The following is a 142,908-nucleotide window of genomic DNA, read 5'->3' on the forward strand; positions in this document are numbered from 1 at the left end:
CAGGTCATAATCTCGTGGTTTATGCGTTTATGGGTTCGAGCCCCACGTCGGGCTCTGTGCTGATAGCTCAGAGCCTGGAGCCTGCTTTGGATTCTGTGTCTCCCTCTCTTTCTTCCCCTCCCCCCTCACGCTCCGTCTCTCCTTCAAAAATAAACATAAAAAAATTTTTTTAAAAAATCAACAGCTAAGATTTCGATAAGGATTGCAATCAATCTGTAGATCAATTGGGGGAGTAGTGACAATATTATATTTTCTAATATACGAACATAGGATGTCTTTCCATTTATTTCAATCTTTAATTTCTTTCAGTGATGTCTTTCATCTTCAGCATGCAAGTATTTCTTTTTAAAAAAATTTTTTTTAACATTTACTTATTTTTTAGAGACAGAGCATGAGCAGGGGAGGGGCAGAGAGAGAGGGAGACACAGAATCTGAAGCAGGATCCAGGCTCTGAGGCATCAGCACAGAGCCTGATGCGGGCCTCGAACTCACGAACCACGAGAGCATGACCTGAGCTGAAGTCGGACACTTAACCGACTGAGCCACCCAGATGCCCCTAAACGTGCAAGTATTTCTTAAAGCACAGTTTTGCTAGCAACAAAATACCTCAAGTTTTGTTTATCTTCTCTTTCATTTTTTTTAAATGGATTTCTTTCTGAATAAGGAGATATGATTTAAAAAAATGTTTTTAATGTTTATTTATTTTTGAGAGAGAGAGAGAGAGCATGCACTTGAGCGCACATGCAGGGGAGGGGCAGAGAGAGAGAGGGAGACATAGAATCCAAAACGGCTCCAGGCTCTGAGCTGTCAGCACAGAGTCAGGTGCGGGGGGGGGGGGGGGGGGGGAGACGGGACTTGAACTCACTAGTTATGAGATAATGACCTGAGCTGAAGTCATACGCTTAATGGACTGAGCCACCCAGGCGCCCCTCTTCTCTTTCAATTTTTAAGGATAGTTTTGCTGGATGTTGAATGCTTGATTGACAGTCTTTTTCTTTTAGTGTTTTCAATATCTTGTCTCACTGCCTTCTGACCTCAGTGGTTCCTAAGGAGAAATCAACTGTGAGCTTGTTGAGTATCCCTTGTACCTGAAGAGTACACTGAAGAGAATCACTTCTCTCTAGCTGTTTTCAAGATTCTTGCTTTGTCTGTGACATTCAGCAGTCTGATGATGATGTGTCTAGGTGTGGATCTCTGAGTTGATCCTACTTAGACAGTTCCCACTGATTGTTTTTCTCCTGTGTAGGGACCATGGTTCCTTATTTTGTTATGCCCAGAATTCGTGATCCCCAGAGACCACCAGGGAGCCGTGTCTGATGCAAAAGCAAAGAGCCTTTATTCAAGCTAGCTCGAGCTCAATCCACGCAGCGGTGAGATACGGGAGAGAGAGAGAGAGAGCTTCAAAAGCACAAAGGTTTTATAGGGGTCTAGGGGCAGTTGGTGAGGTAATGGCTGTGGCCTCAGCCGATTGGCTGGGGAAGGGTCGTGGCCTCAGCCGATTGGCTGGGGATGGGTCGTGGCCTCAGCCGATTGGCTGGGGATGGGTCAGAGTCCTGTTATGCAGGCAGGTCGCTGGGCATGTTTTGATAGGGAAGTTTGAACGGGTGAGCAGGAGGTTACTCAAGGGGTGGAGGCGTGGTCTGAGGTTTCTGCGATTTTCCCGGAAAGGGGCATGTCGGGGACATAGTCACTCAAGGTGGAGGACACAGAACAAGATGGAGTCGGCCGGCGTAGGTCCGCCCTTTCAATTTCTTTTCACGTCTCATAATTTTTTGGTGAAAAATGGGACACTTTCCATACTATCACGTGGTGACTCTGCAAGTCAGGTTCTCTCTATCCCCACAGTTTGTCGTTGTGACTATTTGTTGCTACTATTTGTTTTAGTGACTTTTCTGAATTAATTCTCTGAAGTCTGTATTCTTTTGCAGGCGGGACTGAAATAAATCTCTGTTCAGTTACCTTAGTGGTCATCAAATGGTTAGGCAGAGATTTCCTTAAGTGCCTGGAATGGGTAAGTCTCCCAGTCTTTGTTAGGGGCAGTCTGTGCTTGCAAGGGGTGGGGGGCACGCTCCCTCCGGCCAAGCCCTGAATAACTCCGCCTTGGCCTTCACTTCCTGCTTGTGCAGGGCCTGGAGGGTAGCCAGAGGTGAGAGTTTAGGACCTTCCCAGATATTGCCTATGCATCTGCACAGCCCTGGATGCGCGCATCGTACACATACACACGGCCTTCCAGATTCCCAGGAATATGTCAGATTTTCACAGCCCTCTGTGGACAGTCCATTCTCCAGTTTGTCCTTTTGGTTAGCTCACGGAAGCCTATTGTTTTCTGCCAAATGTTATTTACCACCTCAGGCTGCCCCAAGGTTAAACAATTGCCTCTGAATGGTTTTGACAAATGGCCCCAGGGGAAAAACTTTTTGCACTGGGTGAGCTCCTGGTCAGGTCAAATAAAGATAGCCTTGCAAGTGAGGTATTCCAGGGAACCACCCGACAGGCCAAATAATGACAGTTCTCTGGGAATGAGGCTTTGAAGGAGCTACAACCCTATTTGTCACCTCTGGTGGCAAATCCAGGCTGCTGGATTCTAAGTCTGCCATGGAGTTGGTGAGGGGCTGGGGGGTGGGAAGGGGATAACTCAAGTTAAAATGCCACAAAGGTCACTATTCTGAACAAGGTTAAGCCCTGTTCCTTAAATAAATGCTCCCTCGATTGATGCACGCTTTTGATTAATTCCAAGAATTCTGAAAACATTGATTCTGACCATTTTTGCCCATTTTGTCATTGCTTTTATAGAAGAAAGAATTTTCCGGGTGCCTGAGTGGCTCAGTTGGTTAAGCATCCAACTTCAGCTCGGGTCATGACCTCACGGTTCATGGGTTCGAGCCCCACATTGGGCTTTCTGCTGACAGCTCAGAGCTTGGAACCCATTTCCGATTCTGGGTCTCCCTCTCTCTCTGCCCCTCCCCAGCTCGCACTCTGTCTCTCTCCGTCCCTTAAAAATAAATAAGCATTAACAAAAAAAAAAATTTTTTTTAATGGAAACATTTTTTCAAAAGAAAAGAATTTTCAGAAGTCTGACACTACAATTTTTACTTTTCTAAACCTTTTGCAGATATCACCTAATATATTTTTGGCCACAACTACAAGGCAGGTATTGTTACTGTCATTACTATTATCTGACAGATGAGGAATCTGAGGCGCAGAGGGGTGACGTGACTTGCTCAAGGTCACAGAGCCAAAAAACTGGAGAAGCCAGGATTCATATGTAGAGATGAACTCCAAGGCTGGCATGACCTCTAGGCTCTTTGGTCTCCCCAGGCTTGAAAAAGGAGCACTGGAATCAGAGAGTCTGAATCCAAGTCCCAGCTTTGCTGTTATCCCATTGTGTGACCCTGGGTGCACCAGTGCCTTGCCCTCTGCCTCAGTTTCCCCATATATGAAATTGAGCAGTTGGCTGTTATCTCCTATTCCTGCTCAAGATTTTGAATTTGTTCAGAACCTGGAGTGCCCACCAGACACTCCCCCATAAAGTTATGACCCTTGGATGGGGGCCAGGTCTGCCCCCCCCCCCCCCAGAGACTGTTCCTTGCACCAGAGCTCATCCCTGGTGGGTCAGCTGTCACACACAGCTCTGGCCCAGCCCAGTTGCCCGGAGGCTTTAGGTGACTCCAGAGTAGGCTTTGTCTGCTGGGGCTATCACTGATGATAGGACCCCTTATCAGCTGTATTGTGGAGCTAGGTCACTAATTCTCCTTCTGGCTCCTAGTCTGAGCCTCCCAAGGCCAAGGAGGGCCAGGCTTGGAAGGGGTGGCCCTTGCCTCACCCCACTATTCCCCTTCTTCTCCTCCCACCTCAACCACCATCCCCACCAAAGCCTGTAGGAACTAGACTCTGAGTTTCAGGCCACAGGATAAAGAGCTTTTTTTAAAAAGATTTTTTTTTTTTTGTCCAAGTCTTTTCCTAATATTTGGTTTCAGGTGACCCTTCTGACCTCAACTCTCACTTCTCCCTTCCCTTCCAAAGCTCTGGACACACACATGGTAGGCACACCCCTACCTCGGGGCCTTTGCACCCGCTGTTCCACCTGTCTGGGACTTCCACCTGGCTCTCTTCCTCACCTCCTTCAGGTCTTGGCTCAAATGGCCCTTGTCAGTGAGACCTCCCATGTCCTCCCTAGGTAAAACATGCCTGCCTCACTCCTACCACCCCTTTCTCCTCCTCATTTCACTTGTTTCCTTAGGACAGACAATTTTGTTACATAAGCCAATAAATTGCTTTCTTTGCCCAAACCGGTTTGAGTTGCGTTTTCCTTCCTTTGCATACCAAGCATCCTAAGCATTGCATCCCCTAGGGAGACTTAACGGCAAAACCCTCTGAAGCCAGGGGCCCCTCCCTTAGCTCCCCCAAAGGACTTGACACAGAGCTGGGTGCATGGGAGGCCCTGACCCAAAGAAGGACAACCTGCCTTGAAATGCAGTGCCACAGGGATTCTCCAAGATGACGGCTGTGTGCAGGACGACAGCTAGGCCGTGGGCAAAGGGAAAATATTGATTCAGATGAGCTGGCCTGGGCCTCATCCTTCCCATTCTCGCCAACCTGGATTTGACCCAGCAATTGGGAAACATATTTTTTTCTTTTTCTTTTTTTTTTTTTTCCCTTTGTTCAAGTCTGGCCAGGGCCGGCCTTTTCTACCAGGCTTGTGAGCAAGGTGGAAAATATGGTGGTTCTGGACAGGCTGAGGTTTGCGTGCTGGAGGCTGGACTCCCTGGCAGTCAGTCTCCCCGACTGCCATACCCGTGACACCTGCTCACCAGGCCACTCACCACAGTGAGTTGTTCTGGCCTGGCCGGCTGGGCAGCCACGGAGCGCCCCACAGAGCAGAGGGACCAGGAGACGGCATTCAGAAGTCGGCTGACCCAACCCGCCTGGGGAGATGGGCTGATGAGGCCAGAGAGGGAAGGAGACCTGCCTAAGGTCACACAGGCATTCGACAGAATCACTGGGCTTGTGAGACCAGACCGACCTGGGTCTTAACCCAGTTTAGGCTCCCTGGGCAAGCGCCACCACCTTTGTGAGCCTTGGTCTCTCATCGGAGGTTATTTTTTTTTTTTTTTAATTTTTTTTTTTTTATTTTTGGGACAGAGACAGACAGAGCATGAACGGGGGAGGGGCAGAGAGAGAGGGAGACACAGAATCGGAAACAGGCTCCAGGCTCTGAGCCATCAGCCCAGAGCCCGACGCGGGGCTCGAACTCACGGAGCGCGAGATCGTGACCTGGCTGAAGTCGGACGCTTAACCGACTGCGCCACCCAGGCGCCCCTCTCTCATCGGAGGTTATAATGGTCTCTCCCTCTCCTGTATCGAGTTGTGGGGTGGATGACAGGAAGAGACACACAACATGGGGCCTGGTCCACACCGGGTGGGGGGCCCTCATCTACACACTTGACACCACCAGCTTGTGTCGTCTTCGCAACAACCCTGGGAGGCCAGACGGTTAGTGACCCCATTTTACAGATGAGGACACTGATCCCAGGAGAGTTGAGAAGCCCTGGACTTGCCAGGATGAGAATCTGGGCCTGGAATCTCTGGGCCAACATGGGCCGTAGAGAAAAGAACACCCTCCCGCTGTCTGATTCTGGCCCTGTTCATTGTCTTTGAGCTATTCTGTACCTCTTTGGTAAGTAACTGATAGGTACGCGAACTCCATCTTTTAGAATCCCCCCCCCACCCCCCCACCCCCGCTTTTGTGGAGAAACTAGCTTTGTCTCCGTTTTTTCCAGATGAATTTGTGCCTTTTTCACTTTTTCTTCGAACCGGTCATAACATCTGTCTGATTCCCCCATTTAACAAGGCAAATAAAATCTTTAACATGTGTTCGCGTCTAGATTTGTAAGAGAATCAATCATGATTTTGCCTTGCTCTGAAAAATGACCCCTTAACAGGGTCGTCGGAATCGATGCCAGATCCTTCTGGCAGTGGTCCTGTAACTCAGCCTCCCCATCGCCCCTTGCTTACCTCCAGTGCTCAGGACTCAGCAATTCTATGTGTGTTTTCTAGATGATCCTCATACGGGATGCCACGTATCACCGTTCAGTGCACACACGAGGAAACGAGGGTTTAGAGGCCGAGCAACTTAGCCCAGGTGACACAGCTAAAGCCAGCACTCTCTTCCTCTGAAGCTGTGCGTGGATGTGTGTGTCCTGCCTCCTTGACTAGGTTGTGAATCCGGCTGCAGGTGGCGTCCAAAGAATGCATTTGGAAATGGCCTAGTCGGGGAGGGGGGGTCCAGGTGGTGCTGTGGTTAACGAGCAGGTTCCAGAGGCCCTGGTAGGTTGCCCAACCTCAACGGAGTGAAGCTACATTGTTAACAGTTGGTGGTGTCTTTGACCCCTCCAAATCCTGAAGAATGATCCAGGCCTATGGAGTGGCCCGCCCATTTCCACCCCTTCCCATATCTCCCCACCGAGAAACGTGCCCAAAGTCAAACCACTTGTAAGTGATAGAAAGGCCTTGAACTTCAGAAGGCTGACGTTGCAACGCTGCGGTCTTCAACACCTGGACATAAACCCAAGTTTGTGCTTCTCAGCCGTGTGACCCTGGGCCAGTTATTTAACCCCTGTGAGCTCCTCAACCTCTCACGAAGTCGTTCAGAAAATGGAACCCGGAGAACATAAGCCCAGTGCCAGACACATGGTAAATCCTCCGTAAATAGAAGCTGCTTTCCAAGGCCCCATTAGCTCGAATAAGGAGCCACTGCTTGGGAGCCCCTGCCATGTGCCAGGCGCTGTGGGAGGCACTTGAGCGACATCATCTCCAGGAATCTTCTTGACAACCCTGCCGGACACACCATTATAATCCTTATTTAACAATTTGATAAGTCACCTGCCCCAAGTTGCACAGAGACTAAGCGCTGGACGGAGACGTAAACCCAGGTTGCCTGCCTCCAAGCCCTAGACGCTTTTCCACTCTAGGCATGTGTTCATTTGTGAAATGTTTATTCGTTTTTGAGAGACAGCGCGACGCGTGACTGAGTCCAAGCATGGGAGAGGCAGGGAGAGAGAGGGGGAGACCCCGAATCCAAAGCAGGCGCCAGGCTCTGAGCTGTCAGCACGGGGCCTGATGCGGGGCTCGAACTCACGAACCATGTGATCATGACCTGAGCTGAAGTCAGATGCTTAACTGACTGAGCCACCCAGGTGCCCCTTGTTCATTCATTCAATAATTCAACAAGTATTTATCGGGAACCTACAATATATGCCAAGCACTGTTGTAGTAGCTAGAGGGGCAGCAATGAGCCGAACAGACACAACCCCAGTGCTCACGAAGCTGATGTCCTAGTTAGGGGAGCAACAGGCAAAACTTTTGGCTTTTCAAGGTGAGGCTGGTCACCCATGCCACCTGCCAGGCCAGGTGGGGCAAGTGTCTGATGCAATTTTGGGGCCAGGGCTAGACTTGGCTGAAGTGGGGGGCAGGGGAAAGGATCAGCACTAAGTCATTGAAAAGATGGGTATATGAAGATGTCTGCTGAGGGAAGCGGAGGATTCTGGAAGGAGAATGGTCTCAGAAGGGGCAGAGCAGACCCTCTGGGACCACTGGGACTGGAGTTTCCTGAGGACTGTCTCCCCTTGGGGTCAACAACACACAGAGTTACAAGCAGGTATTTCCATGAGTGATGATTCTGACTGCACTGAGGACACAGCCTGCTGTGGGGTCCCCAGTCTAGGTCTCCCCTGAACCTTCCAGTACAGGACAAGGGAGATCTGCACCTCACCCTGCACGGCTGCCCCGGGTGGGCACTTGGTGGGCCCGGGCGCCCTCTTGTGGCTTCTCTTGTCTCTGCAGGGACCCCTTGCGTCCCTGCGTTTGGAGGGGCTTCCCATGCTTAGACCATTTCTCTGTCCCCAGCCTATACCTTTTTCCCTATTCCCAGCCTTACCAGCCTCCAGCCAAAGTCTGAAAAACTCAGTCACGGCTCTCTCACCTTTTCCTGCATAGATATCAGAACCCAGAGCTTGGGTGCCTGCAAGCCCCTTCGATCCTATCCTGGGACACAGCCACGTGGCGATGTATAGACATACCATCTGGTTCAAATCCTGACCGCATCACTTAGGGGCAGTTGTACAACCTGTGTGTGCCATAGCTTTCTCACTTTAAAAATGAGATTAATGGGGCGCCTGGGTGGCTCAGTCGGTTGGGCGTCCGACTTTGGCTCAGGGCGTGATCTCGCGGTTCGTGAGTTCGAGCCCCGCATCGAGTTCTGCGCTGACAGCTTGGAGCCTGGAGCCTGCTTCGGATTCTGTGTCTCCCTCTCCCTCTGCCCCTTCCCCGCTCATGCTCTGTCTCTCAAAAATGAATAAACGTTAAAAAAATTTTTTAACGAGATTAAATAAGACAATACTGGACAACTTGTCTGTTAAAGCCTCTCTCCTATCCCCATCCTGCCTGCCATTTTTCAGAATGACTTGCCAGCAACATTCCGGGTTAGATTCAGCCAATGGGAGGCAGCAGAAGCACCTTATTAATTCTCCAGTAGCAGCGGATTCAGTTTCAGTTCAGTTTTGCAGCCACCTTTGCAGATTTTTCTCTGAATACTGCCTCAGGACAAGAGGCAGCGGTGCTCTCCTGCACTTCCTGCAACTTCCAGACTCTCTGAAAGCTGGAGGCAACTTTCCCTAATCTTTATATTCCAACCCTTCCAGCGGGTTCCAATACTGAATATTATTAATCTGGGAGGGCTTCTTGGAGGAGGTGAGGGTGTTGGAATGATGCTAGGCCACAAAAGCAGAAGGCTTCCAGTGTTGAATAATTCCACCTCAGTGCCCATTTGGGCCCTGCCCTTCAGCTCACCTCTTCACAGTTTCCAGGGAGACAGTTTCCAGGGAGCTTGGAATCCTCATATTGATGTCACTTGGTAACCAGGAGCTGGTGGCTGCAGCCACCTCTCATGTTCTTTCCATCATCCTGGGCCCTCATCTCTGACATGGGCTCTGCACGGCCCAGGTAGCGGGGGCCCAGCTGGGGAAGCACCTTCTCCCTGCTTCCCTTCTCAGCCAATCACAGGCCTCACAGGGACCACCGAGACTCTTGTTGATGGCGGTAAGTCCACAGAAAGTGCCAGATGGACCAGGGGCGGGGCACCCTCAACCTCCAGACCCAGAGGATCCTCCCGTTTGTTCTCATCCATGGAGTACCCTGGGGTTCAGCGTGGATGGAACATAGTCCTGGCCCGAAGGGCTCCCAGCCTAGTGCAAGAGACAGAGCATACCTCATTGTTGTAACACGCAGATATTAGCATCTGTTACATGCTGCCGGCTGGGCCACAGACTAGCAAAGGTGTGGCTCATCCTTGCGTGGGGAGGATAGCAGATGCCGTGGTATCCAACTCACTCCTTAGCAGTCATCTCTAAGCACCAAAGGCTACTTCCTCTAAACTCTGCAGTTCTCTACCTGAAGGCTTTTCATGCCCCCAGAAGCAGCCCTCAACCACAGGGAGTGAGTGAAAAAAAAATCAACTTAATTCTCTCACCCTCCGTTGGGACAAGTCTAGGATGTGTGTCTCCCAGAGAGGCTGGACGGGACGGAGCTCAGGTGCCCAGAGGTAAAGGGCTCCAACACCTAACACCTCCTGGCCACTTCCCAGTCTCTTATCCCCACCCTTTTGCTGCTATTTCCTGGAAGCAGCTCCCAAATAAGCCATTCAAATCCCTGTCTCAGGTTGGCTTCTGAGGGAACCCAGACTGGCACAGGGAGGATGATTTATCACAGGGAAACAAAGTTCTGCGAAACTCGCGTTATACCTAATCGTATGCAAAACAGTGGCTGACCCAAGGGATGGGTAGGGGAGCTGTCTGCCCGGGTACAAGCAATGAGGGGGGCTGTTGTCTGTAAAAAAGTTAAAAGCAGTAATTTAGCTGACCAAAGGCCCGTCTGCTTTTTTTTTTTTTTCCAACGTTTATTTATTTTTTTTGGGACAGAGAGAGACAGAGCATGAACGGGGGAGGGGCCGAGAGAGAGAGAGACACAGAATCGGAAACAGGCTCCAGGCTCTGAGCCATCAGCCCAGAGCCCGACGCGGGGCTCGAACTCACGGACCGCGAGATCGTGACCTGGCTGAAGTCGGACGCTTAACCGACTGCGCCACCCAGGTGCCCCCGGTCTGCTTTTTATTATCACTATAAACCGGCCATTATAATAAGCTTCAATGATAAAATTCTCCTCCCCCGTGAGACTGATGGCTCTTGCTGTCCCATGTCCCCTCCTTGGCACCCCACTGATGCCAACTACACTGAGGACAGAGAAATTGATTGTGGGCAGAGGAGATGGGGGAAGGCCTCATGCAGGAGGCAGCATCGATGCCCTAAGCACACAGCACTACCTGCATTTCACACCTCCATGCTTTGCATATGCCATTCCCGTTTACTGGGACGCCTTTTGTGCCTCAGTTCTCTCCCAATCGTCCATTATGATGCAGGGCAGTTGGGTATCTCCTCCTCCAAGAAGCCCTCCCTGACCCCCAGCCTGAATTAGATTGCCTCCTCTGGGCTTGCACAGACCTCCAAGTGCCCCTATGTCATGGCAGTCTTCACACTGGGTTACCTTTGTGAGTTTTTTTTTTTTATCACCAGACCGTGGGCTCCAAAGTGTCAGGAACTACAGCCTGTTCATCTGGGGCCTGGCTCACAGTTGACACTTAGGAATGGGTCTGCCCCTGGGGCACCTCTGTGCCGTCCGCAGTCTGCATCCCCATCCATGGCAACACAGCCTATGGAGGTTTAGTGAACGAATGAATGGGTGCATGGGTGGAATTTTCAATAACCGGGGAAGACATTTATTTTTTTTTTTATTAAAAAAAAATTTTTTTTAACGTTTATTTATTTTTGAGACAGAGAGAGACACAGCATGAACGGGGGAGGGGCCGAGAGAGAGGGAGACACAGAATCGGAAACAGGCTCCAGGCTCTGAGCCATCAGCCCAGAGCCCGACGCGGGGCTCGAACTCGCGGACTGCGAGATCGTGACCTGAGCTGAAGTCGGACGCTTAACCGACTGAGCCACCCAGGTGCCCCCTGGGGAAGACATTTAAAGCAGAAGAGACAGAGCAAGTAAAAGCAGGGAGGCTTGAAAAGTGCAGAGCTTCTCAGTGGAAGGGGTAAACGGTCTTAGGCCGCAGGCAACATAGCTCAGGAGTCCATCAGCTTCAGCACCACCCACGGTGCGGTCAACATTCCTGCAATCTACCTCAGACACTTAGCTGGAATCCCTGCCGACGGGGTTCGAGAATCTAGGTGTCCCAGAGAAATCCTGGGAACAAAAACATGTGGAGTGACATGGGGCCAGCTAACAAAGTGAGGGGTGAACTGCAAAAAGGTGAGACCGGCCCCATTAAGTTGAGCCCACACCAATAATTCATTCACGTAGCATTCATTCATGCATTCATTCATTCAATTAGTGTGTATTGAGCCAGGAAGGCACTCAGATATACCTGTGCACAAGACAGATATGATCTCTGCTCCCTTTTTCACGGTCTAGTGGGAAGAGAGTCATGAAATTAACAAGCAAGCAAATAAATACCTGATATAAGGTCAGGTTATGATTAACGCTTTGCAGGAAAGAAAGGGTAAGGAAGGGATTAAAGAACAGAAGACATGGGGTGCCTGGGTGGTTCAGTCTGTGTAGTTTCTGACTCTAGATTTTGGCTCAGGTCATGATCTCATGGTTCGTGGGATTGAGCCCTGCGTGGGGCCCGGCACGGACAATGCGCAGCCTGCTTGGGGTTCTCTGTCTCCTCTCTCTCTGCCCCTCCCTCACTCGCACGCACACGTGCACCCTCCTGCTGTCTCTCAAAATAAATAAACAAACGTAAAAAAAAAAATAGAAGAGGTTATCTTGGATGTAGCATCAGGGAAGCCAGGGAAGTGAGAGAAAGAGTCACTTAAAATGAAGGAGCAAACCACCCAGATGTTTGAGGAAAGAACATTCCGGGCAGAGAGAGCAGCACATGCAAAGACCTGGAGAACAGAACGTGTGGGAGAGGAAACCTGGTTAGGTAGCTACTGCAGTAGTCCAAGTATGGGATGCTAGAAGATCAGATCGGGGTGGAGACCGTGGAGGCGGTAGGAAGTGGTCAGATTCAGAATACATTTTGAGGGTAAAGTTGACTAGCTTTGCTTTTGAATCAGATGTGGGTGTGAGAGGATGGAAGTCAACGTTATTGCAGCCAAGAGTGCAGGGGATGAGAAGAGAGTTGGAGGGGATGATGTCAGAGAGAGGTAAGGGGTGTGTGTGTGGGGGGGGGGTGGCGCAGACCATATGCAGGTTTCCAGAGACCATAGGGAGGACATGACTCTCCCTGAGTGTGTTAGGAGCCCTGGGAGAGTTTTAAGCAGAGGAGGAATGTGACTTGGTGTGTGTCCTAACAGAATCTCCAGTTGCAGAGTGTAGAACAGACTTTGGGAGACAAGAGATGAACTCGGGCAGTTCAGAGGTTGGTGCAGACATCCAAGTCAGAGGTGATGGTGACTTGCTATAGGGTGCTGACTGGAATGGGAAAACTGAATTTACTTCAGCAAAAACAGTAAGCGGATTTTGAGAATCTTGTTGAAGAAATAGCAGGTGGCAAAAATCATAGAGGCGCAACTGCATCTTCTTGGAGGAAGCGGCTTCAATTCTCTGGGCTGTTTTTGTCATCTGCAAAACGGGGACGATAATGGAACACACCTCGCAGAGTTGTCGATAGGGTGATGTAGAGGTTTGGGCACAGGATCCAGCACACAATAAACATTTAATAAACTTTGTCCTGGGAGCCAGACTGCTGGGTTCCGGTACCATCTCTGCCCCTCATCGTCTGGCTGAGTCATCTCGGGTCAAAATCACCCCTCTGTAAAACGGAGCTACCGTTAACGCTAACTGTATAGGGTTGGGTCGTGACGCTTAAATTAATGAATACACGTAAGGCATTTAGAATAATGGCGCACGTAGCAAGCATTGCATAAGTGCCAACTATTATTATTAATATATTTTAGTCATATTTCATAAACTCTTCCTCCACCAGCACATGCCCACCCTATTCTGAGGATGGGAAGTCTGTGGCTCAGAACAAGGTAGCCTCTCCTCGAGGACCTAACCTAGGATCCTGCGTGTGTGGCGATCTCTCCAACTCCCCGGAGAAAGGAGATTCCTGTTTTAAAGGACCCCGCCCCGCCCCGCCCCGCCCCGCCCCGCCCCGCCCCGCCCCGCCCCGCCCCGCCCCGCCCCCGCCCCGCCTGCGAGCTGCGTGGCGGAACGTTTAAGCGCTGCGCTCGGGTTTCCAGTCGGCGCGCTGGCGCAACGGGTCAGGCGCTTGGAGTTACTTCCGGCGGCCGTGTTCGGCCCTCGGGCGTCTCCATTTTGGCCGCAGGTGGGGCTAGGCCTGGGCGGGCGGGGCAGCGGAGCGGAGCCCTCCGCGCTCTCAGGGCCGAGTCGGCTCACGGCACTCCTTCCCTTCCTTCCTCCCTCCGCCTGCAGAAGCCGGGGGAGCGCATGGCGGGCTTGGAGGTACTGTTCGCGTCGGCGGCGCCGGCCATCACTTGCGCGCAGGACGCTCTCGTCTGTTTCTTGCACTGGGAGGTGGTGACGCACGGCTACTACGGCTTGGGAGTCGGCGACCAGGTACTCCAGAGAGGCAGCCCGGGGTCAGGGTGGTGGTGGTATGGTGGTGGATCCAAGGTCCGGAGTTCTGGTCCAGAGCGCCTGGCCCTCCCCCCGCCGGAGTCCGGGCCTTGGGGCTCCTGGAACCTTCGGTATAGACAGCGGGTCGAGGAGCTCCTCTGCTATCCCAGCCCAGCGCCCCTCAACACAGCTGGGCCAACATGATTTTGGAACCCAAGGACCAGAAGCTCGCTTCAGCATAGCCTGGCAGTCTCCCAGGCCAGGATCGTGTGGACCTGACGCCGAGACAGGGACGTAGCTCCCCTGAGCACTCCTCACCTGCCTGAACTCCGCCAAGCTCCTTCCCTCATAGCGGCGGGGGTGGGGGGGGGGTGCTGTTCCCAATATTGCACTCGAACCTCCACCAGATATCTGAGTCCGAGCACGTTTATGGGGGCCCAGAGAACATACACACCCTTATCGTTTTACTGAAGGGTCCCGTGCAGTCTGCTCACCGCTGTCATCCCCAGCTCAGGTTCTGGGAAACAGCCCCCCCCCCCCCCACAGGTACACACCTGCACCCTGCATGTGAGGGCCAGGTAAGGTTACCTCCTCAACAGCTGCCCTACAGGGTCAGCCCCTCCTGCTCGCAGGTCCTCTGACTGCCTCTCCGAGCTGGGGGCCTTGCCCTCACACCCAAAGAGCCCCGGGATTGCTGGGCCCAAGCTCCTGCATAATTCTTTGCTGGAGCCTTTGTTCATCTTCTCTGCCCCTGCTTTGTGGCTTTCACCCTCCACATCAGCTTCCTGGTGAGAACTGGGCTTGGCCCCCTTCCTGCCCCTTCAGTTCTCTTCTACTTCGGCAGAGAAAATATCCTCCCAGCCTCACTCCCCACATACACGTAGGATTCCAAGCCTGCCCCTTCCTGTCACCGTTCTTCTCACCCTCGGAACCTGCATCAGCTCTGGGGAGCGGGGCACCTCACCCCTTGCATCTCTTATGGTGAGATTTTTAACCTTCTTCTCATCTTTCACTGTTTCAGTTCTCAAACTCCCTAATCCTGAGTGTCTCAGGTATACACTTAGCATCTCGGGTTTTCCTGTCCTGACACAGAGCTTCAGGGATCCTTCCTTAAATGCAGTTTGCACATCCTGAGCACCGAGAGGCAGGCACTCCCTTCCACTCCCTGCTGCCCCATTCCACCGTCATGAGCAGTGAGCCAGACCGCTGCCCCATCTCACACTTCACACCCACCACCGGGAGTCAGATTAGAAGTACAAGAACTGTCATGGATGTCTGGCTTTTCTTATCCTCCTAGACTTCAAGTATCCCACGGGGACCCCAGATACACACTTAGCAGCTCCATCCCTACCCCCTTCCAGGCTCACACACACTTCGTCCCTCATGTGGCATCTAGGACTGGAGATACGGCTGGAAAAGAAGGGGCAGCCTCACACACACACACACACACACACACACACACACACACACTTCGAAGCAGAAACCATGTTTTCCTCCCAGATAGCTCAGTTCTGGGCCTTTCGGTCCATCTTGCACTTCACTTCCCTTGCCTTTCAGCATTCAGGCCTTGGGACCGGGTAGAGATGGCGCCCCGAAGTGTCAGTCTCCCCCCTTCTGGTGCATAGCGGCCCCAAGAGAAGCTGTTGCCTCACTTGCCTCACGTCACCTTTCTGATCTTGAATGGCTCTTCCACTTGCCCAGTCATGTCACCTCAGCGTGGCCTGGGAAGTCCAGGCAGCTGCTGTACAGGATGGTGCCGAATGCAGTGGGATTGGAGAGCAGAGGGGGAGGAACACTTATTTGGTCTGGTCCTGTCCTTGGGGCTCCTCTGTGGGCCTTCTGTTTCCCTGACCCCTTGCCCTGTCCTTCAGCTCTAACAGGTCTGCCCTGCTCTCTGCCCCTCCTCATGGACCTCACCTGGTTTACTTCCAGCTAGCTACTTCTGGTCTGACAGTCAGAATCTGTCCCCCCAGAACAGGAACTTGTTACAGAGGGCCTGTGCGACTCCCTTCTCCCCATTTCACAGGGACGTATCAACACAGCACATCAGCTCCCAGCATCGTCCCTTCACACACCCGTCCACAGCTCTGAATTGCTTTGACAGCTTAGGGACATCAGTTCCTATAGGTCATTGCCTCCTTCGGCATCCTCCCCTTGCCGAATTTTCAGGTGAACTGTGCAGAAAGAATGCGATCTCATTCTAATACTGGTTTAAAGAACAGAAAAGGTCCTTCACTGATTCCTAAAGGTCCATCTAATTCCACTGTGTTCATGGTGCCACGTGTTGAGTTCATACAGGCCAGAAAAAGCTGCCAGCCCCAGATATCTTACGGAAGGCCAGGGAGGGTGGGGAGGAAGGTTTGAAAGGCACTGCCCACTGTCCATGTGTCCCCCGCCCCAGTGCTAAGTCCTGCGTGCCTTCTGGGGATGGGTGTTTGTATTGCACACTGGTGTGTCTGCTTCTGTGCCCTTTGTCACAAGTGCTGCTAAAGCTCACATTGCACTTCCCCTTCTCTAACTGCTGCTTGAGTCAGCGTCCCCTGGAGCAGAAGGCCTGTAGAGAGGCATCTTTCCTATCAGTTTATTTAAAAGACGGTTTAATTGTCTGCCTTGAGACCAGCAGACTCAGCTGAGACCAACAGTGTTTGCCATGCCTGGAGGATGTTCATGTTGTCTCTCCAGCCACCTCCTGCTCCCCACCCTTCTAAGGGTGATAAGAGAGAGGAAGGTCCTGGAAGTATGTGCCTGATCGTTTAGCATATTGACAGTTAAATACAAAGTTGTCTGCTTTTCTCTTTGGTTTTATCTGCTCTTGTTCAGGGAAATTGCACATGTAAAACTTGGTTAGAGTGAGGCCATTGGCTTCAATAAAAATTGTTTGAATTTGGAGCACTTCCTCGAAGTGAGTGCCGCTCCTCCTAAGAGCTTTACAGAGGTGTCAGGTGGGTCAGGTAGCAAGGGGTTAGAGATGGCCATAGGTAGAAGTCAGAGAATCTTGTTTCCTGTTGGAGGAATCTAAAGATTTTGACCATAGACAGAAAATGCCCAAGATGATGTTTGTGTTTCTTTGGGTGGATTTTAGCCCAGAGACCCTGGGATGAACTCATGGTCACTGAAGAATGCTTAGGATTTTGCCTAAGTGGACAACTATCTTTACTTTCTAGGGGCCAGTCTGGTGGACCTGGCTGGGAAAAATCTCCAGCCATAGACCAAGCAACCAGGAGCACTGAAGCCGAAACCCAGCTGTGCACCTGACTTACTGTGACCTTGGGCCCTTCCCAGCCCCTCTCAGCCCTTAAATTTTTCACCTGAGGGTGTTAAACTGTATAACCATATACTTTGGCTACTTTCCAGCTGCAGCTTTCTGGGGGGCCCGATACTGATGTCAGTGCCTAGAAGACAGTTGAATGCCATGTTTGGCCTGATTATCACCAGGGCCAGTCCCTCTTGGTCCCACCTGTTTTTCCCATTATCAGGGCAGCCCTTGGGCTGGTACCATCAGTTCCCCGGCAGTGAGAGTCACAGGAGAGTGAGCCTAATGAATTATCTATACTCCGAGGAAGAATTCTGGTGGGTTAAACGCCGTATGTGGTGGATATAAACATAAATTCAGAGGCCTCTGACAGAACAAAAACGAGGCATGTTGTCAAATTCTTGGCTTCCAAAGTAAACCTTAAATCCACGGCACTAAACCTATTAACAGGAAATCTACACGGTTGGATGTGGGGGATTGTTTCTCTTCATCACTCAGTGGACTGTTTTGATTCGTTTCACTTGCGGTTTTTGTCACTCTCGTTTCTTTGCTTCAGGCCTGTGAGTTTCCTTGTCATCCAGCCAGATTTTAAACCGTGCCAGTTGCAACATCTTAAATTGTATTGGGGACCACTTCCCCCTTTGGATTCCTGAGTACTAAGGGTGACCAAAGAGGAGAGGCCCACAATTCTCGGCCTTTGACCTCCCATTGTCCTTGGTGTGTGTAAGGGCTGCGGTGCCCATTTTTGTGTTTTGCTGTTGTTTTTCATCTTTGGTCCAGCTTCTCCCAACATACTCTCCTGAGTACAGAGCTTCCCAGTCAGTCCACTTGCTTGTGTTTAGCCACATAAATAGGTATCCATGAAAAAAGTATATAGAGTGTTTTTGTGTGTTTTAAAAATTTTTTACATGAGTGATACCTAGCTGTAAATCACATTTTTTTCTTAATTTTTAAGAACAGTTTAAGTTGTATTTTTGACTAATATCTGTATGATGCTACAATTTGATCTAGTTTGTTTCTTGTAACTCCTATATAGTATTCCACTGTGAGCATATCTTTTCATTTCACCTCCACTTTGGTGGAGGTTGTCATCATGACAAGGTTGTGACGAAGATCCCTTGTCATGACCCCTGTGCTTTTGTGCACAGGGTTTCTTCCAGGAAGAGAGGTTTGGGGTCATAGGGTGTCAGCTTACCTAATCGCACCAAATACTGCCAGGTTGCTTTCCAGAGGGGTTGTAGGAATGTAAAGGGCCACCAGCGGTGTCTGAAGGTTCACATTCTCCCCACACCCACATGAACACCCGGCCAAAAAAAAAAAAAAAAAAAAGAAAGAAAAATGGATAATACCCGTCTGATGGTTGTAACCTGGAATCTCATTATTTCCACCTGTCCTTCTCTGGATGCTAGTCAAGTTTTTAACAGCCCTTTATGTACTGTTATCTGCCGTTATCTTTTGCTTGTTCATATCTTTGGCCAAGTTTTCAAGTGGGTTCCTAATTTTTATTGTTCATTTTCCAGGCATTCCCTTAACGTGCTAGTTATTAATCCTTTTTCATTTGTAGCCATGGCAGAGCAGCTGCCTGTTAGTGTTGCAGTGTCTGTTGTTGAGCAGAAGCTTTAAATTTGGAACAGTCTCAAAGACAGTACTTTTTCTCATTTATGGATCTCAAGAAATCTTTCCCCACCTGTAAATCACTCTATTACTGTAGAAATAGTTTAGGGGTGCCTGAGTGGCTCAGTTTGGTTAAGTGTCTGGCTTTTGATTTTGGCTCAGGTCCTGATTTCACGGTTTCTGAGATCGAGCCCCGGGTCGGGCTCTGCACTGACAGTATGGAGCCTGCTTGGGATTCTCTCTCTCTCAGCCCCTTCCCGCTGCTCGCCATGTGCATATATATGAGTGAGCACTCTCTTCCTCTCGAAATAAACATTTAAGGAAAAAGAAAGCTTGGGGACACCTGGGTGGTTCAGTAGGTTAGGCATCCAACTCTTGATTTCAGCTCAGGTCATGATCTCACAACTCATGAGCTCGAGCCCCATGTTAGGCTCTGTGCTGACAGCGCGGGGCCTGCTTGGGGTTCTCTGTCTCCCTCTCTCTGTCTGCCCCTCCCCTACTTGTGCTGTCTTTGTCTCAAAAATAAGTAAACTTAAAAAAAAAGAAAAACTTGATCTTTAAAAAAATAGTGTAGAAACTGCTTCTCAAACTTTAATGTGTAAAAGGAAAGTCCTAGAGTTATTTGAAAAGAAAAAGAAGACATCACAACTCACAGTGATGCATTTTTACACACACCAGCTTGGCAAAAATTTTTAAATTGGACAGTGACGGGGTTGCTGACCACGTGGAATACAAGAACTCCTATGTTGTTGGTGGAAGTGTAAAATCAGTACCTCTTTGGAAAACAGTTTGACTTTATGTCATAAATTAGAAGTTCTTTCCTCATACGCACTCTGTGGAAGTTCACTACGTGCGTGCTAGGACGTGTGTACACAGATGTTCACAGCAGCCGCATTTATAACAGCCAACCTGTACACAGTCCAAATATGCATCCCCACCGAATGCGTACCTTGCGGCGTGTTCATGCAGCGCCACACTGTATGTAGCTGTGAACTTCACGGCAGCGGGGTGCTGTATAATGGATCGTGTGTGGTTAAACACTCTGAAACAGATGAACCTCAACAGTATCAAACGACCACCACAGTAGCCTGGACGAGAGTGCACTAGAATCTTTATTTTTAGGTAACGTTTTGGTGCTCCTGTTACAGATGGTCCAGGTTCTGAGCTTTGAAAACTGCTGCCTTAGAATTTCATAGTATCCCTTCAGGAGATTGGCCTGATTCTTGGGGAGGGAGGTGGAGAGGACATTATTAGTAAACCCGAGGCGATGGATTCTGGACAGGTTCCAGTACTGTGTCACAAAGGCAGGCAGCTACAAGGCAGAAAGCGCTAGAGCAGGAGCCCAGAGATAGATCCCAGACCTCTGACTTGGGCCTTTTGTTTCTATTGACCTCCATGTCCTTAATGTGTGAAATGAGGGAGTGGGATTAGATTATCTGTGAAGTCCTTCCTCGCTCTGTGCTCTGAGGTCGTCATCTCCTCTCAACCCTGGTGTCTTCTCAGCCGGGTCCCAATGATAAGAAATCAGAACTGCTCCCAGCCGAATGGAACAGCAATAAAGACCTGTATGTCCTCCGGTATGAGTCGAAGGATGGGTCCAGAAAGCTCCTTGTGAAGGCTGTCACCGTGGAGAACAGCGTGATCATCAATGTGCTGGTGAGTCTCCGGGACATGTTGGTATCTGCTGGTGGGAGCACACGTTGTGATCACCTTTGTGTAGCTCATTTAACAGTACAGATCAAAGGCCTTAAATGTTTGTGAGGCCTTTATCCAAGGGATCCTACTTTTGGAACTGAGGCAAGAATCCTCAATATAAAAAAGCTTTGTGTTCAAAGATATTCACCTTCCGGTTTTTTCAAGGGAGGGACTTTTCCATCACTGGGGAATGATTATGTAAATTAGGATAAATCCTTTCACTGACAACAGGAGGAAAAATGCTTATTGTAGGCCCAGAGGACTACTTTTCTTTGGATAAGCCTAGCTCTCTGCTATCCTGGAGCCCTTACGTTTCTTATTTCCAGGGATGGAAAAAACTTCCCTTCCACTGTGGGCCACCTCACCCGCACCCTCCTCTCTGCCTTTAGCCCCTGCTAACTCCCTCCCGTTTTTCCCTTCCTCAAAAAGTGCAGTCCTGACTACCTACTCTCACCTGCCAGAAAAATCTAAATTATGCCTCTCTACTTCATCATTTTATTTCCTTGCCTGGTACCTACCACAGTTTGTAATTAGGTATTTAGTGTTTGTATTCTGCCACTGGACTGTGCACCACAGGGGCAGTGAACTCTTGTTAAGTTTGTCCTGGTTGTCTCTGCGTGCTCATAGAAAAGTACCATGCAGTCTACATACATTCCCATGTAAATATATACTTTATTTGTTTTAACTACGAGGTAGTCTCTAATAACCATAACGTATTTATCCCTTTCTGTTTTGATGAACATTTAGATCTTGTATCAGACAGAGTTCTTAGTAAAAAAATAACAAAATTGCCTTAGGTTAGTTTAAACAGATTGGGTTTATTAAAAGAGGTGGAATAGTTCACTGAATTATTGGAAAGGCTAGAGAAACAGGTTCAAGGCTAGGCTTTCAAGACAGTCCCTCAAAACCAGGCCGTAGAAACCACTGCTGCTGCTGCCGCCCCAGGCATTAGGTGCCGGCTGATGCTACAGGCCCTCGGCACCTTCTCGTGAGCCACTGGTGTCTCTGTGCCTCCCCTCTTTAGCAAGATGTCTGCCCCTGGCTTTTCCATGTTGCTGCCTCCAAGTCAGAGATGTGCATCCATTTGGCACCTCAATTACATGCCTGTGCCCAAGCTACAAAAGAGCCTGGGAAGTAGGTTTATTGGGCTCTGCCCTAGAAAGGCAATATTCCTAAATCAGAGAAGCCCCTCTGCATTGGAAGTATTTCGCGTATTACAGACATTCCTGGTATGTTTCTTTGCTCATGTATATTTCCTTAAACTGAGTATTTAATTGTTGTTCTCCACCCACCCACCCACCCACCCATTAGCCCAGAAATCTCCCCAGTCTTTCATTTTCTGTTTTCATTTTTCTAGGAATGTGGCTCACAGCAGGTATCAGATTTGACACTGAACTTGGATGATTATGTCGATTCAGAACACCTGGGTGACTTCCACAGGTACTTCTAAGTGATGGCTTTTCCCTGGGAAAAAGACGAGAGAAACAATGGAATAGGGCAGAGAAGTCGAGAGAGTCAAGAAAGGTTAATAGAATGGTCTTTGTCTCCTGGGCACAGTCACTTCTCAGTTCTCTTTTCTGTTTTTAATTTATTTTAAGAGAAGATTCACATGGGAAGTGCCACGTGAAGTAAAGTGATGTAATCAAGCATCCACAAGTGCTACAGTGGCCACAGGGGAGCGGTGGGGTCAGTCAGAAGAGGCTCCTGGAAGAAAGGTGTACCTAATTCGATCTCCGCTTCCAACTTTGTTTTCTTTTGAATGGACTTTATTTTTTAGCGCAGTTTTAGGCTCACAGTGAATGAGCGCAAAGAGTTGCCATGAACACCTTCCCCTCCAACCACCCCCACACGGCCTCCTTCACCGTCAGCGTCCTGCACCAAAGTGCTCCATTTGTTATAGTGGAAGAACCTCCATCAATACACATCCTCACCTGGACTCCATAGTTGACCTGCAGGTTCACTACGGGGAATGTTGGAGTATGTTTGCTTCTCTAAGAAACTGCCGCGCTGTCTTCCATGGTGGCAGTACCATTTCACATTCCCACCAGCAACGTATGAGAATCCCTGTTGCTCCACAGCCTTGTAAGCGTTTGGTGGTGTCGGTTTTGCAGATTTGGCCATTCTGATAAGTGTATGGTGGTATCTTGTTGTAATTTACAGTTCCCAAGTGACACATGATGCCGAGCATCTTTCCATATGCTTTCTTGCCGTCTGCACATCTTCTTTGGTGAGGTGTTCATTTGGGTCTTTGGCCCATTTTTTCATTGGTCTGTTCTCTTACTGTTGAGTTATAAGAGTGCTTTGTATATTTGGGGTACAGTCTTTTATCATATGTGAGTTTTGCAAATATCTTCTCCTGGTCTGGCTTATTTTCTCATTCTCCTAACGTTTTATTTTGAAATTTGCTACCCCACAGAAAGGATGGTTTGTAAAAATATTACAGTGAACGCTCGCATACCTGTCATCTCTGTTGACCAGTTTTTAACGTGTCGCCACATTTGCTTAGTTTTGCTGTGTGCTGTTCTGTCCTTGAACCACCTGAGAATTATTTCCACACTTTGTGAGCCTTCACCCCTAAGCTCAAGCAGTATCTCCGTATTCATCAAGGGCACCTCCTATATAGCCTTAACACAGTTATCACACTCAGGAAATGAAACGTAGATATATGACTGTCCTTTAATACACAGTCTGTTGATATTTCTGCGGTCATCCTGGCAGTATCCTTTTTAACTAGTCTTTTGGCTCTTTGGGGGTTTTTTCTTACCCAACCAAACATCACATATTGCATTTATTTTCCTGGCTCTTTAATTACTTTTAATCCAGAACAGTTTCCTACATGTTTATTTTCCATGGTTTTGGTATTTTTGAAGACTTGAGGTCAGTTGTTGTGTAGGAGGTTCAGATTGTTTCCTCGTGGTCAGGTTTATTAGGTTATTTCCTCCTCATTTGATTCCGGTTGAACATTTTTGACAAGAGCACCCCATAGGTGAGGCTGTGCTCTCAGGGTGTTTGCATCAGGCATAGACGTCTGTCTTGTTGACTTGGTTCATTTTGATGACTTGGTTAGGACAGCGTCTGCCAGCTCTTTCTATAGTGAAGGCATCTGTTTTCCTTTGTGTTTCATAAGCGATCTGCGGGATTATGCTAGCAGACCATACTGTCTTTTACCCGGTAGTTTTGGCATCTGTGGATGATTCTCACCTGAGTCAGTTACTACAGTGATGCTTGTAAGGCAGTAATTTTCTACTCCAATTATTCTAACTACATTTATCAGCATTTTTTATAAAAAAGAGTTTTCTATTCTCCCTGTCCCCTTTATTTTTATTTCTTTTAAATACCAGTGTAGACAATGGATTCTTTTTTATTCTAAGTTATGGTCCATTTCTATCATTCTTTGGATGCTTCAGTTGTTCCAGAGTTGACCAGTGGGAACCCTTTCAAGCTGCCTCTTTGTCCTTTTGACATGTCCCCATCATTCTTAGAGCGTTTCACACTTTCTGGCACAATAAAATATTCCCGCCTTCCCTTGTAATTTCCTTGCCCCTGCCTTGTAATCAGCCGGTTTTCTAGGGAGCCATGATTTCTGTTAGTGGGGAATCGTATTTAACAACCAAAATCTGGGCCCTGAATGTGCTCATTAATACAAGGATACTATTGCTTCCAGGCCCTGTAGATGAATAGAGCTTGAAAGCTTTTTCCTTAAAGTCTTTTCTTAAATTTTAAACTGATGCTTTTGTTTTTAATCTAACACCAAGAGATTCTTAACTCTCTTATTCCGTACTTGTATCTCCTTCTGTGGCGTGGACCCTGATTTCCAACAGCATCAGCATATTTACTCATTTGTTTGATCCTGAAGTACACACATAGTTTCTGAACTGCGACGTCAGTGCCAACGAAGAACAAATCAACCAAGTAAAGTTCCAAGTATAATTTCTTTCCAATTCTTTTGTCCTTCAACTGTGTCCCACTGAGAATGTTATAGTCAGAGTATTGTGTTCAAAATGTACTTAGATTAATGCTGCTTTCTCCATAAGTGTAATAACATTGTCTGTTACATAGGCCCAATTATTTCCACTTTATTCCATTTTAGGGAATTTGTTGCCATCCTCATCAGCCTCCTTAGTTAGAGGAAGCCCGGCATCACCGCAAATTCACAGTCACCAGAACTGCCTAGAAACCCTGTTGTGTTTTTTTTTTTTAGTGTTTATTTACACACACACACACACACACACACACATTGACCGGGGGAGGGACAGAGAGACAGAGGGAGACACAGAATCAGAAGCAGGCTCCAGGCCCTGAGCTGTCAGCACAGAGCCCAACACGAGCTGTCACGAACTGTGAGATCATGACCTGAGCCGAAGTCGGACGCTTAACCAAGCCACCCAGGCATTCCTGTGTTGTATTTTATTATATCTAACCCCCTCCACTCCTCTCAGACTTCCAAATCACCTGCCTCCATCATTGTCTCTGCCCCCTTCCATGTGGCCTTTACGTGAGGAGATGCCTACTTCTGTTCCTGCTTACCACCTTTCAGTCGATTTCCCACCCAGTAGTCGGACCAGCCTTTTAAAACAGATAATAAGATTGTGGCTAAAACGCTTGCTTGAAATCCTTCAGTGGTACCATTTCATTCATGTTAGGATGGCTACTGTCAAAAAAAAAAAAAAAACAGAACACAAGTGTTGGCCAGGATGTGGAGCAATTGGAATGCTTGTGCACCATTGGTGGAAACATAAAATGGTGCAGCCACTATGGAAAACAGTGTTGTGGTTCCTCACAAAATTAAGTTACCATCGGGTCCAGCAATTCTACTTCTGGGTATAACCAGTAACATTGAAGGCAGGGTCCAGAATAGATATTTGCACACACATGTTCATAGAAGCATTTATCATACCAGCAGAAGTTGGAAGCCATGTAGGTATCTGTGAATACCTAGAACAGATGCATGGATAAACAAAATGTAGCGTATACATACAGTGTGGTCGGTGACTACATTTGTTCAGCTTTAAGAAGGAAGGAGAAGCTGGACACATGCTGCAACGTGGAATAACCTCGAGGGCCTTATGCTGAGCAAAATAAGCCACCCACAAGCAGACAGACACTTAGTATGATTCCGCTTAGATGAGGTGCCTGTAGTAGTCAAATTCGTAGAGACAGAAAGTCAAATCGTGGCTGCCAGGGGCTGGGAACGTGGAGAATGGGGAGTTACTGTTTAATGGGGACAGAGTTTCAGTTTTGCAAGATTTCTGAAGACGGACAGTGGAGGCGATTGCACAATAACCTGAATACACCACTGAACTGTATGCTTAAAGATGGTGGTTACGAGGGTAAATTTTGTATGTATTTTCTCGCAGTTAAAAATTCTTGTTAATCTGAAAGATACCTGAAACCCTTCAGCGAATGTCGGTTGCTCTTAGAATAAAGAACAAACTCCTTGAGGAGGCCTAAAGCGTAACCCCGTCCTGGACCACTTCGCCCCTAGTTCCTGTGTCTCAGCCTCCATGCCCTGCTTCCTCTCCCTTCTGCAGAGCTCTTCCCTGTGCCTAGAATACTCTCCCCAGCTCCCCATGCAGCCAACTCCTGTTCTCCCTTCAGTTCCCATTGAAGAGTTCTTCAGAGAAACCTCTCCTGCTCCCCACCACGTTTGAGCTTTCGAAACACCCTTTTCAGCATTTACTAAGTGGGTGTTCTATGATCAGGGTCGCTCTCCCCCACCGGCTGTGATCCCCTTGAGGGCAGGGCCCGGGTCTGTTTCGCGTATAGTGGACTGTGGCATGGAAGAGAGAGGCGAGGCCAGCCCAGAGCTGCTGTTGTGGGCGCTGCCCACTCCGTGACCCCCACGCTCGTAACGTGGGTAAGGGAAGGACTGGGAGTCTTCCTCTTGATTCTTCAATCTGGAATTCTATCGTGGGAGAAGGTGGAAGAACCCAGGTACCGTACGAGGCTGCGCATGCTCATTGCAGCTTTTAGCCCTGAGCGGTGCTGAGAGAAAAAGTGACCGTGTCTCCATTTCTTTTTTGTGAATACGTTTTTGTTGTTGGGGCTTTGTGTTGGGGGAGTATTTTGTTTTTTGTTTACTGTGAAATGAGGGACCAACAGTACTACCTCACGGCGTTGTGAGAACGAAACAAGATGTCGGCACAGAGTGTTCGGTGCTGGGTGCAGCAGCTCTTAGACATGCAAAGGGGAAAAATCTGATCACCGGAATCATCTCCATGGAAACTGAGGCTCTGTGAGCTGGCGTGTGGATCTGCCTCTTAATCATAAGGCTCTCTCCCTCTCTGCTCTGTCTTTCTTACTGCCGGCGACACTGAAGTGCCTGCTTCTAGTCACCTTCCCCCACCAGGCCCTCCTCTTTCGGTCTTCATGACATGTCTTGTCCACTCTGGGTGGGGACTTGTGCCCCTTGGTGAGCAATCTCTGATTTGCTAAGGGGTGTGAACCTGTTCCTTACTGCCAAGCCTCTTCTCTTTCCACTGCTTCAGGATGACAGGCCACAGGCTGTCTTTTGCTGCTACCAAAATGGCAGTGCTACTAAGGCTTAGAAATTGTGCAGAACTTCTTCGGTACTTGGCAGTTTTTAAATCAGACCTGAGCTCCACAGGTAAACACACACCCTCCAGAGGGAGATCGTAGGCCTTCCGGCCGGCCGTATCACACACAACCTCATCTGAAAGGAAAGGGGACTTAGATTTATCCCTTCCACCCAGCTTGCTCAGGGAAGCAGCAAGGTCCCCATAATTGTAGGTTTTGAGCAAAACCCTGATCTTTATAGGGATGTAGAGACCACAGACCCACAGATCTCCCAAGGCCTTGTAGGTGTTAAGACTTTTGAGCCACGGAACTCTTCTTCAAGCACAGTGTTCTTTAGGATTGACATATTAAACTAGTTAAAGTAAAATTGCTCCGATGGAAAGGGTAGGGGCAGGAAATGAAGATCCCTGGGTCCCATCCACTTGGCTTTCTGTCTTGCTCTCCTTGCTTGGGCCCCCTTCTGTGCGAGAGAAAACTCGAAATTGCTGGTCTAGTTTAATATTCTCTGTTCTTCTTATGGTTATAAATATTAATTAAACCTTTTATTTTGAGATAATTATAGTCTTGTAAGAAATAATACAGACATTTTTTCATATCCTTTATACGTTTTACCTCAGTGATAACGTTGTACAAAACCTTACTGGATACTACAGCCAGGATGTTGACATTGATATAAAGATACAAAGCCTTTCTATCACCGTAATGGTCCCTTTTGATGCCCTTTGTGGCCACCCCACTCCCTCCCTATCCCTAACTCCCTGGCAACCGCCATTTATTCTCCGTTTCTAAAATTTTCTCATTTTCAAAAATGTCCTATACATGGAATCATACAGTATGTAAGCTTATGGGATTGGCTCTTCTCAGCATGGTGCTCTTGTCATCCCTCTGAGTTGTTGCATGCATTGATAGCGTGTTCTGTGTAAAGCTGAGTGGCACTTCACCGCATGGGCGTGCAACAGTTTGTGTAACTATTCACTCCTTGAAGGATATCTCATTGTTTCCGTTGTTGCACTATTACAAATGAAGGTACTAAGGATGTTCCCGTGCAGGCTTCTGTGTGGACGTGATTCTCCCTTCTCTGTGATAAATGCTCAAGAGCACGATAGTAGTTGCATGTTTAGTTTTTTAAGAAACTGCCGAATGATTTTCTACGGTGTCTGTACCATTTTATGTGTCCACTGCCGGTATGTGAGTAATAAGGTTTCCCCGCACCTTCACCAGCATCCGGTGTGGTCACTCTTTCATTTTAGTTATTCTGACACGTAGTGATATCTCATCGTGGTTTTACTTTATATTTCCCTAATGGTTAACAATGAGCATCTTTCCGTGTGTATCTGCCGTCTGTGTGTCGTCTTTGGCAAAATGTCTGTTCGTGTCTTTTGCCCATTTTGTTTGGATTGGTTGGGTGGGTTTTTTTGTTTTGATTTTTTTTAACTGTTGCTCATTTGAGAGTTTTTATATTTTTTAGATGCAAGTCCTTTCCGAGATGGTAGCTTATAAATGTTTTCTACCAGCCTGTAGTTTGTTTCTTCATTCTCTTAACAGGGCCTTTCACAAAGCAGACCTTTTTAATTTTGATAATACTTATTTTATCAATTTTATGGGCCGTGTTTTTGGTGTCGAGAATGCTTTGCAAACTACCTCTAGCTCCCCAAGATTTTCTGTGTTTTTTTTTTTAATGATTTTATAACAACATCTTTTATTTGTTTTTTTACTTTTTTTTCCTTTTCTTTTTTTTTTTTTTTTTGAGAGACAGAGGGAGGCAGATCGTGAGTCAGGGAGAAGCAGAGAGAGAGAGGGAGACGCAGAATCCGAAGCAGGCTCCAGGCTCCGAGCTGTCAGCACAGAGCCCGACGCGGGGCTCAAACTCACGGACCATGAGATCATGACCTGAGCCGAAGTCGGATGCTCAACTGACTGAGCCACCCAGGCATCCCTCCTATGTTTTTTTCTAAACATTTTATAGTTTCATGTTTTAGAATTAAGTCTGCGGTCGGTTTTGAGTTAATTTTTGTATAAGGTATGAAGTTCAGACGGGCTCATTTTCTTGTCTGTGGATGTCCAGTTACTCCAGCACCATTTGTTCTTCCTTCACTGGATTTGCTTTTACAGCTTTTTTCGAGAAGCGATCGTCTCTGTTTATGTGGGTCTATTTTGGGGTTTTCTATTTTTTCCCATTGATCTTTGTGTGTGTCCCTCTGCCAGTATCAAACAGTTTTGATTAATGTAGCTACATAGTAGACCTTAACATTGAGTAGAAATGATTTCTCTCACCGACTTTTTCTTGTCAAGATAGTCTTAGCTATTCCGGGGTCTGTGCCTTTCTGTACAGACTTTAGAATAAGCTTGTTTATGTCTATAGAAACCTTGCTGTGATTTTGATAGGGGTGGCATTAAACCTATAATGAGGAAAATCGACATTTTTACCATGAACATGGTGTATCTCCATTATTTAGGTCCTACTTGATTTCTTTCATCATCATTTTGTAATTTTCAGCAGATAGATCTTATTAAACATGCTTTTGCTATTTCTTCTCTGCAGGAGAGGAGTGATTGTAAATGGCGTTCTGCTCTTAGTTTGATTTTCAAATATTTGTTATTGGTATATAGAAATGCAGTTCATTTTTGTAGATCATTTATATGCAGTCACCTTGGTGAACTCAGTGTTCTTGGAGTTTTTTTGAGGATTTCTTGGTAACGTCAAGATAGACTATCATGTCATGTGCAAATAGGGGCAGTTTTATTCTTTGCTTTATTCTGTGCTTTTTCTTATTTATTTATTGCCTTATTGCAATATGTTATTTAAGAGTGGTGAAAGAGAACATCCTTGCCATATTCCCAGTCTCGGAGGCAAAGTGTTCAGTCTTTCATTATTATTATTATTATTATTATTATTATTATTTTTATTTTTATTTTTAATTCTACCTTTATTTACTAGATCTGTAATAAATACTTCTGAAAACTCATGTAGTTAATGTATATAAAGGACTTAGTACCTGCCACATAGTAAATGATCGGTAAATATTAGTTGTTACATCATTATTACTCCACTCATATGACCAGCCTTCTTCCAAAACTCAGTATTTAAGGTCCAGAGAACATACTGCCTAGGGATATATACCTATAGGTGTATATCCATATAGGAATGGAATCCATATCTGCCTATTCAGTGGCTTCCCAGTAAAAGAGAAACTTAATTTGTAAGAGTTTTTTTTTTTTTTTTTACCTGTATTCCCATTCCAGTAAGCCAAAAGGGGATAGAAAGCCATAGTGTAGCTTTTCTTCCCTCCTTCCCTAAGTCTCTCCCTCCCACTTAGCTTCAGAAATACCCTCCAATCAACTCAAGTCTAGTATGTTGTTAACTGTAGGTTTTCGTAGGTATTTAAAAAAAATTTTTTTTAATGTTTATTTATTTTTGAGAGAGAGAGCGTGAGCAGGGAAGATGCAGAGAGAGAGACAAAATGTGAGGGTGGGGGGGCAGAGGGAGAGAGGGAGACACAGAAACCAATGCAGGCTCCCGGCTCTGAGCTGTCAGCACAGTGCCCAGCGTGGGGCTTGAACTCACGAACCATGACATCAAGACCTGAGCCAAAGTCGGATGCTTAACCGACTGAGCCACCCAGGCACCCCATAGGTATTTTTTATGAAGCTCAAGAGGTTCCTCTCTTTTCCTAGTTTGTTGAAAGTTTTTCTCATGAGTGGATTTACATGTTGGATTTTGTCCAGTGCATTTTCTGCTTCAATTGATAGGATCGTGCGATTTGTCTTAGCTTACTGATATGGTAGGGATTCCTGAATACTGAACCATCCTTGCATACCAACAGTAAATCCTTGGCATATGATTCTTTTTATATATTTTTAATTCAACTTGTTAGTGTTTTCTTGAGCATTTGTGCATCCCAGTTCATGGGAAATACAGGTCTGTAGTTTTTGTTTTTTGTACTCTCTTTGGTTTTGATATGAGGCAATACTGGCCTCATAAAATGAGTTGGGAAATATTTCTTCATCTTATGTTTTCTGGAAATAACTGTAAATTGGTGTTAATTCTTCTTTAAACGTTTGGTGGCATTCTCCACTGAAATCATCTGGGTCTGGAGATTTGTTTTGGGTGCTTAAGTATGAATTTTGTTACTAGAATAGAACTATTTAGATTATCTATTTTATTTTGGTGGAGTGGTTAGATTGTGGTTTTTGATGACTTGGTCTGCTCTGAGTTGTTGAAGTAAGTTGTTTTTAGTTCTCTTATGACCCTTTCAGTGGCAACAGATGTGTTTTAATAGCCCATGTCGCTCTCGATATTGGTGATTTGTGTCTTCTCTCTTTTTGTGTTTGCCAATTTTGCTAGAAGTTTGTCAATTTTATTCATTCTTTGGATGAACTAGTTTTTTTATTGATTTTTCTCTATCATTTTCCTGTTTTCTCTTTCATTGATTTTTATTCTTTATTATTTCCTTACTTCGGCTTGCTTCAGGCTTAATTTGCTCTTTTTCTGTGTTCTTGAGGTCAGAATTGTGATTATCGATTTCTTTCCTCTTTTCCAGTGTTTTTAGTGCTAAGAAGTTTTTTTAAAAATTTTTTGTTAATGTTTATTTACTTTTTGAGAGAGAGAGACACACACACACACACACACACACACACACACACACACACAGAGCGTGAGCAGGGGAGGGGCAGAGAGAGAGAGACACAGAATCTGAAGCAGGCTCCAGGCTCCAAGCTGGGGCTCAAATTCACAAACCGCGAGCTCATGACCTGAGCCGAAGTTGGATGCTTAACTGACTGAGCCGCCCAGGCGCCCCCCCTTTTTTTTTTTTTAAGTTTTTTTATTTTGAGAGAGAGCAAGAACACACGTGAGCAGAAGAGGGTCAGAGAGAGAGGGGAAGAGAGAAGATCCCTAGCAGCCTCTACGCTGTCAGTGTGGAGCCCAACATGAGGGGCTCGATCTCATGAACCCTGAGTTCATGACCAGAGCAAAATCAAGAGTAGGACACTTAACCACCCAACTGCCCCAATAGGTTGTATTTTTATTTTTATTAAGTGCTTTATAGTTTTTTTTCATGTCTTCCTCTTTGATCTGTGGATTATCTAGAATCATATTGCTTAATTTCCATGTATTACAGGTTTCTTTCCGTTTTGATGTTTAGTGTGAATCTGTATGGTCAGAGAACATACTCTTTATGACTTTAGTTTTTTAAAGTTTGTAAGATTTGTTTTTTGATCCAGGATATGGTTCATTTTAAAACATCGAATTTTTAGAAACTCTGGAGCACTGCCCACTCGTCACTACCTCTATCTGCCTCAGCACCTCAGCTACAACTTACAATTCTTGTCTGTCACAGGCAGAGAAAAGAGACCCAGAGCAGCCTTCCAAGAACCCCTGAGTTAATGACAGGACTGGACCTTGAGCCCTCAGAGCCCTCCCTACCTGGACCAGGAGCCTGGTTCATACTCCCCGAGGAGGCTTGGTCGTCCGTGACCCTTCCCATGACACATGATGAACACACAATGAGGCTGAGGGTGGGGTTGGGCAGGTAAAGAGGAGTAGCCAGTCCAGGCCCTGCGCCCTTACACCCTCACCTTTCTAATGGGGTGGTAAACGAGGAGGGGCAACTCAGATGCCTGAGAAGCTTAGGCCCAAACCTCGGAAACAACACCGGGCTGTTGCCCCCCTCACACAGGTCCGCCGGGCGGCCCGTTCCCACCCTTATAAACAGCCCAAGCGCAAAGCTAAGAGCCGTCGGGGCCGCCATTGCCGCCGACGTCGCCGCTGCCAGAATAGTGTGTGTGGGGTTGCCGGCCAGGTGCAAGCAGCTGATAGCTCGTCTCCTTCCTGCAGGACCTACAAGAACAGCGAGGAACTTCGGTCTCGCATCGTGTCTGGGATCATCACACCTATCCATGAGCACTGGGACAAGGCTAGTGTGAGCAGTCCCCACCGGGAGTTTCCCCCTGCCACTGCCAGAGAGGTGGACCCCCTTCGGATTCACCCACAGCACCCACACACGAGCCGGCAGCCTCCCTGGTAAGTACGGAGCCCCTATCGGGCAGCCCATGCTTCCGCAGGGCTCTGGCCTTTAACCCTCCTGCCACCTGACTCCCTCTCTGACCTCCATGCATCTTCAACAAATTGTCAGAGTCTTGGCAGATGGAGAAAGAAAGTGGAGACGTCAATGGAGCAGTGAGTTCTTGTACTGCTCCTAGTCACCCTAACTCCTCAGGTTCTCCAGGCTGCAGTGACCTGGGCCAGGCATTTCAGGGAATGTAGGGATGCAGAAGTACTTGCCCAGAGGGGATGTAAGCCCAGTGTCTTGCTTGTTTCATTTCATCCATTGTAGTTGCCTAAACCTCTTTGACAACTTCAGAAGTTTTCCAAAATGCCATGGGGTATGAGCATGTCACATCCAAGATCTTAGCAGGTTAGGGTGGCAGCATTTAGGACAGGAGACTTGTTGGGCACCTGGGTGACTCGGTTAAGTGTCCAACTTCAGCTCAGGCCATGATCTCACAGTTTGTGGGTTCGAGGCCCACATCGGGCTCTGTGCTGATAGCTCAGAGCCTGGAGCCTGCTTTGGATTCTGTGTCTCCCTCTCTATGCCCCTCCCCCACTCATTCTCTCTCTCTCTCTCTCTCTCTCTCTCTCTCTCTCAAAAATAAACTTAAAAAAAAAAAAAAGACAGGAGACTTGTGCTCTGAGGTAGGAGACAGGAACCAGGGGGAGACCTTAGTCTCTGGCTGAGACAGCACTTGCCAATTTAGGCTCCACAGTGTGGTAGTAATGGGGGGTTGGGGAGTTCACTGTGGAGCCAATAGTAAGCACTCAGGAAATGTTAACTGCCATTGATATTTTATCCTATTTTGCAGTTCTGTGTCTTTCATTAATTAAAAAATGGGAAAGTGAATCGTTAGGATAAGTAATAATTGGTACATCCCTTAGGCACTCTTCAGAAATCCTGGGGAAGGGTGAATAATAAAAAGTAGTTGAAGGGTTTGGCAGCTTGTCTGATCTAACCTCCTTATTTTATAGATAGGAACAGAGATAAGATGGCCTGCCTAAGGTCACCAGCCACTAATAAAGAGGCAGGGCCAGGGCTACGGCTCAGATATCATCCCAGTGCAGTGCTCTGTCTGTGATGTTCCCAGAAAACAGTGACAAGATTTCAGAACAAGCCCCGGACAACAATCAAGGGCAGAGAGGGCAGGAATTTTTACAACTTAAGTAGGTAGTAATTCTCAGCTCTCTCAGACTCACTGCCCATTTCAAACAAATATTCTGTGAAATCTCCTTTACTTCTCTTGAACTGAAATTCATAGGTAAAAATGGTGCCTGAGCAGCTCAGTCGGTTAAGCATCTGACTCTTACTCTCGGCTCAGGTCATGATCTCACGGTTTGTGGGTTTGAGCTCCATGTTGAGCTCTGCCCTGACATCGTGGAGCCTGCTTGGGATTCTGTTTCTCCTCTCTGCCACTCCCCTGCTCACTCGCTCTCTCTCTCAAAATAAATAAACTTTAAAAAAAAAAAAAAGATTCTTGGGGCACGTGGTTAAGCATCTGACTCTTGCTTTCAGTTCAGGTCATGATCTCTTAGTTCGTGAGTTCAAGCCCTGCATTGGGCTCTGTGCTGACAGTGCAGAGCCTACTTGGGGTTCTCTCTCCCTCTCTGCCCCTTCCCTGCTCATGAGTGCACGCTCTCTCTCTCTCTCTCTCTTTCTTTCAAAAGTAAATAAACTTAAAAAAAAAGATTCTAGGGGCGCCTGGGTGGCGCAGTCGGTTAAGCGTCCGACTTCAGCCAGGTCACGATCTCGCGCTCCGTGAGTTCAAGCCCCGCGTCAGGCTCTGGGCTGATGGCTCAGAGCCTGGAGCCTGTTTCCGATTCTGTGTCTCCCTCTCTCTCTGCCCCTCCCCCGTTCATGCTCTGTCTCTCTCTGTCCCAAAAATAAATAAAAAACGTTGAAAAAAAAATTTAAAAAAAAAAAAAAAAAAAAGATTCTAAAATAAAAAAATTCATAGCTAATCTAACTGAATGCATACTTCAAAAGGAATCAGTATAAAGTTCTAACTGTAATATAAATGAGAAGCAAAAAGAAAGTAATTAATAATAAGGTAATGTATATTTGATCATGTAGATGCCTGAACACCATTACAGTGGAAAATGTAGTCAGACATTTGCACTTGTGTGTGGAGTTATCTTGAATTTGACAGTAACAGAAGCTGACATATACAGATGCATTGTAGCAAAACTCAGACTGTATTGCTGTATTGCTATTACAAACTATTGCTGTTACATGATTTTTCTGAAATGCTGCACAGCTCTTAGGAGAATGGCAAACAGAATAGTAGATGGACAGTGTCTCCTATATATAATGGTCTCAGACTCCGGTGATTTGTAACAAGACTTTCAAAAGTTGTGTGGGATGCAGGTGATTCTTGCAATGTAGAATTCATTATGTAGAATGTGCAGTCTGCCTTAAGTACCATAAGGCCCCTCCAACCACTACGGCAAACAGAAATTCTCCCAAGGCTTCCGCAACAGCACCTGGAGGCTCCCTCACCCTAACTGGGAGTCAGACCTCGAATTTATAATGGTGAAGATAAAATTTCCTAGCCTTGGAAGAACTGAAGGAATCCAAAATCACCATGTTGCAACTTCTCCTGAAATAATGTACGTAGGCACAAATGGTCAATGTTTGCTAAAACCCTCAGTAAAAGGTTGCTGGGGAACTTTACAATGAATAGATCAGGCTGGGGGCACCTGAGCCCATAGATGAGTCTTAACACTAAAAGTGGGATAGCCAGACATGAAGTGTCTTCTGATGTGATGCAGTAGTAAGTGCATCGCAGCCTGTACCCGGATCTAACTCCCGGTTTAATTGAAGCCTGATGGATAGAAGAACAAGTTAAACAGGCCAGACACATGAGGATATGTGTGTTGCAGCCCAAACTGGAACATGAAAATTTTTTACAGGATAAAAAATTGTCAAATAAATGAATAGCATGGAAAAGGGAGAGTGAGGCTGTTACTAAAAGAGTTACATCAACTAAATACAGTGTTGGACCTTGTTTGGATCTTGATTCAGACAAACTAATTCTGTGAGGCCCTGATACCAAAACCAAAGACCACAAGAAAACTACAAACCAGTATCCCTTTTGAATATAGATTTTAAAATCCTCCACAAAATACTAGCAAAACAAATCTAGCAACATAAAAGGAGGATTATATACCGTGACCAAATGAAATTTATCCCAGAAATGGTTGGTTTAACATATGAAAAAAAGTTCGTGTAATATACCATATTAATAGAACAAAGGCTAAAAACCACATGTTCAGCTCAATAGGCAGAAAAAAGCATTTGACAAAATCCAACACCCTTTCATGATAAAAGCATTGAGCAATTGAAGGAGTTTCTTAACTCAATAAATGGCATCTGCAAAAAGCCCACGGCTAACATATTACTTAATGGAGAAAGATTGTATGCTTTCCCCCTAAGATTAGGAACAAGACAAGAATGTCTACTCTTGTTACTTTTATACCCTTGTTACTTTTATATAACATCATATTTGAGATTCTAGCCAGGAGAGTCACTCAATAAAAAGAAAAAGTATCTAGATTAAAAAGGAAGAAGTGAAGCAAACTTTGTTTGCCAATGACATGAGATCTCATATATAGAAAATTCTAAGGAATTGTCTAAAAAAACTTTTTTTTGAGAGAAAGTGTGTACAAGCGAGTGGGGGAGGGGCAGAGGGGGGAGAGAGAATCCTAAGCAGTCTCCATGCCTAGCACAGAGCTTGCTCTCAGGACTGTGAGATCGTGACCTGAGCTGAAATCAAGAGTTGGATGCTTAACCGACTGAGCCACCCAGGCACCCCTAAAAACACTTTTAAAATAAGCAAGTTCAGCAGTGTGATCGGATACACAGTCAAAAAACAAAATCAGTTGTATTTCTGTATATTAGCAATGAACAATCTGAAAATTAAGGAAATCCCATTTATAATAGCCCCCAAAAGAAAAAGTACTTAATAAATTTAACGGGGGCGCTTGGGTGGCTCCGTCAGTTAAGCGTCCAACTTTGGCTCAGGTCATGATCTCGTGGTCTGTGGGTTGGAGCCCCGTGTTGGGCTCTGTGCTGACAGCTCAGAACCTGGAGCCTGCTTCAGATTGTGTGCCTCCCTCTCTCTCTGCTCCTCCCCTGCTCGTGCTCTGTCTCTCTCTGTCTCAAAAACAAATGAATGAATGAATGAACGAACAAATAAATAAGATAAAATATAAAATAAAATAAAAAATAAAATTAGCTGCCAAGTGCTTTCCCCCTTAGAAACAAGGCAAAGAGACCCTGTCTCACCACTCTTACTCAGCATAGTACTGAAAGTTTTGCCACCACATTAAGAATTAAAAGGGATGCAGATAAGACAGGAAGAGATAAAACAGTTTATATTTGCGATGACATACTAGTCTACATGGAAAAATCCTACAGAATCTACCTAATCATAATAATAATAATAGTGTTCAGCAAGGATACCAGCTCAGGGCTCAGAATGAATGTGAGCTGGTAATTCCAATTGGATCACAGATTTAAATGTGAAGCTTAATACTACAACACTTTTAGAAGAACTCACAGGAGAAAATCTTTGGATCTGGGGCTTGTTGAAGAGTTCTTAGGGCACTAAAAGCATAGTCTGTAACAGAAAAAAATTGACAAATTGGACTTCATCAACATTAAAAACTTTTGCTCTGGGAAAGACCCTGTTAAGAGAATGAGAATGTAAACTACAGGCTGGGGGAAAATGTTTGCAAACCACACATGTGACAGAGCAGTCCTATCTCTAAGGATCCAGAACACTCAAGACTCGACAGGTTAAGAAACCGTCCAATTAGAAAATGGGACGAGGATATGAAAACATACCACACTGAGAAGGATAAACAGATAGATGGCAGATAGCACATGAAAAGGTGTTCGCCATCATTAGCCATTAGGGAAATGCAAATTAAACAACATGATCCTTCACACCTAGAATAGCTAAAATTAGAAATAGCAGTGATACCAAATGCTGGAGAGGGTGCAGAGAAACTGAATCTCTTCTGCATTGCTGGTGGGAATGTAAAATGGTACGGCCACTCGAGAACATTGTTTGGCAGTTTCTTTAAGAACTAAACAAACACTAGTAAGATCTAGGAATCGCATTCCTGGGTGTTTATCTTAGAGGACCGAAAATTATGCCCACGCAAAAGCCTGTACGCAGATGTTCATAGCAGCTTTGTTTGTAATAGCCAAAAACAGAAACAGCCCAAATGTCCCTCAGTTGGTGAGTGGTTAAGCACCCTGTGGCACTGCTCGTGGAATACTATCTGCAATATAAAGGAGCGAACTGTTGATGCACATAATATTTAGGATGGAGCTCAGGGTCATTGTGCTGGGTGAAAAAAAAAATTCCAAAAGGTCACACACTGTATGATTCCATTTATAGAACATTTTCGAAATGATAGTATTCTAGACATTCTAAACAGATTAGTGGTTGCCAGAGATTAGGAATGGGGGCTGAGGCAGGCTGTTGGGTATGATTAGAAAGGCAGGGGAGGTAGCATGAGGGAGCTTTGTGGTGGTATAACGGGTATGATTAGAAAGGCAGGGGAGGTAGCATGAGGGAGCTTTGTGGTGGTATAACTTGGAGAAAACCGGGTGAAGGTACCCAGGATTCCTCCGCACTATTTTTCCAACTTCCTGTGACTCTTTAATTATTTAAAGATAAAAAGTATTTAAAATTTTCAGCGTGCCTAGGTGGCTCAGTCAGTTAAGCATCTGACTTTGGCTCGGGTTATGATCTTGCAGCTCGCGTGTTCGAGCCCTGCATTGGGCTCTGTGCTGACAGCTCAGAGCCTGGAGCTGGCTTCAGATTCTCCATCTCTCTGCCCCTCCCCTGCTTACATTCTGTCTGTCTGTCTGTCTCTCTTTCAAAAACTAAACATTTAAAAGAAATTTGTAAAATGTTTACCTTTAGGGGTGCCTGGGTGGCTCAGTCAGTTAAGCACCTGATTTTGGCTCAGGTCATGATTTCATGGTTCGTGGATTCGAGCCCTGCGTCGGACTCTGTGCTGATGGCTCAGAGCCTAGAGCTTGCTCCAGATTCTGTGTCTCCCTCTCTCTGCCCCTCCCCTGCTCATGCTCTGTCTCAAATAAATAAATGTTTAAAAAAATGTTTTTAATTAAGAAGTATTTAAAACTTTAGATGCTGAGGGGCCACTTAGGTTCTTAGATCCCAGTATTTCTTGAGCTCACTAGATGGGGAGCTCTAGATCTAGCCCCAGGTGCTTCACGAAGACCAGTGATGCCATCTGCGCCTGCTGTCATCACAGGGAGGGACAGGGTGCTAGGGAGCACATAGGTAGAGGAGCCGGAACCACTCTTGGTGTTCAGGGAAGGCTTCCCCTAAGGCGGGTTCCTAAAGAATGAGGAGGGTAGGAAGGTGTTCCAGCATGAAGGCTTGTCCTCTGCAGAGCCCTGGAAGGATCGGAAGTGATTAGAGACAGGTGCGATGGGGGTGGAGGTGACAGGGCAGAAGGCTGACCCTCATTGTTCCTGCATACCACTCTTAGCGCCTGCCACTTTTTCCACCCCTCCCACCCACCCCCCATATCAAGGAGAGTATTAAATGGCAGGCAGGAGCAGAGGCCTTGGAGGTGGGTCTAACTCTGCTTCTGCTTTCCCCACTACACCCTTCGGTTTCAGTGCATGTAATCAGTTTGTACCAATTCAGTGTAGTCAGCGCACCCTGAGTATGGAGGAAAACCCATTCCCTTGCCCTCCCTCCATTAGGTCTTTCTCAAGCAAACCTGTCTCCCAGGAGTAGCACACTGAACTGGATGAGATGGTTGGAGAGGAGGTGGAGTGTTTAGGGAGGCTTTTTGCCGGCCACGCACCCCCCTCTACCCCCGCTCCTCACCAGCCCCCTTCCTCTATCAGCACAGATGTCTGTAATGACACCGATTCCTTCGTTGAGCCCTCGTCGACTCCAGGTTGCCGGGCAACCAGCACTCACACTTTCACCTTTTTGTTTTTCCCTCAGATGCTGGATTTGGGGGTGGGGCCTTAGGGCAGGAAGAGCCCCGGAGCCTCCCATCTGGCTGCTTCGGGGTGTTAATTAGCCCATCAGTGAACAGCGCGGCTCTTGCTCTGAGCAGGAAATGGCAGCCTCTGCCCCCTTCCCACAGGACACAGTCCTGTGTCTCACTGCTTGCCTTCCACACCCCCATCTAAGTCTGTCCCATCCCTGGAAACTTCTAAACCAAACCAAAATAGGGTGTCTGTCCTAGCGTGGAAGGAGATTTGAGTGTGTGGGGACGTGTAGCTAGCGCTTGTCAAAGGATGCTGAGTCTGCCAGTTTGGTGCTGGCTGCTTCTAGGCCAGGGATGTACGTGGCGAGGACATTCCCTTGTGATGGAGACTTAATAGCAGAAAGTAGGTCTGTCCTACTCTGACATCTCTAGGGAAGAGTTACTGAGAACAGCCCATCTGTAAGGGAAGGGGTGTGTGTGTGTGTGTGTGTGTGTGTGTGTGTGTGTGTGTGTTTATCTAAGCCTAACTTTTGTTGTTGTTGTCTTACAATTCTAACCCATTTCCCTTTGCCCCATCTGTCCTCAGTCAGACCGTATGCCCCAAATCCTACTCGCTGTTTTGAAAAACCAGTTTTTCCTAGGCTTATCTGGCTTCACTAAAAATAAATCCTCAGATCTAAAGCTCTTGTCTTTCAAAATTCATTTTCAGTCCCAGTCTGTGTCTTTGCATATTTTTAATGTTTCTGATATTTTGTGTCGTGCATTTCCTTTTTAAAGTTTCATAATCTGTTTACTAAAGTGCCAAACATCTCTTTTTTAGTATCTGATATTACATTTTGCAGATATGCTGTAGTCTTGCCTAACCTCCATGGAGTATTTTAAGCATGTTCAGTTTTTCATCTTAAATAGTAAAGTTCTGTGCATCTGCATAGAGTTTTTTCCTTTTACTTCGCTGAGTTATATTTTCCATGCTGGCAGAGCTCAACATTTTTTAGTCTCAGAAACCCTCTTGAACTCTGAATTATTGAGAAAGAATTATTAAATTCTGAATTATTAAAGAGTTCTTATTTATCAATCAATATTTACCATATTAGAAATTAAAACTGAAATTTTACAAATACATATTTATTCATTCACTTAAAAAATAACAATGGACGCCTAGGTGGCTCAGTCAGTTGAGCATCCAACTTCGGCTTGGGTCATGATCTCGTGGGTTCGAGCCCCACGTTGGGCTCTGTGCTGACTGACATCTCAGAGCCTGGAGCCTGCTTTGGATTCTGTCTCTGTCTCTGTCTCTCTCTTAAATATAAAAAAATTAAAAGTTTTTAAAAACAATAATAAACTCATTATATATTAACACAAATAACACATTTTTACAAAAATACTATTTTCCGGGGCGCCTGGGTGGCGCAGTCGGTTAAGCGTCCGACTTCAGCCAGGTCACGATCTCGCGGTCCGTGAGTTCGAGCCCCGCGTCGGGCTCTGGGCTGACGGCTCAGAGCCTGGAACCTGTTTCCGATTCTGTGTCTCCCTCTCTCTCTGCCCCTCCCCCGTTCATGCTCTGTCTCTCTCTGTCGCAAAAATAAATAAACGTTGAAAAAAAAAATTAAAAAAAAAAAAAAATACTATTTTCCCCCAAACACAGAAATTGCACGAGAAGAATGGTTTGTTTCACTTTGCTGCAGACCTGTTTATCGTTAGGTATGGAAGATAACTGGGTTCTCACTTCTGGCTTCTGCATTTAGTCTGCAGGCAGTAATGTTTTTGTTGAGCCTTACCCTAATTGTTATAAGAAAAGAGAAGACTGGCTTAATAATGTTTTCAAATAATTGTGGATATTCTTATTTGCATTACACCAAAACTTGACAAGTGATAGTTTCTTGAAGGGTTAATTGTAGTGTGGAATCTGAATACCTAACAGCGAAGTTACGTTCTTGTACATTATTACGTTAAAATCCACTGGTCTGTCATGTCCTTTGGGTGGATCTTTTACCCATGTATGATATTGGAAGATCATGTATCGATCATTTGGAAAATATTGGTTCACTGAGTTAATGCAGATCCGCTAAATGCTGACTCATTATCCAGTATCAAAAAAGTCACATTCATCAATATTACTATTCTCATCACCATGAGGACTAGGAAGCCATCAAGCTACTGATGAATACAAATTTTCAAATCGTTAATTTTCACCCAAAAGCTTCAATTTTATCATTGGCAACAGTATCAGTTGTTTGTCTTGTAGTAATAGGCCCACATTGTTTTGAGAAAATGTCTACTAGGTAGCCCAAGTCTGAATAATCATGGTTTGTCTGTCAGTCATTCTTTCAAGTTAAAATGGTTTTCCATGAAAAAATGGCTAGTTGAGCTAGCAACTTAACTGTGAAAGTATTGGTAAGTGCCATTGTACTTCTTTATGCAGAAGTGCTCTATGCCTGTTTTCCCATTTCATCACAGAGAATACCAAGAAGAGGTGTATTCAAAGATGGGAATTTTATTTTTTAAAAAAAAATTTTTTTTTTTTAACGTTTATTTATTTTTGAGACAGAGAGAGACAGAGCATGAACAGGGGAGGGGCAGAGAGAGAGGGAGACACAGAATCCGAAACAGGCTCCAGGCTCTGAGCTGTCAGCACAGAGCCTGACGCGGGGCTCGAACCCACGGACCGTGAGATCATGACCTGAGCCAAAGTCGGACGCTTAACCGACCAAGCCACCCAGGCGCCCCAAAGATGGGAATTTTAGAACACTGGGTAATTTTTTACTGCTTCATCAAGGACATTCTAAAGTGACACGAGAGTTATGCAGCAGGTGACTGGTGAGGGAGGGTACACCCGACTGCTAGTTTAGTGTCCCTGCTTTTATTCATACTAAGGAATCAGTGATTTCTCTCACTGCTGCCTTTGTACCGTCAGTGCAAATGTCAACATGGTGAAGGAAGCAAATAGCTTCTAAGAGGAAATAGCTTTGATCTCATGGACCCCCTGAAATGAAAGAGTTTCAGGGACCCCTAGAGTTCTGTGGAGAACATTTTGAATCCTTTTTCTTTTTTTAAAATGTTTACAAGCTCTTTTAGATATTCCCTTTTGTTGAAGAGTCTTTCAGATCTCTTACCCATTTTTATATTCGGTTGTCTTATCTTTTTATGATTTGTAGGCATTGTTTGTGTATTCTGGATTTAAGTCCTTGGTCAGATACATGTATTGCAAATATTTTCCCTCTGTGGTTTGCCTTTGCACTCTATCAGTGGTGTTTTTTAAATTAAAGTATTCTTAATTTTTATGTAATCTAGCTTATCAATGCTGTCCCTTTATGTTTGATGTTCTTTTTGATGTTTGAGAAATCTTTGCCCTACCCCACAGTCATGGAAGAGTTCTCATATATTTTTTCTAGGAGCTCTGTTGTTTTACCTTTTATATTTAGATCTATAACCCATTTGAAATTAATTTTATGCGTGGTACAAGATAGATTGATGTCTTACTATATTGAATCCAGTTGGTACAGCACCATATTCCAAAAAGATTTATCCTCTACCTATGTCACCTTAATAATTAAATTTTCAATTTTTATTAGTCATGAAACTATTTCCTTTTTTTTTTTTTTTTTTTTAGTGTACATATTTAGTTTGAGAGAGAGAGAGCACAAGCAGGAGAGGGGCAGAGAAAGAAGGAGAGAGAATCCCAATGCAGGGCTCAAACTCACCAACTATGAGATCATGACCTGAGCTGAAATCAAGAGTCAGATGCTTAATCCACTGAGCCACCCAGGCGGCGCCCCTGTTATTCCATATTCTTAAAATTTGCCCTCATTGTCTTTCCTCTTAGAGGCAAATAATCTTGATCTCTTTGGTTTTTCTCATGTATGGCAAAGCTAGTTCAATAATAATTATTCAATCACTGCTTGTTGAGTGCCAATTATTGTAAGCCACAAGCTAGGCATTTCATCCATATGCGCGTATTTTATTCTCTCAACCCCATGAGATGGGCAAGGGCTCTCCTCATTTTACAAGTAAGGAAACTGAGGTTCATGTATAAGTAATTTGATCACAACCAGTAAAAAGCAGTTGTGATATAATAATAGAATATTGGCTACCACTTCTTGAACTTTTTATTATGTACCAGGTGTTACACTCTTGTAAACATCCTCATGTGACACCTACAACAACCTCGAGAAATACTGTTGTCGTACTTTACAGGAGAGAAAGCTAAGGTGTAGGGATTTCATGACCTACCCCAAGTCACACAGCCATTAGATGGTGAAGCCAGAATTTGAACGTGGGTCTAACTCTAAAGCCTTTGCTTTTGCCTTCTTACAATTTCTCTTTCCCAAGTAAGTCTAAGTGTTGCTTATGTGTCAAGCACTGTACTGGGCACTGGGAATACATGATGAGGTGTGGACCCAGCCTTGAAGGAGTTCACAGTTGATCCCCCGCTGATTGCCCCGTTCATTCCAGATCATAAGTCCTTTAAAAACAATGACAAGGGGGCGCCTGGGTGGCGCAGTCGGTTAAGCGTCCGACTTCAGCCAGGTCACGATCTCGCGGTCCGTGAGTTCGAGCCCCACGTCAGGCTCTGGGCTGATGGCTCAGAGCCTGGAGCCTGCTTCCGATTCTGTGTCTCCCTCTCTCTCTGCCCCTCCCCCATTCATGCTCTGTCTCTCTCTGTCCCAAAAATAAATAAACGTTGAAAAAAAAAATTTAAAAAAAAAAAAAAAAAACAATGACAAGTATTTTCTGAGGTCTGCTAAAGCACAGAGAAGGGTGATTATTCTGAATAATATTCTGAAGGATTGAGTGGTACAAGATAGAAGGAAAGGCTTCACAGAGATAATGCCTGATGAGCTAAATTCTATAGGACTAATAAAAATTCTGTGATATTGAAAGTAATTGGCATGTATGGCTGAGGGGACAGTGGGTTTAAATGAGGCTCTGAAATCATCTCATGCGTGTGTATGTTGGGGCAAGGGAGGGAGTGAGGGCATTATATTTGTACTGGCATGTGAAAGGAGAGTAGGTGAATGTGAGGGCCACATCACAAGGGGCCCCATGTGCTAAGGAGCTAGATTTGATCCTGGGTAATAGGAACCATCAAAACATTTGGGACAGAAAGCAGTCTGGTTGGGACCCCATGAACCACTGACTTTTTTCTGTGGAGGAATCCCAGTTAGGTTCTGACAACTAACGTGGTTAATATTTAACAAGTCTTTACTGTGTGCCAAGCAGTTACATTAAGTGTAAAATATAATCTCTTAATCCTAACGAGAATGAGATAGATGCTTCTATTCCCATTTTATAGAAAAGAAAACTGATGCACAGAGAGGTTAATTAACTTAGCCAAACCAACATAGCTCATAAACATTGGAGCAAGATTCAGCCCTTAGTATTTCCTCCTTTTTTTTTTTTTAATGTTTTTTTAATGTTTATTCATTATTGAGAGATAGAGACTGAGCATGAGCAGGGGAGGGGCAGAGAGGGGGAGGAGACACAGAATCCGAAGCAGGCCGAGCCGTCAGCACAGAGCCCGACGCGGGGCTCGAACTCACAGACCGTGAGATCATGACCCAAGCCGAAGTTGGATGCCCGACTGACTGAGCCACCCAGGCGCCCCTAGTATTTCCTCCTTGTAACACATGTATCAGCAATCGTTTCAAAAGAAATGATCGTTTTGGATTGTTCTGAGAATAAAGAGAAAGTGGTGTGGTTGGAACTCAGTAAACTTGGGGGTGGAGAACAGAGAGATCGGTGATGACACTGGGGGTGAGCAAAGGCCAGGGCATGCGGAGTCTTGGGGGCAAGATCAAAAGCAGTAGGGATCCCTGGGAGGGACTTCATACTGTTTATGTTTTATTTTTGAATCACTCTGGCATCTTTGTGGAGAATGGAGTATAAAGGTCCAAGAGCAGAAACAGGAAGATGGCGCCAGGAGCTGACATGGGCACCCAGGGAACAAACAACGGTGGTGGGGGGGGGGGTGAATGGTGGCAGAGACGAGGCAGATGATCTGGGGTATGTTTGGAAGTATACCTGATAGGACTTGCTGATGGGTTGGTTTAATGAAGGAGAGACAGATCCAGGATGATGCAAGGCTTTTGTGTTTCTTAGCCTAAGTCATCCCTAACTTGGGGCTACCGTAGCTAACACCTCAGTGAACATACTTTGAAACTTAGAGCACATCTCTGAATGTTTCCTTAGCATCTGTCGCTGGAAGTAGAACCAAACAATTGTATTCGTTGGCATTCCCACCGTATTTTGATGCTGTTTCCCTATCCTTGCCATGTTGCTGGAGTTGGTCTCCTTTTTCTTTTAAATTGTTTAGAAAAGCATCACCCCCGTAACATTTGTGAGCTAACTGAACCCAAATTTAGTTCCTTGTTTTTGTAGGACTTGAGCTCCCCATTCCTCATTGGCTGTTGGCTGAGGGCCTCTCATCTCCTTAAGATTCCCTACGTCTCTTCTCACGCGACCCCCTCCGTCTTCAAAGCCAGCGATAGTATGCCAAGTCCTTCTCATGTTTTGACTCTCCCCTTCCACCTTCTCTTCTGCTGCCAGCTAGAGAAAGTTTTCTGCTTTTTAGGGCCCATGTAAGTAGATTAGCCCATTCATATAATCTCCCCTTTTTGAAGTCAACTGTGCAGTATTACCTAAAACAATCACAGGAGTGATTGGTCATGACATCACAGGTTCTGGGGATTAGACAGTGTGGAATATTGAGAGGGGGCCATTTCTAGAAATGTTACCTAGCATAGTCTACTGTCTGGCCTCCCAAATGCAAAATACATTTCCCCTCCCCTCCCTATCACCTTCGGGGTAACGTGTACCCATTACTACATCAGCTGAGTGTAAAATCTTACCTGAATTTCATCAGCTTGCAGAACTCCAATCTCACCTTCTGAATCCTCCAAGTCAGGTGCAGCTGAGGCTTCTGAGCACAACTCCTGTCTGTTGATCAGAGAAGCAGGTTGTCCCCATCATACACTGGTAGGACAAGCAGAGGGTAACATTTACCGATTTCTTTCTTTTTTTTTAAGTTTATTATTTTTTGAGAGAGCGCATGCAGGAGTGGGGGAGGGGCAGAGAGAGAGGGAAAGAGAGAATCCCAAGCAGGCTCCGCGCTGTTAGTGAACCGTGAGCTCACGACCTGAACGGAAATCAAGAGTAGAATGCTTAACCAAGTGAGCCTCCGGGCGCCCCCCCAGTGAACTGATTTCTGACAGAAAAAAAACATGTGCACAAAAGTCACCAATTACACCATCATTTATAGTTACACCTACCAGAAGCAATACCAATACATACAGTAGAAGGTCAAGTAAATGTTAAAAATTTGCTTCACTTGAGTGATTATTACTTGGTCATTAAAAACGTCAATAGCAAAGACAGACAACCTGGGAAATACAGGACATAAGTGGAGGAAAACAGTGGGATCTAAAATGATAGCATTATAATTTTATAAAAGCATGCTTATGAAAATAGACAAGAAAAGAATAGCAAAAAGAATCATGTTTGATTATGGTGACATCTTTCTTACAATTTTTAAATTTATGCATATCTGTTTCTTTTTTTCTTCTAAAAATACTTGTTTTCCTAGCCCAAATGCGATACTTCCCACCCACCCTCCATTCCCAGTTCACCTTTGAACTCACAGGATATCCTCAGCAGGGGGAAAAGAGAAGGTTTAGTGCTCTGCTTGCTCAGAGCACTGTAACTGCTGCCATACGTGTATATGCACACACACTCTTGTCTACTGTCCTCAGCATCTCCATGTTCCCAGTCCTAAATTTCTACGCTTAGCAGAACAGAGTAAATAATCCTAGGCTACCAGAATTTCCCAGCTGAACTTGTACCCTGGCAGTCTTAGTCATTGGTGTTCCCCAGACTAGCAAAGTCCAGTCACGTTTCACTCAGTTTGTGAAACATACAGAATCTCAAGTCCCACTCGTGATCTTCTGGATTAAAACCTGCCCTTTTCTTGCACTGCTGGTGGGAATGCAAGCTGGTGCAGCCACTCCAGAAAACAGTGTGGAGGTTCCTCAAAAAATTAAAAATAGAACTGCTCTACGACCCAGTAATAGCACTACTAGGAATTCATCCAAAAGGTACAGGGGCACATGTACCCCAGTGTTTATAGCAGCACTTTCAACAATAGCCAAATTTTGGAAAGAGCCTAAATGCCCACCCACTGATGAATGATAAAGATGTGTTTATATATACAATGGAATACTACTTGGCAATGAGAAAGAATGCAGTCCTGCCATTTGCAACAATGTGGATGGAACTGGAGGGTATTATGCTGAGTGAAATAAGTCAGTCAGAGAAAGACAGATATCATATGTTTTCACTCATATGTGGAATTTGAGAAACTTAAGACCATGGGGGAAGGGAAGGGAAAAGAATAGTTTCAAACAGAGATGGAGGCAAACCATAAGATGCTCTTAAATACAGAGAACAAACTGAGGGTTGATGGGGGGGCACGAGAGAGGGGAAAATGGGTGATGGGCATTGAGGAGGGCACTTGCTGGGATGAACATTGGGTGTTGTATGTCAGTGATGAATCACGGGAATCTACTCCCGAAACCAAGAGTACACTGTATATGCTGTATGTTAGCTAACTTGACAATAAAGTATATTTTAAAAAAGAAAAGAAAAGAAAAGAAACCTGCCCTTAGCCAGATCCCCCACTGATGCATCTGCACATCACAGTTTGAGTAGAACTGGGTGGTCCAAACAATGCTTGGCAGCACATACGTGGTACAGCACTGGACAGCACTGCAAAGGCTTTGAAAACAACTGACATTGAAACCAGAACTTGGATCCTGAAGCCAGCTATGTTGATTGCCTGCTCAAACAGAAATATCAGGATTCTTCAGAGCCTCCAGGATACAATTCTAAATTACTGGGCATACAAAGAACCAAGAAAACTTCAACTCACACAACTCACAAAAAGGTAACAGGTGCCAGCACCGAGATGACACAGATGTTGGGATTATCTTGACAAAGACAGAAAGCAGCTATTATAAAAATGCTGCAAGAAGTGAGGGCAGACTGTCTTGAACTGAACAGAGCAGCAGGTCTCAGCAAAGAAATAGCAGGTATGACCCGAAAAACAAATAACCCAGTGAAGAAATGGGCAGAAAACATGAATAGACACTTCTCTAAAGAAGACATCCAGATGGCCAACAGGCACATGAAAAGATGTTCAGCGTCGCTCCTTATCAGGGAAATACAAATCAAAACCACACTCAGGTATCACCTCACGCCAGTCAGAGTGGCCAAAATGAACAAATCAGGAGACTATAGATGCTGGAGAGGATGTGGAGAAACGGGAACTCTCTTGCACTGTTGGTGGGAATGCAAATTGGTGCAGCCGCTCTGGAAAGCAGTGTGGAGGTTCCTCAGAAAATTAAAAATAGACCTACCCTATGACCCAGCAATAGCACTGCTAGGAATCTACCCAAGGGATACAGGAGTACTGATGCATAGGGGCACTTGTACCCCAATGTTCATAGCAGCACTCTCAACAATAGCCAAATTATGGAAAGAGCCTAAATGTCCATCAACTGATGAATGGATAAAGAAATTGTGGTTTATATACACAATGGAATACTATGTGGCAATGAGAAAAAATGAAATATGGCCTTTTGTAGCAACGTGGATGGAACTGGAGAGTGTGATGCTAAGTGAAATAAGCCATACAGAGAAAGACAGATACCATATGGTTTCACTCTTATGTGGATCCTGAGAAACTTAACAGGAACCCATGGGGGAGGGGAAGAAAAAAAAAAAAAAGGACGTTAGAGTGGGAGAGAGCCAAAGCATAAGAGACTGTTAAAAACTGAGAACAAACTGAGGGTTGATGGGGGGTGGGAGGGAGGGGTGGGTGGGTGATGGGTATTGAGGAGGGCACCTTTTGGGATGAGCACTGGGTGTTGTATGGAAACCAATTTGTCAATAAACTTCATATAAAAAAATAAAATAAAATAAAAGAAAAAAAAAAAAAAAAGAAAGTTGAAATGTGTACCAAAAGCAAAAAAAAAAAAAAAAAAAAAAAAAAAAAAAAAAAAAGAAATAGCAGGTATGAAGAAGAACCAAATGGAAATTTTAGAATTGAAAAGTAAAATAATCAAAACAAGCTCACTGGATGAAGGCATATCAGAATGGAAATAACAGAAGAAAGAGTAAACTTGAAGACCGAGCAGTAGAAATTATCTTGTCTGAACACAGATTGAAAAATTAAGTTTCAGGGATTTGTGGGACAATTATAAAAGGTCTAACATAGGGGCAATCAGAGTCTTAAAAGAGGAGAAAGAAGACAGTACAGAAAAATTATTCGAAGAAAATAAGGGCTGAAAACTCCCCAGATTTGGCAAAAGACGTTTTGGGCAAAAAACCCACAAATTCAAAAAGCTCAGCAAACCCTAAATGGATAAACCGAAGAAAGTCCATGTGCAGACTTACAATCAAACTGCCAAGAACTAAAAATGAAGAAAAAAAAATCATGAAAGCAGCTAGGGAAAAACAATGACTTGCCTATAGAAGAATAAGAACGTGAACAATTGTGGATTTCTCATTAGAAATCATGGAGACCAGGAAGAGGTGGACAGATGTTCTCAAAGTATGGAGAAAAAAGAATTGTCAACCCAGAATTCTGTATCCAGCAAATATTTCACTTTATTTCTGAAGGATATTAAGAGTTCTTAGTGAAAGGAAACTAAGAATTCATAGTCAACAGCTCTTCTCAAAAGGAATTGCTAAAGGAAGTTCTTCAGACCGAAGGGAAATGATACCAGATGGAAACTTGGAACATCAGGAATGAAGGAAGAGCAATAGAAATGGTAAATGTCTAGGTAAATAGAACTGTTCTCTTGAATTCTCTAAAATGTGTTTTACAGTTGAAAGCAAAAATTACACATTTCACTTTATGTCAGTATAATAGGGAGCAACTGTAACGTAGAGGAGAATGAATGGACCTGTATATGCCTTCTACGGTCTCTGCCTTCTACTTGAAATGGTAAAATACTGTTTCAAAGTAGACTGAAGAGGTTCAGTCTGTATATTTGATCCCTCAAGCAACCACTTGGAAAAAACTCTAAGAAGAGATCGAGTAAAAAACACTAAAATTGAATAAAAAGAAAGAGGAAACAGAGGAATGAAAAACAGAGGGAACATTTGGAAAACGAATAGTAAATGGTAGTAGCTATAAATCTAAACCTATCACATAAAATCACATTAAATGTAAATGGTCTCAACACATCAGTTTGAGCATGGATGGGTTTTGATGTTGGGCAGACCCAGGATGAATACTGTATTGGCCACTTACTACCTTTGTGGCTTTGTTTAAGAAACCTTGCTTCTGAGCCTGTTTCCTCATCTGTAAAATAAGAATAAAAATCATATGTACTCAGAGGGCTGCTGCAAAGGTGAAATATGATAATGTATATAAGGCACTCAGTGCACCCATCTGTTAAAAAAGGAGAGATACATATTTGCTCTCTATGCATAGTATTTTTGGAAGGACATACAAGAAGCTGGTATCTTAGTTGTCTGTAGGAAGACCTGGTAGGCTGGGGAACAAGGGTGAAAGGGAGAATTTTTGCTTTTGTGGGCCCACAATCTTTTATGTACAATTCTGATATCAAAGGAGCTCTGAGGGGCACCTGGGTGGCTCAGTCCCTTGAGCGTCCAGCTCTTGATTTCGGCTCAGATCCTGATCCCAGGGATCGAGTGGGATTGAGACCCATGTTGGACTCTGTGCTGAGCATGGACCTTGAGATATATTCTCTCTCCCTCCCCCGCTCTCTCTCTCCTTCTCTCTCTCCCTCTCTCTCCGTCCTTCCCTTCCTCCCTTCCCCTCCCTCCCTCCCTCCCTCCCCCTCCCTCCCTCTCCCTTCCTCTCCCCTTTCCTCTCCCCCTTCCTCTCCCCTCCTCTCTCCCTTCCTCTCCCCTCCCTCCCCCTTCCTCTCCCATAAGATTGGTGCCAAACCCTGTCCTGAAGTGGCATGAAGCTCCTCATACATTCATTTATCCCACTTACATATGAATAGGCATTCGTTTTGCAGAAACATTAGGGTGTTTGTTACAGCCCGGGTGCTGCTTGGGAGTGTTACACAATGTAAGTTAGGTACACCCATCTGACCTTTCTAAATCTGAAGAATTCTGAATTCCAGGACACATCTAGCCTAAGATTATGGACGTGTGGGTCTTTTATCAGTCTTGAATTTTGAAACGGGTAGATGCATTACCTGTTGAGAAGATTACATTTTCAAAATTAGTTTTTTTAAAACTAAATTAGTACAGGGCAGGCTCTTGGTAAATAGCGGCAGTGGCTGTTACCCACTTCTTCCAGGCCTTGCCTGGCAGCATGTCTGTCTGTGCCTGCTGCGGCTGTGTCATCGTCAACAGCAGGCCCTGTGAGTGTTACTTCTTAGACTCCAGTCTTCTTAAAAGACTGAGGTGCACAGGTTTGTGACAGACCCCTGCCAACCACCTAGATCATCCTCCACCCAGAGCCCAGGGCCCGTCTTCTGCCCTCCAGTCCCGAGGCCTTTCCACATTGCCAGACCGTGTAGCTGTTAGAGTGGTGTCAGCGGGATTTGTGTGCCCAAGAGAGGAGTGGGTGATGTTTTTATCCAAGAGGAGAGGGGAGCACAGAAGGAGGAAATCGTGTGTGTTCGGGATCACCTTCAAATCCCTTCGGGGGGCCCTGTTGGAGCCGGGATCATATGGTCATGTGGGCCCAGGCAGGCACTTTGGCCTACAGCGTTAGTGTATAACACTCTACTTCAGCTGATTATCAGTTGAAGGAGGGGCTTGATTTCAGAGACCTTATACAAAAATCAGCTTTATTTTAATCCCTGTAGCCTCATTCAACATATTGTGGACTGAGACTTTTTTTTTTTTTTTTTTGAGACATTCCCCTCAAAAGAACGGTCAAGAAGAAATTACAGCCAGGGGGCCCCGCGTCAGGCTCTGGGCTGATGGCTCAGAGCCTGGAGCCTGTTTCCGATTCTGTGTCTCCCTCTCTCTCTGCCCCCTCCCCCATTCATGCTCTGTCTCTCTCTGTCCCAAAAATAAATAAACATTGAAAAAAAAATTAAAAAAAAAAAAAAAAAAGAGGCGCCTGGGTGGCACAGTCGGTTAAGCGTCCGACTTCAGCCAGGTCACGATCTCGCGGTCCGTGAGTTCGAGCCCCGCGTCAGGCTCTGGGCTGATGGCTCAGAGCCTGGAGCCTGTTTCCGATTCTGTGTCTCCCTCTCTCTCTGCCCCCTCCCCCATTCATGCTCTGTCTCTCTCTGTCCCAAAAATAAATAAACATTGAAAAAAAAATTTTTTTAAAAAAAGAAATTACAGCCAGGGGGACTTGCTGGACTGAGACTAATTTTTTTTTTTTTTTTTAATGTTTAAGAGAGAGAAAGAGTGCAAGCAGAGGAGGGGCAGAGAGAGGGGGAGAGAACATCTTAAGCAGGCTCCACGCCTAGCATGGAGCCCAACATATGGCTCTATCCCACAACCCTGGGATCGTGACCTCAGCTGAAATCAAGAGTCAGTCACTTAACCAACTGAGCCACCCAGGGGACCCAGGACTGAGACTATTTTAAAATGGGTTCTGAGCATGTGCATAATAAATTCACAGAAGTGTACGTGCGTGTGTTGCAGCGAGATTGTGGTAAGTGTTGAGCCAAGGGATAGGCTGTGACAATTTCAAGTACACAAATGGTTGCCACGGGCCTGGCAGCTGCCTTTTCCAGTTTCTCTTCTCTGTTCCTTCTCCCTGCCCCATCCTGTGCTCTGTGGCCCAGGAGAGAAAAGGAGAAAAGGCTATGTGTTTCAGGAGCTATAAGGTGCTGTTCTCCTAGGCATTTTTATAGCCATTAGAAGCCCCTTCTATTTGCTGACCTGTAGTGGACCATTTCATGGAGATACACTCGGTGCTCTCCAGCACCCCTGTCCATCCACAGTGTGGCATGATGTTAACAGAGGCCACCAGCAAATTTGAACTAGGACTCGGGAACAGTCATCTACATCAGGAAAAATTCCTTCCCTTGGAAACCTAGCCACGTCCACTTAAATCACAGTATCCTTTCCAGCATGATAGGTAGAACTGACTGAAGAAGCATCTCCTTTTGGATTTTTTCCCAGTTGTTTAATTAATGGCTTCTTACCTGTAAGTGTATATTAGCTGCTATTTACAAGGCTCTCCTGAGGTCTGGCAGGAACCCCCACCCCCTCCAGAACTGCAAGGTTTGTATTGCTTGCTAGGTCTCCAGGCAGGTTCCAAAGCACACTTTTGCAAATTTTAAGTATTTTTTGTTTTGTAGGAAAAAACCAGAAAAGCATAAAGAAAATCATCCCAGGAGTAACTCCTTTCAATTTTTATTTAGACATACACGCCCCTGCACACATTTTTCACAGTTGATTCTCTGGGCTATTCCTAGGCTATCTCTTTTTCCCCCCCACAGTTAGCACTAGAGCATAAGCATTTTTTCACATCATTTTATTTTATTTTATTTTATTTTTAAACATTTGTTTATTTTTGAGGGAGAGAGAGCAGAGAGAGAGGGGGACAGAGGATCCAAAGCGCACTCTGCGCTGACAGTTGCAAGCCTGATGAGGGGCTCAAACCCATAAACCGTGAGATATGACCTGAGCTGAAGTCAGACACTTAACTGACTGAGCCACCCAAGGCTCCCCTTTTCATATCACTTTGAAACCTCTGAGAACATTGTCTCCACAATTGCATTTAGGGATCCACCATAAAGTGCCTAACTGGTCCCTAGTTAGGCCAATTCCAGTTCCCTTGATTAAAGTCTTTATGGTGATATTTTAATTTGAATTATGTATTGTTTAAGATAAATGCCTAGATAAGGAACTATTGGATCAAAGAGTATAAAGATACGTTAAGACTTTTGAAAGACACAGGCGGTTTGTATATATTAGACAGTACAGAATTGCTTTCCAGAAAGGATGCTCTCATTTATGTTCCTAGCTCATGCATTCCCAGTGAGAACAAAAGTGGGTTCTTGGTGTAGAGGTGAAAAAAATCTTAGAGGTTACAGTGGTTTGTGGCCCTCCAGTGGGCAGCGCATAAACAGATACACGGTGTCTGTGGGATCGAAATGTCGTGGAGAGGCCATACTGTTCTGGCTGTGCCAAAGACCACTTTGAAATATCCCTCGTGTTATGGTCTTGTGCGGGGATTTCCCCTGTCCTCCATACCTGGGAGTGCATTTGTGACCCCACGGGCATTCGGTTCCAGTCCCCAGGAGCCCAGGAGCTTGGCTGCTATGGGACTTGTGGTAATTGTCCCTTGTTTGTTTCAGGTGTGATCCCCTGGGCCCGTTTGCTGTCGGGGGAGAGGATCTGGACCCCTTTGGGTGAGTCCTGCCAGGGAGGGGGCAGCAACACAACTTACTCTTGTGACTTTTCAGGCTCAGCTCACCTTCTAATCTTGGAGCTTTTCGTCAGCCTTGCTTTGGGGTGAAGGAGGCTGCTGGTGCTGAGCGGCTGAGAAGTCACCGCCGCTGTTCCGCTCTGCCGTGCCTGCAGCAGTGAGGGAGAGCTCTGCTGGCGGGGTGGGGGAGGCGCCGAGCAAGCCAGCAGACAGCTCCCCTGTCATTAGCTGACCCCACTGGCCCTGGCGGAGGACAGCAGCCTCCCTTGGATGGAAGGGTTTCTCAGGTGCCGGCTGAGGAGCACATGGTGGGCGACAGACTGAAGGGCAGTTCAGGGCTCCTCAGCAGTCACCTCACTTGCTCAGGGGAGTCTCTGATCCCCAGTAGACTGTGTGTGTGGTTTCTGTCGTGCACCCAACAAAGTCACTACAGCCTAGCCAGGCCCTGTCTTCTCTGAATGCTTCCGGGTAGATTTCAACCTGTGCTGCAAAGCGACCCCAACTTGAGCACCTCATTTTTAGACAGTGGGAAATCGCATGAGCCTGAAGTTAAGCTTGAACAGTGGCCGCAAAGTTTGGGGAACATCAGCTCACACATCCTGCTTTGAGCACAGGAGGTCAGGTGCGTGGAACTCCATGAGGGACAGATGCTGTCAGGAGCCAGATTTGGGCAGTCGACGTGCAGTCCTAGATCACCCTGAGGCCCTCTCAGGAAACTGCAAGAAAGCCATCATCCGGAATTGTCCCAATGCCATTACTAGTCCTTAGACCTAAAATAGTGCCCTCCAGAACCTTATGATGGTTCTCCGTTGACCTTGGCAAGTTCTGGCACCTGTTCTTGATCAAGTTGTCCCCCTTGGATGTAGAACATGGCAGGGATCTCAGTTTTGTGGGTTCGGGCAGCCTGGAAAGCTGAAAGGGCAGGCCGTACATGCTGGGAAAGGTGTGCTCTTGGTGTTCCTGTTCTTGCGCACTTCCTGCTGACTCTCGGGCAACCATCCATCAGTGTCTGAGCTCTCCAGAGTACATATCCCAGGCATTTTTAGTCCACTCACCTCCTTCGCCTCTCCTCCAGCAGCTCCTTGCCCCACCTGCTTACCCACCTTTTCTTCTTGCCTCAGGTGTCGGAGAGGTGGCATGATCGTGGATCCCCTGAGATCTGGCTTCCCGAGAGCACTCATTGACCCATCCTCGGGCCTCCCAAACCGTCTTCCTCCAGGCGCTGTGCCCCCAGGAGCACGCTTTGATCCCTTTGGACCCATTGGGACCAGCCCGTCTGGGTAGGTACTCACTCAGGCCCGCTGAGAAATAGGGCCTGATGGCAGCTCAGCTCAGCTCAGCATTGTGGGAGCAAGCAGTCTGACTCTAGGTGCGGAGTCACCACTGGCTCCGTCATCCCCCACTGCCGAGGGAGTGGAGCCTCCTCCGGGCCCCATGCTTGAGGCCTCCCCAGAGCTCCCCAGCCCTCGGTGCCTCCCTTCCTCCAGCTCCCTCAGGGAGCACTCAGAGGAGGAGCTGCTCATACTCACTGAAGTTTAAGTCCGTGTCAGGACGCTGGATTCTAATAGCAACACTTAGGGGTACATATTACTGTCCATATTGCATAGATGCAGAAATCAAGACCCTGGAAGATGAATTAACTTACCCAGGGTGGGAGAGTCAGGATCATGGCTGTAGAGCGTGTGCGTTTCAACCCCACAGAGCACCACGTCGTTCTGGAGGGCAGGCTCCCTCTGCTCAGGCCCCGTCTGCCTGTGCGCCCCTGGCCCCGCCATCACTCCCAACTCACCAGCCCCTCTTTCCATTCCAGACCTAACCCAGACCATCTCCCCCCGCCGGGCTACGATGATATGTACCTGTGAAGGCCTCAAGAATGTAACATCCCAGCCTTCCCTCCACTCTCCTGGAGCTGCCGCCGCTGGCCCCGTCAGCAGCCGTGTTCTTGCGGTCTGGGGGCGAGGGACTCTGCCCATGTGTTTGCAGGCTGGCTGGGATTGCCTCCCCACCCCCTGTCAGAGCCAAGGCACCTGCTGCAGCTCTCCACCCGGCTGCGTATAGGTCCCAAAGAGCATTCTGTGTGTCTCTCTCACCACCAGCTCCCGCACACTTCTCAAGGGACACTCCGGCAACATATACCCTCGGCCCGATGCAGTCGCAGCTGCAGCGCTATAAGAACAGAACGCATTTTGGATGTTATTATAAGAACCAAATGTCAATACAAAAATCATGTTGCCAGGCTCCCACTCTTCTTTTCTGCGCAGCTCCTTCCATTTCTGAGACTTTAGAGTTGAAATCTTTCTGGGGCCAAATGACTCTTTTCCTACCCAGGGCCTGTTCTTGCTTCTCAGACACCTTCCCTTCATAAATTGCTTTTTGCAGTGTGGCTACACAGACGAAAATGAGAGACTAGAAAGCCCCATAGGCCGCATAGGCCACAAGGAAGACTTTCACAGGGGCAGGCACATCGCAGAGAGACTGCGTCATGCGGAGAAGGGCAGAATCCTCCAGTCCTGCTTGCCCGCACAGACCTGAAGGCTGATCTCATTTTTGCCACTAACTTACCGAGTTGACCCTAAGCAGGGCTCTCCCTTCCCAGGGCTTTCCTGTTGCCCTGGGAGGTGCCCTTCCTACTCTACAACATTCTGATGCCTGCCTCTGTGTGTGGCCACCTCTCGGAACTGGGCAAAGGAAAAGAATGAATTTTTGACGCTTTGTGTGGTGCTTACCTACAGGGTAACTCCGTGCCCCTTGGGGCCCACGCAAGAAAAGCACAGGAGCACGGGCTCCATCTGAGTGTGGTATTGAACCCCCGTAGGAGCAGGGAGCCCAGCCTCTGGAAGCCAGTGGCTGGGGTGGATGGAGGAGCTAGTGAAGCAGGAAACAAGCCAGGAGGGCCTTTCACCCCCAGGGAGCCCCAGCCTCCAGAAGCCTGTGTCCTCTGTCCAGGCCCACCTGACCTCTGGTGTTCTCCGGATTCTTTTCAGCCCGAGGCCTGACAGACACTGTCAGTGATGAGCCCCCCCTGTGCTGGAGTGGAGAGAGCACCATAGAGCACCAGGCCCAGAGGCAAGAGATCAAGGCACTAGGCACTTTCCCTCCACAGCTAGCATTGCATCCATGGATGGGCCTTTCTGCTTCTCAGATCCTTGGGTTCTTTCTTCTAAATGAGGACACATTATTTATCTGTGGGCACAGGGTAGGCTACCAGAGCCTTCCTGAGGTGTCTGCTAATATGCTGTAGCCTGGAACTGCCTGAGAGGGGGTTAAGGGTACCCTCAGCTGGGGCTTGAGTGGGGAGGCCAGCATGAGCAGGCGCCCTGGCCATTTCTGGGAGACCCCATCTCAAGCACTGATTTAGTGAAGACCGCCTTGAAGCCTTTAGCCTTCTTCCTTAAGGGCCTACAAATGGGTGGAGTGTTTTTGTTTTCGAATTGGGTCATGCTGGCTACGGAAAGGACTTGGGGCGGTTTGGTCACATAAGCATCCTTCATTATAAAAGGAAGCATTAAAGGAACATCACACTAGAAACCATCAGACGAGCAGGGAAGCAGATCACTTTTAGATCTGTGATTTAAGGAAAAGAGGATTCAAACAATAAATTTGGCACTTGGTTTTTCTAGTAGCACAGGTTGAAAGGATAGTCCTATACATAATTGTTTTCTGAAAACAGAAACTTCAGTGATTCTCATCTGCAGAATGAGCCATTTTTTGCGTGGGTCTCCTTGTATCAAGGACACTGAGGAACATCGTGTCTTAGTTCTGTGGGGGGAAGTGAATGGGGCCTTCAGGAACTTCCACGTCATGCTGTCAGTGTTTGTTGTAGTCTAGGCCACTTCCTCCTTCCAGCCAGGAGTAAGCACCAGGCCGAGCGGGAACGGTTCCAGGGTATGCCTTGTGGAAAGGTGGGATCCTTAACAATAAAAATCAGCACTTAATAACCTGTTCCTTTTTTTTAAATTAAAAAAAAAAAAACAGCTTTATTGAGATATACCCACATGTACCCATGAAGTTTACCTTTTTCTTTTTTTTAATCTTTATTTTTGAGAGAGAGAGACACAGAGACAGAGCATGAGCAGGGGAGGGGCAGGGAGAGAGGGAGACACAGAATCCAAAGCAGGCTCCAGGCTCTGAGCTGTCAGCACAGAAACGTGGGGCTCGAACCCACGAACTATGAGATCATGACCTGAGCCGAAGTCGGCTGCTTAACCGACGGAGCCACCCAGGCGCCCCACAGTTTACCTTTTAAAAGTGTGCAATTCAGTGGTTTTTACTATATTCACAGTGTTGTGCATCCATCACCACATCTAACTCCCGAACATTTTCGCCACCTCAAAAAAAAAAAAAAAGGAACCCTGTACCTATTAACAGTCCCTCCCATTGCCCCGCTCCTGGCCTCAGGCAACCACTAGTCTGTTTTCTCTCTAAAGATTTGCCTGTTCTGGACACTTCTCACAGGGACAGTCATACGGCACGTGGCCTTTTGTGTCTGGCTTCTTTTCACTGACATCTTCAAGGTTCCTCCATGTTGTAGCGTGTGTCACTGCTGCATTCCTTTTTCTGGCTGAAGAATACCGCTGTGTGGACAGAAACCCCCATTTTCTTTCTTTCTTTCTTTCTTTCTTTCTTTCTTTCTTTCTTTCTTTCTTTCTAAATATAGTGTATTGTCAAGTTCACGCACATACAGTGCGTGAAGTGTGCTCTGGTTTTGGGGGTAGATTCCCGTGGTTCATCGCTCCCATACAACACCCAGTGCGTATCCCAACAAGTGCCCTCCTCACTGCCCATCACCCGTTTTCCCCCTTCCCCCCATCAACCCTCGGCTTGTGCTCTATTGAAGAGTCTCTTATGTATATCCCTCTTTCCGTATCCACTTCTCAGTTACCGGACAGGTGTTGGGTTGTTGCCACTTTTTGTGCTGCCGTGGACATCTGTGTACAGGTCTTTGCGTAGACCTAGGGTTTCATTCCTCCTGGGTATATGCCTAGGAGTGGGATTGCTGGATCGCATCATAATCGTGTAACTTTTTGAAGAACTGCTAGACTTTTCCAAACTGGCCGCACCACTTTACGTTCCCACCAGCAGGGTGCGAAGCTTCTCGTTTTTTCCACATCTTCGCCAGTGCCTGTCAGTCTTCCTGCATGTAGCCATCCTAGTAGGTGTGAAGTGTTTTTGGCTTAGCTGTAAGAAAAAGAACTTGACCTGGGCTGGGCGAGAGAGACCAGAACCAGTCACCTCAGGGGAGCAGACCATGGCTTTGGTCATCGCCACCTTGGGGTGACCATGGCTGGTGAGCCACAAAGGGATTGGGTTTGAGTTGGGAAGTTCTGGTCAGGATGCGGTACAGGATGGGTCCGGCGTAGAGGGGAGTTTCCAAGTCTGGTGCAGTTCATGGCACCACTCTTGCTTGGTTTGAAATTTCCGTGTTTGCCCGATGGCTTACAAGGAGAATAAAAGTTGGATTCCAAATCCTCATCTTCTGGTGGCAGGCCATAGACCACTTGTACTGTCTTTCGCAACCCCCACAGCCCCATCTTCTCTTCCTTGCCTTGTTTGCTTCCCAGTTCTTGGAGCTGGCTGTGATTCCCTTTGCTTCTGTCTACTCCGTGTCCTGTGTCTGCGTTGTTGGCCAGGGTACAGAGGAGTACCACAGCCACCCTTCCCCAGTTTGCTCGAGCTTCGCGGTCTCCTGAGGCGCTTGCTCAAAGTACACAGTATGTCCTGGCGCCGACCCACACCTTTATCCAGATCTCCAGGGTCGGGCTTTTAAATCTGTTGGTCATGGGTTCCTCAGATTCATATGATCACGTAAGTTTGAGAACTCTCCAGGAGGGAAGACTAGATCCTTGCTACTCAAACCAGCTGCACCAGCAGCATCACGTGGGAACTTGTGAGAAATGCAGAGTCCCGGGCCCTACCCCAGACTTGGTAAATGAGGATCTGCATTTTAACAAATTCACCGGGTGATTCATGTGCACATTAAACGTTTGAGACACTCTTTGTACGCTCTTTCTGTCTTTTCCTTTTACCTGGCCGTCAGGTGCAAAGAATTCAGCCAGTCTTCTTGGTTCGTGACACACTATGACTAAGGCACACAAGAATTCCCTCGTTTTGTTTGTCAGGTTTTACCCCCGATACCCACTCCGTTCCCTTGCTCCCATGGGTCACTCACATGTGTTTCACATATGTTTCTAAAACTGCATGTACCCTTGTAAAATGGCATATATCTTCAAGTCATAATAACCACAATAAGGTAGTATCCTCATTGTCTAGGCCAGAAAAAGAGGGTTTGGAAAGGTCCAGTAAGCTTGGCTTCCTCAAAGCCAAGCAGGAGTCTAAGAATCAGGCTGGCATGGATGTGAGTCACAGACTTCCCTCTGCCGGTGCGTGGCTTTATCTGCAAAATGCACATTACCTGCACCTCCAGGACTGTTACAAGGTCCGACCAAATAGTGTGTCTTAACAAACACACAGTTGGAGCTCAGGAGGCCATATGGATAGATAAGGCCTCATGAGGGCTCAAGGATGAGGCTGTCCTCCAGTGCACACAACAAGCACTTATCCGGTGCCCATGGCGTGCTTGGCTTTTCTTAGCCACCACTCTAGCCACCCCCAAGGTAAACACTGTTGGCACTGGTTGAGGTGCTAGGCTTGCCCCTCTAGGGATGGCAGAACCATGATGGGAACCTGGGTCGGCCTGGTTCTAAAGCCAGTGCTCTTCTCGTAGAACTGCCTTCCCCAGGTCCCCATGCCCTCTTCAGGGAAAGAGCATGGGTCTCTGTGCAAAACCCATTCCTGAAGCTGGAAAATCAAGTCAGGACTTGTACGAGAAAGGAACAATGCAGCACAATCCCGGGGATGTTCTAAGACTCCCAAGTCTGCGATGTGTATCTTGTGTTCCTGAGCACGTCCACCTACAGGCCACAGGGCCCAGAGCGCCCAGGTTAGGAGCGTCAGAAGTTACCCAACCCGACCCCCATTTCAGAGGAAGAAACAAGCCTGTGAAGCCCCTCTGTGAGCGTGAGCTCCTAAGAGGCCTCACCAGGCCCCAGAGATGGGCTTGGAGTCTGCACAGGGCTGTCCCCTGGCCCCAAGTGATGCTCACCTCTACCTTCCAAGTTGAGTAGGATAGAAGCTACTCTCCTCATTAAGCAGTTGAAAAAGCAGGTCTGGAGCAGTTGAGTGACTTTCCCAAGGCCTCACAGACCACAGAAATCGTAGCGCCACTAAAAACTGCCCCAAACAGTCATGTTGGTCCCCGAGACAAAAGATGAATCTCCTTCCCTTTCACCCTCTCCCCTCAGCTGGTCTGAGCGATGGAGGAAGGTACGGTCCAGGTTCAGCACCCTGGTCAGCACCAACCTTCTCTGCCGCTGCCTTTGGGCCAGGGTATCCCCGCATCGGGTCTGCTACTCTCCAATCCAGGATGGCCCACTCTTGGGGCAGGCAGGCAGGCATCCCTAAGAGAAAAGGACCTGGACTTGGGTGTCCTGCCTCCAAGACACAGCCCCGCCCTGCCGCTCTTCTTCAGTTAGAATCACAGGACCGCAGTTTCATCCTGTAGGCTGCTTGGTTCCCAGGACAGAAATCCAAGTGAGAAGCCTATGCCTATGCAGAAGAGAAAGACAAGCAGGGGCCCTGAGCCATGATGATCCTGGGCAAGTCCTACCCCCCTATGGCTTTCCCCACCTGTAAAATGGGGCTGAAGGTGGAGCTGTCTCCAAGATCTTGTCCAGCTGTGAGATTCCATGATTCTAAGTGGGCCATGGGCCTGGCCGAGTTCAGTACTCCCCCACCTGCCCTCTGCCTCCTCCCCACAGAGCTCCCCAACACAAACCACAGGCCTCGAAGTGGCAGCCCATGGCCCAGATCTGCCCCCACACAAGCTCTGGCCTGCATGTTATTAAACTTAATACGAGGCATGATGGCATACTACTAAATCTGAGTCTTGACTCTGCTGTGTACCAGCCTGTGTGGCAGCGGACAAGTCACTTAACCTCAGCTTCCCCATCTGTAAAACGGAAGTAATGAGAGCACCTACTTTGCAAGGTGTCGTGAGGTTTAAATGAGCTACTAGTTGTAAATGCTTAGAAGAGCACCTGGCAGAGAGACCATCATGAGATGTCACTTACAAACGGAATGACCCGTGTGTGTAATGCGTAACTGGTTCATTGACATGTACAGACACAAAGAGTTTTCTCTCATTCAGCTGACCTCTGTCAGTGCCCCCTTTCTCATCTGTGCGTCATGGCCCAAGCAAGAACTCATCCCTTTGATTCTCCAGCTTGGTCCAGTCCCAGCTAGAACTTTCCAACTCACATCCAGTTCCAGGAGGTCTCCGCTGACCTCTTTTGGACCTTTTGCTGCTCCTCTGTGGCAGGGCAAAGGAGAAGGAAAACAGCAAAGTTATCTCTTCGCTGGCGGTGATGGGGATGGGGTGGGGGGAGGTACTCTTGCTCTGATTCACACTGGCTGGCTTGGGCGGGCTTTTTGATGCCGGAGTCCCCAGTAGACAGCAGGTGTAATTTTGTGGGGTGCCAGGAGCTTTGTTCTGGACCCTCAGAGAGAGTGGGGGCTTATCTAGTCCACCAGAGGCTCACAGCCCAGTTGCTTCTTGAGTTACCGTTCGGGCCGCACAGCCACCTGTGCCCAAGCAGCTCCAGCCTCCTCTCACTTCCGTGCACAAACACTTGGGGCCCCTCGAGCCACGGGGTCCTCCATGTGCCTAGAGTTCAGGGCCTCAGAACACCAGGAGGGAAGGCAGCACTGCCCTTCATCCTCCCTGATCCCCAGCACCGCTGTCCCTTCAAGCCAGCACAGGCCACGTCTGTGGCCTCCCACATCAGAAATTCTCCAGTCAGAAACAGACCTCATCCCCTTGTTCACAAATACCCCAGAGTTCCAGGGGACGCATTTCGAGCCCTCTCAAGAGTACTCTCCTTAGGTTTTTCATCTATTCGGTGCCGTATCTCCAAACCCTAGCAGAGAATTGGGGCGCAAATCTGTTGAAAGACTGAACGAAGGATCCTCGGATGGCCAGCGCTCAGGTGGTCTGCAGGCCTTGCCCTTCAAACCTCCAGCCAAGAGGCAGAAGTCTGTCCACTTCTGGAGGACGCAGCCATCTGAGTGACTGGGCAGGGGCGAGGGGCGGATATCTGGGCCCCGCAGTCGGCATCTTACCAGACACTTCCGTGGCCTCAGTTTTGGCCTGTGACAGAAATGTGACATTTCCCAGGCCGTGGGATAATCCCCATTGGTATCCTTTTACCCACAATGTCCAGATGTCCAGCTGCTCGTGGAAAATCAGGAGCTCTGGCGAGCGTGAGCCCCTCCACCACAGGGCACTGGGCAGCCAGAGCTGAAGCAAGCACCCCTTTAATCCTGCCCTGACTGTCCACAGCCACCTGCTTCCCTCGTGAATGTGACCTGCTGAGCCCTGCAGGCATGGGCACCGGGCCCTGCGTTCATTTTTGATGGGAGAGGGTGGGGACTCTCAGGAGGTGAGTTTGGAATAGTGACAACTCGCCTGTGGGCCCCTAACCCCCACGAGTGGCTTCACTGAAAGGAGATGTGGACACAGAGAAAGGAGTCAAAGAGGAGAACAGGGAGGTTGGAGGAAGAGAAGAGCTGGGAGTGGGAAGGACATGGCCCTTCCTGAATGCCCTTGACGCTGAGTCGGTATGGGCCTCCAGGGAAGAGGTTGGCATGGCAGCCCCTCCTTCCCCTACCCTCCCTGCTCCCCCTGGGGCCGGCTTTCCTACCAGAAGATCCTTCTACTCCTGAACCTCCCCTTAGGCCCAGGAGAGCGGCAGCCTCCACCTCGAGGTCATGTCCTCTGGCTACAGCTGGAGACCACAGTCCCACGGACTGGCCTCCCCAGTGCCAGTGTCGTCCCTATAATACATCTGCCATCAGAAGAGTCTTCCTGCCACACACATCTGACGGTTGGCAGTGAGCTCTCACCATGTCCCGGACCCCGTGCTATGCCCTATACCAGTGTGAACCCAGAGTCCTCTTAACGACCTTGTGGGTGGAGGACTGCGGTCATCCCCACCAAGACACACATGCCCGCCAGCGTGCCTCGTCTCAACACCCCAGCGTAGACCCTACAGACCCTTCCCCCACACCCCCCTCCCCGCTAAACCCTGCGCTTTCTATGCCACTGAGCCCCTGATCATGCTGTTCCCCTGCCCAGTATACCTTTCCTGCTCCCCGCATCAGATAACTGTCCTCATGTCAGACGCTGCCTCACTGTTTACGATTCCTACTAGTCATCATCAAAAGGCTTCCAGGAAGGCCTTTCCTGACCCCCAACTCAGTCAGATACTTTCTCTGCACACTCACACGTGTAGCCTGATGTGCACTGTCCTGTTGCCCCAGGCATTCTGTGACTAACTCAGGGGCAGGGGCTGTGTGTTCCTGCAGTGCCTTGCCCAGGGAAGAGTGCTGATTAGATGTGAGTGAATGAATGAATGAATGAATGGGAATAGCTAATAGTATTGAGTAATTATGGAGTGCCAGACACTGGGCTAAGTGCTTTACAGGTATCTCATTCACTGCTGACCATGCCTTCCCGGGGAAGGTGCTGTTATTAGCATCCCTGGTCTACAGAGGAAGAAACAGAGGCTCGGGGACATTAGGCATCTACCAGGCATCCAGGCAGTCGGACTCCAAAGCCAGTTCCCATTTACTCTTACCTGATGGACCATCCTCAGTCGGCCCCCTCCAAGAGGGCCCCCCCCCCCCGCCGTCTCAGACCTCTGAAATTTGAGTAGGGACAAAGCTCAGAAGTGCTTGGCCTCCTGGGAGAAGGAGGGCAGTAATCCTGCCACCTGGGGCACCATTCAGATATCCTGGGGCTTCTCATTTGCTCGTGGATGACCTGACCCAGGAAGAGGAATGACCTGGGGAAGAGGGTATTTGGGCCAAAGACCAGAAGATACAGAGGGCCAGGCTCTGGCGATTGGGACATTGGCTCTCCTTAAAGAATGGGGGTTGGAAGCTGGGGGAGTCTCTTGATTCAATCCTACCCAACTCTACTATGCTCCATCCCTAATGATACCCAACAACCTGACCAGTAACCTAACACACCTTCCCTAACAAGGAGCTCCCTACCACTCCAACCGGGACAAGGTCTCAGCAAGCGTCTCCTTCCCTCAGGTGAAACTTAACCTCCTTGGGGACATCAAGGGGAGTCTACTCTCTCCCAGAGAAACCAACAGGCCCCGATGGAAGGCATCTCGGTTTTACCAGTGCCGCCAACACCCTACTTTTCTCCCAGACAGAACGCCAGCTCCTGGGGCTTCTTCATAATGCCTCCCTTCTTCCTCCCTCCTCCTGCCCCTCCAAAGCTCTCCGGACATAGGGTAACATGCTCTTAACTTTAGAATGCCCTCCGCTCGTGTTTCCTGATCTCCCGAGTCACCAGACAAGGCAGAGTGGAAAGGTTTCCAATTTCATTCTGGAGGACCAGAGGGGTGGAGCGATATGCCCATGGCCCATAGGGAAGGGGTGACTTCAGGACCTTGGCTCACCTGGTTCCCAGCCAGGACCACACAGTCCCCTCCCAAAATGCCAGGTGGAAACACCGTGTGGACATCTCTCCTCCTCCACCCAAGCAGGAGAGGGAGCAGGAAGGATAGAGATACCAGCATAACCTGGAGAGGGGGAAGCTGACTGTGGCTATGAGGTTAGCTTCCTGGGAACAGCAAGGCCTGTGTGGCTTCTGGAGAAAGAGAAAACATTATCAATAATCCAGTGGTTGCTTTGGCTTGGAGCTGCTTCAAAAGAGTAGGTGTCCTTGGCTTCTGAGCGAGGTCAGACAAGAGAAAGGAGTGTGTGTGTGTGTGTGTGTGTGTGTGTGTGTGTGTGTGTGTGATGTCCCTGCCTAGGTATGTGCCCCTGTACATGTGCATGTGTATGTGTGGGTGTGTACATGTAATGAGGAGGGCATTTTTAAAGAGAATCCCAGAGAAGGTGATGCTTATTCTCAAGGAAGAGAGGTGGATAATGGTGGAACCTCCCAGCAGCAAGCACTTTCAGCCTGGGGTCATCCCAGGGGTCAGTGAACAGTTGTGATGATAGGCACGGGGGCTTCAGAAGTCCAGGCCCGGCCACTCAAGGTTCTTGAGTAAGAGAGAATCAGGCTGGTGTATCACAGGCGCCTAAATACCCAGCAAATGCCCCCCCCCCAAGACTAGCTGGAATCTGTCTCCAACAAGACTGGGGGGGAAGAAGGGTCTTCCTCCATCAGAGAAACCCCTCCCTTCCCCCACATAAAGCAGTAAGTACCAAGGCCCTGAGAGCAGAAGGCAAACGGATTCCCAAGCTCCAACGTCAGGTCCCAGAGACAAAACACACTCCATACTTCCAGCCCTAGGATCTTCTGCATGACTGTCGTGCACCCCTAGAGGGGGCTCCGGGAGGTGAGGCAGGGGCTAGGGGTCTCCAGGACCCTGCACTGTTCGTCCAACAGTGAACACCTACTTTGTGTCACGCACAGTTCTAGCCCAGGGCCTACAAAATGCCAGCCCTCGTGTGGCTTGCGAGGGGGGAAGAGAGATGATAAGTATAAAACATGGCCTGCTGAGTGGTGATTAGCTCTGGAGAAAAAGCAGGAAAGGAAGAAAGAGAATGAGGTTGAGGTGGGGGAAGGGTGCAATTCAAAATTTTCTTTAATGTTTTTATTTATTTTTGAGACAGAGAGAGACAGAGCATGAGCAGGGGAGGGGGAGACACAGAATCCGAAGCAGGCTCCAGGCTCTGAGCCGTCAGCACAGAGCCCGGCGCGGGGCTCGAACTCAGACTGTGAGATCATGACCTGAGCTGAAGTCGGACACTTAACCGACTGAGCCACCCAGGCGTCCCTGAAAGGGTGTGATTTTACATCAGCATCAGCAAAGGACTCGCTGACAAGGGACTCGCTGAATAAAGCCCCTAAGGAGGCGAGCAAGTGGGCCTTGCATGTATTAAGGTGAAATGCCTTCCTGGTAGAAGCAGCAAGTGCAAAGGCCCTGAGGTGGGAGTGTGCCTTTCAGGCTTGAGGAACAGCACAAGGAGGCGAGTGTGGCTGGAGTGAGCAAAGAGGCAAGGTGTGAGAAATAAGGCCAGAGAGGCACAGGGGCCAGACTGCGATAGGATTTCATGGGCCACTGTGGGGAAGGGACACACATCTGGGGAGACCTGAATCTATGCAATTTCAGGGGCCATCCTTTAAAAAAAAAATTACATATAAAACGTTGACTCTGGGCCTCGGAAGGTGCCTGGGGCAAGTGAGGGGCCTGGACAGTACACCTGACCAGAGGGAGACTTTTGGCTTTTGCCCAGAATGAGAGGGAAGCATAGGAGAGTTCTGAGCCGACGAATGACCTGACCCAATTAAATCTGTCTGGCCGCAGTGTGGAAGATGAACTGGGGGCAGAGGGCGGACAGGAGAGAAATCGGAATACCGATGAGCAATGTGGACCAGGTAATTGCGGCCAAGGGGCGGGCACGGGCAGATTCCAAACACAGAACCAACCAGATGTGCTCATGGGTAGGATGAGAGGTGTGAGAAGCGGCGGGCAGAAGGGCAGCCCCAAGGTCTTAGGCCTAATCTACTTACCCCCAACTGAGGTGGGGAAGGAGTGATCTTAGTGACTGGACCTCCTACCTCTCCCACTTCACAGATAACACAATACTCAGAGACGTGGAGTGGCTGGCCCAAGGTCACACAGCCAGTGAATGGCAGAGCCTGGATTCAGACCCAGGGCTTCCCAACTCCAAAGTGGATAACCAACACACTAGGGAAGCAAGGTTTGGGGGCCCTGGTGGCATGTCAGGTGGGAAAGGCAGCTCCTAGAAGTGAGGCACATCCCAGGGACCATGGGGTTCCCTGGGACCGCTTCACAGCTACCCCCCCAACAAAGCCTGCAAAGAAGGTTCTCAGCACCCTGTGCCACGTGTCTCCCCGATTCCTTCCTAAACCTGTTTCTGACCCACCGGCTGGCAGATCTGAGCCACACTCTTGGGGAAATGTTTTTGGCTCTCCGGTTTTCTTAATTCACTGACAAGGTAATGACGGCCTCGATCCATTTATACACATTTTCTAAAGGAGTTTCTGCATTAGGATGCAAAGCAGGCTTCTCTGGCTTGGAGAAAACCTGAGATTCCCAGGATATGATCTTCCAACAGATTTAGCCCCTAAATCAATTCACTGCATTTACACTGATAGGAACTGAGGGTCCCAGATGCCTCCACTCAACAGGTGAGACTCAAATGAGCCCCCCACTGTCCCAGTAATCTATACGGCTTGGACCAGTATTTTTATTATTATCACTATGGATTTGAAAGGCCTTAACCCATCCTTTGGGATGTCCAACTTGACTGTAGTTTACATAGAGCATTCACTTCTTCCTTGGAACGAGGTGGGGCGGCAGGGGGGGGTGGGGGGGGGAGTGGAAATTGACACATCAGGGAAGCCCTGACTTGTGAATCTTTCACCAGCTAGAGGCTTTGTTCTTTTCAAACCACACCCCTTCGACACCAGGAACAGAGCCCAGCGGGCCAAGCTGAACAGCCCTTGTCCCCTCCAGTCCTCCCCCAGCCCTCTGCTCCTGGCAAAACCTGCCAGCAGGAGCAGATATTTGATCTGTCGTAGAAGCTGTGCTGTTACATTTCCCAGATGTTCGGCTCCCGGGACTGAAGGCTCAGGTTACGGCTAATCAGGGCTGCTCTAGCCTACAGACCCCATTCCCACCACACCCTCCCACCCCCAAGAGACAGTTGGGATCCAGGGCCCACGTGGCCAACTGAGATGGAGTGGGTAGGACCTGCCTGGGGTCAGGGGGCTCATGGAAATGACCCCTTTAGGGTCTTCACATCAATGACCTAGAAGGCGTGTCCTCTCAAAGCCCTCTAGGGCCAGTCACACTGGGTGATGCCTCCCCCCCCCCCCCCCCCCCCCCCCGGGCCTCAAGCACCTGTATCTCCCCGCCCCCTAGAGCTCACTTCCTTTCCTCGTCAGTAGTTTAGAGTCTGGAGGGATTCTGCAAACACCCCACGAGAAAAACGGAACAAACAGTGGTCACTGCAGCTAGAGCTAGGCCTGCTTTCTAGAGCTTTCTAGAGCTATGCCTGATTTCTCCCCCAATACGTTGGGGCTCACTTTACCGCTAAGGGGAAGAAGGGAGGTTACAAATTCAGCACTAAAAAAAATTTTTTTTTTCTGCTCCCAGGATAAGGTCCGGGGCCAGAGACGTAACACTGAGAAGTGGGAGGTGACAGAAGCCCACATCCTGTCCACAGAAATACAACAAAGGCCTCTCACCCTTTCTTGTATGAAAGACCGCTCTTGTCCAGGCGTGCACTGGACTTTGTAAAATGTGTGCGACGATCTGGTCGCTGCAGGTAATTCGATCCCCAGACCAAAATCGGGCTGTAGCAAACTTTGGACTTCAACCCAGCCTAACCAGGGGATTCGGGACCACGCGAGCGGCTAGATGTCGGACAGCGGCGGCCACCCAAGCCGGGCCAGAAAATGGCGGAGATTGGCGAGCAGCAGCCAGACACCCTCCTTTCCTGTATCTACTGGGCTCCCATTCCGAGGGCAGAACTGGAGGGGCCCCAGGGATCATGCAGCCCAACCCTCTCAATTCACAGTCAGGGGGACTGAGGCCTGGAGAGGGGATGGTCGCCTCGGTGTTGATTTCTCCTCTCCTCGGGAAGCCAGCTCCCAACAGATGGTCAGGGCTGAAAGGGGGGGGGGGGGTCCCTCCGAGGTCGCCCAGCACCCGCACTTGGCTGATGAGGACGGCAGAGCTCCAGGAATTCCCCAAGGCATGAGAAACAGGATGGACAGCCTTTCAAAGGGCTCTCGATCCTTGGAAATGCCAAGAAACCTCATCCTCCCAGGGCAGCGGTTTCCAAACTTTTGTATTTTTAGCAGCAGAAGCCATCCTCCAAACAAACCTTATGCAAAACCTCAAGCTGCAAACACATCGGGGGGGGGGTGCTCTCACATGTGCAGCCTGGGCCCGGCCCCGGACTCCCCCCCACAGCACCCAAGACTGCTTCTGCAGGACCCTCCGTGGAGCTCAGTCTGCAACCCCAGGCTCTCGGGGGCCTTGTAGCCCTGAAGCTGAAGCAGCCAGACAGGGTGAGCTCTTATTTAAGACCCCTGGAGGGTGTGGCTGGTCTCTGAGACCTGGACAACTTCGTTCTCCACCAGAGCCTGGCCCCCGTCCCCATTGAGCTGTCTCATGCGCAGGTTAATGGAGCCATAGGTCTTCCTGGAGCCCCTGCCAGGGACAAAGGTGGGCCGGCGGTACAGCTCGCCCTTGCACAGGGAGACCATCAGCAGCACTGACAAGAGGATGCCACCCACTGTGAGCAGCCCCAGGCCCGCGATGATGCACTTGTCCAGGTGGGAGCCCAGGCGGGCATAGTACATCTCGAGTCGTTCCATCTCCCGCGCTGTCACCGTGTCAGGGTTGACGCGGGCCTCACGGGGGATGGCGTATGCAGTCACCACCAGGAGGATCCCACTCACCAGGAAAACCAGAGCAGAAACAAAGCCATAATCCACCGGGCGGCTCACGGGCTCCAGGCCTGGCCCCTCTTCTGAACGCAGGGATAGATCGTCCCGCTGGGATCGGGGTCGTGAGGGGACGCCCCCAGGGGGGCTGGGGGAGCTGGCCAGTCTGGTGTCCCCAGGGTTCTGGAAATGGGTCTCACGCTCCTCTGAGGAAAAGCAGGCATTCTCCACACCCTCCCTGGGTGGGCCCACCGGGCCCAGAGGGGCTGGTCTCCTTGGGATCTGGGGGCCATTGTGCAGTGTCTTCAGTTCCAGGCTGGGGGGAGATGCCATTGGGAAGGAGGGCCCCCGCTCATCCCTTGGCCCCTTGGCAGCTGGAAGAGAAAAGAAAAAGTCAGTTGAATTTAGCAGACCTCGACCAAGAGCCTGCTGGCGCCACGAGTAATGTGAGGGCGGTCCAGGCACAGTCCCTGGGGGAGCCTGCCAGACAGATGGGGGTGGGGTCTTAGACAGTGACCGAGTGGTGCCATCCAATCCAGCCCGGGACCTTGTCCCCCACTGGCTGGCAGGTGGCTTTGGGCAATTTACTTACCCTCTCTGGGCCTCAGTTTCCCTAGTAAGTGATAATATACCTCTACTTCCTACTCAATGGGACTGATGTAGGGCTTGAGATAATCCCTGTAAACTTCTCAGAACAGTAAGCATGAGCAGCAAGCTATCACTATCATTCAGATGGTGGCGATCGGGCTCAAATCCCAGCTTCGCCCCTTGAACTCGGGCAAGCGACGTGACCTCTTCAGACTCAATGTTCTCACCTGTTAAATGGGAATAAGCAAAACGCCTCCCTCCGAGGTCAAGGTGAGGATTTCGCAAAATAATGCAAGGCCCCAGCCAGTTCAACTAAGGGACACGGCTGTCGTGAAATGAGAATGGCCGGGGGCAGGGGGGAGGGGTGGAGAGGAGGAAGATGACGTACAGACAAAGAGGAGAAAGTCAGAGAAGCTTCTAAGGCTTGGTGGCATTTGAGCCAGACCTCAGAGAGTGAGTGGAAAATCCCCCGGCAGTGAGAGGGGATGAGGGCATTCTAGAGAGGGTGCCTCAGAGGCCAGCTGGGACCAGCTCTCAGACCATTTTTGGCTCATAGAGGTTTTGCTTTTTTCTTGTTTCTGGTCTGTTCATTTGTTTTTGAAGTAGTTGCCAGTATAGAAAAAGCAAAAGATTTTACATTTTAAACTTTGGGTTCCCGGCTTCTCTTGCAATAAGGGAAGAATCTGGCCCCCCCTAGGCCCTCGTTCCCCGACAGCCACACTCAGCCTCCTCTCTGTGTGTCACACACAGACGCATCCTCTCGGGCAGGTCCAGAGCCTGTCCCCCTCCAGGTCCTACCTCAGCCCCCTTCCCCACGCAGCAGACAGAACTCCTGATCCCACAGCAGAACTACTCTGTTCCCTGTACACACAGACACCCAGGGCCCCAGGCACACAAACCCGGGTCTCCACGCTGTATGGAGACCCCCGCGGTATAGGGTGGCTCACACGCCCTGGTGCGTCTACACACACGTATACACATGATTCTAGATGTTTCTCTGCATTCCCATGCCTGAGTTTATTCTTCAGTGCTCTGTGGTTCCGTGTGTGTGTGTGTGTGTGTGTGTGTGTGTGTGTGTGTGTGTGTGAGAGAGAGAGAGAGAGAGAGAGAGAATATGAGCAAATGAAGTGAATAGAGTGAATGAATGAATGAAAAAGAGCCTCAGTGCAGGAAGGCACGTTTTTCGATCTTTCTGATCTTCCTTCCATCGTGGACTTTGCAGTAGATCCCTCCTCTTGGCACACACAGGGCCTTTCATCTGAGTACAAAGCCAGTTTCCACTTACAACCCATTCCTACCACCGCGTCCCTCTCTCCTGAGTTCCAATTTAATAAACCTTTACTGAGCACCTACACGCCCCAAAGCAGGCACTTCACTCAGGAGTGTCTCCTGCAACCTTCACCAGCCCCGTGAGCAGAAATTACTGTCTCCGTTTTGCAAACCACAGCCACGATCCCCTGGCAGACATGTGGGGGCCAGAGGTTGAACACGGCTTCCCTAAGAATTGTGATCACCTACAAACCTGGGAACACAACTGTCCTGTCCCGGTGGCACCGTTCCGCCCTGCGTCCCTGGCTCTTCCAGCCCCCACTCGTAGACTCTACTCTGCCCCAGTGTTTAAGGCCACGGTGAGCAGCTTGAGGGCAGGGATGTGTCTGAATCCCGCCTGGGTCCCGCCCAGACCCCCTGGCTTGGAACACAGCCAGCCCTCAGGAAGGCGCGGCAACCTGCCCAGGCAGACAATCCCTCCCCCAACCCCAACCCGGGGTAGCAGGGTACCTACTCAGAGCCAGGCTCTGCCCAGACTGCTCCCACTTTCCAGTAAACGGACAGAAAAGGTGTGGCGTGCTAGCTGGCTTTTTTACTCTTGGCACCAAAACCATTTTCCTGACTGCCACCGAGAACAGGGACTGGCGGTGACCCCTCCTGCCCAGTGGGTGTCCAGATGTGTCCCTTCCCCGCCCCCCCCCCCACCACACACCCAGATCTTTAACACCTTACACAGAACTCAGCTCCTGGAGTGGCCCAAGAACTCCCCTCCCAGACCAGCATGCCGATGCTTCCATAGCCCAAGGAAACTCAGGGCACCCAAATTCTGGGAGCAGGGCTTTCTTTCACCCAGCAGGAACCCAAAACTTTTTCTTAGAGGACACCAGCGTTGGGACAAGGGCAGAGAAAAAGGAGGCGTCCTGTCACCCAGGTTTGTGACGTCTCCCACACACGGATTCAGAGATACCCACCAGTTATACAAGGGCACGCCCAGTCACCCCAAACACAAGCAGAACCAAACTGGCAAAGATGCGGGGGCCCAGTGTTCACGGCTCCCCCAACGGTACCAGTTACCCTCCAATTTTCTCTGCAGTCCAACAGGATCTGAAAGACGCACCCCGGCGCCACATCCACAACCTTAGGGACCTTTTCCACGGGCAGCACCCACAGACGTGGGAAGCCACGCAGGGTGACCCACAGATCCCGCAGACCACACTGGTACTCACACCCCAAGAAGGGGTAGAGCTGGTTACGCACACACAGTTAAGTACCCCCAGGACGGCTCCCCCCAAGACCCGCCCGGGGGCCGGCACCCCACCCAGCCGCGCGCACCAACGCTCGGGGAGACAGACGCACAGCGGCCGTGGGTAAAGCTTCACAAAACCCAATCGATACACACACGCACGAGTTGTACACAAAGCCTCGGGACGCGCACATACGCACACGCAGGTCCACGCCGTTATACCCAAAGTTCCACGCAGAAAGCCCCAGCACCCCGGCTGCCCGCCGCACCGCGCGCCCGCCTGCCCGAAGCTCACACCCCCTGCTCCTGCCCTTGACCACAAACGCGGCCGGGCCGGGCCGGGCCGGGCCGGGCCAGGCCGGACCGGGCCGGGCGGCGCCGGTAGCAGGGCGGCCCGGCGGCCCGGGGAGGCCGGGCTCCGCGCCGACCGGCGTGCGCCCGGGTCCCCCTCGCCGCGTGTCCTTCGGCCGGGCCGCGAGGTCAGGCTAGCTCTCCCTGGCCGGCCCTCCGCGCCCGGGGCCCTCGGCCTCCCCCGCGCCGTCCCCGGGCCGCGTGCGTACCTGCGCCGGGGCCTCCCTCCCCGGCTCCGCACGCGGGAGGCGCGGGCACCGGCGGCCGGCGGGCCAGGGCAGGGGCGCGTCCTCCCCGCGCGCCCGCCCGCCTCCCCGCCCCGGCGCCCGCCCGCCGGTGTCTCCGCTGCGGCGCAGCCCAGGCGGGCGCGGGCCCGGCTGCCACCGCCTCGCCTTCCCCGGCTCCCGCCCCCTCCCCGGCCCGGCCCGGCCCGGCCCGGAGCCGCTGCCGAGGCGCACGTACCTGCTCGCGCCGCGCGGGGCTCTACGGCGGCGGCCGCTGGAGGCTCCGGGGAGGGAGGGGCAGGGGCGGGGGCCGGGGAGCTCGGGAGAGCCGCCGATCCAGCTCCGCCCGCGGCCGGCGCGGGCGCCCGGAGAGTTAGCGCGGGGAGGGACCGGGAGGCGGGTAGCAGGCTGGGTGTCGGGCCGACGGGGGATCAGGCTCCAGCCCCCTCCCCGTCCCCGGAGGGCTTATCTGTTCCGCCGGCGCCCGGGCTCGGGGAATCGAAGCTTGGAGCCCGCGGGGACGGGTGCAGGGGCGGGGCGCGGGGGTGGGTGCTGGGGGAGACCCCTCCCCCGCCGCCTGCCTCTCCACCCCCCCCCGCCCCCGCCCACGCCGGGGAGCCCCTACCGCTCAGAGCCCCTTCGCTCCCTCCGCCCCCGCTCCCGCCCCCCCTCCCACACGCACAGCCCCCAGGTGGGACCCGGGTCCTCTCCTGGGTCCTCAGGTCGGGACAGTCTTCCCAGGCGCGTGCGGCTCCGTGGCTCAAGGGCGCCACCTGAAGGCTGAAAGGAAGCTTCCGACGAACCTCCCTCCTCCCCTTTCCCTGTTCTTTCTCTGTGGGACAGCGGGGTGCACAGTCCAAGGTAGGTGTTCTCTTGGGGAATTACCAAGGGCCACACACACCGTCACCCTCCAAGGCCCAGCTGTAGTGCCTCCTCCCCTGGGAAGCCTACCTCGGGACCCTCCAGCTGGACTGGCGCTTTGCCTGATCTCGTAGGAGTTATTCCCTCCTGGATGGCTCAGTCGGTTAAGCGTTCCACTTGGGCTCAGGTCGTGATCTCGCGGTTTGTGAGTTCGAGCCCCGCGTCGGGCTCTGTGCTGACAGCTCCGAGCCTGGAGGCTGCTTCGGATTCTGTGTCTCCCTCTCTCTCTGCCTTTCCCCCACTTGTGCTTTGTCTCTCTCAAAAATAATATAAAAGAAAAAAAAAAGAGTTATTTCCTCTCCGTGCCAGCCTCCCTCATCAGACTGGCCGCTCCTGGAGGTCGGGGCCCCTGTCTGATTCCCCGAATCCCCCAGAGCCCAGCACAGTGTGCGTGGATGAAACACGGGTGAGGCTCTCGGTGTTTCTTTCCTTTACAGGGCCCAGATTAAAGGGGAATCGGGTTCGAGTGGGATCGAGTGAGGTGCCCAGAGCACAAAAGTGAAAGTGACACTCTCGGTTCCTGGAGGCTGGGGACAAGACCCGAGTTCCGTCTGAAGATCATGGGTCCCCAGGAAGACTGAGGCCAGCTCACTTGCCTGTCCTCAGCTAGGACCTCTCACCTCTGTGAGCCTCAGCGTTTACCTGTGGGTGGGATCCTAAAAATGCAGGATAAAAATGCAGGCTGTAGGAGCTTCCAGAAGACCAGCTGGGGGCCACCACCTAGAAGGACCGGCAGATAGGTTACTCTGTCCTGGCGCCACGGCCACCTCGTGGGAGAGCCTGACCTGTCCTGCTCCAAAGGCCCGTGCGGTCCATAGCCAGCCAGGACTGCAGAGGCCGCCCTGGAAGCTGGGTGCCTGGGCCTTTGAGGCTGGTGTGGTGGAGACCTGGGTGGGACCTCAGGAACGAAGAGGGTTCAGTGTCTCCCTGACCTCACAGGCCTGGCCTCTCATTCGGGACTTTGACGGGAAGCCAGCTGTGGTGTTGGACCTCCCCATAAAGACCTCCCTATAAAACACCCGTGGTCCCCTCCCGCGGTCATGCACAGTCCCGCCTCAGAGCCTTTGCCTTTACCATTCCTTCTTCCCCGGGACACTCTGCTGCCTGACATCCCCAGAGCTCACTCCCCCACGTCTTTCAAGTCTTTGGTCAGATGTCACCTTCTCAGAGACACCTGCCCAGACCATCCTTTTAAAACTAGCAGTGCCGGGACGCCTGGGTGGCTCAGTCAGTTGAGCGTCCGACTCTGGATTTCAGCTTAGGTCACGATCCCAGGGTCTGGGTCGTGGGATCGAGCCCCGCATTGGGCTCCATGCTGAGTGTGGAGGCTGCTTGGGATGCCCCCTCCCACCCCACCTCTCCCCCTCTCCCCACTCTCTCTAAAAGACATAAATAGGGGCGCCTGGGTGGCTCAGTCGGTTAAGCATCCGACTTCGGCTCAGGTCATGATCTCACGGACTGTGAGTTCGAGCCCCGCGTCGGGCTCTGTGCTGACGGATCGGAGCCCGGAGCCTGCTTCAGATTCTGTGTCTCCCTCTCTCTCTGCCCCTCCCCCGTTCATGCTCTGTCTCTCTCTGTCTCAAAAATAAACAAACATTAAAAAAATTTTTTTAATAAAAATAAAATAAATAAATAAATAAATAAATAAATAAATAAACATTTAAAAAACTAGCAGTGTCCCAGCTCCCTTTACTCCTTAACTCTGAATTTTTCTCCATAGCATTTATCTACTCCGGACCGTCAGCAAGCCAGGTCACTGCAGCACCCGCTCGCTCGCTCGCTCGCTCGCTCACTCGCAGGCCAAAGCTTGTTCTCACCCTCCAAGCAGTGAGAGCCACTGATCCGTGTGAGTAAAGGGTTAACAAAACCTTTTCCTCTTTTGCAGGAGAATTTGACCTTTGGTTAACTATCTAGCTCTGTTTCCTTGGAAACAGATAAACATATGTCCACTATGTTACTAGGCAACATTGCTATGATAAAAATGACCCCTGAGGAAGAGGCTGGAACGATCCATATGGTAATTGATTAGAATTGGAGCTATCAGGAGGAATTCCTGTTTAGCTTAACTTAGATGCAGAAGATTCCATGTAGAAATGCTTATAAATATGTGTATGCACCCAGGTAGGTAAACAGGTGCCTGGACAGTGATAGCGCACAGCAGTGAGGACATGTGGTCCCCAGATTTGGTCTCCAATACCGTTCACCAACATAAGGAACCAGGGAGAGACAGCTGATTCTGGGACTGGAACAGGACATACGCAAGATGAGCATGGGGTGCGTTAGAGTGCCAGGAAGTAAGGAAGTCCTTCAATACAAAAAACACGCAATACATAAACACACACACACACACATCGATGGGGTGTGTCAAAGGATATAGGGAGCAGCTGAAAGAGCTTTCAAAAGCTGGACAATTTTGAACAAATAAAATAAAGCAGTACTGGATTATAAACCTGAAGTATGACCAACGAAAACAAAAAGGGGGAGGGGAGAAGAGATCCATCTCCCACACAGAATTCCAAATGTATAGATACTTCATCCCCAAGGAGGGGGAACATAACTCCCCAGTGAAGTGTAAGCTGAGCATAGTGACTTTTCAGGGAGTACGGTGGGAAGAGGGGGTAACTTTACAGGGGAGAAGCATGACCAACTGACTACCTCAGCCGCGTGATCAAGGTCAACATCAGCCCGTTGTGCTGATAGCATGTACCCTTGATACGATGTCATGGGAATGGCACTTTACCTCAGTGTTCTTCCTCCCCAGACCCACAACCCCAGTCTACTTATGAGATAAACATCAGACAAATCCCAGTTGAGGCACATTCTGCAGAATGCCTGACCACTTCTCAGGACTGTCAAGGTCATCCAAAACAAGGAAAGCCTGAGGAACTGTCACAGCCAAGAGGAGCCTAAAGAGGCATGTTGTGTGGTATCCTGGCCAGAAAAAGGACACTGGTGAACACTAAGGAACTCTGAGTAAGTATGGACATTAGCTACTAATAATGTATTGGTTCATTCATTGTAACCAGCGTCCTGTACTAATGTGAGACGTTAATAGTAGGGGAAACTGGGCGCCAGATATATGGGAACTCTCTATACTACCTTCCCAGTTTTTCTATAAATCTAAAATTGTTCTAAAAAAAATAATTTAAGGGGCTCCTGGGTGGCTCAGTCGGTTGAGCGTCTGACTTCGGCTCACCATCTGTGAGTTCGGGCCCCGCGTCGGGCTGTGTGCTGACAGCTCGGAGCCTGGAGCCTGCTTCGGATTCTGTGTCTCCCTCTCTCTCTGCCCCTCCCCTGCTCATGCTCTGTCTCTCTCTGTCTGAAAAATAAACTAAACGTTAAAAACATTTTTTAAATAATAATTTAAATAAAAACAGGAAGAGAGATTGGTAAACTACATCTGGACTGAAAGGAATAACTACTGGGTGGCAAATCGTACTTTGGGCTTCCTGAGGACGGTGACTCGTATCACCCGGCAGGTGCAAAGGTGTTGGCTCCCATGAGGCCCCCACTGACAGAAGTGCCTGGTGCTAGCATTCTTCGAGTGCCTCGCTAGCAAGCTGAGGTTCCTGTCCTGTATCCTTCAGAGTAGGTCAACGTCAAGTGTGGCTCGTGGTCATCTGTGGAATCTGAGTGTGTAGTCAGACGTGAGGAGACCCCTTCTGCACACTGCCGTGAGTGGTAAGCAGGAGAGTGCTGTGATCAGATCTGCATTTTAAAAACGTTCTCTCTTCAGCTACTCCCAGGTGGGACAAGAGAGAAACAAAGACCCTTTGGGAGATTATTGCGGTCGTGTTGGCATGCCACAATCTCCGATCAATTTCCTGTTTGTGCATCTATCTGGTGATATCTGAGTCTGAGAGAGAGTGTGCGCTCTTCTAGAACATTAGAGCATCACTTAATCCGGAATTTTCCAAAAGAGCAATGATGCATAACATGATTTTAGGTGTTCTATAGATAAATGTGTTTTAGTTATATATTGCTGCATAACAAACCATCCCAAAACTTAACAGCTTAAAAGAAAACCACCATTTATTTGCTCAGTTTTGGGCTGGGCTCAGGAGGGACAGCTCAATTCTGCGTCAGCTGTAGTGGTCCAGACAGCTGGGAGGTGGCCGGAAACACTCAGACATCACCACATACGTGGGACTTGGTTCTCACTGTCAGGTGTCAGCTGGATTGTTCTGTTCTCTTCCACGTGGTCGCTAGATAATTAGCTTGGGCTTCCTCACACAATGGCGGTCTCAAGGTGGTCGGAGATTTGATAATGGCCCTCGACTCTCCCCCGGGTACGAAAGAAGAAGCTGTTGGAGCTTCTTAAAGCTGAGGGTTGAAACAGGCACACAGTCACTTCTGCTGTATTCTGTTGCTTTAGTGCAGGTGACAGTCTAGTCCAGAGTTGAGGGGAGGGGTGTACATAAGGGTATGAATACCAACAGGCACAGATCACCAGGGATGGTAACAGTCTCGCACCTCTAGAGTGTATCTGTATCTATACACGTATATATGTGTATGTGTGCGTGTGTTTGTGTGTGTGTGTGTGTGTATGGCGAGGTATTTATTTTAATGTGTTTTAGAAAATATATAACTAGTTCATGAAACCAGAGATATTGTGGATAATGTAGCTTAGAGTGAAACAGAAGAAAATATGAGTCCCTATAAAAGTTGGGGCAACATAGTCTGCTGGTTTCCTCTAATATTTACTCTCCCTTTCTCCCACTGAGATAGAACCCTTGATTACTACCTGGCACAGTGCCCTTTGAATAAGGATTCCATTTCCCAGCCTCCCTTGCAGTTAGATGTGACCAAATGGACACTAAGCCATTAGACTATCAGAGGAGGTAGTGTGTGGGCAAAATGTATTGTGGGGGGTGGGCAGGGGTTGAGAGAGAGAGCGCGCGCACATGTGCGAGTGGGGGAGGGGCCGAGGGGGAGAGGCAGAGAAAGGGAGGGAGAGAGAGAGAGAGAGACAAAGGGAGAGAATCTTAAGCAGACTCCACACCCAGAGCAGAGCCTGATGCCAGCCTTGATCTCACAACCTGAGCCAAAATCAAGAGTCAGACCCTTAACTGACTGAGCCACACAGGCACTCCATGTATTAAGTGTTCTCAAAGGAAGTGGATATGCCCTCCTTCTCTTCTTTTGTTGTTCCTGCTGCCGGGATGCAGACCTGATAGCTGGAGCTTGTGCAGGCACCTTGCACCATGAGGTGGAAGCACATTAGGATGGAGCAACAAAATTGAAGGAATCTGGATCCCAGATGATCATGGAATAGTTTCCCAAACTTTTATTTGTGAGAGAAATAAACCCCTATCTTATGGAAACAGTATTAGTTGGGATTTTCTGTCAGAGGAACCATTCCTCTCTAATATGGTCAGTTTAAAGACATATACAGTATAAGTAAATCAATGTAGAGGTAGTAGGCAAGAATTGAGAAGAAAGTACATGAGTGGGGGCACCTGGGTGGCTCAGTCGGTTGGGCGTCCGACTTCGGTTCAGGTCATGATCTCGCGGTTCATGAGTTCAAGCCCCGCGTCAGGCTCTGTGCTGACCACTGGGAGCCTGGAGCCTGCTTCGGATTCTGTGTCTCCCTGTCTCTCTGCCCCCCTCCCCACGCCACCCCCCCCCCCCCCGCTAACACTCTGTCTCTCAAAAATGAACAAACATTAAAAAAAATTAAAAAAAAAAAAAAGAAAGAAAATACCTGAGTGGCCAAAGAGAAAAAAGGTTGTCCTATGGCCACACTGAGGGTTAGCAGAAGTACAACCAGAACCAAGGGCCTCTGACTTCCAGATTGATTTGGGGACCTCAGATAGACCTCAAGTTCCAGCCACATCCTACTGTGCCCTACCGCACTCACTTTCGTCCGTCTCTGGGCATCTTGCTGAGTTCTGGTGTTTGGGTTGGCTCACTCGTTTTATATTTACCCTCTGGTACCATCCTGGCTCACCTGGTTTTCCTGGAGCTCTGATGCTTTTAGGGAGTGGCTCTGATATCACGGTAATGGGACACGGTTCAGGGACCGGAGGAAATGAGGTGGTGGCCGTGTATGTATCAGGCCCTGGAGAGAGAGAGAGCGCGCGCGCGCACACACACACACACACACACACACACACACACACACACCTACCTCTTCAGCCACCTCGGCCCTCTTTTCCTTCCTCTCCACCTGGTCAGTCTGGAGCTCCCGGCCTTGGGGAGTGAAAAACCTGGGTGCTGTGATTTCTCCCTGCTCTGGAGAGAAAAAAAGAAGGGGAATGGAGAGTCCTATCCCCAGGCTCTGCAAAAACGAGCCCCTCCACCTGGCAGCTCCGTGAGGACAGGGACCTCGTCTTCTCTCATCCACGGGTCCTTCTCCCCAGGCCAGCACAAGGCTCCGGGTGCTGGAGGCACTGGGTTAGCTGCATTTAAAGCACCCCTCGGGAGAAGGTGGGCCCAGGAAGAAAGGAGGGGGGGCCTTGATGGAGTACCTCCTGCGTGCCACCAGTCCCCATGCTGGGTCATCTTCCCTGGTCCCAGGACAGCTTAGAGCTGAAGCTTATTCACCAGGAGAGGGAACCGGGGCTCGGAAGAACCAGGCAACTTGCATCCGAGTCGCCCCCAAGGCCAGCTGGGGTCAAGGGGGCCTTCTTCCCCCTGTCTCATTCTGCTTCACTCGAGTCCCCACCACCTCGTTGGGGGCAGGGGCCACACTCCTCTGACCTAGGAGGTAGGGATGTAGGACTGTGATGCCTGGACATGGGACAGGTGTGTGTAAGGCACACGTATACGGGGCACTTGTGTACCAGGGGCTAGTATACCACGCATAGGACACTCAAGGGCAGCACAGGTGTGCTCAGAAAGAGATGCACAGGACCCATGTGTACAGGGCACCCGAGGATAGGACGTATTGTGGCCTCAGTTCCCTGAGAAGCAGACCTGAGACGGGACTTTGAGGGCAAGGGGCTTATTCGGGAGGTGGTCCCAGGGGGCGCAGCAGATGGAATGGGAAAGTGAGAGAGAAGGGAAGGCTTCTAACACACTGCAGGTGCATCGACAAGCCTGTGATCCCTGGGGGCAGCTGAGGCTCAGTCCAGCTGGATTCCTGAGTGCCGAGGGAAGGGAGGTCTCTACCCACTGACCGTGGCTTGTCGTTGTGGAGGGCTGTTCCCGTGCTCCGGTCCGTACAGGTCCTCCGCACAGGTCAAGCACGTTTCCGAAGCAGAGGGTCAGGCGTGCTGTGCGGTAGGAGGCCTGGACACATACGGAGAAGGTGGGTGTTGAGAGGATATGGACACGGCTCGGGGAGCATTTGCTACAGGACGCGGGGTGCCGGGCCCGGGCTCCGGGACCTACGAATGCAGAGATACAGGGCGCGGGCAGCAGACAAGTGATGGATTACCGGTCTTGTTTGTCTGGGCCCAAGTGGGGGCCTGCTGGAAGGGGACACGCGGCCACAGAAGGAGAGGGGGTGTCGGGCCCCCCAAGCCAGCTGTACTCCATTCTTGTGCTCCCTGTGGTTGGCATGTTCGCACGTGCTTGCGAACATCACAGAGGAGCAGATCAGGTCATGGCCAAGAAAACGTGTGTAAGAAAATAAAACACATAGGTGGGAGGAGATTGTGGAAAGGATGTGACGGAGGGGAAATCAAGGGCCCGGCTTCTGCTGCTGTATTTATAGGACACTGGCTTAACTCCTGTACTAAAGAGACCCGAAACAATCATGACCTGATTTCTCTCTCATGTTAAAGTGCACTTGGCAGTGGGGCGCCTGGGTGGCGCAGTCGGTTAAGCGTCCGACTTCAGCTCAGGTCACAATCTCGCGGTTCGGGAGTTCGAGCCCCGCGTCGGGCTCTGGGCTGATGGCTCGGAGCCTGGAGCCTGTTTCCGATTCTGTGTCTCCCTCTCTCTCTGCCCCTCCCCCATTCATGCTCTGTCTCTCTCTGTCCCAAAAAAAAATAAATAAACGTTGAAAAATAAATAAATAAATAAATAAAGTGCACTTGGCAGTCAAGGCTGGCTGGTGGCTTCACCAATCACAAGAGACCCAGGTTCCTTCTATCTTGTCCCTCTGCCATCTCCTACCTTGTGGTCCAAGATGGCTGCTCCACCTCCAGCCCTTCCGACTACTAACTACGTCCAATCCGCAGAAGGAGGACAAGGGGAGGGGGCAGGAACCTTCCTCCGCCTTCTTCTTAAGGGCACAGCCCAGAGATTGCACCCATCAGTTCCATTCCTGTCCCATCCGCCAGGATTGAGTCACGTGGCCACATTTACACCTGCCAGGGAGTCTGGGAATGTAGTGTTTTGCCATGTGTGAACGGAAGAAGGGATGTTGAGGGACACCCTGCTTTGCCATAGTTGCTGACTTGCATGGGCAATTCACATTTCCGGTGGAGCAGTTTCTTCATCTGCAAATTCATTCATTCATTCAATGTCTATCTATATCTACATCTATATCTATGCCATTCTTGTAGTATAAAGAACAATTTTCGAACCATCTGATTGCTAATGGACCTTATAAGCCCCAGAGGTCACAGGCATGGTCTTTCTTGCTCACCACTATATACCCACGGCACCCAGTGGAGGGTTTGGCACATGGAAGCCATGTTATTAGCTGCCCTTGGATGATGAATGGATGGCCATTCTGGCTTTTTTATTTGGTGAGGACCTTTCCCCACCCCACCCCCCCCGGGATTTAAGCTTCTCCCTTTCCGGGCCTCCCGGCTCCACCAGACTTATCCCTGTGTGCCAAGCCTTGCTGCGTCTGTGAAGTAAAATGTGCTATGAGCCAGCATCTTGAGAGTGGGATTAAAAATCAATGAAAATGCATCAAAACGAGTTAACCACGAGAAATGGCTTTCCAGGGTGATGAGGCATCAGTGCTAAAGGCCAAGGACAGAGCGTGAGATTCTAAGTGCCAAGAGCTCCTAGCAACACCACTACTGTGTCGGGCGGAGAAGCCACCGGGCCTTCCCAGGGGGACAGAACGTGGCCTGGCTTGAGCCCCTGCACGACACCCCCCCACACACTACTTTGTAACATCAAGCAAGATCCTCCCATGCAAGTCAGGGAGGACAGGTTCTCGTTCCAGCCCTGTTGTTCACCTGCTTGGTTGATCCTAGAAAAATCCATGCCACTTGGAGCCTCGGTTTCCTCTTCGGTAAAAGAGGTTGATAATAGGATCTATCTATGACCAACTATGAAGTGCAGAGAACAATGGTACCGACCTTATAGGCAGAAGTTCACAGCACCCTTAGCATCTCAGTAATTTTTAAAAAAATTTTTAATGCTTATTTACTCTTGAGAGAGAGAGAGAACGTGAGCAGGGGAGGGGCAGACAGAGGGAGACACAGAATCCGAAGCAGGCTCCAGGCCCCGAGCTGGCGTCCCAGAGCCCGATGCGGGGTTCGAACTCACGAACTGCGAGATCGTGACCAGAGCCGAAGTCAGACGCTTAACCGACTGAGCCACCCAGGCGCCCCAACGCTCAGTATTTTCTTCACAGTGTGCCAGGCTCAAAGAAACACCTAAGGGCTGTTTGTTAAACATTTAGGTTCAAACACCTTAATAGTAGCTTGTCCAGTAGCCACTAGAGGTTTTTGTATCTCCCTCAAAGTTTAAAAATATTTCGCAGTGCCTCCGTGAGTATTCTGCAGTCCCTTGGGGTGTCTTGGCACATGGTTTGGGAACTGCGGCCATAAGATTTTGAGGATGAAACGGAGTTCTGTATGTCAAGGGCTTAGCGTGATGCCTGGTCTAGAGCAGAAGGTCAATAAATGTTGGTGGTCCTAGATTATCCTTCAACCGTCATTCCGAAATCACCGTCTCTCTGGTTCTTTCCGTGTCTCCTGCCACTGTCACAGCAATTCTTTCTGCCTCCAGCTCCTGCCACTTCCTGGTTTCTGCTTGCCGCCTTCCCTCTGGCCCCCCCCAGGTCCAGGGCCCCCCTCCTGAACTAACTTCCTTCCTGGTCTAGAATTGGCGCTCCCTCTTCTCCACTCCTCCCTAACTCCACAGGCTTGCCAGGATCTCTTTGTAGGTGGAGTGCACATCCCTGCCTCTTAACCTTGAGCTTGGCCAGGTGATTCCCTTTGTCCAGTGGCACGTGGCAAAGAAAACGGTGGCAGTCCCGAGTCTAGGCTTTAAGAGGCTTTGTATGGTTCCACTTGCCCTCTTACCCTTTGCCAATGCCAAGAGGAAAACATGGCCCAGTAACCCAGTGATTCCACAAAGCGGGCTCGGGGCTGCAGGTCCGCAGACCATCCCAGTCGACCCACAAACTCAAGAGCGAAAATAAATGACTGCTGTTTGAAGGGATGGAGTTTTGGAGAGCTTTGTTACACAATTCAGTTTTGGATTGTCCATCTTTGCAAATTCACCTTCTCAGAGAGAAGATCTGATTGGGTCATTTGGTCACCACCCCGGACTCAGCTCCTTTCACACCGTGACCCACAAACCACCCCGTCCTGTCCCATCTGTAGATGGCTGCCTCCGGCTGGGGGCACTACAGGGTCATGTGACACACAGCCTGGAAGAAATTGTTTCTGGCCAACGTGGCAGACAAGAGTTTCTTGGACCCTCTCTGGTGCTAAAGAGTGACCACGGAACCAGGAGAAATTGCACCCAAAATCTGTTCTGCATGTGGCAGAATGCATCTCAGGCTGTAAACCCCAAGGCACAAGAAATGTGACATTTCTTACAACTCAATTTAGTAACTACTTTGAATCTCATTATACCTAAGATGGAAAGGATGAGGTCCAAGTTCACACACAAAGTTTGGTAGAGCTGGGGTTACAACCCAGGTGTCCTGGCTTCCTGAATGGCCACCCTTTCCTGTCTGGTCCATCTCATGCTTGGAAGGAGCCCCAGGTCCCGCCTCCAAGCCAGTGGAGCTCCTCCCCTTCCCTCAGCATCCAGGCTGCCCTGGGCACTCCACTGAATGCCAGCTTGGCAGAATTCTGTGCAGAAGTTTCCTCCCACAGAGTCCCAGGCTGCCTCCCTAGGTCCTGTACTCACTACCCTCGCTCTGTCTTCTGGGACTACTCCAAAAGTACACTCTTTTTTTCTTTCATTTATACATGTTTGCTTTCATTTTTGCTTCTATAAATTCTATTTAGTTCTTTTGTGAATCTGCCTTTTTAAAAAAATGTTTATTTATTTTTAATGTTTATTCATTTGGCTCATGACCTGAGCCAAAATCAAGAGTCGGACACTTAACCAACTGAGCCACCCAGGTGCCCCGAGTCTGCCTTTTTAACGGTGCTTTTTCCTTATGTTTTTATTCTTTCTTGTACGAATTTAATTCTTTGCAAAATACTTTGTTGTTGTCTTCCTTTGAAGTTGCTCGGAAAAGAGGGGCCTAACCCTGCTGTCGATGGCGTCTGCTGACTCTCACTTATGGTTGATGGTTTCCTTGTGCGTCTCGTAATTCTGAATTCTGAAGTCCTCTGGAGGGAAGCTTTGTGGACAGATTGTGCAGCCTGGCTTGAGGGCAAGTCCCCCTGAAATGAGTTTTGCTGGTCCCCTCTGCTCTTTATCTGGGACCGCCATGTTAATTCTTAGTTTGGGGTACCTCGTTCATGTAGACAGAATAAGTTATTTTAAACTCTGTGTAGGCATAGATCCTGTGTATTTTCATCATAATATCAATGTGATCATTGTTTTCTCTATCCACTATGATGTCCTCCAGGACATTTGATTCGGGGACATATCCCCAAAACCGAGAGCAGAACTTGGCACGTAGTAATGTCAATACGTGTTTGTTGAAAGAAACAGCTAAAGTATACCCACTTCACAGTATGTTGTGAAGAATAAATGGTGTATCTGTTGGCCTGTGTTTGCCCAATTAAAAAGGAGGTTTTATCGTCTCACATAATAGGCAGATGCTGTTGGTGATTCTGTGCTCAGTGGTTTCTAATGTCTCCACGATTTTTTTGGTCTCTGTCTTAGGTTGCAAGACGATTCCCGTAGCTCCAGGCATCACATCCACATTCCAGGCTGAAGGAAGGGGAAGACAGTAGGAGTACAAGGGGGAGCTTCATTGACATTTTTCCTTTTATCGGGAAGATAAGTTTTCTTAGAAGTCTAACAGCAAATTTCCGCTTTGATCTCCTTTTCTAGAAATGGGGGCAAGGACACTCCAGGAGCAAGGGGACCTGGAAAGTGAAGATGTCCCTTTATCGAGACTCTGTGGAGAGGTGGGACGGAGGGAGGGGATTAGGGACATGGATGCACTATCTGCCCCAAATGGGATCAGATATATATAAAGCACTCAGAGCAAACCCAGCCTTCAGAAAGAGCCACCTAGTCCCATAATTATTAATTAATCATTAATCATATAGTAATAATTGTCATTATTTAAAGCTTTACAGTCACTATGATCCTCTTGGCGTCAGACCTTGGATTCCGGAACCACTGGGCACTGAGGTGCCCATACCCCAGTGGTCTCCTTCCTTCCCTCCTTACACCGTTCAGAGCACTGAAGCCCTTTAAAAAAAAAAAAAGCCACATTTTCCAACGTAAGCCACTTCCTGCTCTCATTAACTCCATCCTCAGTGACTGAGGCAGACCCTGCTCCCTGCTTGAAGCAGGTAGGAGACTGTACAAATCAAAGGCCCCTCGGGCCCATCACCGGGTCAGTATCAAGGTCTCCTCCAAGGACACTGAGATGGAAACAGCAGAAGAGCCAACCCCAAGTCTTGGGCAGACCCTGGAGTGGCTGAGAAAGGAGCTGGTAAGACCTCGCATTTCTTTTTACCTGACAACTCCACCCATATCTTCCTAGGTTCCCTGGGCCCCCCTCCTAGGGCCCCTTGTCGGGGGGCAGAGCCTGGAACCAGGGGATAGGCCCCACAGGTTCCCCTCTGATACCAGCCATGAAGCACACAATCGCTGTCTCAGGTGCTGGGATAAGTAGGTCGTGGCCTACATAGGAGGAGGCTCTGGGTGCAGTGCTGGCCAGACTGGCCTTAGAATTACACCGAGTCCTGGGAGCGCGCCCAGCTCTGCTGCTGTGTGGCCTCCAGCAAGTGACTTGCCCCCTGTAAACCTCAATTTCCCTACCATAAAAATGGGATGGCAATAGAACCGACATTGCTGGGGTTACTGTCATAGTTTGGTAAGGAGGCAGGTGTAATTCCCTTAGTGTCTGCTTGGCTATCACAAGCCTCGCCCCGGGGGTGGGGGGTAGGGGGAGGTTGGGCACACCCACTGTCCTAGCCCGGGCCCTCTAGAGAGAAGAAACCTGCACAAGGATTGGGATACGAACGATATATTTGGAGGCGCAGCCTAGAGAGGTGAGAACGAGGGAAAGAGGGGGTGGTGGCAAAGGGCGATGCCATGTGAGGCGATGCACTGTGTCAACAAGCAGGCCACCACTTCGGAAGGAACCTCAAGAGGCCCAGTGCTCTCTCCGCAGCCGGTTTTCCTGGCTGCAATGTTCTCTGCAGGATGCAGGGGTTAAAGGGGAATCTGCACCCTGGGGGAGGGGGACAGAGGAGAAACTGTACTTGCCCAGCTCACTCCTGTCTCCTGTTTCCTGTGGGTAAAGGTCCACCCCCTGGGCATTACCCCTCCTGAATTCATGGATTACGTTACTTGGTTCCTTGCTGGCTGCTCCGGAAGCCAGGCCGTATGCCTCTCTTCGTGCTGTTTTCTCCAAGTCCAAAAACAGAGGGATGCCCCAGAGCTCATGAGGACACCGGCCAAGAGAGAGAAAGAAGTGGTTCAGGGAATCTCAGAAGGCACCCAAGGTTTGGATCCCAATAGCCCAGCTTTTTAGTCAGGGGAGGGACAGGTGGGATTGTCCAAAAATGATCTTCTCGGTTGCCAGGTAACAGGCCAGCTGGGACCCAACCCTGTCCTCACCCCAGTGGGAGGGGCTGACCCGGTAGGGCTTCTCATGGTGTGGGGGGGAGGGGGACTCCATCAGTGGGAGCTGCAGCTTCTCACAGTCCCCAGGGATCCAGAGGCGGGGCAGGGGCCTTCCCTACGCTCCCCTGCACCCCGGGCACCCACGCTGAGTCGGCTTGGTGCCTGAACCCAAAGTCCGATTTCCACCTGCTAAGGTACCTCTCTCTCACCACATAAAGAGGAAAAACAAGGCAGGGCTGGGGGAAGCCTCCCAGGCCCAAGCACCTCACTCCACATGATGCCAAGAGATGGGAGCCTTGAGTCTCCACCTGCCGATCCCGGTCTTGTAAATTGCCCCGTCAAGCCGATTTTGTCTTCTATCACAGGGAGTCGCATAACTCCATAACGACACCCCTGGAGCCCAGCCAAGAGGCTTCACTTGACCAGCAGGGAGGGATCAGCCCTGGACAGTGACTTGGCGTGGCAGAGGGAACAGAATGGTAACACTCGCTACCATAGACAAAGTTCAGGGCCCTCCCGCCTCCCGTGGCCCTTACGTGATGGGGATCACGGAAGCCCCAAACACCTGGTGGGACCTGAAAGAGGGGAGAGAACTGTGCCAAAGCAAACCAGTCTGATGGCTAAGGGGAATTCATTTCAGAGGCAGGAAGAGCTTTCAGTGCAGAGTTCCAGCCCCCAGGACCCCTCACCCGGTGAGTGGGACCCCCGCCTCCTGTTGAAGCTGGTTTGCTCAGGGTTTCCGGCCAAGTCCAAAGGCACTGAGTCTCCCACCTCCCCTAACACTGCGGCCACGCCGCGTGCCTGACTGCGTTCTCAGGAGCCCGTGCTTGAAGCTGGTGCCAAAGATTGGATGACAACGTGTATCAGGAAAACCCTACAATTAAAAAAAACAAAAACAGGGGCGCCTGGGTGGCGCAGTCGGTTAAGCGTCCGACTTCAGCCAGGTCACGATCTCGCGGTCCGTGAGTTCGAGCCCCGCGTCAGGCTCTGGGCTGATGGCTCGGAGCCTGGAGCCTGTTTCCGATTCTGTGTCTCCCTCTCTCTCTGCCCCTCCCCCGTTCATGCTCTGTCTCTCTCTGTCCCAAAAATAAAAATAAAAACGTTGAAAAAAAAATTACTAAAAAAAACAAAAACAAAAACACACAGACTTCAGGTTTTCCCCAACATCAAGGAAGAGGTGGCCCTGGGGAGCCCCCGTGTTCTCAGAAGGTGGTTTTCTCTCTACTCTGTTGGGACCACTGCTGCTCGCCTGTGGTGGCTTTCCATTCACATTGGTGACATAATTTGTCATGACAAGAAAATACTCCCCTAATGGAGAAGTAATGTTAATAATGACCTCTTGGAGGGACAGACAGACGGACAGACAGACAGTAGGGACGCCATTCCCCGGGGTGCCTTTTGGGGGAGCAGACTGAAGTGCAGCATGGGGTGGGAGGACGTGGGGGAAACTTTACACTACATGCCCCTTTGTGGCTTTGCAATTTTGTATCGTGTGTAAGAATTACCCAGTCAGAAAAGTGAAGTTTTAACATCTTATCATGTGAGTTACGCTGACCAGTGTTGACAGAATGAGAAGCCCAAACTGAGAAATGCCAAGTGTTTACTTAATGCATTAAACACACACACACACACGCACGCACGCACGCACGCACACACACAAACCAAAACGATCGTAGGGGCACCTGGGTGGATCGGTTGGTTGGGCGACCGACTTCAGCTCAGGTCAGGATCTCAGGGTTCGTGAGTTCGAACCCCCGCCTCGGGCTGCACGCTGGGAGTGCGGAGCCTGCTTGGGATCCTCTGTCTCTCTGCCTCTCTCCCACTCATGCTCTCTTTCTCTCTCTCTCTCTCTCTCTCAAACTAAATAAAACTTAAAAAACCCAAACAATAGTATGCTCATTACAATAGAAATTTGCTGGATTATCTTACCGCTTATGCATGCCATCAAATGCCATATCATGTGTCATGTACCTTCTGGAAAACTCCACTCTATGTTCGTAAGAAGATGAAAGGGAAAGGGCAAATCATGTCTTAGGATTGTAGTGAAAGTAGTTTTGACCTCCCTGACCCCTGAAAGGGTTTTTGGGGACCCAAGCTTTCCCTGGACCTTATGTTGAGAATCGCTGTTTCAAAGGGCTCCTCCCTCCTGCTTGCAAGGTATACTCTACTTTGTTTTAACACGAAGTCGCTTTCACTTTAATACCTATAAAGTGCTTTGTTTGTTGCAGTGAGGATTAGGGCATAGAGTGGGGCTGTGAATAAGAATAACATTTGGGGCGCCTGGGTGGCTCAGTCAGTTGAGCGTCCGACTTCAGCTCAGGTCATGATCTCACAGCTGGTGAGTTCGAGCCCTGTGTCGGGCTCTGGGCTGACAGCTCAGAGCCTGGAGCCTGCTTCCGATTCTGTGCCTCCCTCTCTCTCTCTCTCTGCTCCTCCCCCACTCATGCTCTCTCTCTTAAAAATAAATAAACATTAAAAAAAATTTTTTTTCTTTTAACCATGATGATGATGAAGGTTCTCACAGAGCTTGGTAGTTGAGCACGTTGTATTTTAGAGCACGGGCAAACGCGTTCAGTCCTCCTGAGAGCCTTGAAAGGGAAGCGAATGCCTTCCGCTTCGCAGATGAAGAAACTGAGGCTTTGGTGGACAGGGCTCCTGTGAGGTTGTGGGTTTGTGTCCAGGGAGCCAGCGACAGGAACAGGCTTTCTGGGGACTGCCCAGCCCCCTCACCCTCATTCTCTCTCCTAGGCTGAGATGCAGGTTCAGGACCAGAGACTGCTGCTCACGCTGAGGCATCTTCACAGGGTCCTGGAGGAACTGCGTGCTAGGAGTGCTCACTGGGACGATGCCACGTCCAGCAGAGGGACGTCCCCCATCAGAGCTCGAGCGGGCTCTGAAAGCCGGGGCTGCCCCTCCATCTCCTCCAAGGCGTTGGCCCAGCTCCTCCGAGGGGCAGACAGCCGGCGAAGCTCCCTCCCTTGACTAACTGGCCAGGCCTGAGGCCGGGCTTGAACTCTCCCCCTGCTTGTCCAAGCTTTTGACTGTGATGCTGCTGGAAGAGAGCACTGGAATGGGAGTCGGGGAGCCAGGGCTCTGGGTTCCTCTCTGCCCTCATCCGCTATGCGTCCGTGAACCCATCACTCAACTTCTCCGTGTCATTGGTTCCTTTTCAGTGGCTCATCAGGGTTTTTGGTGAGGCACAGATAAGATATCGGGTGTGAACACCAGTGGATTCGTGGCCTCTGGCAAGCAGTAATCCTACCCTTGGGCATTTCTCATAAGGCGATTGTCAAGACAAAGGAAGAACTCCACGAAGAGGATGTTTGGTGTTGCCCTGGCGAAAATTAGTGCCCCCTCCCCCACCCCACAGTGACTCCATAGTTGTTTTCTGTCTTCCCAGAGGGCCTTCACATTCCTCCCTCTGAAAGCAACAGGCCCAGTCACCACTCCAGCCACAGGGATGGGCCTATGGCCAGGCCTGGCCAATAATGATTCATAACCACCCTAATAACATGATTGGCCCAATGGGAGGGCATGTGACTCAACAGAGCCAATCACAGTCCTTCTCTGGGATCGCTATCTGGATGTTCTTTCCACTGCGGTTGCAAGGCGGGGGGGAGTGGGGAGGTGCTGCAAATAGCCATGTGCTCTCCCTACCAGGTGAAGAAAACTTGACCTCAGTAGGAAAAAAAAGGGGGGGGGGTAGAGGAAGGGCCACAGGACAGATGGACAGAGAGGAAGGGCGCTGGCTCTTTTTAGTCCCTGATTGTGTGAGTTACTCCTCCATTCTTTCCAGTGACAGAAACCAGGAAATTCCACCACCACATCCTCCACCACACATGCCCGATTTGTTTCTGCTTAAGCTGACTTGAGTAGGGCTGCCCTCACGTGCAACCGAAACGATCCTGAAGAATACAACCCAGATGTTCAAAGAAGCAAAGAGAAACGCTAAAGAAAAGGGCATTTTGCGCACTCGGCGTTGGCAGCAACAGTCCTGTAACCTCAGACAATGAGGTTTGGGCTGTGAGAGAATGCTCTGTCGTATGCAGTGCTGGAGTCATAACTTTGACAAGTTCTATCTGCCTATAAGAAAGACTTTAAAAATAAGGCAGGTGAAAATGTGAAAGGCCTTGTGTTACGATGGTCCAATGATTGGTAAGACTTTTTATTTTTGAGAATCGACTTGCATGTTGTTAGAATATTGTTTTTCTGGCTTTGGAAAAGTAAAGCTGTTGTATACAGAGGCAAAGGGGGGGGGGATGTGTTGTATGTACAATGCTTACAGTCAGACTAACCTGGGATTTTAATACAATACAGTGTTTGATAATATAAAAAAAAATACTTCTCTATCCCACAGCTGAGAGGATAAACAAAATGTGGTATGTACTTAAAATGGAATATCCATCAGCCTTGAAAAGGAAAGAGATTCTGGCACGTCCTACCGCATGGGTGAACCTTGAAGACATGATGCTAAGTGAAATGAGCCGGTCACAGAAGGACACTGTACGATCCCATTTGTATGAGGCACCTTGCATAGTCAATCCATAGAGGCAGGGAGTAGAAGATTGGCTGCCAGAAGCTTAGGGAAGGGACAGCGGGGAGTTATTGTTTAAAGGGTCCACGGTTTCAGTTTTGCAAGATGAGAAAAGTTCTATGGTTGGATGGTGGTGGTGGTGGGGCCATAACACTGTGAATATACTTGATGTCACCGAGCTGCACCCTGAAAAATGGTTAAAATGGCAACTTTTATGTTATATTTTACCACAACTGAAAATAAATACTTAAAAAAATTTTTTTAAGTGTATTTATTTACTTTGAGAGAGATAGAGTGTGAGCGGGGTAGGGGCAGAGAGAGAGAGGGGAGAGAGAGAGAGAATCCCAAGCAGGCTCCATGCTCCATGTGGGGCTCAAACCCACAACCCGTAAGATCATGAGCTGAGCCGAAATCAAGAGTCAGATGCTTAAATCACCCAGGCGCCCCTAAAAAGAAATACTTAAAAAAAAAAAACAAAACCCTGTTCTGTGATGCTGGGGGTGGGGCCCCGAAAACCACATCTCTGCATTACCAGCCGCTCCGGGTTGGACTTTGTTAGACTTTGCCGGCAAGCAGGGTGAGCCTGGAGAGACACTGCAGGGCTAGAGCACAGAGAAGAAGCTTACTTTTTCATCTCTGTTCTCTGTAGCTGCCTGTGGGCCCCAGCTCCAGGGAGCACTACCCAGCCAGAAGTGCTTATTTATCTCACTGCACAGATTCCCTTCTCAAGGCTCTAGAGCCCGGCCCTGGGTGGGGGGGCCCTGTCCCCAGAGCCAGAGACACCAGCTCCGGATGGCCCGGAGCCTCCTTCCCTAAAGCTGAGTTCCTGCCTCATCTGAACCTTCTGTGCCAGACATGAGCCCCTGCTGAGCAGAGCTCCCTTCTCAAATATCTGAAGTTTACTCCCCAGGGCTCCTCCTCTGTTTCTATATTTTAATAATTTCAGTCTCTTCTCTTTTTACCCTCAGCCCTGGGGGCGGCAAACGCTTCCTGCAAGCGCTACCTTCATTATATCTTAGAGTTCTTTTTATAACCCTTTAGTCACCCAGTTAACAACTTTATACCTAGTTAGCAATTCTCTATATTAAAATCTCTCCCTTAAAATAACTGGGGTGGCTTCTGTCTCCTGCCTGGCTCTGGCTGTCGCAGTTCCGGCTATTCCCATCAGTGCTGCTGGGATCACTGGTGCTCACGTCCCTCGGTCCACGGGAACGAGAGTTTCTCCAGGGCGTGTAATGGAGGGTTGAATTGGAGGTTCAGTATGAGGCACGTGTTTTCCACCGTGGGGGCCACTCACACTCCCACGGCAGTGTCTGAGAGTCCCTGTTGCTCCACATTGTCACCAGCACTGGGTATTGTCAACCTTCTTCATCGCTGTCAGTAGAATGGGTGCAAAATGGTATGGCATTGGGATCTTAACTTGCATGCTCCTGGTTCCATATGTGGGTGTTAACCCGGGTTCTCATTCCAGCTCCACCATTGGCTTGCTTTTTTCAGTTAGTTACTCAACCTCTCTGAGCCTCAGTTACCTCATCTGAAAGAAAGAAGGGACGATAATAATATCGACCTCATAGGATGGTTGTCAGACTAAATGAGATAATGCACAGAAATCGCTGGACCCAGCAGTGTTCTCACTGCTAGTAAACGGCAGCTTGTCATTACTGTTGTGTGATTGTGTCCTGATTTGTGAAACTCTGACTATCACAGAGAGACAAGCCTGTTAGCAAGCATCATCGAGCGAGATACCTGCCTGGCTGTGTGTCTTTCTAAAGTAGAAAGACTCTGGTCTGCCACGCCCAGGGCCAACCACCAGCGCCCTGTGCCTCTCCTGGCTTCCCACAGCTGGGCCCCCAGACCAAAACCCCCTGGCAACCGCCCCTCCACCAGTCGAGGAAGACAGACCTGGAGCCCCTGAGCCTCCCCCCTCTGCTGGGGTATTGGTTGCTCTCCAAGACCCCGCATCTGGAACTGACGTTCAGTTCCTGATCCCCGGGCAGAGCAAAGTCTGACTGAGCCCAGTGGCTGGGGCATCAGGGCTTGGACTGGAAGTGGCGTCTTCGGCGTGGGCTCCTAGAGGGCTGGGCTGGAAATCACGTATTCCAAAACAGACGGTAGGCACCAGAGGAGGCATGTGGATCCTGGTCTCAGAAAGGAAAATCCAGGGTTTTCTCGGCTAACGCAGCCAACACAGGAGTATACACCCAAGCCTCGCATCCAAGGGGGAGGAGAGGAGGTAATGTGAAAAAGGATGATGAGGTTGGAAGCCAAAAAATGAGGAGCGGGGAGAAGAGCCACTGAAGATGTGACAGCCAGAGTGGCTTAGGGCAGGCAGCCCGGGACTTACACTGTGACGAATGAGAAATGGCCAGAGGCTCACCTTTACGGTGACGCCAGAGCTTCCAGTCCTGGGCCAGGGGTGACACCTTGCAGAGCCCGGGTGTGGTGGCTGCATACTGTTGTGTACTAACCTGCCCCCCAATGTAAAACAACAACAATCATTTTCTCATTGCAACAACCCGTCGTGATCACGGTAGGTCGCGTTTCCCATGTTCCTGGGGATTGACTGGGCTCAGCTGGCGACTCTTGGCTGTCGGTCCCTCAAGTGGTTGCTGTCTCATGGTGGCTGTGGCCCCATTTACCTCAAAGGCATGGGTCTGGCAGCAGATGCTGGCTGTTGCCTGGGACCTTCGCGGGGGCTATCAGCTGAGATACCTACGCGGGACCTCTCCCTACGGCCTCCCAGCATGGTAGCTGGTTTCAAGAACAAGCATCCAAACGGAGCCAAGAGGGAAGCTCTCTAGCCTTTCTGCTGTAGCTCTGGAAGTCACACGGTGTCATATGCACTGCATTCTGTGCGGTAGGACCCAGACACTAAGACCAGCTCCTACTCAAGAGGAACACCACTCCACCTCTTGGTGGGAGGGTGTCAACGAGTCCGGAGACATGTCTTAAAGCCACCACACCAGGAAGGCTGGGGGTCTTCTGGTTGGGCACACTGGCTGCCAGGCAGAGGCACTAACTCAGGTGGGGCTTATAGTAAAGACAGGTGGCATGATAGGAGAGGTCGGATGTCATCACCGCCCAAGGGCAGGAACGCTCGGAGGTGAAGGACAGGTCTGGATGTGCAAGAGTTCATTCTGTGGCTCCAGCACGGCGGTGTCACAGTGTGGTACTGACGGGTGGGCTCAGCTCCGCGGCTGTGACAGGCAAACCTTGAGATCTCGGGGCCTCAACCCTACCGAGGTTTGCTTCTTGCTCACCCCACCCTTCTCATGTGTAGGGTGGTCAGGGGACCTAGCGGAAGGTCACCCGATGCCACGGCAGGGAAGATACATTTGGAGAGCCGCACACTGGCTCTTTGATACTTTAGCCAAGACGTGATTGATGTATGTCCCTTCTGCCCACAGCCCATTGGCCAGAATTAGTCATGCGGTCTGCCCCAGCAAAAGGCTGGGAAATGTGGGAAGCATAGGGGAGGGAGTACCACCCCATCAAACACCAGTTCATTCTCCTTCCACAGACCTGCTACTCGCCTTGTCAGAGTGGGTCCCATCAGTCTCTTGTGGGAAGCTCCCCAGGCACCCATTAGAAATGCTGACACCTGGGTCCCACCCAGCCTGCTGAATCAGAGCTTCTGGGTGGGGGCCTCGGGATTGTTCTGACCTACCTTGTGGCTTCAGCTTCCCGTAACTATGCCTGGGCTTTACTTTCTGGTCTTTGCATCTTTTCAGTCTCCACTCCAACGGCAAAAGAGTTCGCCCTCTGCTATTTCTCTACGGCAGAGTCTGCACAGAGGGAATCTGATTGGTCCGCTCAGATTTTGACCCCTGGACACATTGGAGGTTGTTAGCATCAGGGAGCTTTCTTTTCTCCTCCTCCTCCTCTGCCTCCTCCTACCACGTCTCTTTCTTATTCATCATCCCCATCGATACATAGGGGTAATATAGTGATTAGGAGTGAGGGCTTTGAATCCCAGGCCTGCTACTTACTAACTCTGTGACTTTAAGCAAATAACTCTTCTTGCTTTGTTTGCTCCTCTATCAAGTGGGGATCGTAACAGAAATGATCTCGTAGGGCTATTGAGCGAATGAAATGAGTCAACATGATTGTGCCAAGTGGGGTGGGCACAATCGAGCCCTTCACCTGTGGGATCTCCCGGCGCATAGGGTCAAACTTAGTTAAACTGTAGGCCACCCAGCTGGTGTCATGGAGAATTGCTTGGAGTGGGGGGTGGGGGGTGGGGGGAAACCACACATTTGGTAACCAGAAGTGCCAGCAGTGTTCTATATCTAAATAAAGGAGAAACACACAGGAGGTGTGGAGAACTGGGTGCTTCCCTACCCAGGAGGAAAAGACTTTTTCTAGTCATGTCCAAAGAGCAATGGCCAAGGAAGCAAAAGCAGGACAGTTGAGAACAAATTAAACGGGCTGTTCAAAGTTTGACTTTTGACAAACGTTTTGCGTTCCTTCTCAAGGGCCATCAGCCTGGGGTAACCACTCTATACATGGGCGCCACCTGGTGTCCATGCCGAGTAATTCCTCCGGAACTTGCCTGCTCTGGGTTATGGGACAGGCTCCTTCATCGTCCGTTTTCCTGTTGTGGGACATCTTATTGGGAGGGCCTCAGAGGATGAGGCCCTCTGGTCCTTGAAGTCTGGGTTTGAATTTCAGTTCTGCCACTGATTGAGTGACCTGGGGCAAGTCCCTTCTCCTCCTCTGATCCTCCCTTTAACCTTAACTCTGAAATGACAAATTACACCTCTCTGAGCTATGGAGAGGATCTTGAGAAAGTGCTTTGTAAGCTGGGAATAATTGGAGGCAATGGAAAGAGGCATTATCTGCAGTCGAATAGGCCTGGATTCGTTTTTAAAAATATGAATTGTGCACCTGCTCTAAGCCAGGCAGTATTCTGGATGTGGGAATGTAGCAATGACTCAAACAGACAAAATGTATATTTTCATGGACTTAACATTCTAGCATTCCAGTTTCTGAGTCATTCATCCATCTACAAATATTTTTCTGGTATTACTATGTGCCAAGCACTTTCTTAAGCAGTGCGCACAGAGGGAATCCAATGTGGCTAGAATATAGGAAGCAAGGGGAACAGGGTTGATTAGGGATAGGACCAGGTTTTGTGGGGCCTGAAGCTTTTATAAAAGATCTCGGATACTTTTTTCTTAAAGAAACAGAATACAAGTCATAAATACAGAACTAGGTTAGAGAGGGAATTTTTAAGAGAATGACAGAAGAAATAACAAATTACAGAGTTTATAAAGCTGACCAATAGCATCATACATTCTAGAGACATTGAATAAAATTTTTATTAATTAGCTGCATGATATAGTTCTATAATAATTTTTCTCTACACTTTTTTTTTTTTAATTTTTTTTTCAACGTTTTTTATTTATTTTTGGGACAGAGAGAGACAGAGCATGAACGGGGGAGGGGCAGAGAGAGAGGGAGACACAGAATCGGAAACAGGCTCCAGGCTCCGAGCCATCAGCCCAGAGCCCGACGCGGGGCTCGAACTCACGGACCGCGAGATCGTGACCTGGCTGATGTCGGACGCTTAACCGACTGCGCCACCCAGGCGCCCCATCTACACTTTTGCTGTGTATTCTTTGATCACCCAGTCATAAAGCAGCGATTTTTTTTTTTTTTTGTCTTTCTGTAAAGACAAGGAAGATAATTCAGTCTTTACAGGATTAATTAACTTTTGGGGGGGACAATTTAAACAATTTTCTTTAAGTTGTAGAGCTTAATGCCAGGTAAAAATTTCAGATTATTGTCATATTTGTCATACATAAATTTCTCTTATGTATGAGCTGGGAGTCTTCTTATGTACAGTCGTGGCTAATTTTTTTTAATGTTCATTTGTGTATTTTTGAGAGAGAGAGAGAGATTGAGCATGCCCTTGACTGCATGCATGAGCAGGGTAGGGGCAGAGAGAGAGAGGAAGACAAAGATTGCCAAGCTGGTTCCACATGGTCAGTGCAGAGCCCGATGTGCAATCTCACAAACTGTGAGATCATGACCTGAGCGGAAATCAAGAGTCAGAGCCATGCAGGGGCCCCAGTTGGTGCCTAATTTTAAATACTCTGAGCTGAAAGCACCCTAACCAGTTTGTCAATATCACCCTCCCCACGCCCCGCCACAAAAAGAAATCTTTATCCTTGTCAGTATTTCACGTCAAATAAGTGAGACATTTTAATCTTTTTCCAGTGAATTTTGTAATTCACTCCTTTCAATTAACTAGATTATTAAACAATCCAAGTCTATTCAGTACTTTGGTTTAAAATGTACCTAATTCTTTTTTTTTTAAATGTATTTATTTAAATTCAAGTGAGGTAACATTTGGTGTATGGTTGTACCTATTCCTCTCAACGAATTACTACTGTTATTATGATCTGCAGGCCATTTCATTGATAAGCTCCAGACATCGCTAGGGCAGAAATGCTAAGGACGACAGGACCCAATACAGCGAGGTCATGAAACATCCAATTTCCCACAAGGATGTGCTAGCTATTTATAATACTGCTATGTGTTTGACACACGACCTATAAACCCAGGACTCTGCTATTTCTAGTTTCTGCCATTCTTACTAGAAGGGAAGGGAAACCACTCCGTGCATGTTTAATTGCATAGGCTTCACTGCCCAATATATTTCTGACAGTATAAAGAACTTCTGCTTTAACGAGACTCAGCTGAGAACCAGATCCTTTGCTTATAGTTTAGTATGTCTGAAGATTGGGAGAGTTTTTTGTAGCCTAGCTTCTGGCTCTGTTATGTTTCAAATCTCGCGTGCCACCCACTATGTACATACTCTTGATGCTGGGCCCTCAGATGTCAGAAGGCTTGCACCTCGTGTCACAGTGTAGGATGAGTCCGCAGTGGCCAGGAGGAGTTTTCCTGACCTTGCTGTAGATGAAGGCAACTGTGAACCACATAAACAGATCCCTCTTGTCTTTTTCGGGCGGCTGTAACAAACTAACCACAGGCCGGGTGGCTTAAAAAGCAAACATTTGTTTCTTACAGTTCTGGAGGCTGGGAAGTCCAAGATTAAGGTGCTAATACATTCTGGGTCTGGCAAGACCCTGCTTCCTGGTTCACAGACACCTCTTCTCGCTGTGTCCTCACGTGGCCGCAGGGGTGAGGGAGCTCTGCAGAATCTCTTTTGTAAGGGCACTAATCTCATTCATGAGAGTTCCATCGTCGTGGCCTAATCACCTCCCAGAGCCCCACCTCTTCATACCGTCACACTGGGGGTGAGGATTTCAACATATGAATTTGGGATGGGGGAGACACAAACATTCAGTCCAAAATATCTCTGAACCAAAATTGAATGCATGTCTGACACAACTCTGCCTTAGTTGTGTGAAAATTAATAACGGGAAACCTCGCTAAAATGGAGTTGAGAGGTTTGAGCAAGGGGAGCTCTCACGCCCTACTACTTGTAGTCAATTGCAGACCCCGCAGGAAGAGCCATGGACTTGACCTTGGACGTGGATACTACTCTACTATTCCAGCTGGATGAAGAGACCCTTTCCTTATCCCCCAGCAACAGCTCAGCCCATAAAAAGCCACCATACTTCAAACTCCCAGTTTATTCCAATGGACTTTTAGTTCATAACCGCCTTCCCCTTTCTTACCCCCTTTCTCCTTAAAAAAGTGTGCCGTGGGGCGCCCAAGTGGTTCAGTCGGATAAGCGTCTGACTCTTGATTTTGGCCTCAGGTCATGATCTCAGTGTTGTCGGGCTCCTCACTGAGCAAGGAGCCCGCAAGCGATTTTCTCTCTCTCTCTCTCTCTGCCCCTCTCCCCTGCTGTCTCTCTCTCTCAAAAAACAAAACCAACCAACCAACCAACCAACCAACAAAAAACCGCATGCCTCTCACTTGTTCCCCAGGCATGCCTACAGTTCTGCTACGGCTGATTTGTCCCAGGTTGCGATTCTCTTTTATTCCCAAATAAACCAGTCTTTTGCTGGTGGAATAACCGGCAGTTTTTATTTTTAAGGTTAACAGCTACATCCTTCAGGTACTCCACTGCCACTGGATGGAGAGCCGGAGTGGAAAGAGACATCAATCTTAAAGGATTACAGTTAAATATCTTACTTCTACAACATTTACAAGAACGTACACCCAGGTGCTATGTCTCCTCCAGGGCCCCTGCAAGCAAGGGTCCCGAACCTGAGGCTTCACTATTGTCGAGATAAATCTACCCTATGAAATGAAGCTAGAAAATAAGTAAGGGGGACACTAGGCAGGCCCCTGCAGTTGTTAGGAGGGAGTTAGGACTCGATTCTAAGAGCAACAGGAAAACTTAAAGGGCTTTAATGGATGAGGACGGGGGTTACATGATTTGATTTATATTTCTCAAAGACTGCTCTGGTTTTGGCATGGACGCTGGGCTTCAGGGAGGCAGGTGACATTGCTGAGGACATTGCTAAGGCAGCTGGTGGGCCTTCCCCAGGAGAGAGATGGCTTAGACTAGGGTGGGATGGGTAGAGGTAGTGGTTTGAAGGTTATTTTGGGGGCTGACTCAAATTCAGTAGAGGTGAGGTGGGCATCAAGAGGGTCTCCCAGGGGCGTGTGGGTGGCTCAGTCGGTTAAGCATCTGACTCTTGGTTTCAGCTCAGGTCGTGATCTCATGGCCCATGAGTTCAAAGCCAGCATCCAGCTCTGTGCGGATAACACAGATCCTTCTTGAGATTCTTCCTCTCTCTCTCTGCTCCTCCCCCTCTTGCTCTCTCTCTGTCTCTCAAAATCAATAAACAAAAACTAAAAAAAAAAAAAGTGTCTCCTAGGTATCTCCTTGAATGGTTGCTGCGACCCCACCCCCTGAGGTGGGAAAATGGGAGCTGGATGGACCTGTCTGTTCGACCTGTTGGAATCCTGTCTCTACCATTGCCAGCTACGTTACCCAGGACAGGTCACTTCTCTCTGGGCCATTTCCTCATTGCAAAAGGAGGAAAACTAACATCTACCTTGTGAGGTTGCTCGAAGAGACTCTTTCCATAGGCCTAAAATGACGTCGCTGAGGCCAAGTCCCCAAACCAGGGCTTCATGCATAAGCTATTTGCAGTTGCAACCTCCCCCAGAAATGTAGTCTTAACTGGTCAGTCAGGAATTTTCTGACCAGTGAGTGTGCCGCAGGAGCCCTCTCCACCCCCTGCCCCCAAAAAGATGAGGGCACATCAAGACCGCTCGCTCTTGCCCCTAAAGGAAAGCGAGCTTGCCTGAAACAATCCTTTTCTTTTGCTAACTTTCTTGCCACACTGCTCTTCCAAAACCTGTTTGGTACTTTTCCTTCTACTTGCTAGATGGAGTGCAGCCTGACTCACGAATCATTTAATAAAGCCAGTTAGATCTTTAAAATGTACTTGGTTGAATTTGTGTTATTTAACAAGAGTAAATGAGACAACCTATCAGGAGAAGCCTGGGATCTTACAAATAACCTATATGTTGAATGCCATTTTTGTTCCAAGATTTATTAGTATTTACTATGAATCTCAAGGGAGGAAACCAGCCTTGGATCCTTATTCTGTGGTATGATTTTTATTAGGTTCTAGCAATTGGCTTTGGCTATTGAAAGCAGTGATGTCCCCAGGCAAGATAATAATTGCTGTCCCCAAAGGGCGGGTCAATGTGATTGATCTTTTTAATAACAACAGTAATAATAGCTAATATTTCGTGAGCATTTATTATTATCAGGTTCTTTACATGCTTTGTCTCATTTATCTCTTACAATATCTATGGCACAGGTACTTTTATTATCATCATTTCCATTTTACAGATAAGAAAACCTGAGGTTCAAGTGATTAAATAACTTCTCCAGGGACCCCTTAGGTAGTAAGTGAAAGAGAGGGGAGTCCATCCTTGGGAGACCTGGCAGAGGGGTCAGATCACCTTTCAGAATTGTTCTGTAAGGCCCGGCCCCGCCCCTGTCATCCCCCCCACCCCCCCCACGCACCGGTGCTGTCCTAGGTTAGAACTCTTGACTGGCGGTACCAAGCCAGAGACTGCCAGTCAGGCCTGTGTCGTCCCGGCCCGTCTCCGCCCCTCTCCCCGCCCCATCCCCTCGCCCCACCCCATCTCTGCCAACTGCCCCGCCTATCGCCCCTTGCCGCCCCGCCCCTTACCGCCCCGCCTATCGCCTCGCCCATCACCCCGCCCCGTCCTTTGCCACCCCCGCCCATCGCTCCGCCGCGCCCTCCCTGAAGCCCGCCAGCTCCCGCAGCGTGGCGTCTCCGACTCGACGCGCGGACCCCGGCGACTCGTCCTCTAGCCCCAGCGTGGGCGCACCTCTCCTCAGAACCGGCGCCGAAAGTAGGGCGCAGTCTGAGGGGCCGGGAGGGAGCCGCGGGCTGAAGGCGGGCTGAGTGACGGGGGCCACGGCCACCCGCACCCCGACACGCGCGCCCCGCCGGCTCCTCAGCCGCGCGAGCCCCGCGGACCGCGCCTGAGAGAGAAACGCCGTCGCCTGCAGCCCTTTCGGGCTGGAGGCGTGACCCGGAGGCGTGACCTGGCGCTTCTTCCCCTCGCGGGGAGGACCGGGCGCCTGGGGTCACCTCTCTGGCCTCAGTTGCTCTCTCTGACTAGCCGGCCTTGAAGTCTGAGCAGACGTTTGTGGAGGAAGCCTTTGGCGTCCCTCGCCCTGACGCTCGCCGTCCTTCCCTCACGGCCGTGGACGCCCTCACCTTGCCTCCAGCGCCTTCCCCTTCCTTGCCACGCACCCCGTTTTGTCCCCATGAAGGAGCTCGCCCTCTGGCCCTCCCCACGCCCCTGTCCCAGAGCGTCCCCTCCGCTTGCGCCCCTCACCCCCTCCCCCTTCCCCTCTGCTCCTTCCCCCTCCTTCCTCCTTCCCCCCTCCTTCCCCCCTCCTCCCCTCCCCCTCCTTCCCCCTCCCCCTCCTTCCCCCTCCCCCTCCTTCCTCCTTCCCCCCTCCTTCCCCCCTTCCCCCTCCTTCCCCCCTCCTCCCCTCCTCCCCTCCTTCCCCCCTTCTCCCCTCCACTTCCCCCTCCTTCCCTCCGCCCCCCTCCCCCTCCTTGCCCCCTTCCTCCCCTCCTTCCCCCTCCCCCCTCCTTGTCCCCTCCACTCCTTTCCCCCTCCTCCCCCTCCCCTCTGTCCCCCTCCCCCTTCGTCCGTCTCTTCCCACCCTCTCCCCCTCTTCCCAACCTCCTCCCCCTCTTCCCAACCTCCTCCCCTCTCTCCTTACCCTCCCCCTCCCCGCCCCCCATCCCCCTCAGTGCTCAGGGCCCTCTCTCAGCAGTGGCCTGCCCCTGGCTCCCAGTTCCCGGTTCTCTGGTTCTCACCAGCTCTGCCTTGCTCCAAGCTAGTCCATTCCAGAAAGAAACCTTCGAGAGTAGGGGTGGCAGGAAGGTTGGGGCGGGGGTCGTTGGGGAGGGTAGAATATGTACTCAGGAAAAGTCAATATCTCAGATTGAAAAACAGAGTTGTTTTTCCTTAAAATACATCAATAACCATATACCTGGGAGCAATTTTATAAGATAAACTGGAATGTATTCCAAGATACCAAACAGTAAAAAGAATAAAGTGAAACCAAGGCAGGCACAGGCCATAAACATTAAAATCTCCAGCTCTACCATTGGGGAATGTGGTTTTGTAGATTGCCTAACTTTTCATTGTGGGCCCAGTGATTTGATTTTTGGGGTGGAAATGTGCATTGATCAAAACTCACCTAAATCTTGAATTCTGTGGCTGATTTTGTTTTTGTGTTCATTTTGTCTCAATTTTCTCTTTTAGTCAGAAATTCAAGTAGAAAAGAAGCAAAAAGGCTTTTATAGTGGAAGCTTAAGATTTCTTATATGAGCAATAATCTGATTCTTCACTAGAAGTCAAAGTATTATAATATCCCTTTGCTTAGAGGAGCCTTATGATATTCTCAAAAATACTACAAGTTGTAGAAATGTGCATAAATTGTTTTAGTTCTAGGAGAAGTTTTTTTTTCACCATTCTTGTTTGAAAACGTTTAAATTTGATTCTTGTTTTCTTTCTTGCCTTTCGATTCTTTTCCTTTAGTTTCTGTTTCCTTCATTTTTCCACTTTATAGTCCTTTGGAATTCCATTATTTTAACTTCAGAAGTTAATAAATTGCTGACTAAACCAGAGTATCTTGAAGAAAACAAAGAAATTCAACACCTGGTTATAAATCAATTGTCCAACATTTCTCAAATTCCTAAGTTTTAGAAAAGAGGTGATATGTGTTCGCTTTTCTTAGTTTTTGTGTGCCTTTTCCTGTTCAGTTGTTTTTTTCCCTATTTCCATCCTATTTTTCCCAGGCCTCCGCCTCTATTTATTTGATCTTATTAATAAGAGAACTTAAATTCTTTGTAGGAAAAAGTAAGTAGAATGTAGGAAACCATCAGTGATCAGAACACATGTAAATTGGGTGTGGTCACAATCTAATAGAGTTCTCATTAGTTTATAATTTTGTATTTTACATAATGGCTTCTTTACAAGAAACTGAATTGAATAATAGCTTCAATTGGAAGATAATCTGTTACAGAAATGATAAAAAGTGCTTTTGCTAAGAAATAGCACTGAAATGTTTTTGTAATCAAAATTTAAATATTTTTTAATGTTCTCTCTAGTTTGTTAAATACCCCTAAGGAATACAGGCAACATGTTCTACACACATGTGCTTATGAGTAAGCGAGGGCCATTGGCCAAAATCTGGCTTGCAGCTCACTGGGAGAAGAAACTCACAAAGGCTCATGTATTTGAATGCAATCTAGAGATAACCATTGAAAGAATTATTTCACCTAAGGTATGTTATTGATTCAAATTATAATATGTATTTGGCATGATTTATGGAGAGGAAAAGAACTAAAATATGTTCTATCAGAAAATGCATCTCCAAGGAAGTTTTACTTTTTTTTTTTTTTTGGAAGTTTTACTTTTGAAATGGTCTTCTTTAATTCCTATAACATTTATTACCTGAGCACAAACATATGTCAATTTCTGTGGGTAATTAACTGTTTTCATATGTTTATCATAAATAGATTAGACCCTGAAGGAGGAAGGTCATATTTTGTACATGTTTTGTAATCCTTTCTTATTCCCTTAGCAAAATACTGTAGACACAGTAGGTACCAAATAAGTATTTCTTAAAAAAATAGTGAGTGAATGAATATGGAGAATAGAAAAAAAGATTAGTATAAATCAAAATATATATGAAAACACTTCATACAGTACTATGTTCATAATAAAATACTGTAAGATATTAGAATTTGCATTAAAATATTATTTTAATATTTATAGAAGTTAAGTATTTTTTCTGCTTGCAAGAAGGATGAATAATAATTGAAAACTTTCCATGTGTCACACACTGGGCTAAACGTTACATTCATTAGATCATTTAATCTTTACATCAACCCTGTGAGATGGGCTTCTTTGAGCCTCAGTGAAGTGTGATAGTTAGGAGCATGAACTTTTGAGTTAGTCAAACTTAATTCCTGCTCCATTTCTTGGTAGTTTTCTTACTTTGGGCATGCTACTTATCATATCTGAATCTCAGGCTTTTTTCTTCTGTAAACAGAGGTTCATATAAAAATTAAGTAATACATGAAGAGCTCTTAGGACAATTCCTGGCACAAAATAAGTATATAATAAGTTGTAACCATTATTAATAAATTGAAGTTCAAGAAGATTTAACTTCAAGTCTCAGCAACTAGGCCAAAACTTGAACCCAAGTCTGCCTGACTGTAGAGTTTATATTCTTCCGTGAAACTAATAATCACATATTTCACTTAGATGGCACATTAGATTATCTTCATTGAGTAAGAACAAAGGTTAATCATTTTACAAGATGAGGTAGAAGTTAAGTGATTCACTTTTTTTTTTTTGATGTTTATTTTTGAGAGAGAGAGACAGAGTGCAGGTGGGGGAGGAGGGGCAGAAAGAGAAGGAGACACAGAATCCGAAGCAGGCTCCAGGATCTGAGCTGTCAGCACAGAGCCTGACGTGCGGCTCCAACTCACGGACCGTGAGATCATGACCTGAGCTGAAGTGGGACGCTTAACCAACTGAGCCACACAGGCATTCCAAATGATTCACTCTAAATAAGAATACAAGGGGCCCCTGAATGTCTCAGTCGGTTGAGCAATCGGCTTCAGCTCACGGTCTGTGCTGACAGCTCAGAGCCTGGAGCCTGCTTCGGATTCTGTGTCTCCCTCTCTCTCTGCCCCTTACCTGCTCATGCTCTGTCTCTCTCTGTCTCAGAAATAAATAAACATTAAAAAAATAAATAAATAAAAGAATACAAAATGTCTTCTTTTTAAAGAGAGGGAATTCTATGACTTTATAATTTTCAAACAGGGTTTATGAATCTAATTCTCAATATTCTAATGCTTTAAAAATTCTTGAAAGGCGAAAATTGCACTTCGAACTTCAGGACACCTTCTTTTGGGAGTTGTGCGAATCTATAATAGGAAGGCAAAATATCTTTTGGCAGATTGCAACGAAGCATTGCTCAAAATGAAGATGACATTTTGCCCAGGTATACTTGCAACATTGATTTGTCTCACTCACCTTGTTTCTCTTTTGCATTTTTATTTTGGGTGGGCTCTTTTAATTGGTGGCACTCCGTAATTCCAGCGTGTATATGTGAATATAAACTTCCTTTTCACTGATTCTAAGTTTCCGTGGTTAAGGACAAATTATATTCTTTCCCTTGCTCTTTACCTGTGTTTGCAAGAAAAGCTTGTGCTTTCAAACACTTGTAAAGTTCCCGCTTATTTACATAAGAAATCTACTTATGTAAGAAATTCTGATATTCACTTTTAATGGATTGCTTAATTTACCACATTTATTTTTGCCTGTATGAGATAAATTAGAAATAGTGTAATTGACAAAGCCTAGATATCATAATTGTCATTGTTTTCAGAATTCTCAAGACTCTAAGTAGCTTAGGTTGTTCTTACTATTTATGAAACATAAAAAAATTTTAACGTTTATTTATTTTTGACAGAGAGACAGAATGTGAGTGGAGGAGGGTCAGAAAGAGAGAGAGAGACACAGAATCTGAAGCAGGCTCTAGGCTCTGAGCTGTCAGCACAGAGCCTGACCTGGGGCTCAGACTCTCCAGCCTTGAGATCATGACCTGAGGTGAAGTCAGACGTTTAACCTACTGAGACACCCAGGCGCCCCAAAATATTGTAGAAAATCTCTAGACCTTCCAGAGTGCTAGAGATTTACATGTGTCATAAATATGATGGCTTCAAATTTTAACTTAATGTTAAGACATTCATCATTTCCACCTTGTGTTACGGTTATTTAGGTACAGGCCTTGTCTCTCACACTAGTTTGTAAGTTCCTTGAAGGCAATATCTTTGTTGTGATATTTTCTAAATCTCTTATAGTACTTGTCTCAGTGTCTTGAACATACTGTTCCCTGAATTAATATTTGTTGAATCAGGGTTGACAGGTTGTTTTTCTTTATTTAAAATATTTGTAAATTCTCTACGTAGATTTATACTCATATCAAATATGGTTCATTTGTCCATTATTTCATTTATGTGATCCACAAATATTTATTGATGCCATACTTTGTGCCAAACACTATTTTAAGGCTCTGGGATACAAGGACAAATAAGGCAAATAAGGTCCCTTTCAGTTTGGAGAGGATATCAGATAATAAAAAAGTTTTTTAAAATTATTATAATAATTGTAGATAATGATTGTGCTATGCAGGAGTCTAAACAGAGTATTACAACAAAAAATAGCAGAAAACTTTACTTGCATTAGGCTAATTAGAAAAAGCCTTTCTAGAAAGGGTAGAATTTAAGCCCAAACTTGAAGAATGAGAAGTACCCAGCCATGTAAAAAGTCCCTGAGGGAATAGCATTCTGGGCAGAGGGGAACTGTCAGAGCAAAGGTCTTGAGGGGGAAAAGTGCTTAATTTGTTCAGGTAACAAAAAGGCCAGTATAGCTAGAGTCTAGTGAGTGAGGGAAAGATCCTTCGATGATGCTGACAGGTTTGTACAGCTGCAGAGGTTCTGATTAGAAATTTAAATTTTATTTAATACACTGGGGAAGTCACTGAATCACTTTAAGCATGGGAATGAGCTGAGCTGATTGCTCTTTAAATATTTTTAAATACCACTCTGGCTGTTTGTAGAGAATGGGACCGAAGAGGGGCAAGAATTGGGAGTTTCTTATATAGCATTATTGCTCATTGGATGTGGTTTTTTTATTCTTTTCAGGGCTGGTTGACCTTCCAAAAGAGAATTTTGAAGCTGCTTACAATGCTATCACATTGCCAGAAGAGTTTCATGATTTTGACACCCACAATGTGAAGTAAATTATTTTTTTATTTTCCTTCAATTTAATTTTCTTTTAAAAAAAGTTTATTGATTTTGAGAGAGAGAGGGAGAGAGGGAATGCGAGTGAGGCAGGGGCAGAGAGACAGGGAGAGAGAGAATGCCAAGCAGAAGCTCAAGCCCACTAACTGAGATCATGACCTGAGCTAAAATCAAGAGTTGGAAGCATAACCGACTGAGCCATGCTGGTGACCCTCAATTTGATTTTCTTGCTTTCATCTTCAGATTTCATGAATACAAGTGGACTCTAGTTAAGAACTGAAATACACATGCAGTTGAGAAGACTTAAGTTTAGTGTGAAATTTTGAAATATAACACCAAAAATGTATCATCATATTTGCTGAATATAATTTGCGATATTAACAGTATGTTCTTCCATTCATTCGGTAAATATGTATTGGGTGCCTTCCATATGCCAGGCACTGCTCTAGACACTGAGGACATTGAGCAACAGCTTCTGTGTGCATGAATCTTACATTTTAGACAGACAGTAAGCAAAGAAATATACACTTTGCCAGTAAATGATCAGCAATATGAAAAGAAACAGAAAATAAAGAAAAAAATGATAGGATTCTCAAGAAAGGGTTTTCTAATAAGGTCAGAACTGAAACCTGAGGGAGGTATAGGAACAAATCATTCAGTAATGTGGGGAAGAATGTTCCATGTAGAGCAAGTGAGAAGGCCCTAAGGCAGAACACATTGGACCTTTTCGGCGAACAGCAAGGAGGCAAGTGAGACTGTGTTGTAAATGACGGTCTGAGTGGTATGAAATGAAGTCAGAGAGGTAGTTGGGGGTGCAAATGATGTTGAGTGTTGCAGGCCACAGTAAGGACTTTAATTTTATTCAGATAGGGAGCACAGGAGGGTTTTGAATAGGAGAGTGACAGATCTGACTTGATTTCAACATGCTTCTTCCCCTTTACTTAGTATAAAGGGGAAAGGGAGGAAGCAGAGAGCCTATGAGAAAATTATTTCAGTAAGAAGTCCAGATGACCCTCCCACCCAACACCTACTCAGGGCTGCAAGGGAAACTCCACCCCACCTCTTACCAGGAGCTGCTGCAGGCAGAGCCCAGCACTGAAAGGGTCTCCCCCCTCACACCAGGCCTATCACCCAGCCCCGTTGATCTGGAAGTGAAGGCCCAGGGTACATGGGGGGAGAAGGGCAGTGAAAACAGTTAATGCCTTGAGTGGGGGAATGCCAGGATTCATGGCTGGGAGGGACAGGAAGGGGACATGACAGCCCTGCCCTATCTGTGGGAGCCTGAGGGCCCAACTAGGGTTATGCGCCTTTCCCACCAGCAGCCCACAGACATGGGATCAGGATGCCAGGCCTCTGTGTCCTCGAAGGGACCCTCCTGTGGTCTTTGTCTTGATCTTCCTTAATAAATGGTGCTATCCCTGCCAAAAAAAAAAGAAGTCCAGGTGAGAAATGACAGTGTCTGTAATCACTTCTCAGTCTTCATGTTATCAAGGTGGTAACAAATTATGAATATATTTTGAAGACAGAGCCAACAGAATTTGCTGAAGAATTGGATATGGCTTTAAGGAAAAGAGAAAGGAAGGATGACTACAGTCATCCTATAGTCACAGATAAATTAGGCTTTAGACATAAGTTTTGAGATGATTGTTACACATCCAAGGGGAGTAGGCAAGTAGTTGAATATCTGGGTCTGAAATTCAGGAAGGAGGTCTGGATGGGATAGATAAATTTAGGAGTTGTGAGTATATAGATGGAATTTCAACCCCCAGAGAGTGAGTGTAATTATTTTAAAAGAGAGAGATCTGAGAACAGAGTGTTGGGTCATTCCTAATAGCTGGTAGTCTGGGAGATGAGGAAGGACTAATGAAAGAAAAGGAGCAGCCAATGAGGTAAGGAAAAACTCAAGAGAAAGTAGTATCCTGGAGGTGAAGAGAATACATTCCATGAGGGAGTGAACATCTGTTTCAGATGCAGTTGGTTAGAATAAGTAAGACAAGGACTGAGAATTGACCCCTTGGTTCAGCAACCCAGAGACCATTTGTTATATATACATGTGTAATCAACTAGTGTGTATAAATAATACTATTGAGGAAATAAAAGTGTTTATTTTTTATAATAAAAGCTGTTTTTTGTTTTAGAGTTTTGGGCTTTTTTTCAGTATACTGCAAAATGCTTGTGTTCTGTTGGCATATTTTTCTCAATTTTCTCAATCTTATGTTTCTCCATAGTGCTATTGATGTTTCAGAACACGTTACTCAGAACCAAAGCAGACCAGAAGAAATCACACTTAGAGAATATTACAATAATGATCTACTGTTCCAAGCTGGGAGCTTTGGTGAGAATCTTTGAGAAATTAAAATCACAAGCTATAATCAATTATAAAATATAATTGCATTTTTGCAATTATAAAATAATTGCAAAATTATTTATAAAATAGAAGCATAATTGCAAAATAACTTATAAAATAAATATGCATTTTTGTATTGAAACCATGTCAATAGAAATAGCTATCTTTAGAATGGATCTCTTGATGTCTAAATGCAACTCTCAGTAAGTTTATCTTTACCTTGTTCTAAATAGATAGGTGTTAATACCAAGACTCAGTCTTAGGCTATAAACTTCCCTTCTTAGTCTGCAGTCCTTTATTGAATACTTACTATATGTCATGTTCTATCATAGGCATAGGCAGTACAAAGTTTGCAGAAGCACTTCCTGCCCACAAGGAGCTTCAGGCTGGGAGAGAGATATGCAAATAAACATATATATATATATATATATATATACACACACACACACATAGTAATATATGTGTATAAATACATATATATTACATAATACACATATATTACATATAACCATAACACTATATATATATGTGTGTGTGTATATATATATGTATATATATATATATATATATACGTGTGTGTGTGTGTGTATATATATATATATATAGATAGATAGATAGTGTTTTACGTGTGTGCTGTATATCGTGCCTTCAAAGTATGAAAATTTCTCCAATATATGATGATATCAATTGTAAAATGAAAAAGTTTAGCATGGCTTGGGACTGAGGAGGAAATAACACATGCTAAATACATACTCATTGATTATGAAACAAACTGTTGAGTATATTTTATAATTAAGCTGTTCTTTTTATGGCATTTACCTCTGTCTTGAACCATTATATTATGTACGTCCTGTATTGATCTGAAAATTCCATGAGGATAAAATCTGTGTCGTATTCATGTTTGGTTCTCTTATAGTGCCCGAAGCAGTGAGTGTAGAAGAAGGGTGGCTTAACTCTGTGTTCCGTGGGGGAGGGTGGTCAAGCCAGTAATGCTTGAACTACATCTCCAACCTCCATTTTTCATCCTTACTCTTCTTCTGTAACTCTTCTGATCTACAGCTGTGTTCTTAAATGATCTGTGGTGTGGGACAAATTTTAGAATTTTTGTTAATTTCCAGTCTGTCATGGAATGATGCTTTTGTAAAATCCAGAAAAATTGAAAGTTTAAAAATCAAAATATATGCTTCAATTTTTCTTATTAAATTCAACATATGTAAAATTACTCTGTGAAATTGCTATCAAATTTTTTAAACATTTACCTCTAGTCTGTGTATTTACTCTATCATGGACAAGCACCAACCCACAGACCATATTTTGAGTAGCCTGGATCTCTCACTCTCTGTAATCCCAGGCCTTAAAATGTAATACATTGGCAAAGAGTTAATCATATTTCCTACTGCCAAGACACTCTTTACACATTTCCCTATAAACACTACTGCTGTTCTTTAGGCCTAAAACTTTAGGATCACTTTTTTTTTTTTTTTTTTTTGAGAGAAAGAGACAGAGCATGAGCGGGGGAAGGGCAGAGAGAGAGAGAGAGACACAGAATCTGAAGCAGGCCCCAGGCTCCAAACTGTCAGCACAGAGCCCGACGCAGGGCTCGAACTCACAAACTGTGAGATCATGAACTGAGCCAAAGTCGGACACTTAACCGACTGAGCCACCTAGGCGCCCCTAGGATCACTTTTAACTACACTTTCTGTAAGCTTTATACCAGTGCTGATTAACAACAACAACAAAATTGGACATGTCTCTTAGGTCTTCTATTTCTCTAGCCACCAGTATAGTTCACCAGTACTAAAGACCTGGAGTAATACCCTCCTACACATCTCACAGTCTCTTCCCACATTTTATGTAGCTCTACAAGAGCAATTGTCCTTAAATTCCATTTTTTTTTTCGTATCACATTCCTCTACTTAAATACCTTGTGTCCTTATGACTTATTTTAGACACCCTGCCTATCCTCAAGGGCCTCTATCAATTTATCACCTTCTGTATTTTATCAACTTTATTTGTTTTACTCTTGATACAGACTTTTTGCTCTAGTTAAGAAAATATATTACCAGCCAATAATTTAGTTGTTCTCAGTCTGTGTCTCCTACAATTCAAAAAGAGGGAAGAGCATTTTCTCAGTGTACGAACAGATCTGAGTTTGCATCAGCTTTTTCTATTGCCTTGCTGTGTGATACTGGGCAAATCACCTAGCTTCTCTGAGACTTACTACCCTATTTGTAAAATTGAGATACGACTAGCCGCATCACAGAGTTATTTCCTTCATTCCCTCCTTCAGTTCTTTTCACCAATAGGTGATTTTTCTCTCTTTCAAAAACTAGCTCAAACCTAATGTCTTCTAAGAAATGTTTAATATTAATCCATCCTATTCTGAATTACAATGTAAGATTGAAAGCAATGATCATTTCTTTAATTTATTTGAATAATCTCAGGTTCTTGTGATGCTCAGTGCTCAGAATATAGTGTCTGTTCAAAAATGCTATTATCTTATTGACCAAGGCTAGTTTTTCTTTTGAGAGCTTTCAAGCTGCTCCTGGAAGATATGAACATATTTTTAGTTTACTTTTGTTTTTTATTTTTTAGTCTTTTCTGCTGAGCAAATCTTTAATCCAGTACAATGAAGCTTGCCTTTTTCAACTCTTCCTTTCTACAAGATAAAAGCCTATAGAAGAATTTTAATATAAGTGATACTGCATGATTTTGTTTACTAACTAGCACTAACATGGGTTGTGAGAAAGGGAGGAGAACGACAACCTCTGTCTGATCTCTGGGGTTTCAGACTCCTGGACCTAGAGATTCAAACCCAAGGAAGGGAAAGAATATTAAGAATATACATGTGCTGACAACCAATCTGGAAACAAGTCAATTTGAAGCCGGGAGTTCATTCTACCTGCTACTGTCAGTGTCTTAAGAGTTTGCTCTCATAAGTCTCCATTTTGCAAAATATTTTACCAGTGTAAGTTTTAACTATCACTGTCTTCGCTGGGTTCAGATACTGGCTTTGTCATTTATTAGGGTATGACTGTGTGCAAATTATAAAACCTTTCTATGGACATGTTCCCTTGTCTAAATTTAGGATTATAATAGTATCTTCTATTACGTAATATAATGCACATAATAAGTACTCGGTTAATGTTAGCTGATTGGGTTTTGTCTTTTTTATCACTGTATCTCTAATACCTAGCAGATTGCCTAATACCCATTCATTAAATACTTATTAAATGAATGTTGTAAACCCATTATTTAATATTTTATCTACCTTTCCATTCCCAAGAAGGCAGATATGCTCCTTATTTTCCAAATCCCCACTGTGGATAAACAATGCAAGCAATTGTACTTGAAATAATATGAAATAATACTTGATCAAGCAGGACATGACTATCTAAAGTAGAAGAAATCATTCTGGGGAATTATTAAACTGAACCACAACTAAAGACTCTATCCTAATGTTTTTTCCCTATTGTTTTGGGAAAAGCGTTAGACTAGAAATCCAGCCTCTACTGATTAACTGAATGACTTCAGTTGACTATGCAAATAAGTTTAGCTCTCATTTTTCTTATCTGTAAAATGGGATGGTCTGTACAAGAAGATATCTGAATTTCCATCTAACCCTAAAACTCTATGTTTCTATGGCTAACTCAGTGTTAATGATATGTATTTATTTAGGGGAGGAATCTGAAATTCTCAGAAGACATAGCTTTTTTGATGACAACATATTGCTGGATTCCAGTGGTCCTTTAGTTGAACATAGTTCCGAAAGCCTCATTGGAGAAAAATCTCTATTCTATGACAGTGGAGATGGATTTGGAGATGAAGGGGCTGCAGGAGAGATGATTGGTATGTTGTCTGGTTATATAGAAATTTGATATTAAAAAAAGAAATTGGATATTTATTTCAGTCATGCTAAGAATGTATTAATAGGCTTATTATATTAAACTAAAATGTCAGGTATGCCCCGTGTCATATAAATCAATGCATTTTTTAAAAGTTTATTTATTTAGGGGCACTTGGGTGGCTCAGTTGGATAAGCATCAGACTTCGGCTCAGGTCATGATCTCGCGGTTTGTGGGTTCAAGCTCCGAGTCAGGCTCTGTGCTGACAGCTCAGAGCCTGGATCCTGCTTCGGATTCTGTGTCTCCCTTTCTCTCTCACTCTGCCCTTCTCCTCCTCATACTCTGTCTCTCTCTGTCTCTGTCTCTCAAAAATAAATAAACATTAAAAAAAATAAAGTTTATTTATTTTGAGAGAGAGAGAGCACACGCGTGCACGTGCAAGAGGGTCATGGGCAGAGAGAAAGAGAGAGAGAGAATCCCAAATAGGCTCCACATTGCCAGCACAGAGCCCGATGTGGGGCTCTATTCCGTGAACCGTGATATCATGACCCAAGCTGAAATCAACCAACTGAGCCACCCAAGGGCCCCTAAATAAATACTTTTTTTTTTTTAGTCAATACATTTTTTACATACATTTTCAAAGTCTGTGGTGTATTTAAACATTTAGGCTAGATCTAACTAAATAGGCATCTATTTAAACACATTTTCCCTAAAGGTTATAAAATACTACTTGTTTTTACTTTTACAAATTCTTAATTTTTAGAGGGGAAGGAATGAAGTTAGTATATTTCCTCACAAGATATATTAGATCGTGTATTGGAATCATTGTTTCCCTTAAGAGAAATTGTGAAACAGCTATTCTAAGGATCTGTCCAACATTTTATATTGTAATTTTATATTTATATCATGATGTTACTATAAAAGAATCATAGAAATGGAGTAGACAAAAACTGGGAAATCTGAATACACATACCTGTATTTTAAAGATAGTGATGGTTATATAACAAGTCTTTTTTAGATTCTCTAGTTTACTTTAAAGGACTGGTTGTGGCAAACTTTTTGAAATTTCAAAATTATGAAAAAATAGTGGTTCTACCTTAGGTATCTACCAAAGAAGTTTGAAAGCTTTCACTTCTTGATTTGGAGTTTGTTTTTTTTTTAATTTTTTTTTCAACGTTTATTTATTTTTGGGACAGAGAGAGACAGAGCATGAACGGTGGAGGGGCAGAGAGAGAGGGAGACACAGAATCGGAAACAGGCTCCAGGCTCTGAGCCATCAGCCCAGAGCCTGACGCGGGGCTCGAACTCACGGACCGCGAGATCGTGACCTGGCTGAAGTCGGACGCTTAACCGACTGCGCCACCCAGGCGCCCCTTAATTTGGAGTTCAAACATGACTTTGTAACAAGATTACTATCACAGTATTAGTTTAGTAAATATCTCCTGAAATTAAACATCTATTTAATAAGGGAAAGGAAATAAAATATATAAAGTTCTATATTATCCTGCATGAAATATGATAGCCTATGTAGCCAATCAAATCTACTTAAGTAAGGTTGATTCATTTTTGTATCTGTTTATAATCCTTATATACAATAATGTCAATTAAACGTTTAGTGAAAAAATGACAGATTCAGTTCTGTGACAGAAGTATTTATTGTGTTTTTCAAGACAATCTATTGCAAGATGACCAAAATATCCTGTTAGAAGACATGCATTTGAACAGAGAAATTTCCCTGCCTCTTGAGCCTCCTGATACTATAGTGGGTATGATGAAATTATCTTTTGTGTAGAAAGTGAACAGATACTGATGTTCAAATTAAACCTTACAACTTGCTCGGTTTAAGTAGCAATATAATATAGTGAAAAATAATAAAGAATGTTGTCCCTCAAACTCTTTTGAGTCTGACTGTAGACAATATGGAATAGGAAACTAGGTTCCGAGAAAGGTACAACAGTGGTATTTAACCAGGATTGGGTTTATTACATATGAGAGCACATCTAAATACTCTGGCAAAATACTATGCCTTTGAGTCATTAAAATAATATGTGTTACATGTTAGAAACATCATTAATATTTGACATTGCTATGATTATTAATTATTAATATTAATACCATATTGACATTAATATAACTGGACAATCTGTATACAATTTGAGAGAAATTACAAATGTGGGGATATTTTCTACTTGAAATTCATGTGAAGGTACCTCAGATCATTTGAAGTATTTTTGTATGATTTTTCTTAAGAATTGAAAGTACAAATAGCCCCATTTTGATTCCTCATTCTTTTTTATGTTACATTTCCTTCCTAACACATAGTAGAAATTTAAAATGTGAAAAAGAGAGCTGATATAAATTTATTTATGGTCCTTTATGGGTCAATTAATAATTAAGTATTAACAGAATACAAATTAAAAAAAATTTTTTTTAACATTTATTTACTTTTGAGAGAGACAGAGCATGAGCGGGGGAGGGGCAGAGAGAGAGAGACAGAGACAGAATATGAAGCAGGCTCCAGGCTCTGAGCTGCCAGCACAGAGCCTGATGCAGGGCTTGAACCCACAGACTGCAAGATCATGAGCTGAGCCGAAATCGGTTGCTTAACCGACTGAGCTACCCAGGCACCCCCAGAATACAAATTTTTTTTAGCAGACATAATCAAATTTATGTCAGTCATTTACTGTGGTTGCTACCACTGTTTCTACTAAGTCCAGCCTTAGATGTCACATGTGCAGAAGAAGGTGACGATGCATGACTCACCTAGACACTGGGCCCCAGACCATATAATCTCTGTGTCTCTTCAACTCTCTTAAGTACATGATTCTAAAAATCAGTTTTGGCTCCAGTTAGCAATATAAATCTTCAATTAGTTTATCTTTTGCTTTCATTCTCATATAAACATCTAGATTAAACATAACTGTTATTTTTCTAATAATTCTTTTTATGGTGATGTTATTAGTAGAACCAGATAATTCAGAGTGTATATGTCTACCTGAAAATGAAAAAATGGATGAAATCACATTATCAAATGAAGAACATGGATTTACCCTTGACCCAATTGATGTTTCAGGTCAGCGTCATTCATGGTTTTGTTTTTAATTTTTGTTACGCTACTATCTTATTTACTGTGAGATAATCTGTGAAATATTATAGGAAGTAGCCAACCTAGTAATAACATTTGCAATACAATAGGGAAAGGGTAGGGAAAGAGTGTGGAGGAAATTTGAGGTGATTCTTTCATTATAGTCAGTCCTGGTCAAACCATACACCCAGTTTGGGAAATTGGAAAATATAAAACTCAGTTCAATGCCAGTAGTTATTGAACCATTACTCTCTGTTGGGCACAGGAGTTAAGAAGACATAGTACCTGCTTTTTTTGTTTTTTTTTTTTTAATGTTTATTTATTTATTTTGAGAGAGAGAGAGAGAGCGTGCGTGCAAGCCAGGAAGGGGCACAGAGAGAGGGAGAGAGAATCCCAAGCAGGCACCACAGTGTCAGCGTAGAGCCCAATGAGGGGCTTGAATTCACAAACCATGAGATCATGACCTGAACTGAAATCAAAGCATCGGATGCTCAACGACTGAGCCACCCAGGTACCAACAATAGTACCTGCTTTTAAGAAGCTTGTAGTCTGATTGGAAAGATAAATAAACATGCACATGCATATAAAATAAGGCAGAATAAAAGGATCAGAAGAGAGGTCTGTGCCCTCTAGCATTTAACCTGAAGCATATTTTTAGGAATAAAAAATAAATATGAATATAATATATAACTTGACCTTGTAAGAACATCCTGGTTTCAAGTAGTATAATTGAAATGAATTTCAGTTATAAATTCAGGCATGCAAGGAATAAAGCATTCAAGTTTTTTTATTTACCACATTCAACTCTGAGCCTCTATCCCACTGGGTTGGCAAAATTTCAATCTGTATAGCTCCCCTATCTATCCTAAGCCATGTGGTATCAAAATTTGGGAGAGGAGTGTGGCAGGTGGAAGGGAAACTTTGGTCATCAACCACAACAGTTTGTGGTATCTACTGTCCCAGCCCATATAGCCTCTGGGGTCATCACACAACCAGCCCTTCTGGGATCTTGTCATGTTCCCAGGATTTTACTAAGGCACGTTAGCAAGCAGGTTACTGTTCCTTCTGGCTCCATCTGATCTCAGATCTTCATCCATTCTGGGAAACCTAACCCTCCCCTTTTGCATACTTGGAATTTGTGTATGAATTTCAATGGAGGAGGGAAAAATATACTTGACAAATACAAATTAATGTTGCAGAATATCCTGTTATATAGATATCTTAGGGAACTTCAAAATTGAGCAACTTCCCTCCCATTATGTTCTCTGCTCCACATTTCCTGAGTTAATCTACCTGGTAGGTCAACAGAGTCCCTCCTAAGCACTTTGAAGGAACACGTTATAAACTGCATCAACTATTGGCTGCTCAGATACTCTAGCTGTGCAAAAGTCTCATGAAGCATAATTTTCAGTAGAGAGAAAGGGATATTCTTCCCATGGCAACTCTGTAGGTTGCATTGTGGTAGACATTTCTTAGGTATGCAGTGTCTAGAATATCATTTTACAAAGCTGTACAACCAATCCCATTTGTGTCTATTTCTTATATTTAGACCTTGCTGAGAAAAGAAAAGGCAAAAAGAGGAAATTGCTCATAGATCCAGTCAAGGAGATCAGTAGCAAAATTATGCATAAACAGCTTACTTCCTTTACGGACACACTCATGGTTTTGGAACTTGCACCTCCTACCCGAAGATTGATGATGTGGAAGAAGAAGGGAGGAGTGGACATACTTCTGTCAAGTCCTGCCCAGGATATGACTCATGCAGAACTGAAAATGGTAATAGTTTCCATCTTTTTACATAGTTGCAGTGCTTGGTTATAAATAAATAAATGCATATTTACGTTCATGTATACAACAGAATATAAACTGGTGAAAAATACTCCCTTACTTTTGAATTAATTTGCTTGATGTGTGTGCCTGAATTATAGTTTTCACTTTTTAGCATATGTGCTTGTATTTTATTGAATTGCTTTGCTTGTACAAAAGCAAGTAATAGAAGTGTATATTTTTACAGTTGTTTACAAAGTGCTTTCTGTCCTCTGGCTTTAAACTTGGAAGGAAATTGATACAGAAGGAATCAGTAAGGGAAGAAGTGGGAAATGAAAACATAATAGGTGAGACATCCTAACTGTTGGTGTTGAGGGGATTGTTATAGAAACAAAAATGTCATTTTATATTTCAAAATGAAGATGGGATCCAATTCCATATTCCCAAGTATAACTGCTATCTCTAGAAGAATATTTCAGCTTAAGAGAAATTGTTACATCAGCATTGCCTTTTTTCTTTGCAGATTAATTTTTGTTCAACAAGTACACTAAAAAGATGAAGTATATATACTATGTGGATTCCTCCTAATCTCACTCCTTCCTACCTCCCTCATCCCTACAGGCAGTACTTACAAAACTTCAACAGATAAAATTATTTTATCTTGTAGGATAGTGTTTCATTTTAAGACAACTAAAAGGAAAAGTCACCTAGTGATAAGAATAGCATTTCAACAGTACAATGAATCTGAGATGTAGAAATTTCCACCCACCCAGAAGCTACTTGGAGTATTGATAATTGCTGATTATTATTGTGACTATTATAAAGGAATAATAAAACCAGCTTATGTATCGAGTGAATCTCTGCTTCGTGATCACCTGTCCTGAAGGCATTAAAATCTGCCACACAATACACCAAGATGGGCTTGAACTATCCATGTTATCTTGTGAGTGCCTGTTTGGGAGTGAGTGTGGAGGAGATAGTAGGTGGACCATGGGGAGGGAGGTGATAAGAAGCAGACAAGGGACAAGGGAAGATAAATATGTGAGACTTGGGAAACTATAAGACAGTTTGTGTACACTTTGCTTAAATTCTTAGATTCCAAGTTTTCTGTCAGAAGTTTTCTTTTGTAACAACTATATCCCAATTTAAGTTTGAAAGATAGTTTGGTGAAATCTTCTCTACTTACTAATTCAGAGACCTCCGTGATGGAAGAGCCAAATTCCCGGCAAGACTTAAGTCAACCCAAAACTTGGAAGGATGTGATCAATGGACCTAAGTGTAGCTCTCATGAGGATACCAATAAAAATATTAATTCTGAGGTAAGTTAACCAAAGAGAATCATAAAAGTATTATTTTTCTGACACAGATACAGTGAAGGAAACTTGAGACTCTGACATGTCTTCTTACATTTATAGTTTATATTTAGTCTTATGTTAGTCCATAATTTGTTTGGTAAGGGGCAGTGGTATGTAAAGCATGATTTTCATCTGTAGAACAGTATTTTCTAGAAGTTTAAGAGAGTAAATAAGAAGATAGTAGTTTCATGCTGAAATAATTTGCATGGTAATCAAATAAGTGATTGTACTTGAATCCAGTTATATCCTGAAAATCCTCTTAGGCCCCACATTCAGTATATCATGGAATGTTTTTAGGACTCTAGACAATATACCCATGTTTTGTTTCTGATCAGAAAGTCACTCTTCCCACCTCTAAGAATATGTTTTAGACCTATAATTACCTTAGCCTTGAATCCAAGAGACTATCTGAAGATCCATGACCAAAGAAAATTTTTTTTTAATTTTATTTGAAGACATAATTTTTATTCAAAAAACGTTATTTAAAAACATAGTTGGAAACAGTGTGCTTTAAAATATTTTTCCTGGGGCACCTGGGTGGCTCAGTCGGTTAAGCGGCCGATTTTGGCTCAGGTCATGATCTCGCGGTTTGTGAGTTTGAGCCCCGCGTCGGGCTCTGTGCTGACAGCTCAGAGCCTGGAGCCTGTTTCAAATTCTGTGTTTCCCTCTCTCTGACCCTCCCCCGTTCATGCTCTATCTCTCTCTGTGTCAAAAATAAATAAACATTAAAAAAAATTTTTTTTAAATATATTTTTCCTATTGTCACTTTAGTGATTGTACAGATATAGCCACACCAGATAAAAAGAAACCAGTGCTCTTCTGGTTTGCTCCATCATCACTGCATTTTGATAACCACTCAGGGAATTCAAAGTCAGTCCACATTGAAACTGAATGCTCTTGGAAGGAAAGACAATTTCACAACGCACTAACACAGAATGTATTTTACTAAATATTTGATAGTATACTAGATATTGAATTATTAGGTTGCCAATATCTTCCTTATTTGGGCTCAGGCATTTCTTAGAGTGCACCTACTGAAAATTATGATCAGGCAAGCTTGTTTAGTTCATGATTTTTTAACATATTAACAAAACAGATTTTTCCCTCATGCTTGAAGAGATTGATATATGAGTTCTCTTGAACCATTTAGCTCCTCTGCCCTAACTTATGCTTTAGCCTTCAATTCCATTTTTATTCTGCTTCCAAAAACGGTGAACAGATGTGAAATACAGTCAGGAATGGGAGCACATTGACAGGACAGAAAAGTATTGATTCTGATTAGTCATTTTCAAATCTTTATAAAGCATTTTTTATGTAAAGTAACTGCAAAATTGAGAGTATCTAAAATGTAGAATATTCATAGAGATTAAAAGGGAAAAGACATAAGTCTCCACAAACATGCATGTTAAAGAATAAAATGCAACTCCTGATACTCACTAAACATTCTGAAAGCTGCAATGAAAAATCAAGGAAGCTTTGTTGAAGGAAGCTTCTACCTGAAGACTGGTTAAAGATGAAAATGGGGCCCAACAGTTTCTATAGCAATGAAAAAAGGAGATGGTAAGGAATGGAGAATTTCTGGCTCTTTTTCCTTCTTCTCTGTGCCTTTGCTCCTCTTTCAGAGGACATAGTTTTCTTCCCTCCAGCAGTGGTGGCAAGAATCGTGTCATGGCCCTAGGTAGAGATATTAATATCGCTTCCCCCATTTTCACCCCCTCTGCTTACAGTGCTTCTTCCTCCGCCACCTGGTACTGGCATGAGGATAGAGGCAGGGGCTGGGGCTGGACAAAATGCTTCAAAGGAAAGTGGTCTCAGCCACTCAGCCAAAAATATGTTTGATGTGGGGTCTGCAGTGGTGGAGAAAACAGGACTAGAAAAGATAGGCAACAAAGAGGGCAGGAATGTGCCAGTTCTTCATCTGTGGGAGGCTTATGGAGAACAGGGGCTGCCTACCTGGGATATTTCAGGAATAATAGTTTGCGAATGCAGGTGGTATTTTAAATTAGTTTCAGAGGGGTGCCTGGGTGGCGCAGCGGGTTAAATGTCCAACTCTTAATCTCCGCTCAGGTCATCATCTCACATTTCGTAAGTTTGAGCCCCGCTTTTGGCTGTGCACTGATGGCACAGAGCCTGCTTGGGATTCTGTCTCTCCTTCTCTCTGCCCCTCTGCTGCTTGTGCTCTACCTCTCTCAAAATAAATAAATAAAATTTAAAATAAATAAATAAATCAGTTTTAGAAATGAGCATTCATGTGATGAAAGCATTTAGCAAAATAAAATTGTTCCTATGAAAACTACTACTACTGTGATGACCTACCTGTATTTCCCTAATTTGCTTTAGGAGGATATTGTTGAAGTGGTATCTTCAGCTACTGAGGAATCTTCCTTAACGAATGCCATCTTAGCACAAGAAATTGAAAATAGTCCAGTTGAATTGGTAAATATATTCATAGTCTTGAAAATTTTCTTAAAAACTTTGTTCTTAAATAGTTAACACTTTATTTACCTAAAACTTGGTTTTAGAGCGATCATGTTGCTTTCTAGAATTATTATTTAGTGATCTCAACAAAGAGATGTGTCAGTAGTTTGATGAAACATACTCAGAATTGCTTTGACCTTTTTTCTTTCTTTAATTTATTTTGAAACTTCAAATAATTTTAAGTAAAACTATGGGATTTTTATATTATCAAAGGTAGTCATAGGTTAAAAATATTGAGAATCACTGTTGAGTTATTCTTGTAACAGCTTTAAAGAAACAGAGCTATATTAGAGGTACATCCTATGGCATTTGAAATTTTACTTCATTTACGAATAAAAAAACAAAAAACAAAACAATTTTTATCCAAAACATTATATGGCTCAAGGCCTATACTGTCCGAGATTTTTAGAGATCAGAAAGAGAAAATGGTCTGCTCAAAGGGTCACAATTAAATAGCAAAGCGAGAAGTAACATGGACTTACCTGACTTGATATGTATTACTGTCTTCTTTCTCTAGTCCTTGTACCACAGTGCTGAAGGCATTTTTAAGATTGTAATGAATTCCTATTAAATAATATCAAAATAGCTATTAATGCCATAAATAAGTAGTTCTTAAATAAATAATCTTTATAATGAGTTCCGAGACTATTAGATTGTTTTTTCATATGTGGAGAACACTGCATTCTCTGGATAATCTAAGACGGGAAAGATACCTGAATTTTCTACCTGAAATATCCAAACAGCTAAGCCAGAAGAGGGTTGGTTAATTTTCGCCTTTCTCTTTGCTTCTGTAGACACAGGTTATTTTCATACATGGTCAAGCAAACCACAACACAGCACAAGTTCAGCTGTTTTTAATAATCCACTGGGCTTTCCACACAATGGATTCAGCTGTAGGGTGTCCAGATAGATCAAGTAGACAGGCTTCAGCAAAGTGCATAGACTATTTTTTCTGAGCCTTTTCCTGGTTAGTTTAGTCGTGCGATATAGGTGAAGCTGCAATCTCATGGATCTTTACCAAAGAGTTGGGTCACTGCTTTTTATATATGAAAAACAGCATTTGTGTATTTAACAATATAATAAACGTTAGCAATTGGGTGAATTCATTTATCCCAGGGCAGACCAGAAAGAAATAAAAATAAATTGTACCTGGAGAGATTCGGAAAACTCTTCAGAATGAAGTGACCATATTTTCAGATCACCCCTTTTGGAGCTTAAGAAAGGATGCTATATAATCAGGACCAGGATGCCGGCATAGCTAGTAGGAATGAGGACTCGGCAGTCCCCTTAGCTTTAAGTGATTTAAAATACTATCCAGAATATTCTGGAACTTTCTGAAATCATCTTGGAGTCTGTGAAACTGAAAACACTGTGGGAAGTGTCTTGGCTTCAAAGGTACACATGAAGGCTTGACAAACATTGCATCTCTGATAAGGATGACACAGAAGGTATTGGGTTGCATGGTCAGAGCTAGCCTGGGAAAAATTAGAAAGTAGTTCAGATCTGTGCCACCTTCGTCCCTGCCACCCCCCTCCCCTGCACTTTGTAGGCTTGCTCTTTTGTCAGATTCATCAGCACCTTTCCTATGCCCAATTCTGTTCCTAGCTCATAAAGTGTTAGGTGATAAGAGCTTAGAGTGAGTTCCTGTGAAGGGATTTCAACTTGACTGTTTTTAAATATTGAGGTGTTTCTGAAGGTGGCTAAGCTTTAAAGACTGAAAAGAACTAATCTATTTAGATAATATGACAGGAAGTGGGTTGATCTCTTTTGGACAGGTTACCCTTGAAATCCAAAAGGTTCTAACCCAATTGTACACAAATTGCTAAACATCATTTATTAATTAGAGCTTCTGTATCACCAGGGAAGTTCAGATAAAGGCCTTTACAATGCAGTTTTTCTATAGCTTTATGTTTACCCTGTCAACTCAGTTCAAATTGACCAGAGAGCTGGGATAGTCCTAACCAAAAGTCATGGCTGACTTAACTTTTGGAAGTAAGATCACAGTGCCCTGGTATGCATTACCAGTAAAGACTGCAGAATCTCCTACTCTGGAGCCCCTCATCACCTAGGGAGCATAGATATAATCCTACAAAGACTGATCTAAAGCTGTATGTTTCCTATTCTATTGTCAGACTATAAGCTCCTTTATTTAGCAGGACCCAGTGTTATGGTTGGGTTTCTTGTAGCAGCTAACACTGTGCTTAGCAAATAGTAGCATTCAGTAAAATTTGTTTCATTGAGGTATTTTATTATTCATTCAAACAGGAGTCATTGGGGAATCAACAAAATTTTGAGGCAGAGAGGTGGAATGGAAGAATTCTTAAGATGTTAAATAGCTTGCGGGTAAGATGATAGGGTTTGTCAATCCTATTTTTTTTTTCAAAATAAATAAAATGTTGACTTCAATCTTCTAGACATTAATAAAAATGAAATCATTTTTGAAGTGCCTGGGTGGCTCAGTCAGTTAAGTGTCCGACTCCGGGTTTTGGCTCAGGTCATGATCTCACAGTTCGTGAATTCAAGCCCCTCCATCGGGCATGCAGACATGCTGCCAGTGTGGAGCCTGCTTGGGATTCTCTCTCTCCCTCTCACTCTCTGCCCCTCCCTGAATTGCATGTGCTATCTCTGTCTCTCTCTCTCTCTCAATAAATAAACTTAAAAAAAATCATTTTCATTATTTTTTTGTTGAGACCAAATTCCACTAGAATGAAATGATTTTGAGCAGTATACCCAGGGCTAACTATGAGAGTTTGCTTTTGGTGCCTGCATATTCTAAGCAACTTCTTACCTATATTCAGACCTCTAGACATCTAGTGCATTTCCCGTTCTTGGGTTTAGGAGGCTATCAACCAATTCTCTATGTGGAACTAAGTTTATAATAACATAAGAGTGGGGCACCTGGATAAGTCAGTAGATTGAGTGTCTGACTCTTGATTTCGGCTTTGCTCATAATCCCAGGGTTGTGATCCCACAGTCGTGGAATCGAGCCCTGTGTCAGGCTCCACGAGGAGCATGGAGCCTGCTTAAGATTCTCTCTCTTCCCCACCCCCCCACCCCCCGCTCCTCTTCCCCACTCGGGTGCATTCTCTCTCTCTCTTAAAAAAAATAGTATAAGAGTAAAACATAATTTTAAATTTAACTTATATTTTTATCAAAATAATACATGTATATAATTTTAAAAGTTACATAGTTCTATGCTATAAGAATGAAAAGGAAACACAGAAGATTTTTGTCTACTCCTCCTTATCTCTAAGTCCTGCTCACCAGAGGCAACTATGTTCAGCTGTTTCTTTTAGCATTTATAACTATATTTCTAATCATATGTTCTTACTGTTCTTTCTTGATATTTCAGCTTTAAATTTTACCTGTTAACTTCTTTCAACATAAAATGAATATTTCGCTGAGTTCTATCTCCCCTAACCCCAGTCTGTTTTTAGCACAATATTCAGTGTTTACAATAATTGTAACAGTTATGATGCAGGTTTGATTTTGACTAAGAGCCAAAATACCAGTGGTTTAAAAAGATAAAGTATAACCTGGTATGGCTGCTCTGCTCACAAAATATCAGAGACCTAGGTTACCTTTATCTCATTTCCTTTATTCCCAGGATCAAAAATGGCTAAGTACCCATCATGTCTACATTCTGTTCAGCAGCAAAAATTTCTTTAAGTGTACAACAGAGATTGTGTGTATCACTTCCCACATTTCATTGCCTAGGACTTAGTCACCTTGCCACATCTAGCTGGGAAATGTAGTCCTTTGTCTGGTAGCTTTGGGCTCAGCTAGTAATTCTATTCCTATGGAAGACAGGAATGGATAGTAAGAGACAATCAGCAGTTACTGTTACTATGGAGGGGCACCTGAGTGGCTCAGTCAGTTAAGCGTCCAACTTCTGCTCAGGTCATGATCTCGTGGTTTATGGGTTCAAGCCCCGTGTCAGGCTCTGTGCTGACAGCTCAGAGCCTGGAGCCTACTCCAGGTTCTGTGTCTCCCTCTCTCTCTGCCCCTCCTCCACTCACGTTGTGTCTCTCTCTGTTTCTCAAAAATGAATAAATGTTAAAAAAATTTTTTAATAAAAAAACCCCAAAGACTATGTAAAAATTATTGTCATTGCATTTCTTTTCTTGTCAATTTTATAGTGCTTTTTTTTTAGTTAATCATTGCCTCATTTCCCCCATTTGCTTGGTGCCTATATACTCATCCTTAATTCTTTTTAAAAATTCTCTGACATATAATGAAACCCTGTTTAGTATGGGCAAATATATCAATTGATTCATCAGTTCCATTTTTTTTTTTTTCTTGAAGATACTCTTCCAGAGCTCATCATCCTTTTATTCTAATTGGACTAGCTGCTCTCTAGGTCTTTTCTATAGTTTTTGTCTTGGGACATTCCTTTATCATAACATGGGAATTCCTTTGTCTGTTTCCTATATTAGTTTCTCTAGTTCTTGATGCTTTGGTCTTCCTTTACTTTGAACTTTTTGGTGGTTAACATCCTCTCATAATTTCTGAGAGAAAGAGTGCATAGGAGATATACACCCTATATACAAGTCTGAAAATTTCTTTATTTTACCTTTAACTTGATTGTATGTCTCTGAACCTAGTTTGAAAATAGTATCTTTCAGATGTTGAAGGTTTTGTAACATGTGTAGGTTTCTTGTGCTGTTACTGAAAAGCTAGATGCTGCTTGGTTGGCAATCGTTTATTTTCTCTCTGGAAACTTTTAGATCTTTTCTTTACTCCTAGTGGTCTGAAATTTCAGGATGATGTGTTTTGATATGGGTCTTTTTTCATTTATTGTGCTGACCATGTAGTGGTTTCTTTATTCTGAAAGTTCATGTCCTTGAATTCTAGGAAATTTTATTGTATTTCTTGAATTGCCTCCTTATTACTCTGTTCTATCTTTCTGAATTGCCTGTGGATCAGATGTTTGATCCCCTGAATTGCACCTTTAAATTTTAAAGAATCTTTTATCCCTTATATCAATTCCCTTTGTTTTGCTTTTTTTCCTATCCTCTAGAAAATTTCTTCAACTTTATCTTCTAGTCTTTATTGAATTTTATTTCTGCTTTCACGTTTTTTGTTTTCCAGGAATTTTTCTTAGTTATTAATTATCATTTTGTTTTGTAGCATCCTTATATTTCATTTATTTATTTACTTTTTTAAACAGCTTTATTGAGGTATTATTAACATACAATAAATCATACCTATTTAAAATACAGTAGAACAATTTTGACATATGTATATACCTGTGAAACCATCACCACAATCAAGATAGTGAATGTATGTATCCATAACCCCAAAAAGTTTCCTTGTGCCTCTTGATAATTCTTTGTCCCATCTCTCCCACTGGTCCTCCTCCCACACCTCCAAGCAACCCACTAATGTGGGTTTTTTTTCAATAATCATCCTCATCTGTACTTCTATTCTAGAAATCTGATTCCAAGTACTAGTCTTCCTAAAAGGCGTTATCTTCATCCATAATTAAATGCTTTATTGTAGCTCAACTTTTTCTGGTAGGTTCATAGGTGCCCTATGGTGACTCCGATATCTTTTTGATCTGTGTCAAGAAACTGGGAGGTGTTTATAAAGCCATATTCCTCTGCCACTAAGATATACAAATATAATTTTACATTTATCACTATAGTTGTTTATAGTCACCCCCACCCCCCAGTGCCTTTAAGGAAAAGAAGCCTGATGAGGCTGATAATTTTCGTTGTATTTGAAGCCTCCCAAAGTCCTGTGGGTTGTTTTCTGCCTACAAGTCTAAACTAATTGCACCTTCCACGAGGGCCCTTTATTTACGTTAACATCAAAATTTTAAAAGACCTAACATTTGTATAACACGTTAGAAATTTGCATAACACTTTAAAAGTTCTTTTGCATGCATTTTCTCAATGAGCCAAGCTTGTATTCAGTGACCTATGATTTTTTTTAAGTTTACTAATGAGTCATTTGCATTTCTCTATTTAAGGATTTCACACTCCCTTATCAAAAATATCAATATTTTATTCATCATGCATCCACAGCCTGCTGGACTTTTAATGATGTTGTTTCTCTTTCCTTTCTTCTTTTCTAATTATTTTTCCAGGAATCCAACAAGATGGGAATGCAGTACTTTAGTCTGATGAAGCTCTGCAGACACAGTGACCGAAAACAAGCTGCTGCCAAATTTTATAGCTTTCTTGTCCTAAAAAAACAGCAGGCTATTGAGCTGAGCCAGAGTGCTCCCTATGCAGATATCATAGCTACAGTGGGACCAATGTTCCATAAAATGTGAAGGAAATCCAGAACATGCAGATTTATGTCATATTTGGAATTTCTGTGTAGATGGTTCACTTTAATGCAGAAGCTGTCTGGAAGCAGCTGAAGGTCTGATCCATTTCATATATTAGCCAACTGCCTATTTTATGTTTGTAAAGTCAGAATAACCATAGCCAGAATTGGAAACCTGTTTGCTCACAGAAATACTGAATTGTAGCTAAGTAACATTTTTAACTTAGCTAACTTGAATGTATAGTATTTACCATTTCCCTGACTTGAATATTGCATTTAGAATATATTTTTAAAATACTATGTGCCTTCCGGAAATATTTAAGGATATTTTTTAAAGCTATTTTATATTGGATTATTTACTTAAGTTTTATGGGAGTAATTAATATTTTGTTTCCCCACAGGCGGTAATTTATTTGATTCTAATGCAAATCATCCTTGATTTGACCTAATGCCATATTTTTTAATCTAATATCTTAATTTAAAAGTTCTAAAATTCATCTTTGTCTTAAATTATCTGAATGACTTTTAGTCTATTTATGGGTTATTTAACATTTTATTTACTATTTAATGATTATTATAACTACCATTCGTGTGTCAGCAAAACTAAATCTCTTCTTACGTTGAAAAAATTAGCAGACACTTATTCAGCACATTGTCTGCAGCTACAATTCAAGTAAAGGTCGTTAAAATAAATGTTCTTTTACTTGGTGTTTACTGAGCATTTTTTACATTAAAACCATTGTTTTTCTTTTTTCTTAGTTCAAGTTTGAATTAGGGAATTTTCATATAACGCTCTGTGAGCTCCATAGTGTTCTATGAAGTGAAGCTGATAGTACTCTCTTAAATCTCCTTGTATCTAGAGTTATCTTCCTGGAAATGAAATCCTAAATGGCCTCTTTGAATGTATTAATTATAATATTGAAATGTCAAAATTTTAAACCTTTAAAAATTTAAAATATTTAAAAAATGTCTTTTATTCTTCTAAAGATACATGATTTAAAATCCAGGGGCGCCTGGGTGGCGCAGTCGGTTAAGCGTCCGACTTCAGCCAGGTCACGATCTCGCGGTCCGGGAGTTCGAGCCCCGCGTCGGGCTCTGGGCTGATGGCTCAGAGCCTGGAGCCTGTTTCCGATTCTGTGTCTCCCTCTCTCTCTGCCCCTCCCCCGTTCATGCTCTGTCTCTCTCTGTCCCAAAAATAAATAAACGTTGAAAAAAAAAATAAAAAAAAAATAAAAAAAAAAATAAAATCCAAAAAAAAAAAAGTCTTTTATTTTTTAAATTAACATATAGAAAAACTGACTTTTTCATTTTGGCACATAGTTCTGTGAATTTTAAGACATGTCCAGATTCCTGTAACCACCACTACAATCAGGATACCAACAGTAACATCACCCAAAAAATTCCCTTGTGTTATCCCTTTGTAATCACTGCCTTCCCGCATCCTAACTCCTGCAACCACTCGTTTACATGACTATAGTTTTGGGGTTTTTTTAATGTTATATAAATGGAATCCTATAATATATAACCTTTTTGAAACTTTCGTTCAATATAATGCCTTTGAGATTTCTCCAAACGGTTGCATGTATCAGTGGTTTGGTACTGTTTATTGCTGGGTAGTATTCTGGTGTCTGGATATAGCAGTTTATTTATCCATTTACCCCCTGGAAGACATTGAAGTTGTTTTCAGTTTTTGGCAATTATGAATGGAGCTGCTTAATATACTCTTGTACAGTTTTTGTGTGAACATAAGTGTATTTCTCTGGATAAATATCTAGCAGTGAGATTGCTGGGTCATATGGTAAGCGCATGTTTAACTTGATAAGAAATTATCAAGTTGTTTTCCAGAGTGGATGTACCTTTTTGGACTCACACTAGCAGTATGAGATTTACAATTGACCCTTTGCTACCTTTTATTTTGACATAATTGTGGTTGTAAAAAATAATACAGAAAGACTTGTATAACCTTTACCCAGTTCCCCCAATTTTTGCATAATTTTAGTACACTATCATAGGAAACTAACACTGATACAGTCCATTCACCTTATTCATACTTCACCAGTTTTACATGCACTATTTGTGTGTATTTAGTTCTATGTACTTTTTTATTTTTTTTATTTTTTTTAACGTTTTATTTATTTTTGAGACAGAGAGAGACAGAGCATGAATGGGGGAGGGGCAGAGAGAGAGGGAGACACAGAATCAGAAGCAGGCTGCAGGCTCTGAGCCATCAGCCCAGAGCCCGACGCGGGGCTCGAACTCACGGAGTGCGAGATAATGACCTGAGCTGAAGTCGGACGCCTAACCGACTGAGCCACCCAGGCGCCCCTAGTTCTATGTACTTTAATACATATGTAGCTTCATGTGACCACCACCACAGTCAAGAAACAGAATAATTCCATCACAAGGATCACTTGTTCGTACCCTTTTGAAGCCACAGCCACCTGCTTCCCTACCTTCCACCCTCGTTTCTGACAACTACTAATCTGTTCTCTATCTCCATAATTTTGTCATTCATGTGACTTTGCTAAACTTAAAAAATTAGTTTTAGGAGTTGGTCTTTTATAGATTCCTTGGGGTTTTCTACATGGACAATCACGCTGTATACAAATAAGGACAGTTTCATTTCTTCCTTGTCAGTCTGTTTCCAGTGTGAGGAAGAAGGCATTCACTTTCACCATTCTGTATGATGTTAGCTATAACTGGTTTTGGGAGAGAGGAATAATTTTTATCGGGTTGAGGATATTCCTTTCTATTCTTTCTATCTTTTCTATTCTTAGTTTGCTGAGAGTTGGGTTTGTGTGTGTGTGTGTGTGTGTGCGTGTGCATATATGAATTGATGTTGAATTTTGTTAAACACTTTTTCTGAATTGATTGATTGGTTGATGAGGTTTTTCTTTAGACCGTTAATATGGTGAATTACACCAACTGATTTTTGAATTTTTAAACAGTTTTGCATTCCCAGGTTAACTCTACTTAGCTATGATATATCTCTGGATTCAATTTGCTAATTTATTTTTTTTTAATTTTTTTTTCAACATTTATTTATTTTTGGGACAGAGAGAGACAGAGCATGAACGGGGGAGGGACAGAGAGAGAGGGAGACACAGAATCAGAAACAGGCTCCAGGCTCTGAGCCATCAGCCCAGAGCCCGACGCGGGGCTCGAACTCACGGACCGCGAGATCGTGACCTGGCTGAAGTCGGACGCTTAACCGACTGCGCCACCCAGGCGCCCCGCTAATTTATTTTAACAGCTTTATTGAGACATAATTTACATACCATAGAATTCATCCCTCTTAAGGTGTTCATTTCATGATTTTTAGTATATTCAAGAATGCAGCTATTACCATTATCTAATTTTAGAACATTTTCAAAACTCAAAAAGAAACCCCATACTTATTACAGTCACTCCCCATTCTTTCTTTCCCCACAACTCCTGGAAACCACTAATGCGCTTTTTAACTCTCAGACAGTGTATGGTCTTTTGCATCTGGCTTTGTTCATTTAGCATAAAGTTTTCAAGGTTTATCCACATTGTAGGATGTATCTGTACCTAATTCTGTTTAATGGCCAAATCCATTATATGGATATACATTTTGTTTATCCATTCATTAGTTGGTAGATATGTGGTTCCCGCTTTTTGACTATTATGAATAGTGCTGCTGTGAACATTAGCATATAAGTTTTTTGTGTATCTGTATTTTCATCTTTCTTGGATGTATACCTAAGAGTGGAATTGCTGGGTCATATGATAACTCTATGTTTAACTTTTTGAGGAACCGTCAAGCTGTCTTCCAAAGTAGTTGCACCATTTCTATCAGCAATGTGTGAGAGCTCCAATTTCTTTAAATCCTCGTTCTTGCTTGTTATTATCTTTTTTGTTTTAATTACAGCTATCTTAGTGAATGTGAAATGATATCTTATGGTTTTGATTTGCATTTCCCTAATAACTAATGATGTTGAGCATGCTTTCGTATGGATTTGCTAGTGTTTTATTTAAGATTTTTGCATTTGTGTTCATGAGGGTACTTGTTTTTTCTTAAACTGTCTTTTTCTCAGGGCGCCTGGGTGTCTCAGTCGGTTGAGCGTCCGACTTCGGCTCAGGTCATGATCTTGTGGTTTGTGAGTTTGAGCCACGCGTCGGGCTCTGTGCTTACAGCTCGGAGCCTGGAACCTGCTTCAGATTCTGTCTCCCTCTCTCTCTGCCCCTCCCCTGTTCATGCTCTGTCTCTCAATAATAAATAAATGTTCAAAAAATTGTTTTAAACTGTCTTTTTCTCATTTGGGTATCAGGGTAATACTGGCTTTATAAAATCACTTGGAAAGTGTTTCCTCCTCTTTTCTATTTTTCTGGAAAAGAATATGTAGAATTAGTGTTATTTCTTTTTTAAAAGTTTAGTAGAATTCACCAAATGAATTGTGATACGGATCTGAAGATTTATATTTAGGAATGTTTATGAACTCAATTTTAAAAATAGTTGTGAGGTATTATCTGTTTCATTTTGGGTGACTTTTGTTAGTTTCCAGTTTTCAAGGAATTTGTTCCATTTCATCTAAATTGGTGATTATATAGAGAGAGTTGTTTGGAGTATTCCCTTATTATCCTGTTAATGTCTGCAGGGTCCGTGGTAATAACACCTCTTTTGTTCCAGATACTGTAATTTGTGTCTTTTCTCTTTTTTCTTTTCAGTCATACTAGAGACTTATTAATTTTATTGGTCTTTTCAAAGAACCAGCTTTTGGTTTCATTGATTTTCTCCTTTGTTTTTATTTTTTCAATTTCATTAATTTCTGCTCTGATATTTATTATTTCCTTCCTTTGGCTTGCTTTGAGTTTATTTTGCTAAGGTGGAAGCTTAATCGATTTGAGACTTTTCTTCTTTTCTTTTTTTTTTCTTTTTAACATTTATTTATTTTTGAGAGACAGAGAGAGACAGAGCATGAGTGGGAGAGGGGCAGAGTGAGAGGGAGACACAGAATCCAAAGCAGGCTCCAGGCTCTGAGCTGTCAGCACAGAGCCTAATGCAGGGCTCAAACTCATGAATTGTGAGATCATGACCTGAGCTGAAGTCAGACGTTTAAGCGACTGAGTCATCCAGGCGCCCCTCTTTTTTTTTTTGCTTTTTACTTTAATTTAATTTTTTAATTTACATCCAAGTTAGCTAGCATATAGTGCAACAATGATTTCAGGAATGGATTCCTTAATGCCCTTTACTCATTTAGCCCATCCCCCCTCCCACAACTCTTCCAGTAACCCTCTGTTTGTTCTCCGTATTTAAGAGTCTCTTATGTTCTGTCCCCTTCCTTGTTTTTATATTATTTTTGCTTCCCTTCCCTTGTGTTCATCTGTTCTGTCTCAAAGTCTTCATATGAGTGAAGTCGTATGATACTTGTCTTTCTCTGACTAATTTCGCTTAGCATAATACCCTCTAGTTCCATCTACATAGTTGCAAATGGTCTTTTCTTTTCTAATTTAAACCTTAATGCTATGTATTTCCCTCCAAGTACTGCTTTAGCTGCATTGCACAAATTTTGATATGTTATATTTTTTAATTTCTTTTGAGACTTCCTCTTTGACCTTGTAGATTATTTAAAAGGATATTGTTTAATTTCCAAGGGAGATTTTCCTGTTATCTTTCTGTAATTCATTCCTAGTATGCATCATTTTGGTCAGAGAACGTACTTTAAATGAATTTGAGTCTTTTAAATTTGTTAAAGTTTGTTGTATGACCCAGCATAGGGTCTGTCTTGGTCAATGTTCCGTGGCACTTGAAAAGAATATATTCTGCAGTTGTTAGATGAAGTGTTCTATAAATGTTGATTGGGCCTAATTGATTGATAGTGCTGTTTACTTCTCCTTAGCCTTGCTTATTTTCTGCCTACTCGTTCTACTGATTACTGAGAAAAGAGTATTCAACTCTGCAGCTGTAATTGTGAATCTGTATTTTTCTCCTTTCAGTTCTGACAGTTTTTGTTTCATGTATTTTAAAGCTCTTTTATTAGGTGCATACACATTTACAATTATTATATCTTCCTGGTAAGTGACCCTTTTATTTTTGTATAATGATTCTCTTTATCTATGGTAATTTTCTTTGCTTATCTTAAGTCTACTTTTTCTCATCTTAAATCATTCATTCCAGCTTTCTCTTGATTAGTGATTGCATGGTATATATTTTCTGTCTTTTACTTTTAATTTACCTATATCATTCTATTTAAATTTTTTTTAACGTTTATTTATTTTTGAGACAGAGAGAGGGCATAAACGGGGGAGGGTCAGAGAGAGAGGAAGACACAGAATCTGAAACAGGCTCCAGGCTCTGAGCTGTCAGCACAGAGCCCGACGCGGGGCTCAAACTCACGGACTGTGAGATCATGACCTGAGCCGAAGTCGGACGCTTAACCAACTGAGCCACCCAGGCACCGCACCTATATCATTATATTTAAAGTGAGTTTTTTATAGACAGCATCTATTTAAGTCATTTTTTTTATCCATTCTGATTATCTCTTTTAATTGATGTACCTAAACCATTTTTTTCTTTTTTTTTTTTTTTTTAAGTAAGCTTCACACCTAGCACAGACCCCAACACGGGGCTTAAACTCACGACCCTGAGATCAAGACCTGAGTTGAGATCAAGAGTGAGCTGCTTAACCACCTGAGAAACCGAGGTGCCCCTAAAACATTTATTTTTAATGTAAAGATTGATATGTTTGGACACAGATCTACCATTTTATTATTTGTTTACTATTTGTTCCCCCTATTTTTCATTTCTCTGTCCCCCCCCCTTCTTGTTTTATTTTGGAATATTTGAACATATTTTTAGAATTCCATTTTAATTTATCTGTTTTTTTACTGTATCTTTTGTTATAGGTATTTTTAAGGATCTCAAGGATTACGAAATATATACTTAACTTTCCACATTCTACTTAGAATTCGTATTTTACCATCATAGAAGTTCCCTTCCACTCCCTCCTTTATATTGTAATTATCTTGTCTACATATATTGAAGCCCCCATCAGACTATGTTACAATTTTTTTTCAACTGTCAAACTTATTTCAAATAATTCAAGAGGGGAAAAATAGTCTACTAAATTTACCCAGATCTTTACCATTTTTATTGTCCTTTCCTTCCTTATAGTCCACACTTCCTTCTAATATCATTTCCCTTCTGTCTGAAGAATTTTCTTCAGCAGTTCCTTCAGAGCAGGTCTGCTGACAATGAATTCTTTTAGTTTTCCTTTATCTGAGAATGTCTATATCACCTTTATTCCTGAAGGATACTTTTGCTGGATATAGAATCCTGGTTGACTGATCTTTTCTTTCCACAATTTAAACATTTTGTTCCATTTTTTTTTTCTTGCCATCTATGGTTTTGGTTGAAAAATCCAGTTATTTAAATCATTCTTTCTGTATAATTAATACATCATTTTTCTCTGATTGCTTTCAAGATTTTTTCCTTAAGTTTTCAATGGTAACTGAAAATTATTATTTTATTATTATTGTTGTTGTTATTATTTGGTTTCTCCTCTTTGCAGAATTTTTTTTAATGTTTATTTGTTATTGAGAGACAGAGAGTGAGCAGGGGAGGGGCAGAGAGAGAGGGAGACACAGAATCAGAAGCAGGCTCCAGGCTCTGAGCTGTCAGCACAGAGCCTGACGCGGGGCTCAAACTCACAAACCGCGAGATCATGACCTGAGCCGAAGCCGGACGCTTAACCGACTGAGACACCCAGGTGCCCCTTGGTTTCTCCTCTTTGGGTTTCACTGGAAAGCTGGAGTTTTATGGACTCTTCTCTGTTTTTTTGGCTTCCTCCCACAATTGCACCTCCCACAACTGGAGCCAAATGATGGGACAACTGAAGGAGGCAAGAAACATCTTGCCTCACCCTCTCTCAAGACCATAGTTACTCTGATTGGAGAAGTCTCCTCCCTCAGAATTTGAGGCATATGGGTCCCTGTTGGCCCAGTCCCCACTGCAAGATTGCCTGGGAGATGGATCATGAGACAATGAAGAAAAGATTTAAAAAGAAAAGAAAACTTGCTTTCCATCACTCACGTTGAGCTTAAGGGGTCTCCTCTCCTGATCCTCAGGTCAGAACTAGAGAGATTCTTTGGGAGCTCTCTCTGTGTTGATTTCCCAATTCCAGATTTGGGCTGTCTCGAGATTAGGCCAGGGGATACCAGAGGAAACAAAAATGATAAATTTACTAGTTCACTGGTACAGAAAATTCTGGCCTTCTTCCCCAATTTGCCTGATAGTGTCTTCTCGTCAGAATCCACAAGTAGCTGCTACTCATTCAGGTTTTATCGCTGCATTCTGTAGGAGCAGTGTGTTTACCCAGAACTGGAACCAAAATTGCTTTTGAAACAGCAAATTTAAATATTTCCCAAATAGTATCAAACAAAACTACTAATTTCTTTAGAATAATTTGTTTATGCTTGAAATCCTCATTTGTTGTAATTTACATTATGACTAACTACTGGCTCTCTTCTCCATCACATGCCTGACGATGCTAAGGAGAGAATTCTTCACTAGATAACACCATCCCATGTGGAAGTAATGTGGGTGGAGGTGCTTTCTTGATTGGGGAAGTTCCTTGTGGAGGTTTCTGGGAAATGTAGTCTTCTAAGTACCAAGCCACCACCTCCCCCCCACCAAAAACCCCACACAAAACAAACAAAAAACATGGGGACAGACAATAATTTTTTAATAAGGATCTTAGAAATTATCTCTTGACAAGCAAACTAATTGCATGGCTTACTTTGGTTTTGCTTTAAATGTAAAGAAGTCACTTACATAATTTAAGTGGGCCTTAGGGCAGATAAAACTTGTGCATTAACTTGCTAAAACAGCATTAGTTTTTTGTTTTTTGTTTTTGTTTTTGTTTTTGTTTTGTTTAGACAGCAGACCTTATTTCACATGGCTTTTTCAACTACAATTTCCTATTCCTGCTACAATTGCTCTGCCATATTTTTCCACAAAGCATAATATAATAGTGGCCATCTGATAGGAAAATTCAATTTAATGGAATAGAGGGGGAAATAGAGCCAAAAAAATTTATAGGCATATGTTTCAAAATTATAGGCATTGTTATAGAGTGGTGGATTTACCCCAAATTTGAGCTCCAGAAAAAGGTTTAACTTTGAAAAGTAACACTAAATTTAAAGCAACTGTTTTTTTCATGTACATTATAAATATTAACTATTTCTCACCAGGCCAGTCCTGCAGAGTCATGGTATAAAATTGGTAAAATCACTATACAAATGCTTCTCCATCAGCTTAGGTAGAGGGTACCAAGTTCAGCCTCACCAAGAGTAGACAGAGATTTAAGGATCTAAGAGTTTTAGGAGACCAGGATGGCATCAGGCCTAGTGTTCTTAGGGAAGATGGGGCCCTGGCACAATGTATGCTTGCTCTCTCTCTCATTTAGTCCATATTTACTGAGCACCTGATTATGTGTTAGGCACTACTTTAGGCACTGGGAATATAGCAGGGTTCCTTCCATCATGGCACGTACGTTCTAGTGGGGGTGACAATGACAAATGGTATGTATACAATATGTTAGCTGGAAATACAGCAAAACTAGGGCAAAGGGAGTAGGAGAGGAGGAAATCACTATGCCATGTAGGGTGCTCAAGGTCCCTTTGTCTCCTGTGGTCCCCTTGTCTCCCTTACAATAGTAGATGGAACACAGAGGGACAAGGTGTATAATGAACGTTTAATTTAGGTTGTGATGATCTTTCCATGTTTTCAAAGATTCACCATCTTAATACTTCAAAGACAAACGTGGCTTTTCAGATATTTAAGATTCTTGCCATCATTTTTCTTCATAGCCCAAATGCTGTTCGCATTAAATAAGCAACCTGGTACTCAGATGTGAAAAATGAGGGAGTGAAAAATGTTCCGAATGGAATCCAGATGCCATTACTATTTAGCATAAGCCGGCAGCGTGCCTGGAAGTGAGATCGGTATCATCAATCCATGTTGCAGGTGAGGAAACTGAGGACCAGGGACGTGCAGGGACTTGCCCAGGATCACACAGCCTGTCAGTGGACAGACAATGTGCTTTCCTCTCGGCCGCAATGCCCAACTCTAAACACAGGCTGGCTGTACACAGTAGGTGGGACAGGACCCCACCCCATGCGTGCTCGCGCCCCCACTCCCGCACCCTCTGAGGCAAGATGCAAACTATCTCTTTAAGAAGGAAAGTGAAGACGGGCCGCTTACGCAGCTGCCAGCGAGCCGCCCACTGGCTGGTCCCTTCCATCCACCTCACCCTCCCCTTTCCTCCCTCCCGGCAGCCCCAGCCCTGGCGAGCCGCCTCCAGCAGGGGCTCCGGAGAGCAGGTCGGCGGCCTGGGCAGGGCAGCCGAAGCCATGGAAGCCTCGGCAGGTGATGACAGCGACCCCGGGGACCTCGGGGCCCACCGCCCAGCTGCTCCCACCGAGTGCCGAGTGCGGGTGGGGGGAGGGGAGGCGCGGGCCGCGCCGGGGAGCAGACAGGACCGAGCGCCCGGCAGGCAGCCTGCCCTCCAGGCTTTCTGGCTGCGGCGGCCCAGCTGTCAGCTGCGGGGGGCTCGGGTGTCCCCGCCCGCGTTCACCCGCCCCTGTCTGTGCGTTTTCCCCCCTCCGCCGCAGGTTGCTGATCCGGGCCAGACAGCTGCAGCCGCGACTGCAGAGGCGCTGCGCCAAGCGGGGCCGGAGCGGTGCGAGCCGGCGGGGGCTGCGGAGCGCCAGCGGACTCAGGTGAGGAGGCCGCGGCCGAGCCCG

At 46.0% G+C, this 142,908-nt stretch overlaps 4 protein-coding genes across 5 annotated transcripts; 3 read left to right on the plus strand and 1 right to left on the minus strand.

Annotated features, from left to right (window-relative positions):
• The first annotated feature begins 13,416 nt into the window (after positions 1-13,416).
• On the plus strand, positions 13,417-57,410 carry PSMF1 (proteasome inhibitor subunit 1). Its single transcript, XM_047068146.1, has 7 exons — positions 13,417-13,646; positions 20,017-20,169; positions 21,566-21,648; positions 32,582-32,767; positions 55,102-55,155; positions 56,294-56,452; positions 56,983-57,410. Exons 1-7 carry the CDS (start codon positions 13,518-13,520, stop codon positions 57,032-57,034), a joined length of 816 nt encoding a protein of 271 aa, XP_046924102.1. The 5' UTR covers positions 13,417-13,517; the 3' UTR covers positions 57,035-57,410.
• A 13,906-nt stretch (positions 57,411-71,316) lies between these two features.
• TMEM74B (transmembrane protein 74B) lies at positions 71,317-72,215 on the minus strand. The gene has a single exon (XM_047069691.1). It carries the CDS (start codon positions 72,013-72,015, stop codon positions 71,317-71,319), a length of 699 nt encoding a protein of 232 aa, XP_046925647.1. The 5' UTR covers positions 72,016-72,215.
• Positions 72,216-88,382: 16,167 nt separating this feature from the next.
• CUNH20orf202 (chromosome unknown C20orf202 homolog) lies at positions 88,383-93,114 on the plus strand. Its single transcript, XM_047068357.1, has 3 exons — positions 88,383-88,457; positions 88,919-88,993; positions 92,881-93,114. The coding sequence occupies exons 1-3, from the start codon at positions 88,383-88,385 to the stop codon at positions 93,112-93,114; spliced, it is 384 nt and encodes a 127-aa protein (XP_046924313.1).
• Positions 93,115-107,309: 14,195 nt separating this feature from the next.
• Positions 107,310-132,145, plus strand: RAD21L1 (RAD21 cohesin complex component like 1). 2 transcript variants are annotated; one of them, XM_047069834.1, is made up of 13 exons: positions 107,310-107,453; positions 109,055-109,184; positions 110,890-110,983; positions 113,217-113,323; positions 117,014-117,184; positions 118,851-118,946; positions 120,143-120,253; positions 121,815-122,041; positions 122,280-122,379; positions 123,227-123,351; positions 125,728-125,823; positions 128,131-128,208; positions 131,957-132,145. In XM_047069834.1, exons 1-13 carry the CDS (start codon positions 107,310-107,312, stop codon positions 132,143-132,145), a joined length of 1,668 nt encoding a protein of 555 aa, XP_046925790.1. The 2 variants fall into 2 exon arrangements, with proteins under 2 accessions (XP_046925790.1, XP_046925791.1); XM_047069835.1 differs by having other exon boundaries at positions 125,731-125,823.
• The last annotated feature ends 10,763 nt before the right edge of the window (positions 132,146-142,908 follow it).

This window comes from Lynx rufus, unplaced genomic scaffold, assembly GCF_022079265.1.
Source record: "Lynx rufus isolate CCGP_SWC_20201006 ecotype Redwood Valley unplaced genomic scaffold, mLynRuf1.p SCAF_8, whole genome shotgun sequence".
Taxonomy (NCBI): domain Eukaryota; kingdom Metazoa; phylum Chordata; class Mammalia; order Carnivora; family Felidae; genus Lynx; species Lynx rufus.

Coding starts and splice junctions, on each gene's coding strand:
- PSMF1 (XM_047068146.1), top strand. CDS start 13,518: ATGGCGGGCTTGGAGGTACTGTTCGCGTCGGCGGCGCCGGCCATCACT. Junction 32,768..55,101: donor ACGAGCCGGCAGCCTCCCTG/GTAAGTACGGAG, acceptor TGTTTGTTTCAG/GTGTGATCCCCTGGGCCCGT. Junction 56,453..56,982: donor ATTGGGACCAGCCCGTCTGG/GTAGGTACTCAC, acceptor TTTCCATTCCAG/ACCTAACCCAGACCATCTCC.
- TMEM74B (XM_047069691.1), bottom strand. CDS start 72,015: ATGGCATCTCCCCCCAGCCTGGAACTGAAGACACTGCACAATGGCCCC.
- CUNH20orf202 (XM_047068357.1), top strand. CDS start 88,383: ATGGGGGCAAGGACACTCCAGGAGCAAGGGGACCTGGAAAGTGAAGAT. Junction 88,458..88,918: donor TATCGAGACTCTGTGGAGAG/GTGGGACGGAGG, acceptor GTCTCCTCCAAG/GACACTGAGATGGAAACAGC. Junction 88,994..92,880: donor AGTGGCTGAGAAAGGAGCTG/GTAAGACCTCGC, acceptor TCTCTCTCCTAG/GCTGAGATGCAGGTTCAGGA.
- RAD21L1 (XM_047069834.1), top strand. CDS start 107,310: ATGTTCTACACACATGTGCTTATGAGTAAGCGAGGGCCATTGGCCAAA. Junction 110,984..113,216: donor TTTGACACCCACAATGTGAA/GTAAATTATTTT, acceptor GTTTCTCCATAG/TGCTATTGATGTTTCAGAAC. Junction 123,352..125,727: donor ATAAAAATATTAATTCTGAG/GTAAGTTAACCA, acceptor AATTTGCTTTAG/GAGGATATTGTTGAAGTGGT.